Source organism: Mustelus asterias, chromosome 24 (genome assembly GCF_964213995.1).
Source record: "Mustelus asterias chromosome 24, sMusAst1.hap1.1, whole genome shotgun sequence".
NCBI lineage: Eukaryota > Metazoa > Chordata > Chondrichthyes > Carcharhiniformes > Triakidae > Mustelus > Mustelus asterias.
The window spans coordinates 61,874,967-62,019,145 of record NC_135824.1 but is presented as its reverse complement, the minus strand read 5'-3'; the positions used below and the strand labels follow the sequence as shown (position 1 = coordinate 62,019,145).

At 47.9% G+C, this 144,179-nt stretch overlaps 1 protein-coding gene and 1 long non-coding RNA gene across 2 annotated transcripts; one reads left to right on the top strand and one right to left on the bottom strand.

Annotated features, from left to right (window-relative positions):
• The first annotated feature begins 30,828 nt into the window (after positions 1-30,828).
• Positions 30,829-32,217, top strand: LOC144511469 (leucine-rich repeat and fibronectin type III domain-containing protein 1-like protein). The gene has a single exon (XM_078241856.1). The coding sequence runs from the start codon at positions 30,829-30,831 to the stop codon at positions 32,215-32,217; it is 1,389 nt and encodes a 462-aa protein (XP_078097982.1).
• Positions 32,218-58,712: 26,495 nt separating this feature from the next.
• LOC144511477 (uncharacterized) lies at positions 58,713-130,798 on the bottom strand. Its single transcript, XR_013500829.1, has 3 exons — positions 129,745-130,798; positions 65,051-65,159; positions 58,713-59,470 (listed from the first exon to the last, which is right to left on the bottom strand). It is a non-coding gene; the product is annotated as an uncharacterized LOC144511477 (long non-coding RNA).
• Positions 130,799-144,179: the final 13,381 nt, after the last annotated feature.

Genomic DNA, 144,179 nt, shown 5'->3' with positions numbered 1-144,179 from the left:
ACGTCATCCCCTCTTCCTACTCTCTATTCTGTTCCCGTGTGCCTCCCACTCCCACCCATTCCTGAGTCAGTCCGGATTATTCTACCTGGTAGAAAGGTTGCCAATAACTTTAGTGCAATGTGTTTTGTGCTGGCAATTTGATTTTGGAACACGGGGTGTTTATTGTACTGTGCTGTCAGGATGTTGTTGCACTTGGATTGTTCCAGAATGAATTTGATTCCAATGAGAAAGCCAAGACATCGAGTATAAGAGCAGGGAAGTTATGATGGAGCTGTATAAAACACCGGTTAGGTCACAGCTAGAGTACTGTGTGCAGTATACCTGCCAGCCAGCCGCCCATCCATTGACTCTGTCTACACTTCCCGCTGCTTCGGCAAAGCAGCCAGCCTACTTAAGGACCCCACGCACTCTGGACATTCTCTCTTCCATCTTCTTCCGTCGGGAAAAAGATACAAAAGTCTAAGGTCACGCACCAACCGACTCAAGAACAGCTTCTTCCCTGCTGCTGTTAGACTTTTGAATGGACTTACCTTGCATTAAGTTGATCTTTCTCTACATCTTAGCTATGACTGTAACACTACCTTCTGCACTCTCTCGTTTCCTTCTCTATAAACGGTATGCTTTGTCTGTACAGCGTGCAAGAAACAATACTTTTCCCTGTATGTTAATACATGTGACAATAATAAATCAAATCAAATCAAAAAGTTCTGGTCACCACACTACAGGAAGGATGTGATTGCTCCAGAGTGGGTGCAGAGGAGATTCACCAGGATGTTGCCTGGGCTGGAGTGTTTCAGCTATGAAGGGTAGGCTGAGGTTGTTTCCCTTGGAAGGCCAAGGGGCCTGTTGGAGGTGTATAAAATTATGAGGGACAGAGATAGGGTGGATGGGAAGAAACTTTTCCTCTGAGTGAAGGAGTCAATAACGGAGGGCCGGGGGGAGGCGGGGTGGTGGTGGTGGGATGAGGGGACACAGATTTACGGTAAGGAGCAGGAGGTTTAGAGGGACTTGTGCAATATCGTTTTCACCCAGATGGGTGATGGGAATCTGGAACTCGCTGCCTGAAAGCGTGGTAGAGGCGGGAATCCTCACAACATTTAAGAAGCACTTAGATGAGCACTTGAAACTCCCTAGCATATAAGGCTATGGACCAAGTGCTGGAAAATAGGGTTAGAATGGATCGGTGCTTGATGGCTGACACACACTCGATGGGCTGAAGGGTCTCTTTCTGTGCTATAAAACTAAGAATCAGTTTAGCTCAGTTAACTAATCTCTTGCCTCAGAGTCAGAAAGTAATCCAGAGACCCAGGCTAATGCTCTGGGGACCTTGGTTCAAATCCCGTCACAGCAGATGGTGAAATTCCAATTCAAAATCTGGAATTAAGAATCTAGTGATGACCATGAAACCATTGTCGATTGTCGGAAAAACCCACGTGGTTCACTAATGTCCTTTGGGGAAGGAAATCTGCTGTCCTTACCCGGTCCGGCCTACATGTGACTCCAGAGCCACAGCAATGTGGTTGACTCTTAAATGCCCTCTGAAGTGGCTGAGCACTCAGTTCAAGGATAGTTAGGGATGGGCAATAAATGTTTGCCCAGTGATGCCCACATTCCATGAACAAAAAAAGAGTTGTGTATCAACCCCCACTCCAGAGACTCGAATGCATCATCCAGGGCTAACCACTCTGGGAATTCGCTGTGATCTCTGAGGAGTTAAATTATAACCTTTGACACTCAGTGACAGTTCCACACAAAATCCGACCGGGATGAAAATTGGAACGCAGTTTCCAGAAAGTGGTCAAACTTGAAATTTCTAAGGACAAGGGTTAAGATTGAATGAGTGAGTAGAAAATGTTTAAAGTTAAGAGTTTGGGACCAAAGGTTATGAGGTAGAGGGAACCTCACGATTACAGGACAGGACTTGCCTCATCCGCAACAAACTTGCTTAGTCACTGTTTTTCATAGCATCCATACAACAAAGAAGCCATTCGGCCCATCCAGTCTGCACTGACTCTCTGACAGAGCAGCTTACCCAGGCCCTTTTCCCCGCCCTATCCACATAACTCCACACATTTCCCATGACTAATCCACCTAACCTGCACATCTTGGGACACTAAGGGGCAATTTAGCACGGCCAATCCACCTAACCCGCACATCTTTGGACTGTGGGAGGAAACCGGAGCACCCGGAGAAAACCCACGCAGACACGGGGCGAATGTGCAGACTCCACACGGAAAATCATTGAACCATAGAATCCCCACAATGCAGAAGGATGCCATTCGACCCATTGAGTCTGCACCGACCACAATCCCACCCAGGCCCTACTCCCGTAACCCCATACATTTACCCTGCTAATCTCTGACACTAAGGGGCAATTTAGCATGGCCAATCCACCTAACCCGCACATCTTTGGACCCAAGGCTGGAATTGAACTGGTGCTGTGAGGCAGCAGTGCTAACCATCGTGTCACCATACCTTCACTGCAGTCAAACAGCATCACGTATCTTGATATCCTCCCCATTCAAACTTGACCCCTGAAGCCTTCTCCAGTTCTTTCCAAGTCGTTAGGAAACCTGTTGCAAGGTTTACTATCTGTTGCTTGATGTTTAATTTGAGATTTGTTTGAGTGGATAACTTTCATTTGCACCGAGATCCAGGGACTTGGTTGATAGCAGTGATAAAATCTAAGAGCTCCTGGGAAGACATTGATCAACAGGCCAGACTTTTCTGCTGAGTCCTGGTCAGCGCTGCCTTTGTGCTGATTAATCTCTCCATTCATTCCCCACTATTCTCAGCAGAATGTCCAGAGCCAGAACAGGTCCTCAATACCGATGACAGGATGTCAATCCAACTTAACATCTTCATTATCCAGATGCCATAGTCCTGTAGCACCAGCACTCACCCTGAGCTTGAATATTCTTTACCTGACTGCCCATTAATTCAACACTTTGTCTCTTGTGAATTTTAACTGCCCATTATTGCTCATTCAGACTAACAATATCACCCAGCATCAGGGTCGGAAACTACTCTTTAATCATGATCAGACATTAATGTGAATTCAACCCAACATCTAACTGCTCTGTAAGGGCGCCTCCTTTTGCAAGGTGACCTTTTGAGGGGTGGTTACTATCGCTGTCTCCCAATGATTCCAAAACTCAAGTCACCAAAGGTTATTCCTGAGGCTTTAAAGTTAAAAAAATTATTTATTGGTGTCACAAGTAGACTTACATTAACGCTGCAATGAAGTTACTGTGAAAATCCCCTAGTCGTCACACTCCGGCGCCTGTTCGGGTACACTGAGGGAGACGTTAGCACGGCCAATCCACCTAACCAGCACATCTTTGGAATGTGGAAACCAGAGCACCTGGAGGAAACCCACGCAGACACGGGGAGAACGTGCAAACTCCACACAGACAGTGACCCAAGCCGGCAATCGAACCCGGGTCCCTCGGCTGTGAGGCAGCAGCGCTAACCACTGTGCCACCATGCCGCCCGCTTGTTGAATCAAGAGACTCCTTGGTGATCTCAGACTTTTGTATCTTTTTCCCGATGGAAGAAGGTGGAAGAGAGAATGTCTGGGGTGCGTGGGGTCCTTGATTATGCTGGCTTCTTTGCCGAGGCAGCGGGAAGTGTAGACAGAGTCAATGGATGAGAGGCTGGTTTGCGTCATGGATTGGGCTACATTCACAACACTTTGTTGTTCCTTGCGGTCTTGGGCAGAGCAGGAGCCATACCAAGCTGTGACACAACCAGAAAGAATGCTTTCTATGGTGCATCTGTAAAAGTTGGTGACAGTCATAGTGGACATGCCAAATTTCCTTCTGAGAAAGTAGAGGTGTTGATGGGCTTTCTTAACTATAGTGTTGGCATGGAAGGACCAGGACAGGTTGTTGGGGATCCGGACACCTTGAAACTTGAAGCTCTCGACCATTTCCACTTTATCCCCAGGTTCAAGTTTGATCCAGGTTCAAGTGCAGATAAGGTTGGAGGAAAAGTGAGGTAAATTATCCAGTGCCGGTCCCCAATGAGAATCGCATTGACTTGCCTGTCACCACCAGACTTGGACTGCAGAATGGAAGATTCTACGCCTGGATTCCAATTCATTCCCCTCATTGGTTATGGGTTTTTGTGTTGCTGGCTGGGCTAGGATTTATTTCCCATCCCTAATTTCCCCACTGCATGGCTTGCTAAGCTGTTTCAGACGGTAGTTAAGAGCCAATCACAATGATGCAGAACTGGATCTGGAGTCACGTGTAGGCCAGACCGGGTAAGGACAGCAGATTTCCTTCCCTAAAGGACATGAGTGACTCAGATGGGTTTTTCCGACAATGTTTCCGGATTTTTATTGAATTCACATTTCACCATCTACGGCAGGATTTGAACCTGAGCTCCAGATCATTAATCTGGGTCTCTGGATTCCTCATCCAGTGACTAATGCCACTACGCCACTGCCTCCCCGTAAGCTATGAGGAGAGTTGAAATAACTAGTGTTAAGAACTAGCCCAGCCATGTTGTATTCCCTAGGATTTAGGAAGTTAATGGGAGATTTGATCCAAGTTTTCAAGATATAACGGGGAACAGGTAGGGTGGACAGGGCAGCACGGTGGCACAGTGGTTAGCACTGCTGCCTCACAGCTCCAGGGACCTGGGTTTGATTCCCGGCTTGGGTCACTGTCTGTGTGGAGTTTGCACGTTCTCCCCGTGTCTGCGTGGGTTTCCTCCGGGTGCTCCGGTTTCCTCCCATAGTCTGAAAGACGTGCTGGTTAGGGTGCATTGACCTGAACAGGCGCCAGAGTGTGGCGACTAGGGGAATTTCACAGTAACTTCATTGCAATGTTAATGTAAGCCTTACTTGTGACTAATAAATAAACTTTACTTTAAATGATTCCAACTTGAAATATCACAACATTCAAGGATATGGGACAAGTACTGGAAAATGGGACGAGCGTGACTTTAGTGGTCGTTATTGTCACTGCAGATTCGATGGGCCAAAGGGCCTTTTCTGTGCTGTGGACTCTATGACTTGATGGGAGAGTAGTGTGCACAGTCTAAAAATCAGAACAAGACCTTTCAAGAGTGAAGTTAGAAAACATTTCAGCACGCAAAGTGTGGTTGACATTTGGAACATCTGCAAAGGCCAAAGATGCTCGATCAATTTTTAATCTCAAAACTGAGAGTGATAACTTCTTCAACTGAGTGGTGTGTTATGGCACTTCAGACAGTAGTTAAGATTCAACCACATTGATATAAACCTGGAATCACTTGGGGCCCAAATCAGATAAGGACAGTAGATTTCCTTCTCGAAAGGGCATTAGTGAACCATGTGGATTTTTACCTCAATCTGATAGTTTCAAGTTTACTGTTGTTATCCCAGCTGCTGTTTATACCAAAAACGTCAAATCCCAATGTGAACCCTGGCTTGATAGATCCTAACTTTTGTTTTAGGAGCCAGTGGGGTAAGCTACTGCACAAATTCACAGGAGTCTGCCGATGAACTTTTAACACAAGGAATAAAATGTTTATTAAGGCAAGAATATATATTACACCCATCGGACAGAAAGATTGTAAAGATCTCAATGCAAACGCACAAAGATGATTGAAATTCATGCTATTCCTTTAGTTCAGCAATATCTTTACAGACACATAAACCAGTGAAGACTTATCACAGGCATGACACAAGGACTTCTCGCTTGAGGCTGGCACAGTTGTAAATGGTTTTCTTCCTTAGCGTTCAATTGGTGCTTTTCACCCAACCTGTATCTTTCGTTGGAAACCCATAAACCACACTCTAAACTCACTGTTTCTTCAAATGCAGAATAAACCTATCAGTTCCCTAAACTTGGTCTTCCTGTAGCATCTCTGCTAAACTGATCACTTTACTGAGCCCTCAAACCGATTATTCAGCTAACTACTGTCACAAGAGCCTTGCCGTTTTCCTTCTCAGAGCTTAAAATCCCTTTCTTCTCTCTCTTACACGCTCATTGAGTACCCCCTTGCTTATCTCCTGTTTTTACCCCCGTGTCTGTCTCACTGGATCACCATCGCAATGTTTTCCTATTTTGTGTTTTTTTTCCAGAATTACTGAACTTTAAATTCCTTTCAACCAATCTTATCAACTTTGTGGGTAGTAAAGCCTCATAAAAATATAAAAATACAAAAAATATCTGAAACCTTCTAGTCACAAGTCTATCCAGGCTCCCAGGCACAAAGGTTCATCAGCAAAACCCAAATGAAACTGAAACCAATTTTATCTTTCTTAACACACAAATATAAATGAATTCAACTTAAAATTATACCTTGTAAACGACATTGTAATTAGGGGCGGCACAGTGGTTAGCACCGCTACCTCACAGCTCCAGGGACCTGCGTTCGATTCCCAGCTTGGGTCACTGTTTGTGTGGAGTTTGCACGTTCTCCCCGTGTCTGTATGGGTTTCCTCCGGGTGCTCAGGTTTCCTCCCATAGTCCAAATTTGTACAGGTTAGGTGGATTGGCCATGCTAAATTGCCCCTTAGTGTCCCGGGATGTGTACGTTAGAGGGATTAGTGGGGTAAATATGTAGAGATAGGGCCTTGGTAGGATTGTTGTTGGTGCAGACTCGATGGGCCGAATGGCCTCCTTCTGCAGTGTAGGGATTCTATGAACAGTAACCATTACAGATAATATCTTTTTATTCTGGACTTATTTAGTTAACTTAATTTAAACTCTCAAACTATCCCAATGGCATGATTTAAATTCACGTTTTCTAGATTAATAGTCCAGTGATTTGTTTTCTATTCATTTGTGGGACATGGGCGTCGCTGGCTGGCCAGCATTTATTGCCCATCCCTAGTTGCCCCTTGAGAAGGTGGTGGTGAGCTGCCTTCTTGAATCGCTGCAGTCCATGTGCTGTGGGTTGACCCACAATGCCGTGGGAATTCCAGGATTTTGACCCAGTGACTGCGAAGGAACGGCCGATATATTTCCAAGTCAGGATGGTGAGTGGCTTGGAGGGGAACTTGCAGGTGGTGGGATTCCCATGTATCTGCTGCCCTTGTCCTTCGAGATGGAAGTGGCTGTGATAACCATAACACTTCCATACCCTCTGATGGCCGCATAAGAGGGCTGAGATTGGAATCGCTTCATGGATAATTGACTGAAGACAAACCAGTGCAGATAAAAGAAAAATCCATTAAATTGAACGGAATCTCTGCCGACAAATCCTTCGTAAAGGCATCAGGCCCCTGTTGCACTGAACTGAATTGGGAAAGTCACCTCAGTTAACTGATTTCAGTCAAGAAAAGCTAATATAAATTGCCTAAGTGCCCCTGGTCTAAGCAGCCTTGACTTCAATGTCTCATTGCAGTGGGATTACTAAAACGCCCGCACACGAGATCCTAATCGTGGTCATGACTGGCTGGTGAGAGGGGAAACCCGGCTGATCTTTCCCGGCCTTAACTCAAGGACACTGAGGTTACCTGTTTAACTCAGCTTGCTTCTCACTGAGCTAAAACTGGAGCTCCCCAGGTAATGGCGCACTGTGCTCAGAAACACACAAACGCCTGGCCCTGGGATAAAGAAATGGCATTAAACTCAGTGCCGAGTGAGTAGACCCACAGTTATTTTGTACACATGAATAAGCATTGTGCACACGAGTATAAATGTTCCGGAAAGATTCTGAAAGCATCCTTGAAGCTACTTTCATTGTCTGTCAAGATGATAGAATGTATTTTTTTTTGATGGTTATTATGTGTAGGTGGCTTTGGCTGTAAAATATTCCCTTGAATCTGGGACAGGCTACATTTCTTTTCTCTCTCTGAGGCCTCTCTCTTTATCTCTATCAAGCTCCTTTATTGACTAAAAGTTAATTAAAATTCCGAGCTCAGTGTTCCCCAACGAAGTTCTGCCTCTCATCAATCAGACAGCATTAACGAAGCTGCAAAAACATCTATTTTTTTTGTGTGGACTCCAATTTGCCACCTCCCCCTCACCACCAGCCATTTTAACACAAGGACCTGCGTCTTTGAGGAATCACTCACTCTCCGAGTTTCTCTGGCTGAGACGCTGTGGGCCAGGGGTTGCGAAAAGTGTCTCCATGTGTGGGACACACGGGTCAGGATTCAGGGGTCTGCGGGTTTGCAAGTGAAATGCCGATTCTTCGGAGGGCACGAACGATATGTTTGCGTGTTAGTCTTCAGCTGCGAGGTTCGCTGCGGTACATCGGAAACTTTCTCCGATTTATTTAAACCGTCCTTTCCTCTTTAAGTTTATTTATAAGTGTCACAAGTAGGCTTACATTAACACTGCAATGAAGTTACTGTGAAAGTCCCCCAGTCGCCACACTCCGGCGACTGTTTGGGCACACACAGGGAGAATTTAGCACGGCCAATGCGCCTGACCAATATGTCTTTCGGACTGTGGGAGGAAACTGGAGCATCCGGAGGAAACCCACACAGACACGGGGAGAATGTGCAAACTCCGCACAGACAGTGACCCAAGCCGGGAATCGAACCCGGCGCTGGCGCTGTGAGGCAGCAGTGCGAACCACTGTGCTGCCTTGGGCCGAGATGCCCTGGTTTCATCATCCTGTCAGCTTGCCTGCCTCCTTTCACCCATGTTGACGCTGGCCTATCCTCTGGAGAGCCCCCTTTGATCCTCAGCATGGCAACAGCAGACTCCAACATGGCAGACTCCAAGATGTCAGGGAGGCAGCTCCCACTTCCTGGAGGGCTTGATTCCCTCCCCCCCCACCCCAATTTGGAAACTGAGGTCACCTCCTATCCATGAAGGCCATTTACATTAATAAATGAGAGTGACATAGTGATGCACCATTGATTACGCAAAGACTCGTTGTTGCGAAACAACAAGCTTTTATTAACAAAGAACTGGAGCACTCCCAAACCGATAGCTAATCCGAACTGAGGCAAAAGGGGCGGAGAGCAGTCACCTTTATACCCTGAGGAGGGCGGAGCCCCGGATTGAGGCAGCAGGGGCGTGTCCAGGCATATCACATAAACTATCACATAAACAGACAACTACAGTGGTTCACCACATTCACCCCCTGTTTAAAAAAGAGTTCGGCGGGGGCGAGGTGGTGGAACGACAGTCACAAGTTATTGATTCAAGTTACAAGTTCAGTCTCTCCGGGGGCTTGATCTGCCGCTGCGACCGCCACAGTGTCGGCCGTGGTGCCGGTTCAGGAGGCCGCGATGATGAGTCAGATGCCAGTCCATAACCGGTGAAGCTGTCCGTAGCGCCTCCAGACTGCTGGGTGTGTGGAGGCTGCTCCTGGGGCTCACGGGGACTAAATGAGCGTGCTGCGACTCTGGTGCATCATGGACAACGTTGGGAGCTGGGGGTGAGGGGCCGTGGGACGTAGTACCTGCGGGGACCAGATTGCGAATGGAGACCGTGTCCGCCCGCCCGTCGTGATACGCCACATAGGCGTATTGGGGGTTGGCGTGGAGGAGCCGGACCGTTTCGACCAGGGGTTCCGACTTATGGGTCTGCACGTGCTTCCGGAGCAGGACAGGGCCTGGGGACGTCAGCCTCAATGGTAGTGAGGTCCCTGAGGAGGACTTCCTGGGGAAAACAAACATTCGTTCATGAGGGGTGGCGTTGGTAGCCGTGCACAGTAGTGACCTAATTGAGTGTAGCGCATCAGGGAGGACCTCTTGCCAGCGGGAGACTGGAAGACCCTTAGATGGGAGAGCTAATAAAATGGCCTTCCAGACTGTCGCATTCTCCCTCTCCACCTGTCCGTTACCCCTGGGGTTGTAGCTGGTGGTCCTACTCAAGGCTATGCCTTTGGAGAGTAGGTACTGGCGCAGCTCGTCACTTATAAAAGAGGAACCCCGGTCGCTATGAATATAGCTGGGGAAACCAAACAGGGTGAAGAGGCTGTGCAGGGCCCTGATGACCGTGGCCGAGGTCATATCCGGGCAGGGAATAACAAAGGGGAACCGCGAATATGTTGCGGTCAGAGGAGGGGAGGGGACCTTTGAAGTCAACGCTCAGGCGTTCGAAAGGGCGGGTGGCTTTGATGAGGTGCGCTCTGTCTGGTCGGTAGAATTGCAGCTTGCACTCCGCGCAGACCTGGCAGTGCCTGGTTACAGACCTAACTTCCTCAATGGAATATGGCACGTTCCGAGCCTTGATGAAGTGGAAGAACCTGGTCACCCCCGGGTGGCAGAGGTCATCGTGGAGAGTCTGTAACCGGTCTAGGTTCGCACTGGCACAGGTCCCCTGGGACAGGGCGTCTGGGGGCTCATTGAGCTTCCCAGGCTGGTATAAAATGTCGTAATTGTAGATGGAGAGCTCGATCCTCCACCTCAAAATCTTATCGTTCTTGATTTTTCCCCGCTGCGCGTTACTGAACATAAAGGCGACGGACCGTTGGTCCGTGAGCAGGGTGAACCGTTTACCAGCTAAGTAGTGGCGCCAGTGTCGCACCGCCTCCACGATGGCTTGTGCCTCTTTTTCGACAGAGGAGTGTTGAATTTCAGGGCCTTGGAGGGTGCGCGAGAAGAAGGCCACGGGTCTGCCCGCCTGGTTAAGAGTGGCGGCTAGGGCAAAATCAGACGCATCGCTCTCCACCTGGAATGGGGTGGATTCGTCTACAGCGTGCATCGTGGCCTTCGCGATATCTGCTTTGATGCGGTCAAAGGCCAGCCGAGCCCCCGCCGCTAGGGGAAAAGATGTGGATTTGATGAGCGGACGGGCTTTGTCTGCATAATTGGGGACCCACTGGGCGTAGTATGAGAAGAAGCCTAGGCATCTCCTCAGCGCTTTGAGGGTGGGGGGGAAGGGGAAGTTCCAGGAGGGGACGCATGCGGTCAGGATCGGGGCCGATGACCCCGTTCTCCACAACACAACCAAGGATGGCGAGGCGGCACTTCTCCTTATTATAGGTCAGGTTGAGGAATGCCGCAGTGTGGAGGAATTTTTGGAGGTTGGCGTCGTGGTCCTGCTGATCATGGCCGCAGATGGTGACGTTATCCAGGTACGGGAAGGTGGCCCGCAGCCCGTTCTGGTCCACCATTCGGTCCATCTCACGCTGGAAAACCGAGACTCCGTTGGTGACTCCGAAGGGGACCCGAAGGAAGTGGTAGAGACGCCCATCCGCCTCGAAGGCAGTGTATTGGCAGTCTTCTGGGCGGATAGGGAGCTGGTGGTATGCAGACTTCAAATCAATGGTGGAGAACACCCGATATTGTGCAATCTGATTGACCATGTCAGAGATGCGGGGAAGGGGATACGCGTCCAGCTGCGTGTGTCGATTGATGGCCTGACTGTAGTCAATAACCATGCAAAGTTTCTCCCCAGTCTTAACAACCACCACTTGGGCTCTCCAGGGACTGGTACTGGCCTCAATGATCCCCTCCCCCAGGAGGCGTCGCACCTCGGACTTGATAAACGCTCTATCTCCAGCGCTGTACCATCTGCCTTTGGTGGCAATGGGCTTGCATTCGGGGGTGAGGTGTTCAAAGAGCGAGGGAGGGGCGACTTTAAGGGTCGAGAGGCCACAGGTGGTGCGCGGTGGCTGGTCTAATAGCTGTGGATTTTGGACGGAGATTGGGGGAAAAGGCCCATTATACACCATGGTGACGCTCCCGAGGTGACACAGGAAATCTAGCCCCAGTAGTACGGCAGCGCAGAGTTGTGGCAGCACAAGGAGCCTGCACTTCTCGTACACCGTGTCCCGTACAGTCAGAGTTGCGACACAGTAGCCGAGGACATTCACCGACCGGGACGTCGAAGCCATGGAGATTGATTGCTGCATTGGCAGTACTGGCAGTGCGTAGCGACTCACCGTGATAGGGTGGATAAAACTCTCCGTACTCCCACTGTCAAATAAGCAGCTAGTAGTGTGGCCGTTTACCTTGATGTCCATCATCGACCAGGCGTCACCCAAGATGGCAGCTCCCGAGGGTCGCACGTGGCTGATGGCGTCCAAAATGGCGGCACCCGTGGATCGCACATGGCCGATGGCGTCGAAGACGGTGCCTCCCGCGGATCGCACGCGGCGCTGCTGGGCCTGGGGGCCGATTTTGCCCTGCAAATTTTCAGGTAATGACCCTTCTTACCGCAGCCAGAGCAGATCACGTCTTTCGCCGGGCAGCGTCGTCGTGGGTGCTTCTCCAGGCCGCAGAAGTAGCACCTCGGGCCTCCGGGGACTGCCGCAGTGGTCAGTTCGGCGTTGGGACGGGGCGTGGCGTAGGTTTGCGGCCCTCCCGGGTACAGAGATGGCTGGGGTCGGGGTGTCCACGGTGCGCCCTCGTGGTCGGGGGTGTAAGCCTCGAGATTCCGGAAAGCCACCTCCAGCGAGCTGGCAAGCTCCACAGTTTTCTTCAGGTCCAGCCCACCTTGTTCCAGCAGACGCTGCCGGATATCGGTCGACCTGATGCCCGCGACAAAGGCATCTCTGATCAGGTTGTTGGCGTTTTGGGCAGCTGAAACGACCTTGCAGTTGCAGGCTCGGCCGAGTGCACGCAGTTCGCGCAGGAATTGTTCAGTCGATTCCCCGGGCGAGTGGCCAGCAGATGTCTGGCGTAGACTTCATTCGGCTGCCGGTTGTACTGGCTCTTGAGGAGATCAATTGCCTCCTGGTAAGTTTCCGCGTCTCGGATCAGCGCGAAGACGTGAGCGCTGACGCGGGCGTGGAGCACATGCAGTTTGTCGATGTCGGTTACGACGACGGAGGAGAGGAGGCGATGAAGGTCTCGAAGCAGCGCAGCCAGAGATCAAAAGAGTTTGAGGCCCCAACAGCCTGTGGATCCAAGTCCAATTTGTCAGGTTTCAGGAGTTGCTCCATCCCAAACTTTTTGTTAATAAAATTGATGCACCATCGATTCATGCAAAGACTCGTTGTTGCGAAACAACGAGCTTTTATTAACAAAGAACTGGAGCACCCCCCAAACCGATAGCTAATCCGAACTGAGGCAAAAGGGGCGGAGAACAGCCACCTTTATACCCCGAGGAGGGCGGAGCCCCGGATTGAGGCAGCAGGGGCGTGTCCAGGCATATCCCATAAACAGACAACTACAGTGGTTCACCACCCACACAGCTCAGCTGCATGGCTGGGAACTGGGATTTGTTGGGGTTTTGACCCCGCATTGGTAATTTGGTTCAATGCGTTCCAGCCTCCCTTTCACTGCCCCCATCTCCCATTCTGCATCCCAGTGCCCGGACAACGGTCCGAGGATTGCTGCATTACTCAGTCACGTGGGGCTGAGGCAGTGGAAGAATTGGAGTCCAGTGTAACACCAAGGATAGAATCAGCTCAATTGTGTGTGGGATGAGCAAGGCTTTCCATCACTGGATATTTTCCCCCTCTCTCTCTCCCTCCTGCTTCCAGAGAATCCCTATAAGCGCAGAAGGAGGCCATTTGGCCCATCGAATCTGCATCGACTCTCTGTCAAAACACCTCATCAAGGCCCAATCCCTGTACCCCCATATACTTCTCCCACTAATCCTCCTAGCCTCTACATCTTAGGGCACTAAGGGGCAATTTAGCATGGCCAATTTGCCTAGCCTACACATCTTTGGACCCTAAGGGGCAATTTAGCATGGCCAATCCACTTAACCTACACATCTTTGGACACTGAGAGTGAATTTAGCTTGGCCAATCCACCTAACTTACACATCTTTGGACACTCAGAGTGAATTTAGCATGGCACCTAACCAGCACATTGATTGGACTGTGGGAGGAAACTGGAGCACCCGGAGGAAACCCGCGGAGAAACGGGGAGAATGTGCAGACTCCACACAGCCACCCGAGGCTGGAATCGAACCCGGGTCCCTGGCACTGTGAGGCAGCAGTGCTGACCACCGTGCCACCGTGCTGCCCTGCTCTCTCTCTCTCTCTCACACACTCTCTCTCCGAAGGCACATGGGCACTTAACCAGATGAGCCGCAGTTCCAATGAAGGCTGCCTTCCCCAAAGGCAGGTGTCCACCTCCCAGTGTGTGGGAGATGGGACGCACATCGGAAGGGCTTCAGAGGTTCCAAGTGAAGCAGGATAAGAGAGCGAGAAAAATCTTATTAGTGAAACTAATAAAGAATAACATGAACAGGAGGAAGAAGATTAAAAAAACAATATATTTCAACAATTTAATCACAAGCAGAGGTCTTTGCCAGTGAAGCCAGCTGCAGAGAGACATGTTGTGCAGAAATACAGATTTGAAATTTCAAAGTATTCTAGCTGCGGGCTCTGACATGCTTATAATCTCCTGCTTGGCTCTGAGGAGGATGAGAAATCTCAGGGTGAGGATTATCACATCTCCTGTGGCTGCGTGATGCTGAAGAACATCAAAAAAATCACCGGGGAAGGGAAGGGTGTGAGGAGAGGCACAGTGGGTAACGGAGAAACACTTTGGGACCTGATAAGATGCTGAAAGATACTATCGAACTGCAAGTGTCTCTTTCCTCAGTGCAGCCCTGCAACAAAATCAGGAAACAGATCCTGAAGAAGCACTTTGCAAAATACCCTCACACTCGGCGACTCCGAATTAAACAAAATTCTGAAGGAGAGCATCTATCTCCACTTGGAGAAGCAAAGCATGGTCAGGGATAGTCAGCGTGGCTTCGTCAGAGGGAGGACATAGAGTCATAGAGCTTTCCATCATGGAAACAGGCCCTTCGGCCCAACTTGTCCATGCTGCCCTTTTGTTTTTAAACACCTAAGCTAATCCCAATTGCCCGCATTTGGCCCATATCTCTCTATACCCATCTTACCCATGTAACTGTCCAAATGCTTTTTAAAAGACAAAATTGTACCCGCCTCTACTACTGCCTCTGGCAGCTTGTTCCAGACACTCACCACTCTCTGTGTGAAAGAATTGCCCCTCTGGACACTTTTGTATCTCTCCCCTCTCACCTTAAACCTATGCCCTCTAGTTTTAGACTCCCCTACCTTTGGGAAAAGATATTGACTATCTACCTTACATGTCTAACAGCTTTGAAAAGGGTCGTCTGGATTCGAAATGTCTTTTCTCTCCTTCCAGATGCTGCCAGACCTGCTGAGATTTTCCAGCAATTTTTCTTTTGGTTTCATGCCTAACAAATTTGATGAGGAGGTGACCAGGTGTGTCGACGAGGGTAGTGCAGTCGATGTAGTCTATATGGATTTCAGCAAAGTCTTTGACAAGGTCCCACATGGGAGACTCGTAAAGAAGGTAAATTCACATGGGATACAGGGTAATTTGATAAAATGGATTCAAAATTGGCTCAGTTGTCGGAGACAGAGGGTGATGACAGAGGCTGCTTTAGTGACTGGAAGCCAGTGTCCAGTGGCCGTACCACAGGGATCTGTGTTGGGCCTCCTGTTATTTGTCATTTATATAAATTACATTGATGACTATGTGGGGGGTAGGATTAGTAAGTTTGCGGATGACACAAAGATTGGCCGGGTGGGTAACAGTGAGGTGGAGTGTCTTGGGCTACAAGAAGATATAGACGGAATGGTCAAATGGCCAGATAAGTGGCAGATGGAATTTAACCCTGAAAAATGTGAGGTGATACACTTTGGAAGGAGTAATTTGACAAGGAAGTATTCAATGAATGGGAGGACACTGGAAAGTTCTGTGGAACAAAGGGACTTTGGTGTGTTTGTCCACAGATCTCTGGAGGCGGAAGGGTATGTTAGCTGGGCAGTGAAAAAGGCATATGGGACACTTGCCTTTATCAATCGGGGTATAGGTTACAAAAGCAGGGAAGTCATGTTGGAGTTGTATAGAACTTTGGTGAGGCCACAGCTGGAGCACTGTGTGCAGTTCTGGTCACCACATTATAGGAAGGATGTGATTGCACTGGAGGGGGTGCAGAGGAGATTCACCAGGATGCTGCCTGGGATGAAACATTAAAGTTATGAAGAGAGGTTGGATAGGCTTGGGTTGTTTTCTCTGGAGCAGAGAAGACTGAGGGGCGACCTGATTGAGGTGTACAAGATTATGAGGGGCATGGACAGAGTGGCTAGGGAGCAGCTGTTCCCCTTAGTTGAAGGGTCAGTTATGAGGGGACACAGGTTCACGGTGAGGGGCAGGTGTTTTGGGGGGGATGTGACAAAAAACATTTTTACCCAGAGGATGGTGAGGGTCTGGAATGCGCTGCCTGGGAGGGTGGTGGAGGCGGGATGCTTCACACCCTTTAAAAAGTACCTGGATGAGCACCTGGCTTGTCATAACATTCAGGGCTATGGGCCAAGTGCTGGTAAGTGGGATTAGGTGGGAGTTCAGGTGTTACTAATGTATCGGTGCAGACTCGATGGGCTGAAGGGCCTCTTCTGCGCTGTATGATTCTATGAGTCTTTGAAAATGATCCCAGGCTCGCCCCGAGAGTGAGTGTTCACACACTATTGCTGGACTCTGGATTCTGGATTCGGCGTAATAAATATACTCGCTCTGCAATAACACTTCTCCAGATCCAATGTGACTCTTGACATGATACAGAGTAAAGCTCCCTCTACACTGTCCCCATCAAACACTCCCAGGACAGGTACAGCACGGGGTTAGATACAGAGTAAAGCTCCCTCTACACTGTCCCCATCAAACACTCCCAGGACAGGTACAGCACGGGATTAGATACAGAGTAAAGCTCCCTCTACACTGTCCCCATCAAACACTCCCAGGACAGGTACAGCACGGGGTTAGATACAGAGTAAAGCTCCCTTTACATTGTCCCCTATCAAACACTCCCAGGACAGGTACAGCACGGGGTTAGATACAGAGTAAATCTCCCTATACACTGTCCCCCATCAAACACTCCCAGGACAGGTACAGCACAGGATTAGGTACAGAGTAAAGCTCCCTCTACACTGTCCCCATCAAACACTCCCAGGACCAGTACAGCATGGGGTTAGATACAGAGTAAAGCTCCCTCTACACTGTCCCCCATCAAACACTCCCAGGACAGGTACAGCACGGGGTTAGATACAGAGTAAAGCTCCCTCCACACTGTCCCCATCAAACACTCCCAGGACAGGTACAGCACGGGGTTAGATACAGAGTAAAGCTCCCTCTACACTGTCCCCATCAAACACTCCCAGGACAGGTACAGCACGGGGTTAGATACAGAGTAAAGCTCCCTCTACACTGTCTCTATCTGCTTATCTCTCTCTCTCAGCCGCACATGCCAGCTTCCACCCTCTGTTGTGGTCACCTCATGGACGGTCTGTCCATCCACCCCCACCCACATCAGCTCGAACTATCTCACTGCGCTGTGGAAATCTCCTCCAATTCTTCTGTTCGGCTTGTTTCTTCAAACCCCATCCACACGGAGAGTAAGTGAGCAGAGATGAAGGAAAGGGAATTGTCCCGGTTTCCCCTCGCTCTCACTCCCTGCCGTCCCGGGTTCCTTTGCCTCTCGTTACCTCAGGAAAGGGCTAGCTCCTGACAATACCTGACGGTGAGTACATGTGTTTAACATTCTCATCTGGCCCTTGACACTGACCAGGGAGGAAACAAATGAACCCATTAGTCCTTACAAATTACCGGAGGCACAATCCCCAAATTGTGTAGCAGGGCCTGATTTGGAATTACACCAACAGACAACCTCATGCTTTTGATTGAAGCACTCCATCAACTTTATCAGATCTTGGACTCCTGAGTTTGTTGTTATTTAAAAATCGCCTGAAGCACAAACATTGCTGGGTTTTGCTGAGAATTTCACAAGATATTCCAAGCTGCAGCCTCTAACAGTCCTGGCCAACTTGGGCACAGGAAACAGGTGGAATCTAAATTCAGACTTGGCGTATGTGAACCTGAGGATCCTGTCAGTCTGGCTTTGGGGAACAGTCCCTTTGTCCTTGTTGTATATGGGAAAGAGTGGCAGACACCCAGTGCGGCAACTAAAGAACTATCTATTAACAAGAATAACTCTTTACAGAGAATGGCACAGAGGCTACCGATGATAAGACCATGATGCCGGCGTTGGACTGGGGTACGCACGGTAAAAAGTCTCACAACATCAGGTTAAAGTCCAACAGGTTTATTTGGTCACACGCGCTTTTGGAGCGTTGCCCCTTCATCAGGTGAGTGATCAGCTGAAGTCACCTGATGAAGGAGCAGAGCTCTGAAAGCTCGTGCTACCAAATAAACCTGTTGGATTATAAGACCAGAAGACATAGGAGCAGAATTAGGCCACTCGGCCCATCAAATCTGTTGCGCCATTCAATCATGGCTGATATTTTTCTCATCCCCATTCTCCTGCCTTTTCCCCATAACCCCTGATCCCCTTATTAATCAAGAGCCTATCTATCTCTGTCTTAAAGACACTCAATGACCTGGCCTCCACAGCCTTCTGCGGCAAAGAGTTCCACAGGTTCACCACTCTCTGGCTGAAGAAATTCCTCCTCATCTCTTTGTTTACTCCGACTCCAGTCTCCACATTGCCAGGGAGTGCCCGCACTCAACCCCAGGATTCAGTGGGTGTGATCCCGAAATCAGCCAGACAGTGAAAATCAATATTGATTTGTCAATCACAGTGACCCTGGTGGTATCCCAGACACAATCCTTTCCCACATTTTGCTGCTATCTTGTCCCACTTTTCCAATCCAGGATGGAACAGAAGAGAAGGCACCCCACATCCCCGCCCTGTGTCGCCTCCAGCCTGGCAAAATACAACACTGTGTTCCCTCATTTCACCAAACATGTTGCTGGTGAATGCTCCCATCCTGATCTTGGTCTCTGACCTTGTAGTGCCGGGAAAGGAGAGTGCAAGTGTGTGAGTGTGTGAGTGTGCGAGTGTGTGAGTGTGTGTGTGCGAGTGTGCGAGTGTGAGTGTGCGAGTGCGCGAGTGTGTGAGTGTGCGAGTGTGTGAGTGTGCGAGTGTGCGAGTGCAAAAGTGTGCGAGTGTGTGTGTGTGAAAGCACAACTGTGAGAGAGTGCGAGAGTGTGAGTGCGAGTGTGAGAGTGTGCAAGTGTGCAAGTGTGTGAATGTGAAAGTGTGCGAGTGTGTGGAAGCACAACTGTGAGAGAGTGTGAGTGCGAATGTGTGAGTGTGAGAGTGTGCGAGTGTGTGAAAGCACAACTGTGAGAGTGTGAGTGCAAGTGTGTGTGTGTGAGTGTGAATGTGTGTGCGATAGTGCGAGAGTGTGAGTGTGCGAGTGCACAAGTGTGCAAGCTATCCCCTCGATGGGTTTATGTTTGGATAAACCTAAAGGTTAAAGCTTATTTATTAGTGTCACAAGTAAGGCTTACATTAACGCTGCAATGAAGTTACTGTGAAAATCCCCTAGTCGCCACACTCCGTAGCCTGTTCGGGTACACTGAGGGAGAATTTAGCACGGCCAATGCAACCCAACCAGCACCCCCCCACCCCCACCCTGTCCTCCCCCAGTCTCCCACCCCCCATCTCCCCCCTGTCCCCCCTTCCCATCCCACCCCCTGTCCCCCTGTTTCCCCCTGCCCTGTCCCGTTCCCCCCTCAGACGCGCCCCCCCCCCGCGCCCCCCCCATCCCCCCGCAATCTTGCGCAGAGTGCGGGCTCACAGACCCGCACAGATCAATGCTGTTTCTCTCAGAAGGTCGTCACTCAGTGGAATTCTTTCCCACAGCGAGTTTTAGACACAGGGTCATTGAATCATTCTCAGGCTGAATTAGATCGATCCTTCATCAAGGAGGGAGAGAGACAAAGTGTGTATCGGGGATAGACAGGACCCAATGAGCCTGAATTGGCAGCGAGACAGGGAGAGAAAGAGAGTGATAGCGACAGAGAGTGACAGAGAGGTAGAGAGGGTGATAGAGAGAGAGAGTGACAGAGAGAACGGGAGAGAGTGATAGAAAGAGAGAGAGAGTGACAGAGAGAAAGAGAGAGAGGGACAGAGAGAATGAGAGAGAGAGTGATAGAGAGAAAGAGAGAGTGACAGACAGACAGAGAGTGAGAGAGAGAGAGAGAGTGACAGAGTGGGGCGGCACGGTAGCACAGTGGTTAGCACTGCTGCTTCACAGCTCCAGGGACCTGGGTTCGATTCCCGGCTTGGGTCACTGTCTGTGTGGAGTTTGCACATTCTCCTTGTGTCTGCGTGGGTTTCCTCCGGGTGCTCCGGTTTCCTCCCACAGTCCAAAGATGTGCGGGTTAGATTGATTGGCCATGCTAAAATCGCCCCTTAGTGTCCTGAGATGCGTAGGTTAGAGGGATTAGCGGGTAAATATGTAGGGATATGGGGATAGGGCCTGGGTGGGATTGTGGTCGGTGCAGACTCGATGGGCCGAATGGCCTCTTTCTGTGCTGTAGGGTTTCTATGATTCTATGATTCTATGAGTGCCAAAGAGAGAGAGAGGCAGAGAAAAAGAGAGTCACAGAGAGAGAATGACAGAGAGAGAGAGTGACGAGAGAAATAGAGGGAGAGAGAGTGAAGAAGAGAGTCCTTTTTGCACGTTTCCCAGTTAGAGTATCACAGTATGGCGGAATGAGATAACTAATCCACCAGATACCGGACAAAGACATTAATTATCCACCCTGAGCTGAAACGTGAGAATCGGATTACTGATCGCAATTAGATGGAGCAGCTCATTCCTGGTGTTAGGGAAGCCACAAGCAGATATGTTTCTCAATCTGTGCTTGGAGAATTAATGCTCATTAGGTGTCTATTCAATTTGGATTGGGTTTATGTTGTAAACCTATGTAGTAACCCGCCTCCCCCTTGACGATAACCCCCTCCCCCCACCCCCCTCCACCCCCCACCTTCCCTCCAAACCCGCCTTCAGTGCGGCTGCAAGCGTCTGTAGCAATGTGAAGCAGCCGGAAGATTCACAGCTCCCAGGATGTAGGAAGCAGGGTGCCTCAGCGAGGGGCTGGGCAGATTGCTATTAATGGGTTCATTAAGGAACACATTGAAGAAATTCAACACCTCAGCATTCATTCTGAATTCAGAGGGGAGAGTGTGAGGTTGTAACTGTATTCTTGGCACACTGGAGAAATTACTCTGACAGTAAGTCAACAGCACGTAAATCCAAGAAAGTGAAAATGATCATCCTCATGCATTGCTGCATCCTGAATTCAGAGACCGAACTGATTATAAACTGGTTGAGGAAAAACTATCTTATCTTTGGAGGCACAGATGAACTTGAAGTAATCACAACCTGATTGAGAGGAAACCTGACCAGTCCCTTTCCCTTTTCAATCCTGCTATTTTTCACTTTACGCCTCTGGCGCTCACTTGTACTTCCTGGAGTTGTTTCCAAGGGTCCTCCAGCTCCTCCCAGAGGGCGTAGGTTTAAGGTGAGAGGGCAAAGATTAAAAATGGACTTATCTGAGAGGCAACTTTTTCCACCCAGAGGGTGGTGCGTGTGTGGAATGAGCTGCCAGAGGAGGTGGTAGAGGCGGGGACAGTGACAACATTTAAAAGACATTGGGACAGGTACATGGATCGGAGAGGTTTGGAGGGATATGGGCCAAATGCAGGCAAATGGGACTCGTTCAGATTAGGAAATGTGGCCAGCATGGACGGGTTGGGCCGAAGGGCCTGTTTCCATGCTCTCTGAGGTCATGGTTGCTAAATTTGCGGATGATACAAAGATATGTAGAGTGACAGGTAGTGTTGAGGAAGCAGGGGGGGCTGCAGAATGACTTGGACAGGTTAGGAGAGTGGGCAAAGAAGTGGCAGATGGAATGCAATGTGGGAAAGTGTGAGGTTATGCACTTTAGTAGGGACATGGTGGTGGCACGGTGGCATAAAATGGTTAGCACTGCTGTCTCCCAGCGCCAGGGACCGGGGTTCGATTCCTGGCTTGGGTGGAGTCTGCACGTTCTCCCTGTGTCTGCGTGGGTTTCCTCCGGGTGCTCCGGTTTCCTCCTACAGTCCAAAGATGTGCAGGTTAGGTGCATTGGCCGTGCTAAATTCCCCTTCAGTGAACCCGAACAGGCGCTGGAGTGTGGCGACGAGGGGATTTTCACAGTAACTTCATTGTAGTGTTAATGTAAGCTTACTTGTGACACTAATAAATAAATAAAAATAAACAAAGGAGGCATAGACTATTTACTAAATGGGGAAATGTTTAGGAAATCAGAAACACAAAGGGATTGGGAGTCCTTGTTCAAGATTCTCTTAAGGTTAACGTGCGGGTTCAGTCGGCAGTTAGGAAGGCAAATGCAATGTTAGCATTCAGAGAGTCATAGAGTCATAGAGGTTTACAGCATGGAAACAGGCCCTTCGGCCCAACTTGTCCATGCCACCCTTTCTTTTTAAAAGCCCTAAGCCATTCCCAATTGCTCGCATTTGGCCCATATCCCTCTATACCCATCATACCCATGTAACTGTCTAAATGCTTTTTAAAAGATAAAATTGTACCCGCCTCTACTACTGCCTCTGGCAGCTCATTCCAGACACTCACCACCCTCTGTGTGAAAAAATTACCCCTCTGGACACTTTTGTATCTCTCCCCTCTCACCTTAAACCTGTGCCCTCTAGTTTTAGACACCCCGACCTTTGGGAAAAGATATTGACTATCTACCTTGTCTATTCCCCTCATTATTTTATAGACCTCTATAAGGTCACCCCTCAGCCTCCTACGCTCCAGAGATTCATGTCGAGAGGGCTAGAATACAAGAGCAGGGATGTACTTCTGAGGCTGTATAAGGCTCTGGTCAGACCCCATTTTGAGAATTGTGAGCAGTTTTGGGCCCTGTATCTAAGGAAGGATGTGCTGGCCTTGGAAAGGGTCCAGAGGAGGTTCACAAGAATGATCCGTGGAATGAAGAGCTTGTCGTATGAGGAACGGTTGAGGACTCTGGATCTGTACTCGTTGGAGTTTAGAAGGATGAGGGGGATCTTATCGAAACTTACAGGATACTGCGAGGCCTGGAGAAGATGTTTCTGCCAGTAGGAAAAACTAGAACCAGAGGGCACAACCTCAGGCTAAAGGGACGAGCCTTTAAAACAGAGATGAGGAGGAATTTCTTCAACTAGAGAGTGGTGAATCTGTGGAACTCTTTGCCGCTGAAGGCTGTGGAGGCCAGGTCATTGAGTGTCTTTAAGACAGAGATTGATAGGTTCTTGATTAATAAGGGGATCAGGGGTTATGGGGAAAAGACAGGAGAATGGGGATGAGAAAAATATCAGCCATGATTGAATGGCGGAGCAGACTCGATGGGCTGAGTGGCCTAATTCTGCTCCATGTCTTCTGGTCTTCTGGTCTACATCTCTATCTCTCCTCCATTTGCAAGCTCAGTTGACGAGGGCTTTGGACTTGGTAAGTAAGGCGTTCATCCTGGCCTGCTCCTAACCACATGTGTCGATGGCTTGTCCGATGGAGTAGGCAACTGACTGAACTGTGATGCCTCCCTTGGTCAAGTAGCCCACAAGGATCATAATCTCGGCCCACAGGCAGAAGGAGTTGCTGTGATCTGGAAGGCGCTGCCTGAAATGGCGGTGGGAGCAGGAACTTTCAAAAAGGAACGGGCTAAAGGAGTGAAGGAAAGATTTCAGCGGCTATGAGAAAGCAATGGAGACTGGGTCTAATGGGGTAGCTCTTCCAAAAAGCCGCCACACGTATGATGGGCCAAAGTATTCTATTAAGATTTTATGCTTCTTCCAATTTGAGATTAGTGAACTCAGCATTGACTGGAATTTGAACCTGGCCTTCTGGGTGGCACAGTGGCACACAGCGCCAGGGGCACAGGTTCAATTCTGGGCTCAGGTGATTGTGTGTGTGGAGTTTGCACATTCTCCCCGTGTCTGCATGGGTTCCCTCCGATTGGTCTGGTTTCCTTACACACTCCAAAGATGTGTAGGTTAGGTGGATTGGCCATGCTAAATTGCCCCTTAGTGTCCAAAGATGTGTAGGTTAGGTGGAATGGCCATGGTAAATTGCCCCTTAGTGTCCAAAGATGTGTAGCTTGGGAGGATTGGCCATGCTAAATTGCCTCTTGGTGTCCAAAGATGTGCAGGTTAGGTGGATTGGCCAGGCTTTTTGTCCCTTAGTGTCCAAAGGTGTGCAGGGTAGGCGGATTGGCCATGCTAAATTGCCTCTTGGTGTCCAAAGGTGTGCACGTTAGGTGGATTGGCCATGGTAAATTGCCCATTAATGCCCAAAGATGTGCAAGGTAAGGGGTTTTGTGGAGTAAATGCCAGAGAATAGGGCCTGGTTAAAATACTTTGTCGGAGAGTTGGCGCAGACCCAATGGTGAATGGCCTCCTTCTGTAGGGATTCTATGGTTTCCAATGAGTCAGACAATATCAGCTTGTCCCTCCTGAACCGGCTGACCTCGTGTGCACCATGGAATCTTGGGGCTTAAGCTCCTGTCAATTCCCACGTTCTCGATGTTCAATAACGTTTGTAAGTTGATTTTGGATTAATGCGGCAGTGGAACCACTGCAATAAAAACCATGAAGCCCTTCCCAAGCCTCCAGCTTCACAAAAATTCACGCCAGGCAAATTAGTACGAATTTGAAAAGTACATTGAGTTGAGTTGCCTGGAGTGTGGCCCAATTTCCTGGGCTGGAGGAACCCCCCTGTGACCCATTAATCTTAGTTTCAATATCCCAGCACCAGGCTATTGAGACAGGAAACTGGTTGGATGCGAACTTAGAGTTTTTAATGTGATCTTAAACTCCCAACAGTTGAAAGCCCATGAAAAAAATAGCAGAATGTATCAAATAAAAGTTTTAGCTCACGGCTTTTACCATCACACTCCATAAATGTGTAATAAACACTAAAACCACTGGAGCCGAACCTTGCCATAGATCCGGTACGTCTAGTGATTGATAGAAGGATCAGGGAAGCTTTTAGTCCCGCCACTCAAGGTCTCAAAATGCTTGGTCTGGCATTGCTAATTTTACAGGTATCCAGGAGACTAAATGGAACAAAGGCTTGCCTTGGTTCTCAAGGATGTTTTACATCAATGGGAAGTTTGAAGCAAATCCATCTCTTTATAGTTTCCAGTTATTATATCACGATGGAAAAGCAGAGGGGCTGATTGGAGGAGGGCCCAGTTCCTTGTAGGTGATGATCTTGGCTGGAATACATTGCCATCCCTCGCGCCAGAGTCGCTGCCAGACTTTAGCCTGACTTCAAATCAAACAGTAATCATTTCTCCCATATTTGGTGGCACTGTGGCACACTGGTCAGCACTGCTGCCTCACAGCGCCAGGGTCCCGGGTTCGATTCCCGGCTTGGGCCACTGTCTGTGTGGAGTCTGCACATTCTCCCCGTGTCTGCGTGGGTTTCCTCCGGGTGCTCCGGTTTCCTCCCACAGTCCGAAAGACGTGCTGGTTAGAGTGCGTTGGACGTGCTAAATTTTCCCTCAGTGTACCCAGACAGACGCCAGAGTGTGGCGACTCGGGGATTTTCACAGTAACTTCATTGCAGTGTTAATGTAAACCTACTTGTGACGAATAAATCATAGAAATCATGGGGGAATTCCTACAGTGCAGAAGGAGGCCATTCGGCCCATCGAGTCTGCACCAACCGCAGTCCCACCCTGTTCCCATAACTCCACGCATTTACCCCAGCTAGTCTCCCTGACATTAAGGGCAGAATTTTACCGGCAAGTCTGCCCGAGGTTCGTACAATCCCGCCCGAGGCCAACGGAGAATGCTGTTCTCCGCGCCTCGCCCACCCCCGGAATCGGGACGGATGTGCCAGGAACATTCTGGCCTAAGGGTCAATTTAACATGGCCAATCCACCTAACCAGCTCACCTTTGGAGTGTGGGAGAAAAACCGGAGCACCCGGAGGAAACGCACGCAGACAAGGGGAGAATGTGCAAACTCCACACAGACAGTGACCCAAGCCGGGAATTGAACCTGGGTCCCTGGCGCTGTGAGGCAGCAGTGCTAACCACTGTGCCACTGTGCTGCACTAACTTCATTGAGGTGTTAATGTAAGCCTACTTGTGACAATAATGAATAAACTATAACTTTTTATAAACTTTAAACTCGATATTTGAGTGAATCTGTTCTCCCAGCCTTGGTCTTGGGAATGCAAGCAGAAATATAGTCAAAGAATTCTACCCACGTCAAGATCATTTATTTTTTACTGTTTCTCTCTTCAAGATTCATGGCTTGAATGATTTGCAGCTTGGGAAATGTACTCATGTTAATTTTTAATTTGCAAAAAAGGCTTTGGCCTTCCTTTAGAACAGCATCTAATACGAGGAAGGAGAGATTTCTATCGAGGAACTCGTACAAGCTGCTCTGGATGTTCAGGTGTGCATTGCCAATATCCCCCTGGGTTGTGAAACCACAGACTGCCTCACCTGTACCTGTGCGGGAGCTAGCTTGTCTGTCCAGACAGGAGACAGTGTGTGGTATCGAGCTTACATCTGGAAGGCCTCTGCCTCCGTCATGGGACTTCAACAATGCTTCAGTTCTGACCCTTTAACTATTGGAGGATTATCAAACAATATTTGACACCGAGAGTGGGATTTTCCAGCCACTTCCCACTCCCGCCAACGGGAATTTGAATGGCTCTCCACATCCACTGTGGGAAACCGTATTGCAGCGGGGCTGGAAAGTCTCACTCTGAGTCATTCGAGGAGATACTGGAGCTGATGATTTTGATTTGATTTGATTTATTATTGTGACATGTATTAGTATACAGTGATGTGGAGATGCCGGCGTTGGACTGGGGTGGGCACAGTAAGAAGTCTCACAACACCAGGTTAAAGTCCAACAGGTTTATTTGGAATCATGAGCTTTTGGAGCGTTGCCCCTTAATCAGGTGACTCACTCACCACTCACCTGATGAAGGAGCAGCGTTCTAAAAGCTCATGATTCCAAATAAAACTGTTGGACTTTGACCTGGTGTTGTGAGACTGCTTACTTAGTGAAAAGTATTGTTTCTTGCACGCTATACAGACAAAGCATATCATACATAAGGAACAAAAGAAGAGAGTGCAGAATGTAGTGTCATAGCTAGGGTGTAGAGGAAGATCAACTTAATACGAGGTAGGTCCATTCAAAAGTCTGATGGCAGCAGGAAAGAAGCTGTTCTTGAATCAGTTGGTGCATGACCTCAGATTTTTGTATCTTTTTCTCGACGGAAAAAGGTGGAAAAGAGTATATCCAGGGTGCGTGGGGTCCTTAATTATGCCGGCTACTTTTCCAGGGCAGCGGGAAGTGTAGACAGAGTCAATGGATGGGAGGCTGGTTTTGCGTGATGGACTGGGCTTAGTTCACGACCTTTTGTAGTTCCTTGCGGTCTTGGGCAGAGCAGGAGCCAGACCAGAAAGAATGCTTTCTATGGTGCATCTGTAAAGGTTGGTGAGAGTCATAGCGGACATGTCAAATTTCCTTAGCCTTCGGAGAAAGTCGAGGCGTTGGTGGGCTTTTGTAACTGTAGCATCGGTGTGGAGGGACCAGGACAGGTTGTTGATAATCTGGACACCTAAAAACTTGAAGACCAAAAGGTAGATCAGATGGGTAGAATTTAAGGAGCACCTTACAGAAGGAGAGATAAAAAATGGAGAGGTTTAGGGAGGGAGTTTCTGAGGTTAGGTCCCAGGCACGGCGCTAATGGTGGAATGATAAAAAATTCAGTGACAGGTTATCAGAACCCAGGTAAAGTTAGGTTAAATTTTATGGTTTCGCACAGTGCAGGTGAAATTATACCAGGAATTCGCTCATAGATGTGTCACAATGTAGGAATGATAATGCCTGCCACAGTATTCATGTCTAGGGAGATTTTTTATTCACTTGTGGGACATGGGCGTCGCTGGCTGGGCCAGCATTTATTGTCCATCCCTAGTTGCCCCTTGAGAAGGTGGTGGTGAGCTGCCTTCTTGAATTGCTGCAGTCCACGTGCTGTGGGTTGACCCACAATGCCGTTAGGGAGGGAATTCCAGGATTTTGACCCAGCGACTGTGAGGGAACGGCCGATATATTTCCAAGTCAGGATGGTGAGTGGCTTGGAGGGGAACTTGCAGGTGGTGGGGTTCCCATGTATCTGCTGCCCTTGTCCTTCTAGATGGAAGTAGTCGTGGCTTTGGAAGGTGCTGTTGAAGGTTTCTTGGTGAGTAGCTGTCGTGCATTTTGTAGATAGTACACACTGCTGCTACTGAGCGTCGGTGGTGGGCGGAGTGGATGTTTGTGGATGGGGTGCCAATCAAGCGGGGCTGCTTTGTCCTGGATGGTACCAAGTTTCTTGAGTGTTGTTGGAGCTGCATCCATTCAGGCAAGTGGGGAGAATTCCATCACATTTGGACTTGAGCCTTGTAGATGGTGGACAGGCTTTGGGGAGTTGGACGGCACAATTGGTTGGACAGTTAGTTAGTGATGCAGAGCGATGCCAGTTCAGTTCCCAGGCTGGCTGAGGTTATTCTCATCTGAGATGTGGTGATCCTCAGGTTAAATCACCAGCAATCAGCTCTCCCTCTCAAAGGGGAGAGCAGCCTATGGTCATCTGTGCTTTACTTACTGTTCACGTCTATTGTGGCTTCTGTGAATGAAGGAAACTGAGTTAAAATGGTAGTAAAATAAATGATGACCCAGTCTGGTGTCTCTGAAATAAATCTCGTTGCTAATGGGTTAGCTGGGGATGAAGAATCTTAGCTGTGGTCCACACTCCTGATCACCATTGCAGAGAGTGGCATGTGTCAAGGTGAGGACAGAATGGGAGGTGGACCCTTCAAATCACTAAAATAGGCAACACAATGAGTACCCGGCCAGGGTAAGAGGGAACAGCCAGTGTTTAACAGCCTATATCCAGCAAAAGATGTGGATAAATTGGGAGAATTTATGAAAATTTATGATGACATTTATTGTAACAGAACTCATGGGTGATCTTTAAGGAGGAGATGTTTCAGGTACAGACATTCCAGCAACACTGAGACGGGACCAAAATCAGGGTGTTTTGAATGACAGGTGGCGTACGGTTTTAGTCCCCTTACTTAAAGAAGGATGTACTAGTAATGCAGCCAGGGGCTCATTCCCACTCACCTCATTGGCTTCCCAATGCTTGTTTATTGTTTGACTCCCTTGTTGAATAATCAGTTTTCTCTTCACACCCTGTAACATTCCCGGGATTTTTCCATTCACTTTGCCCCATGTAATTAACCAGATCACCTCAACTAAATTCAACCTGAGGTGCTCTGATGCAGTGTCGCAATGGTAACGTGCATTGGCCATGCTAAATTCTCCCTCAGTGTACTGAACAAGCGTCGGGGAGTCGTGACTAGGGGATTTTCACAGCAGCTTCATTGCAGTGTTAATGTAAGCTACTTGCGACTAATAAATAAACTTTAAAACGATTCTCTCCAACTGAACTGCCATCTCGCAAGAACCTTTTTTTAATTCATTCGTGGGACATGGGTGTCGCTGGCTGACCAGCATTTATTGCCCATCCCTAGTTGCCCGAGGGCATTTGAGAGTCAACCACATTGCTGTGGCTCTGGAGTCACACGTAGGCCAGACAGGGTAAGGATGGCAGATTTCCTTCCTGAAAGAACATTAGTGAACCTGATGGGTTTTTCCAACAATCAACTATGGTTTCATGGTCATCAGCAGATTCTTAATTCCAGATATTTTTTATTGTATTTAAATTCCACCATCTGCCATGGCGGGATTCGAACCCGGGTCCCCAGAACATTAGCTGAGTTTCATGGATTAATAGTCTAGCGATAGGTCATCGCCTCCCCCCTAAAACCACCTAACAACATGTCAAGCCACCATTTAATACAATTTCCATTAGTTTGAGAAGTTTACAATGAAAGCCATTAACACATCAAATACAATATCGGAACATGTTTCTCCTTTTGCTTCACTTCATTGCTCCCTTCTTCTTTTCTCTGTCTTACTGGGGACATGTTTTTTTAGCTTCTCCCTGCCTTCTCTCCTATTTTTTCCAATCTCTGTGGTGGGGGTTGGAGGTGGCGTGATTCTGGAACCAGGGAGCACATTCTCAGGATAAGGGGTAGGTTATTTAGGACTGAGATGAGGAGGAATTTCTTCACTCAGAGGGTGGTGAATCTTTGCAATTCTCTCCCCAAGACAGCTGTGTTCAAGACTGCGATCGATAGATTTAGACATATTAAAGATATCCCGGGTTACGGGGACAGTGCGGGAAAGTGATGTTAAGGTAGAAGGTCAGCCCACGATCAAATTGAATGGTGGGGCAGGCTCGGGTTTTGTAGGAACATAGATGAATGGCGTCCTCCTGCTTCTATGTTCCTACAAAACACGGGGCAGTATGGTGGTACAGTGGCTTGCACTGCTGCCTCACAATGCTAGGGATCTGGGTTTGATTCCTGGCTTGGGTCACTGTCTGTGCGGAGTCTGCACATTCTCCCCGTGTCTGCATGGGTTTCCTCCAGGTGCTCCGGTTTCCTCCCACAGTATGAAAGACGTACTGGTTAGGGTGCATTGGCCGTGCTAAATTCTCCCTCCGTGTACCCGAACAGGCGCCGGAGTGTGGCGACTAGGGGAATTTCGCAGTAGCTTCACTGCAGTGTTAATGTAAGCCTTACTTGTGACACTAATAAATAAAACAAATGATGGACAAGTTTGTTTTCCAGATTCCAATATGCTTAAGAAAACAATGATGGTTCATTGGAAAATAATTATGCTTCAACCAGGAAGCTGTGTTTAATCATTCTGCTTTCAGGAGATATTTTGTATAATTAGTGTTTTATCCATTAGTGAGTCGGAATAGAAAGTGGTTTGGTCAATTGGAATGCACTGATGGGAATTGGGAATGGAGTAAATGGGAAGAGATATTTGCACTCGACGTAATAAGAAGATTAAAGACTTCCTTTGAAAGAAGCACATTTATGGAAGGATTTTGTTTTAGGTTGTAAGTAATAATTACCACATTGCAAATACAATGTCAGAAATGTGTTGGCTTTTTTTAAAAACCTCCTTCAGCTGCTGCTAATTATCTGTTATTCTCTTTTTCCAGCCCGCTAGCCTAATCGACGATGGAGAGATTCCTCTTTTCTCTGCTCCTGCTCAGCCTGGCCGTCAAGGCCCAGAATTGCCCCATGCGCTGCATCTGCCAGAACCTGTCCCCCTCCCTCGCCATCCTCTGTGCCAAAACCGGCCTTCTCTTTGTGCCTCCCTTCATCGACAGGAAGACCGTGGAGCTTCGCCTGACCGATAACTTCATCACCACCGTCAAGAGGAAGGACTTTGCGAACATGACCAGCCTGGTCCACCTCACCTTGTCTCGGAACACCATCAGCCAGATCATGCCTCACACCTTTGCGGATTTGAAGGGCCTTCGTGCTTTACACCTGGACAGTAACAGGCTGACTGTAGTCAACCATGAACACTTTAATGGTCTAGTGAACCTCCGACACCTGATCCTCAGCAACAATCAGCTCCATTACATTGCTGCCACGTCCTTTGATGACTTTTTGACATCACTTGAAGACCTGGACCTCTCTTACAACAACCTGGAAAATCTGCCCTGGGAAACGATCGGCAAAATGACAAATGTCAACTCTCTCAGCTTGGACCATAACCTGATCGACTTTGTTCCGGAAGGAACGTTTTCCAACCTTCACAAGCTGGCCCGACTGGACATGACCTCCAATAAACTTCATAAGTTACCTCCTGACCCCTTGTTCCTACGAGTCCAGATGTACGCAAAGACAAAAGGCTCCCCGCTATCGTCCCTGGTCCTCAGCTTTGGTGGGAACCCGTTGCATTGTAACTGTGAGCTGCTCTGGTTGAGAAGGCTCACGAGGGAAGATGATTTGGAGACGTGTGCCTCACCACCCCATCTGATGGGCAAATATTTCTGGTTTATACCCGAGGAGGAGTTTACCTGTGACCCTCCGCTCATCACACGGCACACCTCCAAGACCTTTGTCATGGAAGGTCAAAGGGCGACATTGAAATGTAAAGCAGTTGGGGACCCAGATCCCTTCATTCACTGGAGTTCACCTGAGGGGCGACTGATTTCTAATTCAACCAGGGCCATCACTAATGAAAACGGCACACTGCACATCCTAATCGCCACCCCGAAGGATAGTGGAACCTTCACGTGCTTTGCCTCCAATGCGGCAGGGGAGCAAACAGCGGAAGTGGAGTTGATTGTCAACCCTCTCCCCCATTTTGCCAACGGTACGAATAACATCAAGGAACACGATCCTGGCTCTTCCGACATCACCACCTCTGCCAAATCCGGCTCACCGCCTGTTGCTAATGACACTAAGACTGTGCAGGACAAGAAGGTCATTGCGACCGATCTCACATCATCTTCTGTGCAGATTCGCTGGCCGTCACAGCGAAACATCCCGGGAATCCGCATGTATCAAGTCCAATACAACAGTTCCTCCGACGATGTGCTAGTTTACAGGTAATCTGATCGTTTCTTAGGTAAACGCAAAATACTGCAGATGCTGAAATCTGAAACAAAAACTGCAAAATGCTGGAAAATCTCAGCAGGTCTGGCAGCATCTGTGGAGAGAGGAGAGTCTTTTAGATGATCAAGGGTCATATAGACTTGAAGCCATTTTAGTTCTACTTTCTCTGCACAGATGCTGTATGTAGGGGAGTTTAAAACTAAAGGGCATAGATTTAAGGTGAGAGGGGAGAGATACAAAAGGGTCCAGAGGGGCAATTTTTTCACACAGAGGGTGGTGAGTGTCTGGAACGAGCTGGCAGAGGTAGTAGTAGAGGCGGGTACAATTTTATCTTTTAAAAAGCATTTAGACTGTTACATGGGTAAGGTGGGTATAGAGGGATATGGGCCAAACGCGGGCAACTGGGACCAGCTTAGGGATTTACAAAAAGGACGGCAGGGACAAGTTGGGCCGAAGGGCCTGTTTCCATGCTGTAAGCCTCTATGACTGTATGGCGCTATGCTATGATGTGGAGAGAGAGTGGATAGTGGAACATTCACTTGCTTTGCCTCTAATGCCTCTGGAGAGGCAGCGATCATAGTGGAGTTCACCTGATGAAGGAGCGGCGCTCCGAAAGCTCGTGATCCCAAAGAAACCTGTTGGACTTTAACCTGGTGTTGTGAGACTTCTTACCGTGCCCACAGGTGCTGTCAGATTGGCTGAGATTTTCCAGCATTTTTCTGATTTTGATCGTTTCTTATTTGCCCAGAAAGGAAATAGGTTAGAATTCAAGCAAATAACAAAAGACAATTTAGAATCCAAGATGAACTTACAGAGGGAATGAATAGCTGGAGGCTGCCATCTGTAACGCTGTGCCAAGCACTGGGAGAAAATAAACCGTAACCTATCTGTTGGAAGTTGCAGAGTCTCCATTAAAAGTTTTTTGATTGCAAAGATTTAATGAGAGTATTTTATAATTTAATAAGTCACTTATACTGCTGCTGTCAGCCATTGCATCATACATCTGCTGTTGCTAATGTTAATATTATCCCTTAATGTCAGCTCCCTCTCAGCAATGAAGTTAACAAGCTACTCATCTTCAATCCTTGTGCACTATTCCATTGCTGCTAAGTAGAGCACAATGCGGCACAATGGATAGTTCTGCTGCCTCACAGCGCCAGGGACCCAGGTTTGATTCTGACCTTGGGTCACTGTCTGTGTGGAGTTTGTACGTTCTCCCCGTTGCCGCATGGGTTTCGTCTGGGTGCTCCGGTTGCCTCCCACACTTCAAGGATGTCTAGGTTAGGTGGATTGGCCATGCTAAATTGTCCCTAATATCCAAAGATGTGTAGGTTAGGGGGATTGGCCATGCTAAATTTCCCCTAGTATCCAAAGATGTGTAGGTTAGGGGGATTGGCCATGCTAAATTGCCCCTTAGTGTCCAAAGATGTGCAGGTGAGGTGGATTGGCCACGCTAAATTGCCCCATATATCCAAAGATGTGTAGGTTAGGGGGATTGGCTGAGCTAAATTGCCCCCAATATCCAAAGATGTGCAGGTCAGGTGGATTGGCCATGCCAAATTGCCCCTTAGTGTCCCAAGATGTGTGGGTTAGGTGGATTGGCCATGCTAAATTGCCCCTTAGTGTCCCAAGATGTGCAAGTTTGGTCGATTGGCCATGCCAAATTGCCCCTTAGTGTCCCAAGATGTGCAGGTTAGGTGGATTGGCCATGCCAAATTGCCCCTTAGTGTCCCAAGATGTGCAGGTTAGGTGGATTGACCATGCTAAATTGCCCCTTTGTATCCCATGTTGTGTAGCTTAGGTGGATTGGCAAATGCTAAAAACATAGGTTTATGGAGATAGGGCAGGGGAGAGGGCGTGGGTAAGATACTCTGTCGAGAGTCGGTGCAGACCCAATGGGCCGAATGACCTTTTCTGCACTATATCATTCTATGATTTGATGACCAGAGAATCATAAAATCCCTACAGTGCAGAAGGAGGCCCTATCCCTATCCCTGTGCAACCCCACGTATTTGCCCGGCTAATCCCCCTGACAATAAAGGGCAATTTAGCATGGCCAATCCACCTAACCTGCACATCTTTGGACTGTGGGAGGAAACCGGAGCACCCGGAGGAAACCCACGCAGACACGGGGAGAATGTGTAAACTCCACACAGACAGTCACCCAAGCTGGGAATTGAACCCGGGGTCCCTGGTGCTGTGAGGCAGCAGTTAGAGATGATCTGGAGTGCACAGCCCCTTCACAAGGTAAATTCCCATGGGATTAGAACAAAGAACAAAGAAATTTACAGCACAGGAACAGGCCCTTCGGCCCTCCAAGCCTGCACCGACCGTGATGCCCGACTTAACCCAAGGCTACTCACTGCAATTGGGTCAAATTATCATTGTACTGAGCAGGAGTCAGAAATCAGACAAGGGCTACTAAACTTTTAAATAAAAATGGAAAGCAACCCTTGAACCAGGAAATGATTCATTTCTGTCCATGCAAGGTTATCATGAGGAGAGCAGTTCTCAGTAAGTACTTCATTGGGATCATAATGATATTTCTTTATTCATTTACATGTGGTCGTTGCTGGCTGGGCCAACATTTATTACCCATCTCTAACTGTCCTCCATTTCAGAGGGCAGTTGAGAGTCAACCACATTGCTGTGGCTCTGGAGTCCCATGTAGGCCAGACCGGGTAAGGACGGCAGATTTCCTTCCCTAAAGGGACATTAGTGAACCAGATGGGTTTTTCCAACAATCGACAAAGGTTTCAGGGTCATCAGCAGATTCTTAATTCTAGATTTTTATTGAATTCAAATTCCACCATCTGTCGTGGCGGGATTCGAACCCAGGTCCGCAGGTCTTGCTCTGTGTCTCTGGATTACTAGTCCAGTGACAAGACCAGTACGCCACTGCCTTCCCAGCAAATGAATAACGTATTTCCATTTCCATACTGTGCCACTCATGAGCCCTTTCCAGTTGAACCCAGTTATATTGAAGTGGTTTTCGTTCCTCTTTGTGAGTGTCTTGCCAAGGGTCTATTGAGGAAGGTGGAAAATCCTGAATGGGTTAAAAGAATGACTCTCAGCATCTGTATAAAATATCATTTCATCCCAGGAATAGGATTTTGTGACGTCCCTTGGGCAAGGATCGTAAAATCCCACCCGAGGCCAATGGAGAATTCTGTTTTGCAAGCCGAGATCGGGGCGGGCAAGGCGGTAAAATTCCAGTTGACATTTATCAGTTAGATGCCATTTCTTAAGGTCTTGGACGGCACGGTGGCACAGTGGTTAGCACCGCTGCCTCACAGCGCCAGGGACCCGGGTTCAATTCCGTCCTTGGGTGACTGTCTGTGTGGAGTTTGCACGTTCTCCCCGTGTCTGCTTGGGTTTCCTCCGGGTGCTCCGGTTTCCTCCCACAGTCCGAAAGACATGCTGGTTAGGTGGATTGGCCGTGGGAAATGCACCGGGTTACGGGATGGGGGTGAGCCTGGGTAAGATACTCTGTTCGAGAGTCAGTGGAGATCTGAAGGGCTGAATGGCCTCCTTCTGCATTCTATGATTCTTAAAGTTTCTCTCAATATAATAGACTAAATTTGTTTTTGAGATCCTGCAAGAGATCCTAAAATGTTCTTGGGCCGTGGAATCTTGCTGCAACTGTGAGTGTTGTTGCCAAAGGTTAATGATTGGCACACAAAACACCTGTGTCAGGGATTGAGCAAGTCTCCATCGACAACACAACTCAACGCACCAGAAGGGATATTTCTCTTGGGCAGGTTGAATATCTCCACCAGAGTGTCCTTTAAGTGAGAACATAGAACATAAAACAGTACAGCACAGAACAGGCCCTTCGGCCCACAATGTTGTGCCGAGCTTTATCTGAAACGAAGATCAAGCTATCCCACTCCCTATCATCCTGGTGTGCTCCATGTGTCTATCCAATAACCGCTTAAATGTTCCTAAAGTGTCTGACTCCACTATCACTGCAGGCAGTCCATTCCACACCCCAACCACTCTCTGCGTAAAGAACCTCGGACATCCTTCCTATATCTCCCACCATGAACCCTATAGTTATGCCCCCTTGTAACAGCTCCAGCCATCCGAGGAAATAGTCTTTGAACGTTCACTCTATCTATCCCCTTCATCATTTTATAAGCCTCTATTAAGTCTCCCCTCAGCCTCCTCTGCTCCAGAGAGAACAGCCCTAGCTCCCTCAACCTTTCCTCTTAAGACCTACCCTCCAAACCAGGCAGCATCCTGGTAAATCTCCTTTGCACTCTTTCCAGTGCTTCCACATCCTTCTTATAGTGAGGTGACCAGAACTGCACACAATATTCCAAATGTGGTCTCACCAAGGTCCTGTACAGTTGCAGCATAACCCCACGGCTCTTAAACTCCAACCCCCTGTTAATAAAAGCTAACACACTATAGGCCTTCTTCACAGCTCTGTCCACTTGAGTGGCAACCTTCAGAGATCTGTGGATATGGACCCCAAGATCTCTCTGTTCCTCCACAGTCTTCAGAACCCTACCTTTGACCCTGTTATTCACATTTAAATTAGTCCTACCAAAATGAATCACCTCACATTTATCAGGGTTAAACTCCATTTGCCATTTTTCAGCCCAGCTTTGCATCCTATCAATGTCTCTTTGCAGCCTACAACAGCCCTCCACCTCATCCACTACTCCACCAATCTTGGTGTCATCAGCAAATTTACTGATCCACCCTTCAGCCCCCTCCTCTAAGTCATTAACGAAAATCACAAATAGCAGAGGACCAAGCACTGATCCCTGCGGCACTCCGCTAGCAACCTGCCTCCAGTCTGAAAATTTTCCATCCACTGAGAGCTGAGGTCTTGTTACAATTGTGGACAAAATGGAGAGTTCAGCATCCTGAAATGGGAAGCTCTGGAAGATTAGTTTTCATTTACTGCTTTTGCCGTCTTTGAAGTAACGAGCTGTGACGCACTCGACAGCACCGCATCAACAGAAGGAAGTTATTAATTGCTCAGCTGTTGCCTTGCAAAGTGGCTCCTTCCAGTCTGAAAGAGAGGAATTGCTTGTCAGGGAAGAAAGGAGAATGGATATTTTTTAAAAGGCCGGTGTGGCATGGGGTTGTGTTCGTACTTTACAGAACTGGGAGCGGGCAAGGGAATGTGGTCAGGGCAGAACAGTGCTTTGACAAGCACTCAGGTTGAGCAGGCAATAAAGAAGCGTGTCGGCCTTTAACAACGTTAAAGCAAATGGGGTTGTGGGTAATGTCTTGAGATGGTAAAAAGCTGGTTAGCAGATAGGAAGCAAAGAGTTGGCATAAATGGGTCTTTTTCTGATTGGCAGCCAGTGACTAATGGGGTTCCGCAGGGATCTGTGCTCAGATCCCAACTGTTCTCATTATATATTAATGATTTGGAAGAGGGAACTGAATGTATTATCTCCAAATTTGCAGATGATACAAAGTTGGGTGGGAGGGTGAGCTGTGAGGAGGATGCAGAGATGCTTCAGCGTGATTTGGACAGGCTGAGTGTGTGAGCATCCGCATGGCAGATGCAGCATAATGTGGATAAATGTGAGGTTATCCACTTTGGTAGCAATAATAGGGGGTCAGATTATTATTTGAATGGGTGTAAATTGAGAGAGATGGATACTCAGCGAGACCTTGGTGTCCTCGTGCATCAGTCGCTGCAAGTGAGCGCGCAGGTACAGCAGGCAGTAAAATAGGCAAATGGTATGTTGGCCTTCATAGCGAGAGGATTTGAGTACAGGGATAGGGGTGTTTTGCTGCAATTGTATAGGGCGTTGGTGAGGCCACATCTGGAGTATTGTGTACAGTTTTGGTGTCCTTATTTGAGGAAGGATGTCCTTGCTATAGAGGGAGCACAGCGAAGGTTTACCAGGCTGATTCCTGGGATGGCAGGTCTGTCATATGAGGAGAGACTAATTCGATTAGGATTATATTCACTGGAGTTCAGAAGAATGAGAGGGGATCTCACAGAAACTTATGAAATTCTAACAGGGTTAGACAGGGTAGATTCAGAAAGAATGTTCCCGATGGTGGGGGAGTCCAGAACAAGGGGTCGTAGTTTGAGGATAAGGAGTAAACCTTTCAGGATTGAGGTGAGGAGAAATTTCTTCACCCAGAGGGTGGTGAATGTGTGGAATTCACTCCCACAGAAACTAATTGAGGCCAAAATGTTGTCTGATTTGAAGAAGAAATTAGATTTTGCTCTTGGGGCTGAAGAGATGAAGGGAGATGAAGGGGGGAAGGGAGATCAGGATATTGAATTTGATGATCACCTTATGATGGAAGGGAGGTCATTGATGAAGCAGCTGAAGATGGTTGGGGCTGGGACACTATCCTGAGGAACTCCTGCAGTGATGTCCTGGAACTGAGATGATTGACCTCCAATCATCACAACCATCTTCCTCTGTGCCGGGTATGAACAAAGAGAACAAAGAACAAAGAAAATTACAGCACAGGAACAGGCCCTTCAGCCCTCCAAGCCTGCACCGACCATGCTGCCCGCCTGAACTAAAACCCCCTACCCTTCCAGGGACCATATCCCTCTATTCCCATCCTATTCATGTATTTGTCCAGATGCCCCTTAAAACTCACTATTGTATCTGCTCCCCCGGCAGCAGGTTCCAGGCACCCACCACCCTCTGTGTAAAAAACTTGCCTCGTACATCTCCTTTAAACCTTGCCCCCCGCACCTTAAACCTGTGCCCCCTAGTAATTGACTCTTCCACCCTGGGAAAAAGCTTCTGACTATCCGCTCTGTCCATGCCCCTCATAACCTTGTAGACTTCTATCAGGTCGCCCCTCAACCTCCGTCATTCCAGTGAGAACAAACCAAGTTTCTCTCACCTCTCCTCATAGCTAATGCCCTCCATACCAGGCAACATCCTGGTAAATCTTTTCTGTACCCTCTCCAAAGCCTCCACATCCTTCTGGTAGTGTGGCGACCAGAATTGAACACTATATTCCAAGTGCGGCCTAACTAAGGGTCTATAAAGCTGCAACATGACTTGCCAATCTTTAAACTCAATTCCCCGGCCGATGAAGGCAAGCATGCCATATGCCTTCTTCACTACCTTCTCCACCTGCATTGCCACTTTCAGTGACCTGTGTACCTGTAGACCCAGATCCCTCTGCTTATCAACATTCTTAAAGGTTCTACCATTTACTGTATATTTCCTATCTGTATTAGACCTTCCAAAATGCATTACCGCACATTTGTCCGGATTAAACTCCATCTGCCATCTCCCCGCCCAAGTCTCCAACTGATCTAAATCCTGCTGTATTCTCTGATGGTTCTCATCGCTATCCGCAAATCCACCAACCTTTGTGTCGTCCGCAAACTTACTAATCAATCCAGTTACATTTTCCTCCAAATCATTTATGTACATTACAAACAGCAAAGGTCCCAGCGCTGATCCCTGAGGAACGCCACTTGTCACAGCCCTCCATTCAGAAACTTACCTTTCCACTGCTACCCTCTGTCTTCTATGACCGAACCAGTTCTGTATCCACCTTGCCAGCTCACCTCTGATCCCATGCGACTTCACCTTCTACACCAGCATGGCTCCAACCAGCGGAGAATTTGCCCCCTGATACCCATTGATTCCAGTTTTGCTCGGGCTCCTTGATGTCACACTCGGTCGAATGTGGCCTTGATGTAAAGGGTTGTCATTCTCACTTCAACTCGGAGTTCTGCTCTTATGTCCATGTTTGAACCAAGGCTGTAATGAGGTCAGGAGCTGAGTGACCCTGGCGAAACCCAAACTGAGCGTCTCTGAGCAGGTTATTGCTGAGCAGGTGCTGCTTGATAGCACTGTCGATGACCCCTTCCATCACTTTACTGATGATCGAGAGTAGACTGATTGGGCGATAATTGGCCGGGTTGGATTTGTCCTGCTTTTTGTGTACAGGACATACCTGGGCAATTTTCCCCATTGTTGGGCAGATGCCAGTGTTGTAGCTATACTGGAAGAGCTCGGCTAGGGGAGCGGCAAGTTCTGGAGCACAAGTCTTCAGTATTATTTTTGGAATATTGTCAGAGTCCTTAGCCAATCGCCTTAACTCTTTGCTGCCTGGTACTAACCTCGCTTGGGGAGACAAGTCTTCCCCATCGACCCTGTCCAGGCCCCTCATAATTTTATACACCTCAATGGCATCACCCTTCAGCCTCCTCTGTTCCAAGGAAAACAATCCCATCCTCTCCAATCCCTCCTCATAGCTGCAATTCTCCAGCCCTGGTAATATTCTTGTAAACCTCCTCTTCACTCTCTCCAGAGCAATTATGTCCTTCCTGTAACGTGCTGAGTGGGATGGGGACATGTGTGAAAATATGAATATCATAATTAAGCATTCTGCGGCTAAGAGTGTATTCAGCCATGGTTTGTACGAGAGGAATCGAGTAGTGATGGGCGAGATGTTGCGTAAGGTGCTGACCGAACATCCGAATGTCAAATGTGTTGGCATGGGAAATATGGGCAAAGAATTCTCCACCAATGAATGAGCGGGTACAGCCAGTATCAGTTGGAAGGAATCTGAAGTTGCCTTCAGTGCGAATGGAGAAATGCTCTTGAAGGAACTGTGATTAACTTTGTTTTTACTCCCCACTTGAACACCTTGCATGATGTCGGCAGAAGAACTTTTATCAAGGCTGAGATTTCGGAATGAATTAGGAGGGCACTGTTTAAAGTTGTAAAGTTTTTAAAGTTTGTGATGTTAGTATACCTTCCAGAAAGGATTATTTTAAGCCTGCTCTCTGTAGCTTTACCATGTGGAGGGGGTTTGTCCGCAAAGAGTAATTTTGTTGCTCCTTAACTGGCTTAGATGGAGGTTGTTCATTTTTACTTCGAGGTCATTTATGATTCTGTATTAGAACAAAGAACAAAGAAAATTACAGCAGAGGAACAGGCCCTTCGGCCCTCCAAGCCTGCACCGACCATGCTGCCCGACTGAACTAAAATCCCCTACCCTTCCGGAGACCATATCCCTCTATTCCCAGCCTATTCATGTATTTGTCCAGACGCCCCTTAAAAGTCACTAACGTATCCGCTTCCACTACCTCCCCTGGCAGCAGGTTCCAGGCACCCACTACTCTCTGTGTAAAAAACCTACCTCGTACATCTCCTTTAAACCTTGCCCCTCGCACCTTAAACATATGCCCCCTAGTAATTGACTCTTCCACCCTGGGAAAAAGCTTCTGACTATCCACTCTGTCCTTGTCCCTCATAATCTTGTAGACTTCTATCAGGTCGCCCCTCAACCTCCGTCGTTCCAATGAGAACAAACAAAGTTTCTCCAACCTCTTCATAGCTAATGCCCTCCATATCAGGCAACATCCTGGTAAACCTTTTCTGTACCCTCTCCAAAACCTTCACATCCTTCTGGTAGTGTGGCAACCAGAATTGAACACTATATTCCTAACTAAGGTTCTATAAAGCTGCAACATGACGTGCCGATTTTTAAACTCAATGCCCCGGCCAATGAAGGCAAGCATGCCGTATGCCTTCTTGACTTCCTTCTCCACCTGTGTTATCACTTTCAGTGACCTGCGTATTGTTAAGAGATGTGTTTTAATTAATGCTCACAGCCTTAAGGTGGTGTCATTGTTGAGGGGAGAGAAAAAACTGTGGGCAGCTCAGGTGACAAGAGTTTCAGTCTGGAGAGTTCTGAGATTGCAGTTTAGTTTATTTTAGTTTTAGCAGGGGCATCAAGAAAGAAGCTGACGTCTCTCTCTCTCTCTCTCTCTGTCTCATGGTTCTATTTGGAAATTCTGCTGGTTATTTCAAAGCAATGTTTTGCCTTCCGGAAGGAAAGTGCAGCCTTCGAAAAGACTCGATTCAACTCAAGTGAGATTTTAATCTATGCTGTGTTAAGCCTGTCAGAAGGGTTTTGTCTATGAGGGGTTTTGGTTTGTTGGGACAGCTTTAATATTCAATTAAGGGTTAATTGTGGTTGTTTTCTTTTTGTTTGTAATTGATGAGGTATTGCTAATTTCCTTTCTATGCCTGTTGACTATATTCTTAAATAAATTTTATTTGATAAAAGCTCCCCGGAGGCTCATTTGAATCATACTTGAAGTGAACCCATCTCATGCTTATCCTAGCCAAATTCAAGATGTCAAACTTACCATTCCGGTGGTCTCCCTAAAGCACTTTGGAGTTCCGAACCTGACCCACAACAACTTTATTAATTAGTGTCACAAGTAGGCTTACATTAACACCGCAGTGAAGTTACTGTGAAAATCCCCTAGTCGCCACACTCCGGCGCCTGTTTTTGTGTGAGTTTCCTCTGGGTGCTCTGGTTTTCTCCCACAGTCCAAAGATGTGCAGACTAGGCGGATTGGTCCTTAGTTTCCCAAGAGGGGAGGTGATGGCTTAGTGGGATTATCGCTGGACTATTAATCCAGAAACTCAGCCAATGTTCTGGGGACCTGGGTTCGAATCCTGCCACAGCAGATGGTGGAATTTGAATTCAATAAAAAATATCTGGAATTAAGAATCTACTGATGGCCATGAAACCATTGTCGATTGTCGGAAAAACCCCATCTGGTTCACAAATGTCCTTTAGGGAAGGAAATCTGACATCCTTACCCGGTCTGGCCTACATGTGACTCCAGAGCCACAGCAATGTGGTTGACTCTCAAATGCCCTACTAGGGCAACTAGGGATGGGTAATAAATGCTGGCCCAGCCAGCGACGCCCATGTCCCACAAATGAAAAAAAAGATTCTTGCGCGATGGCAGTTCAGTTGGAGAGAAAAACACTTATTTATTGGTCACAAGTAAGTTTACATTAACTTTGCAATGAAGTTACTATGAAAATCCCCCAGTCGCCACACTCCGGCGCCTGTTCGGGTACACTGAGGGAGAATTTAGCACGGCCAATGCACGTTACCATTGCGACACTGCATCAGAACACCTCAGGTCAAATGTAGTTCTGGTGATCTGGTTTATTATAAGGGACAAAGCAAATGGAAAGATCCCGGGAATGTTACAGGGTGTGAAGGGAAAACTGATTATTCAACAAGGGAGTCAAACAATAAATAAGTATCGGGAAGCTGATGAGGTGAGTGGGAATGAGTCCCCTGGCTGCATTGCTCGAGTAAGAGTTTTAACAACACCAGGTTAAAGTCCAACAGGTTTATTTGGTAGCAAATGCCATGGCATTTGCTACCAAATAAACCTTTTGGACTTTAACCTGGTGTTGTTAAAACTCTTACTGTATTTACCCCAGTCCAACGCCGGCATCTCCACATCATGCATTGCTAGAAGCAGTTGACGTGCCATTCTTCTTATCGGAACAGTTAGGGGAAATGTTACCTGGGTGAGTGATGAAGGGTTATGATGATGTTCTGTTGACAATCGATGCCTTTGGCAGACTGTACGTTCCACAAAGAGTGCGGGTGGAGCAAAATATTGCAAATTGATATCGCAAATCTAAACTGAATGTTGGAGAAAAGGGAAATCTCTGAGCTCCAAGTGGATAATACAAACCATCAGTTATCAGGCTTTGGTCCAATAGGAATACTTGCAGTGAAACATAGTTGGGGCGTTGAGAGGAAAGACAACTCGGGACATGAGGTTTTTGAAAAATGGCTGATTTATTTTTCAACCTCAGTTATTTTATTTTCTCTGAAGGAGAAACGCACTTGTGTTTTTTATTGCTTAAAAAAAGGCAATTCATTCATGTTAAAATTGCATCGCACTGGAGTAGGTGCTGCACTGGAGTAGGAGCTCCACTGGAGTAGGAGCCGCACCTGGAGTCGGAGCCGCACTGGAGTAGGTGCCGCACTGGAGTAGGAGCCGCACTGGAGTAGGTGCCGCACTGGAGTAGGAGCCACACCTGGAGTCGGAGCCGCACTGGAGTAGGAGCCCCACTGGAGTAGGAGCCGCACCTGGAGTCGGAGCCGCACTGGAGTAGGAGCCGCACTGGAGTAGGAGCCGCACCTGGAGTCGGAGCCGCACTGGAGTAGGAGCCCCACTGGAGTAGGAGCCGCACCTGGAGTCGGAGCCGCACTGGAGTAGGAGCCGCACTGGAGTAGGAGCCGCACCTGGAGTCGGAGCCGCACTGGAGTAGGTGCCGCACTGGAGTAGGAGCCACACTGGAGTAGGAGCCGCACCTGGAGTCGGAGCCGCACCTGGAGTCGGAGCCGCACTGGAGTAGGTGCCGCACTGGAGTAGGAGCCGCACTGGAGTAGGAGCCACACTGGAGTAGGAGCCCCACTGGAGTAGGAGCCACACTGGAGTAGGGCCCCACTGGAGTCGGAGCCGCACTGGAGTAGGTGCCGCACTGGAGTAGGAGCCGCACTGGAGTAGGGCCCCACTGGAGTCGGAGCCGCACTGGAGTCGGAGCCGCACTGGAGTAGGAGCCCCACTGGAGTAGGAGCCGCACTGGAGTAGGAGCCACACTGGAGGAGGAGCCACACTGGCGTAGGAGCCCCACTGGAGTAGGAGCCCCACTGGAGTAGGAGCCCCACTGGAGTAGGAGCCGCACTGGAGTCGGAGCCGCACTGGAGTCGGAGCCGCACTGGAGTCGGAGCCGCACTGGAGTAGGAGCCCCACTGGAGTAGGAGCCGCACTGGAGTCGGAGCCGCACTGGAGTAGGAGCCGCACTGGAGTAGGTGCCGCACTGGAGTAGGAGCCACACTGGAGGAGGAGCCACACTGGCGTAGGAGCCACACTGGAGCAGGTGCTGCACTGGAGCAGGAGCCGCACTGAAATAGGAGCCTCACTGGATTAGGTGCCGCGCTGGAGTAGGTCTCACACTGGAGTAGGTGCCACACTGGTGTCGGTGCCACACTGGAGTAGGAGCCGCAATGTAATAGGTGCCACGCTGGAGTAGGCACCGCACTGGAGTAGGTGTCACACTGGAGTAGGTGCCACACTGGAGTGGACGCCGCACTGGTGTAGGTGTCACACTGGAGTAGGTGCCACACTGGAGTAGGTGTCACACTGGAGTAGGTTCCACACTGGAGTGGACGCCGCACTGGTGTAGGTGTCACACTGGAGTAGGTGCCACACTGGAGTAGGCGCCGCTCTGGAGTAGGTGTCACACTGGAGTAGGTGCCACACTGGAGTGGACGCCGCACTGGTGTAGGCGCTGGAGTAGGCGCCGCACTGGCGTAGGCGCCACATTGGAATAGGCGCCGCACTGGGATACATCTGTCTCCGGTTGGGGAAGGATTAGAGAATCATTGCAAGACTGTATGTACCAATTCACTCTGGGTGTCATAAAGTTTAACAACATAGAAAGAGACCCTTCAGCCCACCATATCTGTGCCAGCCCATCAAGCACCTATCTGTTCTGATCTCACACTGGAGTCTGTAGCCTTGTATGCTGTGGCATTTCAAGTGCTCATCTAAATGCTTCTTAAACGTTGTGAAGTTTCCCGCCTCTCTCACCCTTTCAGGCAGCAAGTTCCAGATTCCCATCACCCTCTGGGTGATAGCTTTTCCTCAAATCCTCTTGAAATCTCCTGGCCCTTACCTTACATCTCTGCCCCCTGGTTCTTTACCCCTCTAACAGTTTCTTCTGTCCCGCTGCAGTGAACAGAGATTTATTGAGTGCCAAATTCTCTATTCTCGCTGAAGTGGAAGCGGGGCGTACAAGACTGGTGAATTCTGGTCCCTATCTGTGCCCCTCATAATGTTGTACAGTTGAACCTCAATGGCGCCCCCATCAGTCTTCTCTGCTTCATGGAAAACAACCCCAGCCTAACCAGCCTCTCTTCATAGCCCAGGCAGCATCCTGGTGACTCTCCTCTGCACCTCCTCCAGCGCAATCACATCCTTCCTATGGTGTGGTGATCAGAACTGCACACAGCACCCTAACTGTGACCTAACGAGCATTTTATAAAGCTCCAGCATTGCCTCATTGTTCAAGGTTCTCTTAAGGTTAACGTGCGGGTTCAGTCGGCAGTTAGGAAGGCAAATGCAATGTCAGCATTCATGTCGAGAGGGTAGAATACAAGAGCAGGGATGTACTTCTGAGGCTGTATAAGGATCTGGTCAGACCCCATATCGAGTATTGTGAGCAGTTTTGGGCCCCGTATCTAAGGAAGGATGTGCTGGCCTTGGAAAGGGTCTAGAGGAGGTTCACAAGAATGATCCCTGGAATGAAGAGCTTGTCATATGAGGAACAGTTGAGGACTCTGGGTCTGTATTCGTTGGAGTTTAGATCTTATTGAAACTTACAGGATACTGTGAGGCCTGGATAGAGTGGACGTGGAGAGGATGTTTCCACTAGTAGGAAAAACTAGAACCAGAGGGCACAACCTCAGGCTAAAGGGACGATCCTTTAAAACAGAGATGAGGAGGAATTTCTTCAGCCAGAGAGTGGTGAATCTGTGGAACTCTTTGCCGCAGAAGGCTGTGGAGGCCAGGTCATTGAGTGTCTTTGAGACAGAGATAGATAGGTTCTTGATTAATAAGGGGATCAGGGGTTATGGGGAAAAGGCAGGAGAATGGGAATGAGAAAAATATCAGTCTTAATTGAATGGGCCGAGTGGCCTAATTCTGCTCCTATGTCTTACGGTCTTATGGTCTTATATTCAATGCCTCACTGAAGAAATGCATGTATCCCATTTGTCTTCTTAACCACCTTATCTACCTGTCGTGTTGTCTTCAGGGATCTCTGGACATGCACCCCAAGGTCTCTCTGGCCCTCTGTAGTTCATAGCGTTCTACCGCCTATTGTATATTTTATTTTCTTGTTAGTCCTCCCAAAGTACACCCTCCCACACTTTTCAAGGTTAAATTCCATTTGCCACCATTCTGCCAATCTGAGCAGCCCGTCTATATTATCCTGTAGTCTGGGAGGAACTGGGGTGAGTCTGTGACTCTGTTTTGTGATCCTGGATACAGACTGGTTTAAGGGTAGGCTAGCTTCAGACAGATTCTCCCTCGACGTACAATTATTGGAATTAACAGGGCAGCGAGTGAAGGGTGATCTTTGCTTCCGAAACAATCAAACCGAGAAGAGTTCAATCACAGGAAGAGGTTAATTTATTGAAGATAAGGTGCTACTTGTATTTATTTTGATCCCACTTTTTTGGAAATTAGGACTGGAACCAGACACTATTATAAATCATCCTTCATGAAATATACAAGGGTTGGTTCATGAATCATTCAGTGCTCCAATAAATTTCTTCTTACATCCATTCATATATATTTGATGGAAGCTCGTTCCTCAGGTTATCAGGTTGGACCTCGTCCATTCAGCAGTTAATGTGGACAGGAGCTTTAACGACCAGTTAACAGTCTGGCTGTGGCAGTAACGAGCGGCACATCACCCCAATTTGATTCATTTCCTTTTTTTTTGGAAAGTGCATTAACGAACAGGTTACATCCCTTTTCATAGAATTATAGACAGTGCAGAAGGAGGCCATTCAGCCTATTGAGCCCACACCGACAACAGTCGCACCCAGGGCCTTTCCACGTAACCGCACGTATTTAACCTGCTAATCCCCCTGACACCAAGGGGCAATTTAGCATGGCTAATCCACCTAACTCACACAGCTTTAGACACTAAGGGGCAATTTAGCATGGCCGAACCACCTAAACTACACATCTTTGGACACTAACAGGCAACTTAGCATGGCCAATCCACCTAACCCGCACATCTTTGGACACTAAGGGGCAACGTAGCATGGCCAATCCACCTAATGTACACATCCTTGACACTAAGGGATGATTTAACATGGCCAATCCACCTAATCTGCACATCTTTGGGCACTAAGGGACAATTTACCATGGCTAATCCACCTAACCTGCACATCTTTGGACACTAAGAGACAATTTAGCATGGCCAATCCATCTAACCTACACATCTTTGGACACATGGATCATTTACCATGGCCAATCCACCTGACCCGCATATCTTTGGACACTAAGGGGCAACTTAGCATGGCCGGTCCACCTAACCTAAACATCCTTGACACTAAGGGGTGATTTAAGATGGCCAATCCACCTAACCCGCACATCTTTGGACACGAAGGGACAATTTAGCATGGCCAATCCACCTAACCTCCACATCTTTAGGCACCAAGGGACAATTTAGCATGGCCAATCCATCTAACCTGCACATCTTTGGACACTAAGAGACAATTTAGCATGGCCAATCCACCTAATCTGAGCATCTTTGGACACCAAGGGGTAATTTACCATGGCCAATCCACCTAACCTACACATCCTTGGATGCTAAGGAGCAATTTAGCATGGCCAATCCACCTAACCCGCACATCTTTGGACACGAAGGGACAATTTAGCAAGGCCAATCCACCTAACCTCCACATCTTTAGGCACCAAGGGACAATTTAGCATGGCCAATCCATCTAACCTGCACATCTTTGGACACTAAGAGACAATTTAGCATGGCCAATCCACCTAATCTGAGCATCTTTGGACACCAAGGGGTAATTTACCATGGCCAATCCACCTAACCTACACATCCTTGGATGCTAAGGAGCAATTTAGCATGGCCAATCCACCTAACTTGCACATCTTTGGAGTGTGAGAAGAAACTGCAACACCCAGAGGAAACCCACGCAGACATGGGGAGAACGTGCAGACTCCATACAGACAGTCACCTGAGGCTGGAATTGAACCCGGGTCCCTGGCGCTGTGAGGCAGCAGTGCTAACCACCATGCCACCCACGTGCCATGTTAGACCGGTAACAGGGTGATCAGAAAATCCATAGCAAATTCACCCAACTGCTCTCTTGCCGGGGTAACTGTTTCCGATAGGCGTGTGTGTGGGAACTGGATGAGGAGCAAATGGGCTTTCTTTCAGAAATGTCCACCATCTTGATACTCACTGACAAGGTCCAACACTGAAGAGCGATCCTAGGAGAGAGCAGGTGGACAGTGAGTGCTGGTCAGATCAACCTCGTGAGATCTTGAGAGGTAGGAACTTATCTTTGGTGGAACACAAAATGGCTGCCAAGGAGTCACTGGCCATTTGCAGCCCTCCATGGGTAAGATAATTGACCGGAGAATAGAACCAACTTTCATTTCACTTACCCCTCTAGATCTAGATAAGAAAACTGATGATTGGGGGTAGCAATGGCAGTGCTACAAAGCGACTCTTACCCAACAATAATGTGCTCTGTTTGGGTTCCACCCAACCGGGGTCACTTGGCTTCAGATTTTGTTACAACCTTGATCCAAAACGTAGATGAAAGATGTGAATTCTCGAGGTAGGGTGAGTATGACCACCTTGAATGTAAAGGTGGCAATTGACAGAATTGAATATCAAGGAGTTCTGAGGAAGTATCATATGGACTTGAAACATGGGACATGAATTTCCCCCAAAACAACTTGTCCTAACAACTTGGCGTGGAGCAGACTGCAATCGTCACACACTCAGATATTTTTTGGGAGAGCGGCAAGTTTTTGCGTCAGTTCGGGGATTGGGGGGGGGCACAGACACACCAGTGAGCCTAGCCTCAGAGCATTGGCACACCATTTCCCAAGAGTGCCCCCATCTCACAGTGCACACAGAGACCCCCACCCTCACCCCAACATTCTCTTTTGTTTTCGGGGATTAAGGAGCTCCATTAAAATCAGGTCAACGGGAATCAGCAAGGAAAATCGCCATTCATTGGAATCAAACCCCACACAAAATAATGGAATATTCCCCAGCCACCTTGTCTTCCAACTCGATAAACACTTGAGCACCATCACCCCATCGATGCTGGAGCGGCTCAAACACCTCCAAAGATATGTAGGTTAGGGGGAGGTGATGGCCTCGTGGTATTATCGCTAGACTATTATTCCAGAAACTCAGCTAATGTTCTGGGGACCCGGGTTCGAATCCCGCCGCGGCAGATGGTGGAATTTGAATTCAATAAAAAATATCTGGAATTAAGAATCGACTGACCATGAAACCATTCTCAATTGTTGGAAAATCCCATCTGGTTCACTAATGTCCTTTAGGGAAGGAAATCTGCCATCCTTACCTGGTCTGGCCTACATGTGACTCCAGAGCCACAGCAATGTGGTTGACTCCCAACTACCCTCGGGCAACTAGGGATGGACAATAAATGCTGGTCAGCCAACGATGCCCATCCCACTAAAGAATTTAAAAAAATTAGTGGGGTAAATACATGGGGTTACCGGGTAGACCTGGATGAAAGTCGGTACAGGCTGCATGGGCTGAATAGCCTCCTTCTCTCCTGTACTGTAGGGATTCTATGACATTCTGAATGCAGGCGGTCGAGGACTCTGTGGGCAAGGTTACACATCCTCGATTGTACTAAAACCGCAAAATCCCACCCGAGGTCAATGGACCTTCTCATAGTCCTCCTTCTTCCCTGCTGCCGTCAGACTTATGAATAGACCTACCTTGCATTAAGTTGATCTTTCTCTACACCCTAGCTATAACTGTAACACTACATTCTGCACCCTCTCCTTTCCTTCTCTGTGAATGGTATGCTTTGTCTGTATAGCGCGCAAGAAACAATACTTTTCACTGTATCCCAATACATGTGACAATAATAAATCAAGTCAAAATCAAAGTCCGCCCCTCTCCCGCTCCGATTCCCATGGCAGGCCGGGCGGTGAAATTCCAGCCGGTTACTCTGAGTATCTGGACGGGATTATCTGGCCCTTCCTGCTGGTGGGATCTTCTAATTGCTCCGGAGGCGTGTTCCCCAACCAATGAGCCAAAGAATCATCATACATTTCAGTCGGAAAGAAAGATTAAGCTGTCGTCCAAAGGTCGGGGGGGCTGCCTCTGTAACCGGGAAGCATGTTCCAGAGGGCTGGAAAATCCTGCATTCTCTCTGTCTAATATGGAAACTCTGGATTGTTTTTCCCCTGTAGGTATTTTTAAAATAATTCCCAGAGTCTGAGTTTCTTTGTAATGTAAAACAGAGCAGACTTTGCATCCGGATTGGTTCAATCCTGGTTTATGGGCAGCATGGTGGCACAGTGGTTAGCACTGCTGCCTCAGAGTGCCAGGGACCCGGGTTCAATTCTGGCCTCGGGTCTGTGTGGAATTTGCACATTCTCCCTGTGACTGCGTGGGTTTCCTCCGGGTGCTCCAGTTTCCTCCCACAGTCCAAAGATGTGTGGGTTAGGTGGATTGCCAATGGTGAATGTATGGGTTTACGAGGATAGGGTAGAGGGCAGGTCTGGGTAAGATACACTGCGAGAGTTGGTGCAGACTCAATGGGCTGAATGGCCTCTTCTGCAGTGTAAAGATTCTATACTATACTAAGATTATCTGCGATCTCAAACTGATCCGTAAACCTCACCATCATGAGAAACTCACCCCAATCAGTGACCTGTTTTTGAAGGGTAGTTATGGAGGGTGGCACAGTGGTTCGCACTGCTGCCTCACAGCGCCAGGGACCCAGGTTCGATTCCCAACTTGGGTCACTGTCTGTGGGGAGCTTGCACGTTCTCCCCGTATCTGCGTGGGTTTCCTCCCACAGTCTGAAAGACGTGCTGGTTAGGGTGCATTGGCCATGCTAAATTCTCCCTCAGTGTACCCAAACAGGCTCCAGGGTGTGGCGACCAGGGGAATTTCACAGTAACTTCATTGCAGTGTTAATGTAAGCCTTACTTGTGACTAATAAATAAAACTTTAACTTTCACTGCTGTAATGCAGGGAACATGGAAGCCAGATTGTGCACAGCAAGATCCCACTAATAGCAACAATGTAGATGAAAGCTAAACAGTTTTGGTGATTTTGAAGGAAGGATAAGTGTTTGTCGAGTCACCCCAGATGTACTCTTGAGGCTTTATCAGGCTCCAGTCAGACCACATTTGGAGTATTGTGAGTAGTTTTGGGCCCCGTATCTAAGGAAGGATGTGCTGCCCTTGGAAAGGGTCCAGAGGAGGTTCACAAGAATGATCCCAGGAATGAAAAGCTTGTCGTATGAGGAGCGTTTGAGGACTCTGGGTCTGTACTTGATGGAGTTGAGAAAGATGGGGGGATCTCATTGAAACTTAGAGAATACTGAAAGGCCTGGATAGAGTGGACGTGGGGAAGATGTTTCCATTAGTGGGAGAGACTCGGATCCGAGGGGCACAGCCTCAGAGGAAAGGGGTGACCCTTTAGAACCGAGATGAGGAGGAATTTCTTCAGCATGAGAGTGGTGAATCTGTGGAATTCACTGCCACAGAGGAGGTTGGGTCATTGAGTGTATTTAAGACAGAGATAGATAGGTTCGTGATTGGTAAGGGGATCAAAGGTTCTGGGGAAAAGGTGGGAGAATGGGATTGAGAAACGTATCAGCCATGATGGAATGGCGGAGCAGACTCGATGGGCCGAATGGCCTAATTCTGCTCCTATATCTGATGATCTCGTGAGATCGCCCCCTGCTCCTTAAGTTATGAAGTGGAATGTTCCCCGTCCACCTCACTTGTCAGATGGGATCTTGGTTTCGCGATTCATCTGAAAGTGATCAAAGGTACACATTCCACAATAATGATGTGTTTTGATTTACGGTAAATGGTTGTTGCACCAAATTAATAATTGGCTGACACACACAGCTTATTATCCCCTCCCTCTCAAAGCACAAATGAGATTAACTGATCTCGACTGTGTCTCTGTAAGCACGCTAATTACAGGAAAGCAAGCAATTAAAAACTGGAGATGTTTCTGTCATTTCATTTGACAAGTTTCCTTCTTATTTCAAAGTCAGAGAGTGTGCCTTCCTCATCAGCGTCAGTGGAAGTGTCTGAATGAAGACACATCCATCTTCAGGGTGAAGTTGGGCAGTGAGGGTGAACAGCAAAGAGAGACGCTCAGAGGAGGGAAAATCAGTCAGAGCAGGAAAGAGAGGGGTAAATAACTGGAGCAGTTTCAAAATGAGTTTGACAAGACACGGCAGCCACAGTCAAACTAAGGCCTCAAAGTTCGACACGTCAATCGGATAAACCAAATTTACCATTTTGTTCAGATCTTCCTGATCCAAACGCTAATATCGCTCGGTCCAAAGGTCTTCAGTGGGCCACCCACTGTCACTGTCCCTGCCCCATCCTCAACTTGCCCCCTTCCCAACCCACCCCTCTCCCAACCTGCACCCACCCCCCTCCCAACCCGCCCCTCTCCCAACTTGCCACCCACTCCCCTCTTTCAACCTGCCCCCTCTCCCAATCTGCCACCCTCCCCCCTCTCCCAACCTGCCCCCTCTCCCAACCTGCAAACCTCCCCCATCCTCAACATGCCCCCTCCCACCCTCCCCCTCTCCCAACCCGCCCCTCTCCCAACCTGCCACCTTCCACCCTCTCCCAACCCGCCCCCTCTCCCAACCTGACACCCTCTCCCCTCTCCCAGTCTGCCACCCTCCCCCCTCTCCCAACCTGCTCCCTCTCCCAACCTGCCACCCTCCCCCCTCTCCCAACCCGCCCCCTCTCCCAACCTGCCATCCTCCCCCCTCTCCCAACCCGCCCCCTCTCCCAACCTGCCACCCTCCCCCCTCTCCCAACCCGCCCCCTCTCCCAACCTGCCACCCTCCCCCCTCTCCCAACCCGCCCCCTCTCCCAACCTGCCACCCTCCCCCCTCTTTCAACCTGTCCCCGCTCCCAACCTGCCACCCTCCCCCCCAATCTGCTCCCTCTCCCAACCTGCCACCCTCCCCCCTCTCCCAACCCACCCCCTCTCCCAACCTGCCACCCTCCCCCCTCTTTCAACCTGTCCCCGCTCCCAACCTGCCACCCTCCCCCCCCAACCTGCCCCCTCTCCCCAACCTGCCACCCTCCCCCCCCAACCTGCCCCCTCTCCCAACCTGCCACCCTCCCCCCCCAAACTGCCCTCTCTCCCAATCTGCCACCCACCCTCCCCCTCTCTCAACCTGCCCGCTCTCCGAACCCACCCCCTCTCCCAACCTGCCACCCTCCCCCCTCCAACCTGCCCCCTCCCCCAACCAGCCCCCTCTCCCAACCTGCCACCTTCCCCCCACCCAACCTGCCACCCTCCCTCCCCCAACCTGGCCCCTCTCCCAATCTGCCACCCTCCCCCCTCTCCCGACCCGCCCCCTCTCCCAACCTGCCACCCTCCCCCCTCTTTCAACCTGTCCCCGCTCCCAACCTGCCACCCTCCCCCCCAACCTGCTCCCTCTCCCAACCTGCCACCCTCCCCCCTCTCCCAACCCACCCCCTCTCCCAACCTGCCACCCTCCCCCCTCTTTCAACCTGTCCCCGCTCCCAACCTGCCACCCTCCCCCCCCCAACCTGCCCCCTCTCCCAACCTGCCACCCTCCCCCCCAAACTGCCCCCTCTCCCAACCTGCCACCCTCCCCCCCCAACCTGCCCTCTCTCCCAATCTGCCACCCACCCTCCCCCTCTCTCAACCTGCCCGCTCTCCGAACCCACCCCCTCTCCCAACCTGCCACCCTCCCCCCTCCAACCTGCCCCCTCCCCCAACCAGCCCCCTCTCCCAACCTGCCACCTTCCCCCCACCCAACCTGCCACCCTCCCTCCCCCAACCTGGCCCCTCTCCCAATCTGCCACCCTCCCCCCTCCCCCAACCTGCCCTCTCTCCCAACCCACCCCCTCTCCCAACCTGCCCCCTCTCCACAACTTGTTTATTCATTTGTGGGACATGGGCGTCGCTGGTTGGTCAGCATTTATTGCCCATCCCTAGTTGCCCTTGGTGGGCAGTTGAGAGTCAACCACATTGCCGTGGCTCTGGAGTTACATGCCGGCTAGGCCGGGGGGGGGTGTCTTGAGTCAGGGAGGTGCCTCAGTTGAGCCAGGGAAGGGAAGAGAGTTGTGTTGTAGTTATGTCAGATCATCGCTTGTACATATATAAATATTGTCGGTAATAAACCCCTCTTACCTTGAAGGCACAACAAGTCTCCTTTGAAGTTCTTACACTGGCGACGAGGTAACATTTCAGTGAGTTGTTGGGAGATTGCAGTGTGCAGCGAGAGGGAGAGGAGTGTGAAGCTATGAAGAAGCTAGGTACATTCACCACGTGACAAGGTGTTGAATAGGAAATATTAAGTCATTTCACCCAGACGTGGAAAACTGTGGTCAATTTATCGAAAGGCAGCATTATTTATTGATAGCGAATGAGATCACAGCAAGGAAAAACGAAAGGTTATTCCACTCACACATTTCCAGGCGAGTGAAGAGTTTAATATTGCCTGACGCTCCAGACACTAAGGCCAGATAGTCGAATTGGCCATATAGTCAGAGAGTCATAGAGATTTATAGCATGGAAACAGGCCCTTCGGCCCAACTTGTCCATGCCGCCCTTTTTGTTTAAACCCCTAAGCTAAAACCAATTGCCCGCATTTGGCCCATATCCCTCTATACCCATCTTACCCATGTAACTGTCTAAATGCTTTTTAAAAGACAAAATTGTACCCGCCTCTACTATGACCTCTGGCAGCTCGTTCCAACACTCACCACCCTCTGTGTGAAAAAATTGCCCCTCTGGACCCTTTTGTATCTCTCCCCTCTCACCTTAAACCTCTAGTTTTAGACTCCCCTACCTTTAGGAAAAGATATTGACTATCTAGCTGATCTGTGCCCCTCATTATTTTATAGACCTCTATAAGATCACCCCTCAGCCATCAACGCCCCAAAGAAAAAAGTCCCAGTCTATCCAGCCTCTCCTTATAACTCAAACCATCAAGTCCCAGTAGCATCTTAGTAAATCTTTTCTGCACTCTTTCTAGTTTAATAATATCCTTTCTATAATATGGTGACCAGAACTGTACACAGCGTTCCAAGCGTCACCTTACCAATGTCTTGTACAACTTCAACAAGTCGTCCCAACTCCTGTATTCAATGTTCTAACCAATGAAACCAAGCATGCCAAATGCCTTCTTCACCGCTCTGTCCACCTGTGACTCGACTTTCAAGGAGCTATGAACATGTACCCCTAGATCTCTTTGTTCTGTAACTCTCCCCAAAGCCCTACCATTAACTGAGTGAGTCAAAAATCATTCCAACTCCCGACCTTCAATCATTATGTGGAGGTGTAAATGTCATTCTGCAGTCTGGCAGCCAGGGGAGACTGTCTCCAGTGTTGTGTCCGGATTGACGGGTTTAACAGAGCACTGCGAAATCGGCCCAGCTTTTGGAGGAGATATGAAGAGGCTGTTTGCTCTGTGGAGTTAGCAGCCTTGTAATAACAGGAGGAGTTAATGGCCGACACCAAAATCCCTTTAGGAAAAGCTGGGGAGATGGCCCAGCGACTGAACGCATCGAGTGGGGCGTAAGTGAATCACAGGACGTGCCCAGCGAGGTGGACCATTTGTGGGGGGAAATGGCTGCTGCGAGGAACAGCAGAGCCCGAGAGGACCGGAAGGGTGGGGGGGGGTGGGGGGGGGGGGCACACACAGCAATCCTAAGAAACTTGCTGGTGCGGAAATTTTATATATATATATATGATGTAAAAAGGATCATTTACGAGCATGGCGCAGAGCGAAGCAGTCAGGACAGAACGTGCAAAAAAAACAATGGTTAATTTAACTCCGTTAAAATATCTGGATGAGGAGCCCGACAGGGGACCCAAGTCAAATCCCCTAAACCAGGTCCAACTCAATTAGGTGTCTCCCATAGAGATCTCCTCGATGTTGAATGGCAGATCCCTTAAACTGGAGGCCAACACAGGAGCTGTGCCCACACTCAGAAAGGAGCAAGCATTCTGTTTCCCTCAGAAAAGTCATCAACCACTGAGATTGAGAGAGCCAGGAGCCACATTGTCCACTTATAAGGCCATAAGACAAAGGAGCAGAATTAGGCCTTTTCCCCATAACCCCTGATCCCCTTATTAATCAAGAGCCTATCTATCTCTGTCTTAAAGACACTCACACAGCCTTCTGCGGCAAAGAGTTCCACAGATTCACCACTCTCTGGCTGAAGAAATTCCTCCTCATCTCTGTTTTAAAGGATCGTCCCTTTAGCCTGAGGTTGTGCCCTCTGGTTCTAGTTTTTCCTACTAGTGGAAACATCCTCTCCACATCCACTCTATCCAGGCCTCGCAGTATCCTGTAAGTTTCAATAAGATCCCCCCTCATCTTTCCAAACTCCAACGAGTACAGACCCAGAGTCCTCAACCGTTCCTCATATGACAAGCTCTTCGTTCCAGGGATCATTCTTGTGAACCTCCTCAGGACCCTTTCCAAGGCCAGCACATCCTTCCTTAGATTCAGGGCCCAAAGCTGCTCACAATACGACCTACGTTGCTGCTAAGGTTTTAAGTTGCTCTGACTGATCATATCACCATTCTTGCATCACTGTCCTCTTCACTTTTGAAACCACTGGGTCTCTTAGGGTCTTTTTACCTTTGCGGTCCCTCAACTCTACCCGCAGAGGTTCTTGATTAACAAGGGGATCAGGGGTTATGGGGAAAAGGCAGGAGAATGGGGATGAGAAAAATATCAGCCATGATTGAATGGTGGAGCACACTTGATGGGCCGAGTGGCCTAATTCTGCTCCTATGTCTTATGGTCTTATAGGATGGAGATAACATGTGGAGTCGGCGTGTTATTGTGGAGGGGACCCATGTTATAGGCTGGAATTTTACTGGCACGCCCACCCCGATCCTGGGGGCGGCCGAGGCTCGGGGAACAATATTCTCTGTTGGCCTCGGGCAGGATCGTATGAACCTCGGGTGGACGTGTCGGTAAAATTCCACCACTAGAGTCACCCCAGCGGCGATGGCTTTTAGTACAGGAATTACCCGATGCACATCCAGGACGAAGCAGGATGAAAGCACTGGCCCAGAGTGATGTTTGGTGGCCAGGCATTAATAAATAAATGGAAAGATGGTCAGCCAGTGCCCAAACTGTGAAGCCCAACAGGTATCGCCACCACTGGTGAATATGTATCCTTGAGAGAGGCTGGCTCGGCCATGGTCAAGACTGCGTATAGATTTTGCAGGGTCGCTCAGGGGGCATTAGCTTCTCATCCCGGTTGATGCGCATTCTGAATGGTTGGATGTCCAATTTTTAAAATCCACAACGGCCACAGCCACCATTGACAAGTTGAGGCAGATTTTTTCCATCGATGGCATCCCAGAGGTCTGAGCATCGGAGCACAGCACAGCATTCACAGTGGAGAAATGTCGGGAATTTGTTCAGTCAAATGATATTCAGCATGTTCGCTCAGCACCTCACCACAAAGCTTCCAACGGGATCGCAGAACAAGCTGTGCACACATTCAAATCATCGATGAAGAAGCAAGCATAGTGTCACAGTGGGTTCACACTGCCTCACAGCGCCAGGGACCCAGGTTCGATTCCCGCTTGGGTCACTGTCTGCGCGGAGTTTGCACGTTCTCCTTGTGTCTGCGTGGGTTTCCTCCGGGTGCTCCAGTTTCCTCCCACAGTCCGAAAGACGTGCTGGTTAGGGTGCATTGACCCAAACAGGGGCCGGACTGTGGCAACTAGGGGAATTTCACAGTAACTTCATTGCAATGTTAATGTCAGCCTTACCTGAGACTAATAAATAAACTTTAAACTCATAGGCCGTTTACATTTAGCAAATTTATTTTGTCACGTAATACCACGCTAAAAGCAACCACAGGGGTCACGCTAACCGAATTACTAATTGGACACCATTTGTGGACTGGTATGGATTTACTATTTCCAGGTTTGGGCGGGGAGGGTGGAGGCTAGGCCAGCCTCCCAGAAAGAAAACCATGACTCAAGGTGAAAAGACAAGAGTTTTCCAAGTTGATGATTTAATTCCGGCCAGGAACTTTGCAGCAGGACTGACATGGGCAGCCGGAAAAACTGTGGAAAGAACGGGACCGGTCTCCAACGTTGTGGAAGTACATTAGGGGTAGGGTTAGGTCGTTGTGTGATAAAACATGTGGATGATTTGGTAGAAAGAGTTGGGCCCAATACGCGGGACCAACAGGCACCTCTTGTGTCAGACTCATGTTCAGCCGATGTTGACACAGGGATCCCTGATATCGGCGGAGACTGGAACACTCAGCGGGACCTGAAACCGAGGAGACGGCAGCTACCGAAGAGGATCTCAACTCCGGATTGATGAGTTTACCTTCAGCAATAGTCCGCTCAGATTCTTTATCCACTGGATATCATCGTACTGAATCGAGATGATCCTCCGAGGTCCGGAAGTCTCCTGACAGACTGAGCTTGTGATGAGTTTTTCCTGATGGGGCGGCACGGTGGCACAGTGGTCAGCACTGCTGCCGCACAACACCAGGGACCCGGTTCGATTCCGGCCTCAGGACACTGTGCAAACTCCGCACATTCTCCCCATGTCCTCATAATCAAGGACCCCGCACAGCCCGGACATTCTCTCTTCCACCTTCTTCCTTCGGGAAAAAGATACAAAAGTCTGAGGTCACGTACCAACCGACTCAAGAACAGCTTCTTCCCTGCTGCCATCAGACTTTTGAATGGTCTTACTTTGCATTAAGTTGATCTTTCTCTGCACCTTAGCTATGACTGTAACACTACATTCTGCACCCTCTCCTTTCCTTCTCTATGAATGGTATGCTTTGTCTGTATAGCACGCAAGAAACAATACTTTTCACTGTATCCCAGTACATGTGACAATAATAAATCAAATCAAAGTCTGCGGGAGTTTCCTCCGGGTGCTCCGGTTTCCTCCCACATGCTGGTTAGGTTGGCATTGGCCGTGCTAAATTCTCGCTCAGTGTACCCGAACAGGCGCCGGAGTGTGGCGACTAGGGGATTTTCACAGTAACTTCATTGCGGTGTTAATGTAAGCCTACTTGTGACACTAATAAATAAACTTTAACGTCTGGTTGAGTTGTGCATGCTGAAGTTTAGAGATGCCTTTTTTATTTGATCCATAGGTTGACTCAGGAGTTAGTGGGTGGAGGGAGAGGAGTGTGGCAGCATGTCCCCTTTAAAGGGATGATCACTGAGGGACATGTGATCGGATTGGACCCTATGGGAAGCCCAGCCAATTGGGTGCAAGGGCGGGCGTCCTTGGTAAGGGATGTGTGGGGGTGGGAGTGGCTGCTCCTCAGTTGAAGCCTGGGAGGAGAGTGTAGACGTGTGTTGTATTTATGTCAGACCATCCCTTGTAAGTTTGTTGGCAAAGCGCAGGTGGAGAAGGTAGTCAAGAAGGCATACGGCATGCTTGCCTTCATCGGCCGGGGCATTGAGTTTAAAAATTGGCAAGTCATGTTGCAACTTTATAGAACCTTAGTTAGGCCGCAATTGGAATATAGTGTTCAATTCTGGTCGCCACACTACCAGAAGGGTGTGGAGGCTTTGGAGAGGGTACAGAAAAGATTTACCAGGATGTTGCCTGGTATGGAGGGCATTAGCTATGAGGAGAGGTTGGAGAAACTTGATTTGTTCTCATTGGGGCGACGGAGGTTGAGGGGCGACCTGATAGAAGTCTACAAGATTATGAGGGGCATGGACAGAGTGGATAGTCAGAATCTTTTTCCCAGGGTGGAAGAGTCAATTACTTGGGGGCATAGGTTTAAGGTGCGAGGGGCAAGGTTTAAAGGAGATGTACGAGGCACGTTTTTTACACAGAGGGTGGTGGGTGCCTGGAACTTGCTGCCGGGGGAGGTAGTGGAAGCAGATATAATAGTGAGTTTTAAGGGGCGTCTGGATAAATACATGAATAGGATGGGAATAGAGGGATATGGTCCCCGGAAGGGTAGGGGGCTTTAGTTCAGTCGGGCAGCATGGTCGGTGCAGGCTTGGAGGGCTGAAGGGCCTGTTCCTGTGCTGTAATTTTCTTTGATCTTTGTCCTTATCTTGAAGCCACAACGAGTCTCCTTTGAAGTTATCACAGCATCTTTCTACCTTGTTGTGAAGCTTCCTCACTCTGCTCTGTATTTGCCTATTGCAGGGCACTTAACATCGGCAGTGTGGAGATCACCTCGTGCGATGTAGGCCGCGTCTCAAACCTCCGTGCCTCCTGCCTGATAATGCCTAACCACTCGCTGCAGTGACTGCCTGAGTCACAGGAGCAGTCTGATCAACATTAGCAATTCAGCTCCTGACCTCAATGCAGCAGAAGTTTCTCTGGTGACAGTTGTAGGTGGATGGAGCAGTTTCTTATCATTCACTGGCTCGATCCTGAGGGGAGGGGAGGGCAGGGGGAGGGTGGAACCCCACTGTTGCTGTTAATTAGGAACTTCAGTCATTGCCGCGTTTACAGCACGCTGTGATTGTAACTCAGAAAACAAATCAGACACCCTGCACATTCCTCACATGTCCTCACACGTGGCTTCGAACAAGCACGCAGGAGCAGGCTGTGTGTTACAGAACAAATCTCGGAGAGATTCAGCATTTGAAGAATGGCCGTGTACCTGTCCGCCGTGCACACATCATCGCCAACTCTCGACTTGAAAAACAAATTCTAGATCGACAGCAGAAATGATACCCATTCAGCACACTGGCACAGTGGTTGGCACTGCTGCCTCACAGCGCCAGGGACCCGGGTTCGATTCCCGGCTCGGGTCACTGTCTGTGCGGAGTCTGCACATTCTCCCCGTGTCTGCGTGGGTTTCCTCCGGGTGCTCCGGTTTCCTCCCACAGTCCAACGATGTGCAGGTTAGGTGGATTGGCCGTGCTAAATTGTCCCTTAGTGTCAGGGGGATTAGATAGGGTCAATGGAAGGGGTTATGGGGATAGGGCCCAGGTGGGATTGTGCTCAGTGCAGACTCGATGGGCCGAATGGCCTCCTTCTGCACAGTAAGTCCACATCACTCCTTCTGCACTGCAGGGATTCTGTGATTTACATTCGATAAATTCGCTCCCAGCAGAGGTGTCAGCCAAAGGGATCAAGAGTTCTGGATTTGGGTTAATAGAGTTTTCCCCCATTACCATACCCTTGTTGGGACACAGGACCACTGAATTAAACTAGATGTACCTCTCTGCCCTCCCCCCCCAACCGCACCCCTCCATACGCTCGCGCCAGGATTTGGGTTTTCTTCAACTCCCCCCTCTCCAGCATCAAGCCAGACAACCAGACTATTCCCCCCACCCCAATCAGCCATCCACCCCACCCCTTCCCCACCCCTTCCCCACCCAGCACCCAGCAAGCTGGAAGCAGGGACCCCTATGGGATTTCTGGTCTGCCAGTGTTCTGCCTGTTTGCCACCCTGATTGGGAGATGGTTCAGCCCCGCACAGTCACACAAGGACAGCCGAGAAACCAAAGTCAGGATTTTCCACTCTGAACTCGAGAGGGTGACAGGCGACCCCACAGAATGAGGAGGTGCTGAACACACTTCTCTGGATAACAGCATCCCAGTGGATTTATAAAGTGGGATCTCTGAATAACAGAATCCCAGTGGATTTATAAGGTGGGATCTCTGAATAACAGAATCCCAGTGGATTTCTGTAGGGGATCTCTGGATAAAATCATCCCAGTGGATTTCTGGAGGAGGATTTCTGGATAACAGAATCCCAGTGGATTTTTGACATAAGATCTCTGGGCAGAATCTCAGTGGATCTTTGAAGAAGGATCTCTGGATAACAAGATCCCAGTGGATTTCCAAAGTAGAATCACTGGATGACAGGATCCCAATGGATCTCCAAAGTAGAATCACTGGATGACAGGATCCCAGTGGATTTCCAAAGTAGAATCACTGGATGACAAGATCCCAGTGGATTTCCAAAGTCGGATCACTGGATGACAGGATCCCAGTGGATTTCCAAAGTAGGATCACTGGATGACAGGATCCCAGTGGATTTCCAATGTAGGATCACTGGATGACAGGATCCCAGTGGATTTCCAAAGTAGTATCACTGGATGACAGGATCGCAGTGGATTTCCAAAGGAGGATCACTGGATGACAGGATCCCAGTGGATTTCCAAAGGAGGATCACTGGATGACAGGATCCCAGTGGATTCCCTCTGCCCCTGACCTGGAAAACACTCTAGACTCCTCCAGATCAAATCAACAAACTCAGTGCAGCTCAGGATGACACCAGAGGTTGGATCTCTGCTCATAATGCTGGCTGATCAAATCAGAAAGTAAGAAGTCTCACAACACCAGGTTAAAGTCCAACAGGTTTATTTGGTAGCATGAGCTTACGGAGCGTTGCTCCTTCATCAGGTGAGTGCAGAATTTGGTTCAAAATCAGGGCATAGATAGACACAAACTCAGTTACAAGATAATGGTGGAATGTGAATTATATGCCGTGTTTGTGAACCAAATCCTGCACTCATCTGATGAAGGAGCGGTGCTCCAAAAGCTTGTACTACCAAATAAACATGTTGGACTTTAACCTGGTATTGTGAGACTTCTTACTGTGCTTACCCCAGCCCGACGCCGGCATCTCCACATCAAGTCAGAACGTATCTGGACTCTCAAGACCTGCCTCAGTAGAAAGGTCAAAGGTTACATTTGCGCTCAAGGGGAGTGGGTGCAAGATAGAGTTGGGCCTGCTGGTTACAGGATTGGAGCACTGGTGACCATGGCAACAGCTCAGTGATGAGCTGCGTTGCTGAGAATGCCCACAATCGTTCTCCAGTTGTATTAAAGCCTGACAAGCCACCTACACCTCACCCCTTACCTAGTCTCCATGCCACCCCATGGCCCTTGGATGCTCATTCGCCCAGTTTACACAATGTACAGAACCAATGAGCCAGATAGTAACAATGTGGGATCTGGGCATACAGGTCCACAGTTCCCTGAAAGTGGCAACGCAAGTGGATAAAGTGGTCAAGAAGGCGTATGGCATGCTTTCCCTCATCGGTCAGGGCATAGAGTATAAAAACTGGCAAGTCATGTTGCAGCTGTATATGAACGACATTTGGAATATAGTGTTCAATTCTGGTCGCCACCCTACCAGAAGGGTGTGGAGGCTTTGGAGAGGGTACAGAAAAGATTTACCAGGATGTTGCCTGGTATGGAGGGCATTAGCTATGAGGAGAGGTTGGAGAAACTTGGTTTGTTCTCACTTGAACATCAGAGGCTGAGGGACCTGATGGAAGTTTACAGAATTATGAGAGGCATGGATAGAATGGATAGTCGAGTCATTTCCCAGAGTAGAAATGTCAATTACAGGGGGACATAGTTTAAAGTTAAAAAGTTTAAAGTTTATTTATTAGTCACAAGTAGGCTTACATTAACACTGCAATGAAGTTGCTGTGAAAATCCCCTCGTCGCCACACTACGGCACCTGTTCAGGTCAATGCACCCTAACTAGCATGTCTTTCAGAATGTGGGAGCAAACCGGAGCACCGGAAGGAAACCAACGCAGACACGGGGAGAACGTGCAGACTCCGCACAGACAGTGACCCAAGCTGGGAATCAAACCCGTTGTGAGGCAGCAGTGCTAACCCACTGTGCAACCGTGCCGCCCCATAGGACATAAGTTTAAGGTAAAAGGGGGAAAGTTTAAAGGAGATGTGAGAGGCAAGTTTTTTACACAGAGGGTGGTAAGTGCCTGGAATGAGCTGCCAGAGGAGGTGGTGGAAGCAGATACAATAGCAACGTTTAAGAGGCATCTTGGCAGATACAGGAGTAGGCAGCGAATAGAGGGATACGGACCGCGTAGTTTTGAAAGGCATCATATATCAGCGCAGGCTTAGTGGGCTGAAGGGCCTGTCCTTGTGCTGTTCTCTTCTTTGTTCTTTGAGATGTGTGGAACTGCACAGAAATAAATACCAAATTCACAAATCGTGTTTTGAAGAAAAAAACCAACAACCCCATGAGGGACGGGGAGGGGGAAGACAGCGATGATAATGTCACTGGGCTAGTAACCCAGAGGCCCAGGATAATGCTCTGGATCCTGCGTTCAAATCCCACCATGGCAGCTGGTGGAATTAATAAATCTGGGATTGAAAGCTAGTCTCTGCAACGGTGACCATGAAACTCTCATCGATTGTTGGAAAGACCCATCTGGGTCACTAATGTCCCTTTAGGGAAGGAAATCTGCCGTCCTTACCCGGTGTGGCCTATATGTGACTCCAGACTCACAGCAATGTGTTTGACGCTGCATTGGTCGATTAGGGATGGGCAATAACTGCTGGCTTTTCTTGGGATGTCCACATCCTCTGAAAGAATCGAGGAAAAGAATAAATGTGTCAGTCAGACAGATCGTTAAAATGTCAACAACAAACGCTTCAAACGCTTCACAGCTCGTCTTGTCCAAATAAACAATGACAAAAAGAATCACTGCGAGAATTAAAGCCGCTCCAAGAAAACTCAACAATTCTCTCCGGTTGTCAGAACAGAGCTCCCACCTGGAATACTCACTTGATGAGACTGGACTCTCAGTCAAGCATACATAATGAGGCCATCCAGTTCGACAGGAAGAGTTCTGACACCTGTCCTCAGTATGTATGCTGGGCTGAGATCTTAAACTCATCAAATAATTATCTCAGGGGGAGGGTTCTGTTTTTTTACACCTGGAGAGAACTATTGCTTTCGCTCAATTGACATCTTTAAGTGATTATGAGAAGTTATTGCTGTATTCTATTTTGTCAATGCCTCATATTTATTTGGACAAGATTAAGGGGTTTGACGTGTTTGAAAACCCTGTGATTGACACTCACTGATGGTTTGTCTCAGTGACACCTCGATTGGGTCGCAGGAATGAACAACAAGTTTTATTTTCCAATGTTTTTGTGAATGTTTTTTTTCTGAGCAGTTACACACATGCCATTGGCCCATTGACTTTGTACATGGTGTATGATGGGAATGGGCATGGAAGGGCTATCAGTTGGCATTGGGGGGCGGGGGATGTGGGTGGAGAAAGGGGCCATGGAGGTGGGTGGGGGGACTACCAGAGACACTCACACCTTTTGAACTTACTTTTCAGCAGTCTCTTGGGCCCAGGCTATGGTTCACAAGTCCTCTGAGGGGTTGGGAAACTACAAGTCAAGAAGTTGGCCCGACCCCATGAACATTGTCGGGACTTTTAGTACCCCAGTCGGGTTAGGAGCACAGAGTGCAGACTCACAACTTGCACCCTTATCCCACACTGGCAAATATTGAGGATTCCAGGAATTAGGATGGGAATCCCAGAATTGGGTCCCACCACCATTTTTAAATGTCTCAGGAATTATTCCAACGCTGTGCAGCTCTAGGCTGAAGATTTCATTTTGATTTATTATTGTCACATGTATTGGATACAGTGAAAAGTATTGTTTCTTGTGCGTTATACAGACAAAGCATACTGTTCATAGTAATTCATCAAAAATTTGGGAAAATATTTCAACATATGGATGGGGGGATATATATTTTGAAATATTTTCCCAAATTTTTGACTGTCAGGTTTTTAGTTCCTGCGATTATAATTTTGACATTATTTTCCAAAGGGAATTCCTCTAATTCTGTGCAATGTTCAGATGAAAACAAGATGAAAGAAAGGATCCAAGGCTGCTCCAGAGGCAGATTAGCTGCACCCAACGTTGCCCATGCAAATCATATTCATAAGTAGGGGCACATCTGCCATGGAATGTGAGAGAAGAGTTGCCAATACAAACTTCTTTTCACTATGGTTGATTTCCCAGATTTAGTAATCTCCTTGAATCTTATTTCCAACCAAGTTCCACCACGGGGGCAATTCTTCCAAGCTGGCTCATGGCTGCAGGGACATCAACAATGCAGTTACAGATCACAAGTGTATTATACAGGTCACGAATTACTCACTAGGACACTGTAGTTTAATTACCTTTCCCATAGATAATTAGGCAGCACAAAGAGGATGCTACATTATTTTCAGTTTGCAAGACTCTCCCACGTCCATCCTCTGCCACCCCCCCGCCCCCCACCCACCCCCCCTGCCCCCCCCCCCCCCCCCCCCCCCCGCTCTCTCTGCTGTTTTTTTCTTTCCCGCCCGGGCGCGCTGCTTCAGATTTTTATTTGAACTGCGCATGCGCAGTTCAGAGCTCCGATCGTTCTGGCAGCGCTAAGCCCCGCCCACAGCGCAGATCGGACTGGAGCCGGCAAAAAGCGTATGGGCGCGCTGGAAAGAGGATTCCGGGCTCAGATCTGCATTACAGCCGGATCCAGCCCTTAGACTCCAAGGGCCCGATTTTATCAAAACTTCGGGCGTGAAATCGCGGTAAAATTGGGCATCGGGCCTATACCCGAATCCAGCAGATCGCGGCTTTACCAACACCCGATTCGGGCGCGGGTCCCACCCGCGCCCGAATAGGGCGGCCCGACGATTTAAATGCATTAGCATGCTTTTAACTCGACTTAATAAACCGCGCGCCCAACCCTACCGCCAAATCCCACTTTACCGTCTTCTGGACCGTTCCAAATCCGCGGTTTTAGCGACCTGCAGAATAAAAGTCCGAAGTGGATTTCTATTCTGCAGGGGAACCTCCGAAGCCCTCTCTGCCCTTGTGAAGTCACTATCCTCCTCAACCATCCTTCGCACCCCCCCCCCCCCCCGCTAACCACCCCGGCAGAACCCCCCCCCCCGGATCAGACCCCCCTGGGAGGCAGGCCTCCCCTGCAGACCACCCCCGCCCCCCGCCCCCCCCCCCCGGGATCAGACCCCCCTGGGAGGCAGGCCCCCCCCCCACCCCAGCAGACCCCCCCCCCCACCCCCCCCGGGATCGGACCCCCCCTGGGAGGCAGGCCCCCCTCGGCAGAGCACACCCCCAACCTACCTCGATCGCTGGTCTCCCTCCACCATCCTTCCGTTAGCAAGATAAGCTGTATGTTCCTCAGCTAGATCCACTTTGGTCAACACAAAGATGTTCCTTCTGCCTTGTGGGTCCATCTGGCTCACCTAGTCATTTACAATACTGCGTTCAGCATCTACTGAACCATCTTGGATACAAAGGATAATGAATGGTACTGGTCGATCTTCCTGGTGTTATCAGCACTGTAACATCAGGAATGGCTGCCGACACCAAGGATATAATTTTTAGCATAAGCAAGGCTTACATGCTGAACCCTAATGCCATTATCCTTTGTATCCAAGATGGTTCCGTAGATGCTGAACGCAGTATTGTAACTGACTTGGTGAGCCAGATGGACCCGTCACACCCCCTCTCCTCCTCCCCTCTCCACAGAGGGTGATCTGGGTCCCGCCCCCTCTCCTGCTCCCACCGCCCCCCCCAAGAGGGTGATCTGGGTCCCGCCCCCTCTCCTCCTCCTCCTCCCCCACCCCACCAGATGATCTGGGTCAGCGAGCCACTGTCTCTGCTTTTTTTCTCCCCGCCTGGGCACGCCGCTTCGGATTTTTTTTCAAACTGCGCATGCGCAGTTCAGAGCTCCAATCGTTCCGGCAGCGCTAAGCCCCGCCCACTGCGTGGATTGGACCGGAGCCGGCAAAAAGCGTATGGGCGCGCTGGAAAGAGGATTCCGGGCTCGGATCTGCATTACGCCCGGATCCGGCCCTTAGACTCCAAATGGTAAAATTCCCCCCTATATCTTATGGGGCAATTTCGCACGGCCAATCCACCTAACCCGCACAGCTTTGGACTGTGGGAGGAAACCAGAGCACCTGGAGGAAACCCATGCAGCCACGGGAAGAACTTGCAAACTCCACACAGACAGTGACCCGAGGCCGGAATTGAACCCGGGTCTCTGGCGCTGTGAGGCAGCGGTGCTAACCACTGTGCCACCGTGCCTCCCCGTGTCTGCGTGGGTGAAGGAGGGCCATTTGGCCACTCGAGGTTGCACCGACACACGGGAAACACCTGTCTTGTGGGGTCCACCATGCCGCCCATAGATTGGCTGTGCTAAATTCTCCCTTTGTGTCAGGGGGATTTGGCAGGGTAAATACGTGGGGGTTGTTGTCAGTGCAGACTCGATGGGCCAAAGGGCCTTTTCTGCACTGTAGGATTCAATGATCCTCGACAGCCAGTGAAATTAGTCTCCTTTTGATGTTTCTGATCTCCTTCCTTGGGCTTTTATCCTCCCTGAGTTACTGATGCTGCCTGATGTTGCAAAGTTGGGCCGAGAGGTGGCGGATGGAGTTTAATGCGGAGAAGTGTGAGGTAATTCACTTTGGTAGGAATAACAGATGTGTTGAGTATAGGGCTAACGGGAGGACTTTGAATAGTGTGGAGGAGCAGAGGGATCTAGGTGTATGTGTGCATAGATCCCTGAAAGTTGGGAATCAAGTAGATAAGGTTGTTAAGAAGGCATATGGTGTCTTGGTGTTTATTGGTAGGGGGATTGAATTTAGGAGTCGTAGCGTTATGTTGCAACTGTACACAACTCTGGTGCGGCCGCACTTGGAGTACTGTGTGCAGTTCTGGTCCCCACATTACAGGAAGGATGTGGAGGCTTTGGAGAGGGTGCAGAGGAGGTTTACCAGGATGTTGCCTGGTATGGAGGGGAGATCCTATGAGGAGAGGCTGAGGGATTTGGGATTGTTTTCGCTGGAAAGGCGGCGGCTAAGAGGGGATCTTATTGAAACATATAAGATGATTAGAGGTTTAGATAGGGTGGATAGTGATAGCCTTTTTCCTCTGATGGAGAAATCCAGCACGAGGGGGCATGGCTTTAAATTGAGGGGGGGTAGTTATAGAACCGATGTCAGGGGTAGGTTCTTTACCCAGAGGGTGGTGAGGGATTGGAATGCCCTGCCAGCATCAGTTGTAAATGCGCCTAGTTTGGGGGCGTTTAAGAGATCCGTAGATAGGTTCATGGACGAAAAGAAATTGGTTTAGGTTGGAGGGTCACAGTTTTTTTTTTTAACTGGTCGGTGCAACATCGTGGGCCGAAGGGCCTGTTCTGCGCTGTAATGTTCTATGTTCTATGAACCCAACATTTCCTTTGGCAGTGTGTTTATTGCCAATGACACAGCGTTAGTGTAAAAGCATCGACATGAATTTCTAACCAGTTTATCCTGACAATGTGAGGGTGAAATTGGTCCATGGAAAGGAAACAAACTAATCAAGGGTTGTTCAGTGACTGTGACATCTCAAACCAGTGTATCAATTCAGCATCGCACTATTGAGCTCAGTAATACGCAGTCCAATTCTCCCAACGATATCGCCAATATCCAATGCTTAAGCAAAAATATCTGTCTGCAAACACTGAGAGGCGCAAATTGATTTGTCACTTCTGCTAAAAAAAATGGGTATGATTTTACAGAGCCAGTTTAACCTCCAACTGACCCAGAAAAGCGAAGCAATTGGACTTTGTGACAGGACTGAGGGATTGCCAAGTATTGTCCCTGGGTCTGGAATTTACAGTTAGCCAGAGAGTTCCTGCGGATTGGAGAGTAACAAATGTAACCCCACTATTTAAAAAGGGACAGAGAGAGGAGACAGACCGGTGAGCCTGATCTCAGGAGGAGGGAAAATGTTGGAATCTAATATCAAGGATGTGATAACAATTTTTTTCTATTCATAGAATCATCTAATCCGCAGTGCAAAAGGAGGCCATTCAGCCCATCGAGTCTGCATCAACCACAATCTCAACCAGGCCCTATCCCCATAACCCCATGTATTTACCCTAGCTAATCCCCCTGACACTAAGGGGTAATTTACCATGGCCAATCCATCTAACTTGCACATCTTTGGACAGTAAACGGCAATTTAGCATGGCCAATCCACCTAATCTGCACATCTTTGGGCACTAAGGGGCAATTTAGCATGGTCAATCCACCTAACTGGGCACTTACAAAATAACATATTTTTTTTATCCATAGAATCCCTACAATGCAGAGGGAGGCCACTCAACCCTTCGAGTCTGCACCAACCTCAATCCCACCCAGGCCCTATCCCTGTAATCCCATGCATTTACCCTAGCCAATCCCCCTGACACTAAGGGACAATTTAGCATGGCCAATCCACCTAACCCACACAAACTTTGGGGTGTGGGAGGAAACTGGAGCACCCGGAGGAAACCCACGCAGACACAGGGAGAACGTGCAAACTCCGCACAGACAGTGACCCAAGCCAGGAATTGAACCTGGGTCCCTGGTACTGTGAGGCAGCAGTGCTGACCACTGTGCCACCGTGCCACCACGGTGGCAGAGTGGTTATCCATTCATGGGAAGTGGGCATCGCTGGCTGGGCTAACATATGTTGCCCATCCCTAATTGCCCTTGAGCTGAGTGGCTTGCTCCATTTCCAAGTGGCATTTTAAGAGGGGTTCTGGAGTCACATGTAGGCCAGACCGGGTAAGGATGGCAGATTTCCTTCCCTAAAGGACATTAGTGACCCAGATGGGCTTTTACGACAATGGTTTCATAGTCTTCAGTAGATTCTTAATTCCAGATTCTTATCGAATTCAAATTTCAGAATCTGCCGTGACGGGATTCGAACCCAAGTAACCACAGCATTACCATGGGGTGGCACGGTGGCACAGTGGTTAGCACTGCTGCCTCACAGCGCCAAGGACCAGGGTTCGATTCCCGGCTTGGGTCACTGTCTGTGTGGAGTTTGCACATTCTCCCCGTGTCTGCGTGGGTTTCCTCCAGGTGCTCCGGTTTCCTCCCACAGTCCAAAGATGTGCGGGTTAGGTGGATTGGCCATGTTAAATTGCTCCTTAGTGTCAGGGGCCCTAGCTAGGGTAAATGCATGGGGTTATGGGGATAGGGCCTGGGTGGAAGTTTGGTCTGTGCAGACTCGATGGGCCAAATGGCCTCCTTCTGCACTGTCTGATTCTATGATAATTACCCTGGGTCTCTGGATTACTCGTCCGGCAACAATATCACGATGCCAGTGCCTCCCTGGTAGGGTTGGGCAGAGTCATGGATTTATTGAAGGGAAATCATCTTTGACAAACCTGGTGGAGTTTTTTGAGGAGGTAATTAGCAGAATGGATAAGGGAGAACCAGTGGATGGTGGTGTATTTGGATTTTCAGAAAGCTTTCCGATAAGGTTCCACGCAGACGGCTAGTAAACAAAATGAGAACCTGTGGGATTGGGAATAACGCACTGACATAGACTGAGAATTGGTCAACAGATAGAAAAGTGAGAGTCACAATAAAGAGGTCATTAATAAGAACATAAGAACTAGGAGCAGGAGCAGGCCATCTGGCCCCTCGAGCCTGCTCCGTCATTCAATAAGGTCATGGCTGATCTTTTTGTGGACTCAGCTCCACTTACCCGCCCGCTCACCATAACCCTTAATTCCTTTACTGTTCAAAAATGTATCCACCCTTCCCTTGAAAACATTCAATGAAGTAGCCTCAACTGCTTCACTGGGCAGGGAATTCCACAGATTCACAACCCTTTGTGTGAAGAAGTTCCTCCTCAACTCAGTCCTAAATCAGCTCCCCCTTATTTTGAGGCCATGCCCCATAGTTCTAGTTTCACCCGCCAGTGGAAACAACTTCCCTGCTTCTATCTTATCTATTCCCTTCATAATCTTATACATTTCTATAAGATCTCTCCTCATTCTTTTGAATTCCAATGAGTATAGCCCCAGTCTACTCAGTCTCTCCTCATAAGCCAACCCTCTCAACTCCGGAATCAACCTAGTGAATCTCCTCCGCACCCCCTCCAATGCCAATATATCCTTTCTCAAGTAAGGAGACCAAAACTGTACACAGTACTCCAGGTGTGGCCTCACCAGCACGCTATACAGCTGTTCTTTAGGCTGTTTAGGCTGTCGCTGCAAGGAGCAAGCTTCGCACTGACTATTCGCAATTAATATCAAAGAACCAAATGTAATATCTCCAAGTTTGTTGATGGCACAAAATATAGCAGAGTGTGAGGAGGATGCTAAGAGACATTGAGGGGTTTAGGCAGAGTAGGTGAGTGGGCAAGAGCAGGGAATATAACGTCGAAAAATGTGAAGTTATTTACAGTAGTTGAAAAAACAGAAATGCAGAACATTTCTCAACTGATGAGAGATTGGGAAGTGTTGACATCCAAAGGTTCCTGGGAAGACTTGTTCACAAGTCACGAAAAGCTAACATTCTGGTGCAGCAAGCAGTTAGTAAGGCTAATGGTATGTCAACATTTATTACAAGAGGATTTGAATCCAGAAGCATTGGAGTATAGACCATGGGGAGACCGCACCTGGAATATTGGGCACAGTTTTGGACTCCTTGCCTAAGGAAGGATGTGCTGGCCTCAGAGGAAGTGCAGTGGAGGTTCACCAGGCTGATGATCCCTGTGATGATGGGACTATCTCCTGAGGCAAGATGTGTGGGTTAGGTGGATTAGCCGTGGTAAATGTGCAGGGTTATGAGGATGGGGCGGAAGGGAGGACCTGGTGGGACATTAACTCATGTTCTCTTTCAGACGAGAACGTTTACTTTTGGGCTCATTCAAACGGTCCTAAGTAGCCCTTGGCAAAACTGCTACAGTGCCCAGCCGATTCTGGCCGTATTTTGCCACCTGCATCATCAGTGTAAATTTTACATTGCACTACAACCTAGCCCCAACAATACCATCCTTTTCTCATTCATTCGTGGGACATGGGCGTCGCTGGCTGGGCTAGCATTTATTGCCCATCCCTAGTTGCCCCTTGAGAAGGTGGTGGTGAGCTGCCTTCTTGAATCGCTGCAGTCCACGTGCTGTGGGTTGACCCACAATGCCGTTTGGGAGGGAATTCAAGGACATTGACCCAGAGACTGCGAAGGAACGGCCAATATATTTCCAAAAGGGGGAAGTTTTTCACAGAGAGTGGTGGGTGCCTGGGACGCGCTGCCAGAGGAGGTGGTGGAAGCAGGCACGTTAGAAACATTTAAGAGGCATCACGATGGGTACATGAATAGGGAGGGAATAGAGGGATACGGACCGAGTCAGGGCAGAAGGTTTTTTTTTTAGTTAGAGCATCAAGATCGACACAGGCTTGGAGGGCCGAAGGATCTGTTCTTGTGCTGTACCTTTCTTTGTTCTTTGTAAGTCAGGATGGCGAGTGGCTTGGAGGGGAACCTCGAGGTGGTGCTGTGTATCCCCCAAAACCATGCAGGAACAGACGGGGTCGTGCCCCCCTCTCATGCCCAACAAAGAGAAAACTGCAAAACGTAAAGTTAATTAGCAGTGGGCCCCTGTAAAGACTTTAATCAGGCAATTGAGGGGGGCCTGTTAGAACGTGAACTCCCTGATTAAGGGCCAAATTGATTGGCCAATCAGGGAGCCTCTTGCTTTGTATTTAACCAGGAGTGTCAGTTCCTCTGGGACCTCCAGGTGTAGGCTGCTATCTGAAAGCTCTCCGTATGCTGTTGTCCGAGTTATAAATAAAGGGGTTTTGGTGAAGGGACTTCTGCCTCTGAGGACTTATTACAGACCACCTGTTTCAATGAATCCTCAGAATGAGTTTCTCTAATTATCCCAGCAATAACATTCCCTGTTTCGGTTCAAAATGAAATATTCCCAGCCCCTTGGATGCTGCAGGCCAGTAACTCCTGGAGTAACGGCACCTCCACGATTACACCTTTTCCATCTTGGAATGGTGTCACATTGGCAGTTCATCGAGGAGTTCAATCAATAATAATTTCTCTCCCTGCTCTGTACATAGCATGCGTGCGTTCAGCAAAATGCATGTGCAGCATTCAGCTATATTTAGATTGGCAGCAGAGTTCATTTATGCTAGATCAATAACACTTCAGGAAAGTGTGCGGCTCCCGGAATGAATCAACAGCTGCATCTCAATAAAACCTCTAACAAGATTTTGTGTTTTTTTTAATTTGTAAATGACATTGAGTCATGACACCTGACAGGACCTATAAAAATGGAACTGTTTTATGGAAAAATCTATGACTGCTAATTCTCTCTCAGAGTTGGCTGATTAATTCACAGGCATCGTGGCTGGCTTTCTCTCAGTTTGACTGCACCTTGTGCTGGGGGAATCGCAAACCCGGGATAACTGCGCCTCCACTTTGAGCGTTACCAATCACGGGATGCCTCTGACTGGAGATGGAAGGAGACAAGATGGCGGAGTTTAAGGTCACTAGGCTTGGGGGAGATGGAGGATGAATGCGATTGATTTCGATAGGGCTACATGACTTTATCCCTCATCCTCCAATTTATAGAACAGCACAGCACAGGAACAGGCCCTTCGGCCCACAATGTTGTGCCGAACATGGTGCCAAATTAACCAAGGGCCCTTCTGCCTGCCCTTGCTCCATATCTCTCTATTCCCTGCATATTCATGCGCTTATCTAAAAGCCCCTTAAACGCCCCTATCGTATCTGCCTCCACCATCACCCCTGGCAGCACATTTCCAGGCACCTGCCACTCTCTGTGTAAAAAACTTGCCTCTCACATCTCCTTTGAACTTTCCCCCCCTCTCACCTAGTATTAGACATTTCAACTCTGGGGAAAAGATTTTGACTGTCGACCCTATCTCTGTCTCTCATAATTTTATGGACTTCTTTAAGGAAACTTGCGCTGATTGGCAATAGCTCCATCAAGATCTTGAGTCTTAACCAGTTTTGAGCCAGACAATGCAATTCCCATTGTTCACCGTTATGGACAACGGGAATCCTAATTCCTGGCTGTAGGCATTGCCAAAGCTGCAGAGAGTGGAGCAGGAAGCCACGTTTCTTCAATAACCGAGAACATCGGAAAATCAATGGGATATTTTGGGAGCGCAGCTGCTATTGACCCATTTCCAAAAGTGGCAACTGAACCATACGCAGCAAGGTCCCATGATCGGCACGGTGGCACGGTGGCACAGTGGGTTAGCACAGCTGCCTCACAGCTCCAGGGACCCAGATTCGATTCCCGGATTGGGTCGCTGTCTGTGCGGAGTCTGCACGTTCTCCCCGTGTCTGCGTGGGTTTCCTCCGGGTGCTCCGGTTTCCTCCCACAGTCTGAAAGACATGCAGGTTAGGTGCATGGGCCATGCTAAATCCTCCCTGTGTACCCAAACAGACACCGGAGTGTGGGCGACTAGGGGATTTTCACAGTAACTTAATTGCAGTGTTAATGTAAGTCTACTTGTAACACTAATAAATAAACTTTAAACTGTAAACTGACCAGTGGAGGAGTCCAGAACAAGAGGTCATAGTTTGAGGATAAGGAGTAAACCTTTTAGGACTGAGGTGCGTAGAAATTTCTTCACCCAGAGGGTGGTGAATGTGTGGAATTCACTCCCACAGAAAGTAGTTGAGGCCAAAACATTGTGTGATTTCAAGAAGAAATTAGATATAGCTCTTGGGGCTAAAGGGATCAAGGGATATGGGGGGAAGGGGGAATCAGGATATTGAATTTGATGATCAGCCATGATCATAATGAATGGTGGAGCAGGCTGGAAGGGCCGAACGGCCTCCTCCTGCTTCTAGTTTCTCTTGTTCTATCTGTTTTTGTTGTTTGTGTTGGGCAGTAGGAGTGGAAGGGTGTGAGGCAGAGGGGGGAGAAGGTTACGGTTGTCAGTGTTGAACACAGGGGAGGAGCAGAGGTGGAGAGGAGCGAGAACAGGTCATGAACTAATTTAGGAATGGATTTCATTGGCGACTTTCGCCAGGGCTGCTTCTGCACTGTGAACCAATCAGAAGAGGAGATTTCAAGCAGAGAGGTAGGCGTGAGCTTTGAGGTGAAGTCATCTTTGAGGGTTTTAGAGGGGATAGTGAAGATGCAGCTGCAAAGACCATGCCAAAAATTATCAACACCCAATGCCTTGCTATGGGAAAGATGCTATTAAACTGGAGAGAGCTGAAGAGATTTACAAGGATGTTGCCAGGACTCAAGGGACTGAGTTAGAAGGAGAGATTGGACAGGCTGGGACTTTTTTCTTTGTAGTGTTGGAGACTGAGGAGTGATCTTATAGAGGTGTATAAGATCATGAGAGGCATGGATAGGGTGAATGCACTCAGTCTTTTTCCCAGGGTTGGGGAATCGAGAACGAGAGGGCACAGGTTTCAGTTAAGAGGGGAAAGAATTAATGGGAACCTGAGGAGTAACTTTTACACAGAGGGTGGTGCGTGTGTGGAATGAGCTGCCGGGGGAAGGGGTTGAGGCAGGGACATTGACAACATTTAAAAGGCATTTGGACAGATACATGGATAGGAAAGGTTTAGAGGGATATGGGCCAAATGCAGGCAAATGGGGTTAGCTTAGATGGTCATTTTGGTCAGCATGGACCAGTTTGGGCTGAAGGGCCTGTCTCTGTGCTGTTGATACATTCTAAATATCTATATTTATGTCACAGATTTGATAAGTGTCCAAGTCTTGCTTCATGAAGGGTAGGTGTGATTTTGCAACATTACAGTTGAGGAAACAACTTCTGGCCAACACAAGCTCGCTGGAGTCATGCATGAGAAAGACCATTTGGTTTCATTTGGTTCATTTATCTCAACTGGACTGATTGCTCCTCCTACCCCCGTGGCCAGCTGTCTACTTAATGATCTGCTTGTTTAAAGTGTCGGTGGTAATGCACAAACAGGAAACTGCACGCTCCTGGTTACATGTGGACAGGAGTCACCTGGGATTCTGTCTACTCTTGGACAGAGCGCAGATTAATATCTAACCTCAGGGTACTGCTGATTAATAGAAACAGGCGGCAAATGTGAAACTGTTAGTGTTCCGTGTATGGATGCGTGAGAGGACAGGACGGCCCAACACTGGCCCCCAGGCCAGCTGGCATTGGCAGATGGGCACCAGCAACCATGGGATGTACGGGCATCAAATGTGAGTTCTGCCCCCAACCTGTCTCCAGAATGTGTTTGTCAACTGCCTTGAGCCATGCCCTCATTTCGAATCGACCGCATTTTTAAAATATATAAACACTTGTTCCGTAGACTGTATATTTTGGACGACTGACAAATGAGGCGATAAAATTGCCCCTTGGCTGCATCCTCCACATTTGGCCAAAACCTCACCCTCATGAAAGCTTCCAGAGTCGAAACATCCAGTGAAGCCGTTGTGGAGGTTCAAACGACCGCGAGGAAATGGAGACATGCATTATGGAATGATCTGACCCGGACGCAGGGCAAACAAGGACAATCAAATGCCACAGGTAGAATTATTGGGAAGAGGTTACATCTCCCTCTCTGCCATCCCCTGAATCATTGCCCCATGGATAAGGCAAGAGTGTAGAGAGTTGGTTCTATTCTGTAATTGGCAGATTAGAGTTCTGACTAGGACTGACTTGGCTATGTGATTAATCAGGGTCTAGACTTCTCAGGTTTGGGCTGTGACAAGCTAGTCAGTGTCTAGCCGCATTAGAGCTAGTCTGTGGAGGAATTCATCAGCTAGAACTCAATGAGATGAGATCAATTAGTGGCACTGCACAGAATTTAGCTAAACTAATCGGGTGGCATGGTGGCAAAGTGGTTAGCACTGCTGTCTCACAGCGCCAGGGACCTGGGTTCCATTCCGGCCTCGTGTGACTGTGTGGAGTTTACACGTTCTTCCCCCCCGTGTCTGCCGTGGGTTTCCTCCGGGTGCTCCGGTTTCCTCCCACAGTCCAAAGATGTGCAGGTTAGGTGGGTTGGCCTTGCTATTAGTGTCAGGGGGATTAGCTAGGGTAAATACACGGGGTTATAGAACATAGAACATAGAACATAGAACATTACAGCGCAGAACAGGCCCTTCGGCCCACGATGTTGCACCGACCAGTTAAAAAAAAAACTGTGACCCTCCAACCTAAACCAATTTCTTTTCGTCCATGAACCTATCTACGGATCTCTTAAACGCCCCCAAACTAGGCGCATTTACTACTGATGCTGGCAGGGCATTCCAATCCCTCACCACCCTCTGGGTAAAGAACCTACCCCTGACATCGGTTCTATAACTACCCCCCCTCAATTTAAAGCCATGCCCCCTCGTGCTGGATTTCTCCATCAGAGGAAAAAGGCTATCACTATCCACCCTATCTAAACCTCTAATCATCTTATATGTTTCAATAAGATCCCCTCTTAGCCGCCGCCTTTCCAGCGAAAACAATCCCAAATCCCTCAGCCTCTCCTCATAGGATCTCCCCTCCATACCAGGCAACATCCTGGTAAACCTCCTCTGCACCCTCTCCAAAGCCTCCACATCCTTCCTGTAATGTGGGGACCAGAACTGCACACAGTACTCCAAGTGCGGCCGCACCAGAGTTGTGTACAGTTGCAACATAACGCTACGACTCCTAAATTCAATCCCCCTACCAATAAACGCCAAGACACCATATGCCTTCTTAACAACCTTATCTACTTGATTCCCAACTTTCAGGGATCTATGCACACATACACCTAGATCCCTCTGCTCCTCCACACTATTCAAAGTCCTCCCGTTAGCCCTATACTCAACACATCTGTTATTCCTACCAAAGTGAATTACCTCACACTTCTCCGCATTAAACTCCATCCGCCACCTCTCGGCCCAACTTTGCAACCTGTCTAAGTCTTCCTGCAAACTACGACACCCTTCCTCACTGTCTACCACACCACCGACTTTGGTGTCATCAGCAAATTTGCTAATCCACCCAACTATACCCTCATCCAGATCATTAATAAATATTACAAACAGCAGTGGCCCCAAAACAGATCCCTGAGGTACACCACTTGTAACCGCACTCCATGATGAATATTTACTATCAACCACCACCCTCTGTTTCCTATCCGCTAGCCAATTCCTGATCCAATTTCCTAGATCACCCCCAATCCCATACATCTGCATTTTCTGCAGAAGCCTACCATGGTGAACCTTATCAAACGCCTTACTAAAATCCATATATACCACGTCCACTGCCTTGCCCCCATCCACCTCCTTGGTCACTTTCTCAAAAAACTCAATAAGGTTAGTAAGGTTAATAAGGTTAGTAAGGATAGGTTAATAAGGTTAGTAAGGTCAATAAGGTTAATAAGGATAGGGCATGGAGTGGGATTGTTGTCGGTGCAGACTCGATGGGCCGAATTGCCTCTTTCTGCTCTGTAGGGATTCTATGAGGTCAGGAAGATACAAATTAGACCATTGAGCTTTGCTAAAATAGCTGATCCCAACCCCAGGAGCAGCAACAGGATAAGGAGAAGGGGATAATGCAAAGTTCCTGCTCCTGATTCCTGTCAGGTGATCCCTATTCCAGTAGAAAAGGTTTTCTTATGCAGATATTAGATAAAAATACTGCAATAGAAACATAGAAAACAGGTGCAGGAGAAGGCCATTTGGCCCCTCGAACCTGCACCACCACTCAATACGATCATGGTTGATCATTGAACATAGAACAGTACAGCACAGAACAGGCCCTTCGGCCCACGATGTTGTGCCGAGCTTGCACTTTCAGTATCGCACTCCCACTTTCTCTCCATGCCCCTTGATTCCTTTAGCCTGTACAGCACAGGGACAGGCCATTCAGCCCAGTAAATATATACCTACATTCATACTCCACATGTGACCTGGGTCACCCGCCTTCTTCTAAACCTATCAGCATAACTCTCTACTCCATTCTGCTCATGTGCTTATCGATCTTCCTCTTAAATGCACCGATACAATTCACCTGAGCCAATTCCACATTCTCACCACTCTCCAGGTAAAGGCATTTCATCTGGATTCCCCATTGGATTTTGTTTTGACTATCTTGTATCGATGGCCTCTAGGTTTCCTCTTCCTCAAGGACTCTCCAGTCTTTGCAGACCTTGAAAAGCTTCCTCCTCAACCTTCTCTTTTACAGTAAGAAGTCTCACAACACCAGGTTAAAGTCCAGGTTTATTTGGAATCACGAGCTTTCGGTGCGCTGCTCCTTCATCAGGTGAATGGAGAGTTGGGTTCACAAACAGGGCAGATATAGACACAGACTCAATTACAAGATAATGGTTGGAATGCGAGTCTTTACAGGTGCAGACAATGCGAGTGGAGAGAGGGATAATCACGGGTTAAAGAGGTGTGAATTGACTCAAGGCAGGGCAGTTAGTAGGACTTTGCAAGCCCAGGCCAAATGGTGGGGGTTACATGCAGTGCTCGTGATCCCAAATAAACCTGTTGGACTTTAACCTGGTGTTGTGAGGCTTCTCACTATGCCCACGCCAGTCCAACGCCGGCAACTCCGCACCATTTCTTTTCAGCAAAACAAAAGAGACCCATAACTTCTAGAGAGGTTGACACCTAGATATTAATGTGTCTTTTCTTATCATGGCCTCCATGTCCTTTCTATAATATTGGATATGGACAGTGTTATACGTGGCACGGGTACCCCTCATGATAAGATGCCCTGATGAATTGTGGACGGTTCGGTGAGTTCCGGAAGGTATTGTATGTTGTGAATAGAATCCAAGCCAGTGGTGACATTAAAACCAAGACACCGAATGTTTCTTTACCGAGAGAGTTTATTGAGTCTGTTCAGTCTCGTCGCTCTCCTTCCAACCCCAGTGTCCCAACTGTCCACCATTCTTACTCTTTTGAGCATACTAATTAAAACAAAACTAATTAATACATTAACTGAGTAAGAAGTCTCACAACACCAGGTTAAAGTCCAACAGCTTTTTTTGGTCGCACGAGCTTTCGGAGCGCTGCTCCTTCATCACCTGAAAGCTCGTGATTCCAAATAAACCTGTTGGACTTTAACCTGATGTTGTGAGACTTCTCACTCTGCCCACCCCAGTCCAACACCGGCACCTACCCATCATACATTAACTGATATACAGCCCCCTTAAAGAGACACCACAATAAAAACAGACAAAACCTCAAAGGGAATGTAACAAATCAAGTTAAAATGTCATTCATAGAATCATAGAATACCTACAGTTCAGAAAAAGGCTACTTGGCTCATCGGGTCTGCACTGACCCTCTGACTGAGTATCTTACCCAGTGCCTGTCCCCCACTCTATCCCCACAACCCCACGCAATTTACCATGGCTAATCCACCTAATTTACACATCTTTGGACACTGAGGGGCAATTTAGCATGGCCAATCCACCTAACCTGCACATCTTTGGAGTGTGGGAGGAAACCGGAGCACCCGGAGGAAACCCACGCAGGGCACGAGGAGAACGTGCAAACTCCAGCCAGTCGACCAAGGCGGGAATGGAACTCGGGTCGCTGGCGCTGTGAGTCAGCAGTGCAAACCACTGTGCCACCCGGTTCTGATGATACATCTTAGTCCCCACGCCACCTAGCAGCTGTGGGAGGCCCCAAGCATATCACCCTGGGTCAGAAGGGTGGAATGTCCAGATATGGTGATGAGGGTGAAAAAGTGAAGGGTGTGCAGCAATAGGCCAGATAGAGTTAACATTTCCTGTCTAATTTGACCCTTCATCAATCTTCTGAGATATGTTAGATGCAAAACCCGAACTCTTTCTCTCCACAGATGCTGACACACTCACTGCGGTTTTCCAGCAATTCCTGATTTTATTTCAGATTTCATTTATTTATTTACTTTATTATTTATGTCACAAGTAGGCTTGTGATCCCCGAGTCGCCACACTCTGGTGCCTGTTCGGGTACACTGAGGGAGAATTTAGCACGGCCAATGCACCCTAACCAGCACGTCTTTCGGACTGTGGGAGGAAACCGGAGCACCCGGAGGAAACCCACGCAGACACGGGGAGAACGTGCAGACCCCACACAGACAGTGACCCAAGCCGGGAATCGAACCCGGGTCCCTGGCGCTGTGAGGCAGCAGTGCTAACCCACTGTGCCACCGCGCTGCAGTATTTGTCTTTGGCATTGTGTAGCCAGGCTAACGAGAGTCACATTACCAGTAAGCATGCGAAGCGATTACCCTGTGTCTGCCAGTGCTGAGCTTAATGGGAGTTTGTTGAGTTCTTGAAGATGTGAGTGGGATCAATGCTGAAAATTTCAATTGGAAAAATACAATTGGTAATCAATGTCTCCCATCCTTGTGTGTTTTAGCAAGTTAATGGGCCTGATTTTACCATTTTCATTCTAAGTGCTGAATCTGGGTGTACTTCAGATCCGACTTGGAAACCTGTTCTCAGGTGCTCCCCCGCCGCCGCACCCCCCCCTCCCCCCCCCCCCCCCCCCCCGCCCCCAGATGCACTCAGCCTGAAAATAACATCGCGAGTCTGAATCGCGCTGTGGGCGGGGCTTAGCGCGGCCGAAACGATCGGAGTTCTGAACTGCGCATGCGCAGTTAGAAAAAACATTTGAAAAAGCGCGGCCGTGTCAGATCACACCCAGGCCGCAGAAAGCAGAGAAAGCGGCCCGGGAATGAAAAACGGGAGCGATGGCCCCCCACACACATCACTGTCCCCCTTATCCACCCCCCCCCCCCACTACCCACACACATCACTGTCCCCCTTATCCACCCACCCCACTACCCACACACATCACTGTCCCCCTCATCCACCCCTCCACTACCCACACACATCACTGTCCCCCTTATCCACTCATCCCACTATCCACACACATCACTGTCCCCCTTATCCACCCACCCCACTACCCACACACATCACTGTCCCCCTTATCCACCCCCCCCCACTACCCACACACATCACTGTCCCCCTTATCCACTCATCCCACTATCCACACACATCACTGTCCCCCTTATCCACCCCCCCACTACCCACACACATCACTGTCCCCCTTATCCACCCTCCCCCCACTATCCACACACATCACTGTCCCCCTTATCCACCCCCCCACTACCCACACACATCACTGTCCCCCTTATTCACCCCCCCCACTACCCACACACATCACTGCCCCCTTATCCACCCACCCCACTACCCACACACATCACTGTGCCCCTTATCCACCCCCCCACTACCCACACACATCACTGTCCCCCTTATCCACCCCCCCGCTACCCAGACTGATCGCACCCCCCTGCCCCCTTCCCCCCCACCGATCACCCATAGAGTGGCAGCGGACCCCCCTGCCCCCCCTCCCCACCAGAGATCCATCTGCCCTCCCCACCAGTGAGCAATCGGGCCTACCCCCCCCACCAGAGATACACCTTTCCCGCCTCCCTCCTCCCCCCTTCCCCCCCGCCCCCCCCCCAGAGAATGGTCAGGCCTCACTCACTGCCCCCCCCCGACCTCAGAGAACAGTCTGGCCTCACTTCCCCCCCCAGAGGAACATCTGACCTGCCTCCTCCTCCCCCCCGCAACCAGACAACGATCTGGCCTCACTCCCCTCCTCACCCCACCCCAACCAGAGAATGATCTGACCTGCCACCCCCTCCCCCCCCAACCACTGATCTGAGTCAGGGAGCCGTTGGAAGCTTTGAACTTGCTCTTCAGCAGCTGGAGCGCCCGATTCAGACTTTTATTCAGCAGGTCCATTTCGGCGCGGTTCCGGATCGGCGAACGCGGCGGTAAAGGGGGAAATGCTGATAAAGTTGGGCGGGCAGTTCATTAATTCAATTTAAATACATGCAAATATATTTAAATCACCGTTGCGCCTGTTTCGGGCATGAATCTGATCGTCGCCGTTCCCGGGTTTCAGTAAAGTGGCCATGGGCGCGGGCGCGGATCGCGTTAATGGCCTCACACCCGACTTTACCACGTTTTCACGCCTGAAAACGGGCGCGAGGCAATGGTAAAATAGGGCCTAATGTGTCAATATTAAGTCGACCCACATGTTTTTGCTCTCAGTCTCTGGGAAGATTGGCACAATGCAAACTTGAGCACTCTCCAACACGGACACCGTTCTGATTTATCTTGGCTTCCTGATGGAGACGTCACTCAGAAAGCCAACCATCTTATCCACAGGGTCAAGGAGAATCTCAAGGCTTTTTATGCGTGTATTAGGAGCAAGAGGGTAGCAAGAGAAAGAGTCGGCCCACTCAAGGACAACGGACGGAAGTTATGTGTGGAGCCACAGGAAGTGGGTGAGATCATTAATGAGTACTTTGTATCGGTATTCACCAGGAGAAGGACATGACGGATGTTGAGGTCAGGGATGGGTGTGTGAACGCTCCAGAGAATGTCAATATATCGAAGGAGGAAGTGTTGAATATCCTAAATTACATTAAGATAGACAAGTCCCCAGGGCCAGATGGGATCTATCCCAGGTTACTGTGAGAGGCAAGGGGAGAAATAGCTGGGGCTTTAACAGATATCTTCATGTCCTCTTTGACCACAGGCGAGGTTCCAGAGGACTGGAGAACAGCCAATGTTGTTCCCTTGTTTTCGAAAGGAAGCTGGGATAATCCAGGAAATTATGGGCTGGTGAGTCTGACGTTAGTGGTGGGGAAGGTTTTTATAGAAGATACTGAGGGACAGGATATATGCACATTTGGAGGAAAATGGACTAGTTAGTGACAGGCAGCATGGTTTTGTACGGGGAAGGTCATGTCTCACCAACTTGATTGAGTTTTTTGAAGAGGCAAGGTGATGCATTTTGGAGGATCAAATTTAGGTGTGAATTATACTGTAAATGGCAGAATCCTTGGGAACATTAACATACAGAGGGATCTGGGCTTGCAGGTCCACAGTGTCCCCAAAATTCTGAGAGGCATAGACAGGGTGGAGAGTCAGAGGCTTTTTCCCAGGTTGGAAGTGTCAATTACAAGGGGGGCACAGGTTCAAGGTGAGGGGGGGAAAGTTTAAGGGAGATTTGCAGGGGAGGTTTTTCACGCAGAGGGTGGTGGGTGCCTGGAACGCGCTGCCAGAGGAGGTGGTGGAAGCAGGCACATTAGCAACATTTAAGAGGCATCTGGATGGGTCCATGAATAGGGAGGGAATAGAGGGATACGCACCGAGTAAGGGCAGAAGATGATTTTTAATTGGGGCATCATGATCGGTGCAGGCTTGGAGGGCCGAAGGGCCTGTTCCTGTGCTGTAATTTTCATTATCTTTTATTTCAGAAAGCTCTGGATGACAAACCCTGGAATAATGGGAATTTTTTATTCATTCGTGGGACATGGGTGTCATTGGTTGGGCCAGCATTTATTGCCCATCCCTAGTTGTCCTTGAACTGAGTGGCTTGCTAGTCCATTTCAGAGGGCAGTTAAGATTCAACCACATTGCTGTGTCTCTGGAGTCACGTGTAGACCAGACCGGGTAAGGATGGCAGATATCCTTCCCTAAAGGACATTAGTGAACCAGATGGGTTTTTCCGACAATCGACAATGGTTTCATGGTCATCAGTAGATTCTTAATTCCAGATATTTTTTATTGAATTCAAATTCCACCATCTGCCGTGGCGGGATTCGAACCCGGGTCCCCAGAACATTGGCTGAGTTCATGGATTAATAGTCTGGCGATAATAGCACTTGGCCACCGCTTCCCCCAGGGGTAATGAGAGGGAGAGCTTTAATCACTGCCAAGATAATCATCAGACCATGAGGAACAGGAACAGCAGTAGGCCATTTTCCCCCTCACGCCTGCTCTGCCATTCAGTAAGGTCATGACTGATCTTAACTCCATTTTCCTGCCTGCTCCCCACAACCCCCCACTCCCTTGTCAATCAAAAATCTCTCCAACTCAACATTGAATGAATTCAACGATCCAGCCTCCTCTGCTCTCTGGGGTAGCAAATTCCAAGGATCAATTACCCTCTGAGGAAGGAAATTCCGTGTCATCTCCCTCTTAAATGGGAGACCCTTTGTTTTGAGACTGTTCCCCTGAATTCTGGACTCTATTTTAGACAGTTACATGGGTATGATGGGTATAGAGGGATATGGGCCAAATGCGGGCAATTGGGATTAGTTTATGGGGTTTAAAAAAAAGGGCGGCATGGGCAAGTTGGGCCGAAGGGCCTGTTTCCATGCTGTAAACCTCTATGACCTCTATGATTTCCCCCACAAGGGGAAACATCCTGTTAGAATCCACCCTGCCCAGCTCCCCCTCGATATCTTAAACATTCCAATAAGGTCACCTTTCATTCTTCTGAACTCCAGTGAGGTAAAGGGTTCGACCTTCCCATGTAAGGGTTAGAATTTGGTGTGTCAGGACTGCTGACAGCATCTGTTTTTCGTTAGACTGGCACTCACATGTTCATATTTCTATTACATTGCACAAAGTGCGAGCTGATAATGTTCGCAGTGTGTAGAAATATAAAACATTAAGTCCTGAGTGGGTCTATAACAGGAACTGCGCTGGACAATATTCCAATTAGCATTACTTAACCAATAAATTTGTTTCTGAAATTAAATTTAAGTTTGACATTTTTAAAATCTCTAACAATAATGAATACCTGAGGGAATGAGTCTCCATTCCTTATTGTTTATTTTCAGTGGCAGAAAGGTCAATCAGCAACAATTAACACCAATTCCATCATTCAAAGATGTTTTGCATTGGATTGAGAACACTAGCATTTTGGTGGTCAGTTTAATCTGTATCTACCAGATTAATACAACTTCCTAACGCCTAAACTTAAATTTAAATTCAATAAAAAAATCTGAAATTGAAAAATTGCCTTCAAAGATGTGCAGGTTAAGGGGATTGGCCATGCTAAATTGCCACTTAGTGTCCAAACATGTCTGGGTTAGATGGATTGGCCACGCCTAAATTACCCCTGAGTGTCCCAAGATGTGCTGGTTAGGTGGATTGGCCATGCCAAATTACCCCTTATAGAGACATATAAGATAATGAAGGGGCTGGACAGGGTAGAGGCAGAGAGATTCTTTCCACTTAGAAAGGAAACAAGAACTAGAGGACACAGCTTCAAAATAAAGGGGAATCAGTTTAGGACAGTGTTGAGGAGGAACTTCTTCTCTCAGAGGGTAGTGAATCTCTGGATTTCTCTGCCCATTGAAGCAGTGGAGGCTACCTCGTTAAATATGTTTAAGTCACAGGAAGATAGATTTCTGATCAATAAGGGAATTAAGGGTTATGGGGAGCGGGCGGGTAAGTGGAACTAAACCACTATCAGATCAGCCATGATCTTATTGAATGGCGGGGCAGGCTCGAGGGGCCAGATGGCCTACTCCTGCTCCTATTTCTTATGTTCTTATGTTCTTAGTATCCAAAGATGTGCGGGTTAGGTGGATTGGCAATGCTAAATTGCCCCTTAGTGTCCAAAGTTGTGTAGGTTAGGTGGATTGGCCATGCTAAATTGTCCCTTAGTGTTCCAAGATGTGTGGGTTAGGAGGATTAGCGGGGTAAATATGTGGGGTTACAGGGATAGGGCCTGGGTAAGATGCTCTGTCGGAGAGTCAATGCAGACTCGATGGGCCGAATGGCCTCCTTCTGCCCTGTAGGAATTCTATGAAACTGTCATCGATTGTGGTAAAAGCCCATTGTGTTCACTGAAGCTCCTCGTAGGGAAGGAAATCTGCTGTCCTTACCCGGTCTGGCCTACACGTAACTCCAGAGCCACAGCAATGTGGTTGCCTCTCAACTCTACTTGGAAAAATGGCCTGGTGAGCTAGGGCAATGAGGGATGGACAAGAAATGCCGGACTTGCCAGCAACACCCGCATCCCATCAAAGAATAAAGAGAAAAGAAAAGTCGATATATTTCATTAGTGTGGAAACAGTAAGATGCCATCGTCATAAAGCTAAACTGTGGAACAGTGCATGTTGGGTAACATTTGGACTGGCCCACTCATCTGACCTTTGCCTAATGTCGCTGCATCATTTGTGACTAAAGAACATTGAGTACCATTTGACTCACTGTTATTTTGACAGCAAATTCCAGGTCAGTGCATTGCTTCACGCTTCTCTTTGACAGGGGAAGAACACTCTTCCCATGCCAAGTAATTAGGTTCAGTGCTTTCTCTGATTTACCCGCACTGTGCCAACCTCACCAGCAGCGACTTGCTGACTGCTTCAGAAGGCATTTGAGCCTCTCACATTCCACCCTGTGCCTTCGTTGGGTGAGGTTGGTAATTTTGAGGCCAATTTTGCAGACTTTGAACTGAGTGGCACCTCACGAACTCCCTTCACACGAAATTATTAATCAACAGAGGCGACCTCTGTACAGTCAATCAGTTGGAATCAAGTTTTCAGACATTCATTCCATTGTATCTTGACAAGTCAATTTATCAATATAAAGCCATAATACAGCTGCATGATTAGATACTTGTCTCTCTTTCTCTGTGGTCATAGTAGAGTGCAATACTCTCACACACTGCCATACTGTGATATCAAAATCAGGTTTTGCTCGACCCGAGATGTTTTCGAGTGAAGGTAACAAAGCAATTTGGGGGCAGTGGCAGTGTGAACAAAGAACAAAGAACAGTACAGCACAGGAACAGGCCCTACAACTCACCAAGCCTGCACCGATCATGATGCCTGCCTAAACTAAAACCGTATGCTCTTCCAGAGTCCGGATCCTTCCATTCCCGTCCTATTCATGTATTCATCTAGATGCCCCTTAAATACCGCTATCGTACCTGCTCCCACCACCTCCCCGGGCAGCGCGTTCCAGACATTCACCACCCTCTCTGTAAAAATAACTCGCCTCACACATCTCCTCTAAACTTTTCCCCACGCACCTTAAACCTATGCCCCCGAGTACTTGACTTTTCTACCCGAGGAAAGAACATCTGACTATCCGCTCTGTCCACGCCACTCATAATCTTGTAACCCTCTGTCAGGTCATCCCTCAAGCTCCGTCGTTCCAGTGAGAACAAACCAAGTTTATTCAACCTCTCCTCATAGCTAATACCCTCCAGACCAGGCAACATCCTGGTAAACCTCTTCTGTACCCACTCCAAAGCATCCACATCCTTCTGGCATTGCAACGACCAGAATTGAACACTATATTCCAAATGAGGCCTAATGAAGGTTCTGTACAGCTGCCGCATGACCTGACAATTTTTATACTCAATTTCCTGATCGATGAAAGCAAGCATGCTGTATGCCTTCTTGACTACCTTCTCCACCTGCGTTGCCACTTTCAGTGATCGGTGGACATGTACGCCTGGATCTCTCTGCCTGCCAATACTCCTAAGGGTTGTACTATTTACTGTACAATTCCTACATGTATTGGACCTTCCAAAATGCATTATCTCACATTTGTCCAGATTAAACTCCATCTGCCTTCTCTCCGCCCAAGTCTCCAACCAGTCTACATCTTGCTGTATCCTCTGACAATTCTCTTCTCTATCCGCAACTCCACCAATAGGTAAAGTGTCATCCGGACTGGAAACGTTAACTTTAGTTCTCTCTCCACAGATCCCGCCAGTTCTGCTGGATCTTTCCATGACATTGCATTTTTATCCTCATAGATTATGACTTCAATCATTGACAAGAACTTATTGGCTTCTTCAGTCATCAACACCTTCCATCAATTAGTCTAAGATCTGACTTAAAAATGGATACTTATCAACAAATGTGAGATAATTGCCCAAATTTTACCGCCTTGCACGCCCGAGGCTCGTAAGATCCTACCCGAGGCTAATGGAGGATGCCGTTCTGCCAGCCTCGCCCGCCCCGAGGTGGCATGGTGGTTAGCACTGCTGCCTCACAGCGCCGGGGACCTGGGTTCGATTCCCAGCTCGGGTCACTGTCTGTGCGGAGTCTGCACATTCTCCCCGTGTCTGCGTGGGTTTCCTCCGGGTGCTCCGGTTTCCTCCCACAGTCCAAAGATGTGTGGGTTCGGTGGATTGGCCATGCTAAATTGCCCCCTTAGTGTCAGGGGGACTAGCTGGGGTAAATGCATGGGGTTGAGGGGATAGAATCTGGGTGGGATTGTGGTGGGTGCAGACTCAATGGGCCGAATGGCCTCCTTCTGCATTGTGGAGATTCTATGATTCTGGGGCAGACGAGGCGGTTAAATTCCAGCTAATGTCTTTACATGTCATTCGCGCCACCATTGTGTCCTTGCCTCCAGCTGTTTGGGCCCTAAGCTCTGAAATTCTTTCCCGAAACATGTCCCCTTCTCTCCCTCCATTTCCTCCTTGAAGATACATCTTACAATCTATTTCTTTGGCCACACTTTTGGTCGGTTGTCTTAATATTTTGTCACAGACAAATGCATTTGTCTTCTTAATATCCGTGATGAATGTGTATTGTATACACGAAGGGTATGCGTATTTTCTGACGTTCAGAGTGATTGTCCCGGTTTAATACATTGCAGCATCGAGCTTTTTGTGATTTTTAAAATAGAAATGGTTATTTATTATTCCACACTTTTCCAGCAGTTTAACAACTCAATGTCTCACACGTCTGACTCAGCTGCATCATCAGTCAGACAAAGATTACAGGCAGATGAAGAGAAAACAATAAGGTTACAGAGGCTCACGGCGGGATTTTCCAGCCGCGCTCGCCCCAAGACTGGAAAATCCCGCCCAAGGTCAATGGACTTTTGTATGGTCCATCCCCGCCCGCTATGATTCCCGTGGCGGGCAACACAGGAAAATTCCACCCTCACTTTCTCTCTCTCGGGTGAACCCTCCACCGAACCCGCACATCTTTGGACTGTGGGAGGAAACCGGAGCACCCGGAGGAAACCCCACTCCTGCAGAGGAGATTTACCAGGATGCTGCCTGGTTTGGAGGGTAGGTCTTATGAGGAAAGGTTGAGGGAGCTGGGGCTGTTCTCTCTGGAGTGGAGGAGGCTGAGGGGAGACTTAATAGAGGTTTATAAAATGATGAAGGGGATAGATAGAGTGAACGTTCAAAGACTATTTCCTCGGGTGGATGGAGCTATTACAAGGGGGCATAACTATAGGGTTCGTGGTGGGAGATACAGGAAGGATATCAGAGGTAGGTTCTTTACGCAGAGAGTGGTTGGGGTGTGGAATGGACTGCCTGCAGTGATAGTGGAGTCAGACACTTTAGGAACATTTAAGCGGTTATTGGATAGGCACATGGAGCACACCAGGATGATAGGAAGTGGGATAGCTTGATCTTGGTTTCAGATAAAGCTTGGCACAACATCGTGGGCCGAAGGGCCTGTTCTGTGCTGTACTGTTCTATGTTCTATGTTCTATGTTCTATGTTCTCTCTCTCTTGCTCTATCTCTCTCATAGAGTCATAGAGGTTTACAGCATGGAAACAAACCCTTCAGCCCAACTGGTCCATGCCGCCCAGATTTTACAACTAAGCTAGTCCCAGTTGCCCGCATTTGGCCCATATCCCTCTATACCTTTCTTACCCATGTAACTGTCTAAATGCTTTTTGAAGGCCAAATGTGGGCAATTGGGACTAGCTTAGGAGTTTTTAAAAAAAGGGTGGCATGGACAAGTTGGGCTGAAGGGCTTGTTTCCATGCTGTAAACCTCTATGACTATGACTCTATGACAAAACTGTACCTACCTCTACTACTACCTCTGGCAGCTTGTTCCAGACACTCACCACCCTCTGTGTGAAAAAATTGACCCTCTGGACCCTTTTGTATCTCTCCCCTCGCACCTTAAACCTATGCCCTCCAGTTTTATACTCCCCTGCCTTTGGGAAAAGATATTGACTATCTAGCTGATCTGTGCCCCTCATTATTTTATAGACCTCTATAAGATCATCCCTCAGCCTTCGGCGCTCCAGAGAAAAAAGTCCCAGTCTATCCAGCCTCTCCGTATAACTCAAACCATCAAGTCCCGGTAGCATTCCAGTAATTTTTTTCTGCACTCTTTCTAGTTTAATAATATCTTTGTCAGGCCTGTAGTTTCTTAGATGAATTGATGCTTTTGTTTGAAGTGAAGGTCTTGTAAGCAGTGTGTGCTCACTAAGCTGCAAGGCCGTCTGCAATTGAATGTCCCAGAGGTTGCTTGTCAGGTGAATTTGAATTTGGAACAGGTTGGGGATTGTCCTCTTCTCACTTTCGGGTACTGCTGTCTATTACCTTGCTGTTTAGTTGTCCACAGCTGGTTTGATGGTTTCTCATGGTCTTGCTCCTTGTCACTTTAGAAGCAAACAGCAATATGGCTTGCTCACTCATGTGACCTGTTACCAGTCCAAAGTCCCTTTCCAAATAAGGAGGGTGGTCAAATCAATAAACGTCCTGTGTTCATCATTTCACTCTGACATTGACGCAGTCTGAGTTCCTTTGAGGGGCCACCGTAACGCAGTGAGAGGCTAATGGGGACCCATTCACACCTGGCTCACAACATTGGCCGGGCTTTAGGAGCCATTCACACCCCCCGCCATCACTGCAGCAAAGGATGGAGAATTTGACATTCACCCATATCGCCATCTGCAGCAGCTGGATCAGAAAATCCCGCTGGGGTGAACCGCCAGAAAATTTCACCCATTTTAATTTTAGATATGTGATTTTTCTATGGTGGATGTGAAAGTTGGCTGGAATGCAGTCGTCTTTTCTTGATGTTCTATCCTTAGACAAAGGGATGTGTGAATTCTCAGGATGTCCATATTTAATTAGGTATTTTTTTGAGTCTCTGCCACTTATTAACATAGAGTCATAGAGGTTTACAGCATGGAAACAGGCCCTTCGGTCCAAATTGTCCATGCCACCCTTTCCTTTAATTACTAAGCTAGTCCCAATTGCCCACATTTGGCCCATATCCCTCTGTCCCCATCTTACCCATGTAACTGTCTAAACGCTTTTTAAAAAAACAAAATTGTACCCGCCTCTACTACTGCCTCTGGCAGCTTGTTCCAGACACTCACCACCCTCTGTATGAAAAAGTTGCCTCTCTAGACCCTTTTGTATCTCTCCCCTCTCACCTTAAACCTATGCCCTCTAGTTTTAGACTCCCCTACATTTGGGAAAAGATGTTGACTATCTAGCTGATCTATGCCCCTCATTATTTTATAGACCTCTATAAGGTCACCCCTAAGTCTCCAACACGCCAGAGAAAGAAGTCCCAGTCTATCCATCCTCTCCTTATAACTCAAACCATCAAGTGCCGGTAGCATCCTAATAAATCTTTTCTGCCCTCTTTCTAGTTTAATAATATCCTTTCTATAATAGGGTGACCAGAGCTGTACACAGTATTCCAAGTGTGGCCTTACCAATGTCTTGTACAAATTCAACAAGATGTTCCAACTCCTGTATTCAATGTTCTGACCAATGAAACCAAGCATGCCGAATGCCTTCTTCACCACTCTGTCCACCTGTGACTCAATTTTCAAGGAGCACTGGACCTGTATCCCTAGACCTCTTTGTTCTATAACTCTCCCCAATACCCTACCATTAACTGAGTAAGTTCTGCCCTAGTTTGATCAACCAAAATGCATCACCTCGCATTTATCTAAATTAAACTCCACCTGCCATTCGTCAGCCCACTGGCCCAATTGATCAAAGTTCCGTTGCAATCCTAGATAATCTTCTTCACTCTCCACTATGTCACCAATCTTGGTGTCATCTGCAAACATGCTAACCATGCCTACAAAGAACAAAGAACAATACAGCACAGGAACAGGCTCTTCGGCCCTCCAATCCCCCCGCCGCTCCCTGGTCCAAACTCGACCATTCTTTTTGTATCCCTCCATTCCCACTCCGTTTATATGGCTGTCTAGATAAGTCTTAAACGTTCCCAGTGTGTCCGCCTCCACCACCTTGCCTGGCAGCGCATTCCAGGCCCCCACCACCCTCTGTGTAAAATATGTCCGCCTGATATCTGTGTTAAACCTCCCCCCCTTCACCTTGAACCTATGATCCCTCGTGAACGTCACCACCGACCTGGGGAAAAGCTTCCCACCGTTCACCCTATCCATGCCTTTCATAATTTTATACACCTCTATTAAGTCTCCCCTCATCCTCCGTCTTTCCAGGGAGAACAACCCCAGTTTACCCAATCTCTCCTCATAACTAAGCCCCTCCATACCAGGTAACATCCTGGTAAACCTCCTCTGTACTCTCTCCAAAGCCTCCACGTCCTTCTGGTAGTGTGGCGACCAGAACTGGACGCAGTATTCCAGATGCGGCCGAACCAACGTTCTATACATCTGCAACATCAGACCCCAACTTTTATACTCTATGCCCCATCCTAAAAAGGCAAGCATCCATATGCCTTCTTCACCACCTTCTCCACCTGTGACGTCACTTTCAAGGATCTGTGGACTTGCACACCCAGGTCCCTCTGCGTATTTACACCCTTTATGGTTCTGCCATTTATCATATAGCTCCTCCCTACATTATTTCTACCAAAATGCATCACTTCGCATTTATCAGGATTGAACTCCATCTGCCATTTCTTTGCCCAAATTTCCAGCCTATCTAACATCTCGGAACATAACAGTTTCCTAATGTGACTTGGTATCATCTGATAGTTGCTGCTGTGATGTGCATAAGAATATTTTGTTTTGCTGCAGGAGTTGTAAGACCATAAGACATAGAAGCAGAATTAGGCCACTCGGCCCATCGAGTCTGCTCCGCCATTCAATCATGGCTGATACTATAACGATGCAGGTTGTTGTAATTGTGTAACTCCTGCTCTGGAATGTTGCTTGGCCATGTTTCCTAATGCGAATTCAATTGTCTTACAGGATGATTCCATCTTCCAGTAAAGCGTTCCTCGTGAAAGACTTGGTTGCTGGCCGTGACTATGACCTGTGTGTCCTGGCTGTTTATGACGATGGCATCACCACACTGACTGCGACCCGGGCTGTGGGATGTGTCCAGTTCACCACAGAGAGGGAATACACGCAGTGCCGGTCCATGCAAACCCAGTTCCTTGGTGGGACCATGATCATCATCATTGGAGGGATCATTGTGGCCTCCGTGCTGGTCTTCATCATCATCCTGATGATCAGGTATAAGGTCTACAATAACACTGGAGAACACAAGACTAAGGTCAGTAATGTCTACTCACAGACCAACGGGAGCCAGAATGGGGCCATGCCACCTTCCACCTCAAAACTGATGGAATGCCGAGAGGAGCACATCCAGGAAACGTTGACAGATCCGCCCAAGGGAGCCTTGACCGTGGCTTTAACCACAGACTACGATAAGGTCACTCAAAGTCCATCATTCCCCGCAGATGACATGGCCCCCCATAAACGAAGGAGAGCGCGGACAGAGTTGCAGAAAGAAGCCCCTATCTCTTTGAAGGAGATTCAAGGGGGAGACCAAGGTAGCACACCTCACCGGAAACCTCAAATTCCACATTTCTCTGAATGATTGGCCGTAAAGGAAATGTTCGATCTGTTCCGCGGATTGGTGTAACTTTGAGTTGACCGTCCGCAGGTAGCCAGTGAGCAGAAAACGCTGGAAATACTCAGCAGGTCAGGCAGTGTCTGTAGAGACAGAAATACAGTTTAATGTTTCAGGTTGATGATGAACCATCCGTGATGATGTAGCCTGCGGGGGGGGGGTCTCGATTTGTAACTGCCAATACAGCTGACCTTGGGGAGGGAGGTGAGGCAGGTCATTGATATTAGAAACAGCAGCAAGTAACGCCTGGCGTTTTTCCAATTTTCACCAAGATATATTTTTGATGCTTTGAAAGTTGACATTTGAAAACTGTCTCATGTTCTGGGTACAAAGCCTTTGTCGGAATATGAAGATATAAATAGAAATAATAAGCGTGAGGCAGGGAGAGGGAGATTTTTTTTAGCACTGTCATTTGTGCAGCAAATAAAATAAAGAATAAAATAAAATAAAGAAGTGAAAATGTTGCAAATCTGAAATAGAGCCAGAAAATTCTGGAACATTCAGTCCCATCTCGGCGACTCATCCAGTCTTTATACCTCATCAATGTTTTTAATTTCTTTCATGACGCTTTTATCATCTTATTTTAGTTTAACTTCATCCATTTAACCACCTCCTGTTTTTCAGTTCGCCGTTCTGCCTCCTCCTGTGTAATGTGTGTATATTAACATGTGGGCGAGCATGTGTCCCTGCGTGTGTGCGTGTGTGTGTGTGTGTATTAACCTATGTGTGAGCATGTGTCCGTGTGTTTGTGTTAGCATTTGTGTTTGTGAGTGTGTTGTGTGTGTCCTTGTGTGTGTGTGTGCAGGTATTAACATGTGTCCATGTATTGTGTGTGTGTGTGTGTGCGTTAGCAGTGTGTGTGTCCTTGTATGGGTGTGTGTGTGTGAGCATCTGTGTGTGAGTGTGAGCATGTGTGTGTTTTGTGTGCTTTAGCATATGTCCATGCCTGGGTGTGTGTGTGTGTGTGTGTGTGTGTGTGTGTGTGTGTGTGTGTGTGTGTGTGTGTGTGTGTGTGTGTGTGTGTGTGTGTGTGAGTATGTTGTATGTGTCCTTGTGTGTGTGTGTGTGCGGGTATTAACATGTGTCCATGCATTGTGTGTGTGAGCATGTGTGTGCATGTGTGTGTGTATGTATTAGCATTGTGTGTGTGTCCTTGTATGGGTGTGTGTGAGCATCTGTATGTGAGTGTGAACATGTGTGTGTGTGTATGTGTGTGTGTACTAGCATTGTGTGTGTGTCCTTGTGTGAATGTGTACGATCATCTGTGTGTTAAGGTGAGCGTGTGTGTGTTTTGTGTATTTTAGCATACATCCATGCATGGGTGTGTGTGTGTGTATTGTGTGTGTGTCCTTGTGTGTGTGTATATGAGCATCTGCGTGTGGGTGTGAGAGTGTGTGCATTGTGTGTGTGTATATTAGCATGTGTCCATGCATGTGTGTGTGTGTGTGTGTGTGTGTGTGAATGTTTTGTGTGTGAGCCTGTATATTGTGTTTTTTACCCTTCCCTGTTCTTTACCCAGGTGCAGTGTAACAAGTTTCTTCTCCAATTCCTTCCTGTGCTGACAGGGACTGTTGAGCATTTTGCTGTCTGCGCAGAAGCAGTTCCCCCACTCGCTCTTGCCAGCGGATGGTTAACTGAAGCATTTCACTCTCCATTTCATACCTTAGTTGAGGAAGCAGCAAGTTCCATGAGGGCCGGTGACTCCAGCCCCAGGAAATCTGTGTCCGGGACCAGGTGGAGGGAGCGACCCTTTGTCACCCACTCAAAGGCCACAATGTTTGGACACCAAACATCTGGAACCACGTTCATTCAGTTTAAACTCAAGGAAAACATTCAGAATAAGAAACTGATTGCTGAATCAGGGGGATGAAAAGGGGGGCATGGACTGGCTAATCATGTGCAGAAGGAGGCCATTCAGCCCATCGAGCCTGCACTGACAACAATCCCACCCAGGCCCTATCGCCGCAACCACAGGTATTTACCCTGCTAATCCCCCTAACCTATACATCTTGGGACACCAAGTGGCAATTTAGCATGGCCAATCAACAAAAATGATCTCTGGAATGAAGAGCTTGTCGTATGAGGAACGGTTGAGGACTCTGGGTCTGTATTCGTTGGAGTTTAGAAGGATGAGGGGGGATCTTATTGAAACTTACAGGATACTGCGAGGTCTGGATAGAGTGGATGTGGAGAGGATGTTTCCACTAGTAGGAAAAACCAGAACCAGAGAACACAACCTCAGGCTAAAGGGACGATCCTTTAAAACAGAGATGAGGAGGAATTTCTTCAGCCAGAGAGTGGTGAATCTGTGGAACTCTTTGCCGCAGAAGGCTGTGGAGGCCACGTCATTGAGTGTCTTTAAGACAGAGATAGGTAGGTTCTTGATTAATTAGATGATATGGGGTTATGGAGAAAAGGCAGGAGAATGGGGATGAGAAAAAGATCAGCCATGATTGAATGGTGGAGCAGACTCAATGGGCCGAGTGGCCTAATTCTTCTCCTATGTCTTATGGTCTAATGGTCTAACCTGCACACCTTTGGAGTGTGGGAGGAAACTGGAGCACCCAGGGGAAGCCCACGCAGACACGAGGAGAACGTGCAAACTCCACACAGACAGTGACCCAAGGATGGAATTGAACCCAGGTCCCTGGTGAGGCATCAGTGCTAACCACTGTGCCACCGTGCCGCCCTAATGCAAGAGGACAGACGAAAGCAAAGATTAACAGGATGGGAACCAACACACTTAGGCTGCAAGCTGGCAATCTTTAATCGTTAGGCTAAGTTTTTAAATTGTCAAATCTAACATTGCATAAATTGATAAATTACCTCACATTACTATCTTGATGTTACCAGATCACGGAGGGGCAGTTTTATTACTGTACTGGGTAACTATAGTAATAAAACAAAAGCTTTAAAAACGAAAAAAAGATTTAAGATATAACTCCTGTCAGTTCTGCTTTTCATAATTCTTTTTTTCCAATATTTTTCAGTTTTAAGTTTTATTACTTAAAATCTCACTCATATTTCCTCCCACCCTCCATTTCCCTAAGTGAAATTAAGCCCGTGATTGGCGAAAACCCATTCGAAGAACCATTCTCTCTCCCTCATCAGGGAGGTGGGCCTTAAAGTTTGACCAGGTTATGGTGCTGCCAATCGCTGCATGGTTTGCTCGCTTGTTCCAGTTCTGGGACGGAATTACGTTAATGGCGGCAATTCATGTGGGAGATTTCTACATGTAGGAAACTCGATTTTAGTTACCCACATAAATCACAAGCTTTGGAAAGCTCTTCAGCTTCTCAGTCCTGTGAATGAATCAGGATTGTGTTTCGCGGAGCCCACAGCATTCGGCACGAGTGGAGTGATTTACCTCGCCAATAGCGGCTTAAGTGGTTAACGCTGTCACTGCCAACACACTCGAAGAATTGTCCATTCGCAGGGGTGAAAGATATAGGACAGATGTTAGAGGTAGGTTCTTTACTCAGAGAGTAGTAAGGGCGTGGAATGCCCTGCCTGCAGCAGTAGTGGACTCGTCAACATTGAGAGCATTTAAATGGTTATTGGATAAACATATGGATGATATTGGAATAGTGTAGATTAGATGGGCTTTAGATTCATTTCACAGGTCGGCGCAACATCGAGGGTCGAAGGGCCTGTACTGCGCTGTAACGTTCTATGTTCTATGTACTGGTCGAGTTAGCATTTGATTTGATTTGATTTATTATTGTCGCACGCATTAGTATACAGTGAAAAGTATTGTTTCTTGCATGCTATATAGACAGAGCATACTGTTCATAGAGAAGGAAAGCAGTGTGGAATGTAGTGTTACAGTCATAGCTAGGGTGTAGAGAAAGATCAACTTAATGCGAGGTAGGTCCATTCAAAAGTCTGACAGCAGCAGGGAAGAAAGGATGGTCGAGTTAGCGTTTGATTTCATAGAAACTCTACAGTGCAGAAGGAGGCCATTTGGCCCATCGAGTTTGAACCGACAGCAATCCCACCCAGGCCCTATCCCCATAAACCCACATATTTGCCCCGCTAATCCCTCTAATCTACGCATTCTGGGACACGAAGGGACAATTCAGCATGGTCAATCCACCTAACCCACGCATCTTTGGACTGTGGGAGGAAACCGGAGCACCCGGAGGAAACCCACGCAGACACGGGGAGAATGTGCAGACTCCGCACGGACAGTGACCCAAGCCGGGAATCGAATCCAGGTCCCTGGCGCTGTGAGGCAGCAGTGCTAACCACTGTGCCACCGTGCCACCCCAACATTTCTGAATTAATGTCATTTGCAAAATGTGAAATGATGACCTGGTTAGAATAAGAATAAGAGGCAACTTGATAGAAACATGTTAGATCCTGAAGGGTATTGACAGGGTGGATGTGGAGAGGATGTTTCCTCTTCAGGGAGAATCTAGAACTAGGGGTTCACTGGGGCGGCACGGCGGCACAGTGGGTTCGCACTGCTGCCTCACAGCGCCAGGGACCCGGGTTCGATTCCCGGCTTGGGTCACTGTCCGTGTGGAGTCTGCACATTCTCCCCGTGTCTGCGTGGGTTTCCTCCGGGTGCTCCAGTTTCCTCCCACAGTCCGAAAGATGTGCTGGTTAGGTGCTAAATTCTCCCTCAGTGTACCCGAACAGGCGCCGGAGTGTGGCTACTAGGGGATTTTCACAGTAACTTCATTGCAGTGTTAATATAAGTCTTACTTTTGACACTAATAAATAAACTTTAAACTGTTTAACAATAAGGGACCACCCATTTAAATGGAGATAAGGCAAAAAAAATTCTCTGATGAGTCTCTGGGAGTCTCAGCCTGAAAAGGCGGGGAAAGCTGAGTCGTTGAATCTTTGTAAGGAAGAGATGGAAAAATTCTTGGTGAGCAAAGGGGTGAAAGGTTATCGGGGGGGAGGCGGGTGCGGTATTGAGGTTACGATCTGATCAGCTGTGACCTTAATAAATGGCAGAGCAGCCGCGAAGGGCTGAATGGCCTAATCCTGCTCCTTGTTTATATAAGAACATAAGAACTAGGAGCAGGAGTAGGCCATCTGGCCCCTCGAGCCTGCTCCGCCATTCAGTAAGATCATGGCTGATCTTTTTGTGGACTCAGCTCAACTTACCCGCCCGCTCACCCTAACCCTTAATTCCTTTACTGTTCAAAAATTTATCTATCCTTGCCTTAAAAACATTCAATGAGGTAGCATCAACTGCTTCACTGGGCAGGGAATTCCACAGATTCACAACCCTTTGTGTGAAGAAGTTCCTCCTCAACTCAGTCCTAAATCTGCTCCCCCTTATTTTGAGGCTGTGTCCCCTAGTTCTAGTTTCACCCGCCAGTGGAAACAACTTCCCTGCTTCTACCTTATCTATTCCCTTCATAATCTTATACGTTTCTATAAGATCTCCCCTCATTCTTCTGAATTCCAATGAGTATAGTCCCAGTCTACTCAGTCTCTCCAAATAAGCCAACCAAAGAGACCAGAAATCCTAATATCCTGACCAACACAAACACACATTTTCCCCAATCGAAGAAACAACCGTTGATGATGACTCTCTGGTTTCTGCCATTGAGTGAATCGCGCGTCCTAACTGCTCCCTCCTGTCTCCAGGTTTCGACTTCGCTAACAAGCCTATTCTGCGGCACTTGGTCAGATAGTTTTTGAAAGTTGAGACAGAGCACTTTGCGTGTGAGTAACACAGGTGAGGTGATCACAGAGTTCTTGCAGAGCGGTGGATTCAGTCAGGAGCCCAGCTTCATTGCTCCGGGTGTTGGAGGTTGCGTTGAGCGTGCCAGCTGTGTTTCTGTGCTGAGTTAGTTGACCTGACTTCCAGTGACATAAAACATAGAATGGTACAGCATAGGAACAGACCATTCGGCTCACAGTGTTGTGTTGAACACAATGCCAAATTAAACTAATCCCTGCTGCCTGCCCTTGCTCCATATCCCTCTATTCTTTACATATTTATCTGCTTATCTAAAAGCCCCTTAAACACCTCTATCGTATCTGCCTCCGTCACCACTCTGGCAGCGCGTTCCGGATACTATTTGATTTGATTTTGATTTGATTTATTATTGTCACATGTATTGGGATACAGTGAAAAGTATTGTTTCTTGTACGCTATGCAGACAAAGCATACCGCTCATAGAGAAGGAAAGGAGAGAGTGCAGAATGTACAGTCATAGCTAGGGTGTAGAGAAAGATCAATTTAATGCGAGGGAGGTCCAATCAAAAGTCTGACAGCAGCAGGGAAGAAGCTGTTCTTGAGTCGATTGGTACATGACCTCAGACTTTTGTATCTTTTTCCCAACAGAAGGTGGAAGAGAGAATGTCCGGGGTGAGTGGGGTCCTTGATTATGCTGGCTGCTTTGCCGAGGCAGCGGGAAGTGTAGACAGAGTCAATGAATGAGAGGCTGGTTTGCGTGGTGGACTGGGCTTCGTTCACGACCCTTTGTGGTTTCTTGTGGTCTTGGGCAGAGCAGAAGCCGTACCAAGCTGTGATACAATGAGAAAGAAGTCCTTCCCACTTTCATCCGCTACCACTCTCTGTGTAAAAAACTAGCCCCTGACATCTCCTTTGAAATTTCCTCCTCTTGCCTTAAGTGCGTGCCCCCTTGTATCAGATATTTCAACTCTGGGAAAAAGATTCTGACTGTCAACCCTATTTACGCCTCTCATAATTTTGTAGACTTCTATCAGGTCTCCCCTCAGCCTCCGCCGCTTCAGAGAAAACAATCCTAGTTTGTCTAGCCTCTCCTCATAGCTCAGACCCTCAGGGTAATCCAGGCGGCATCCTGGTAAACCTCTTCCGCACCCTCTCCAAAGCCCCCACATCCTTCCTGTATTGTGACAGTAATTGGCCTTGGTGTGTGGAGTGGGTGGACACTGGAGCAGGTTGGACTCAAACTTGAGCAGTTATGACAGCTCCCCGCTCCTCTGGTTAGGTGTCCACACCCATCAAGCTTTCTCGAGCATGAAGATTGGCCTCTTGAGTGAGGAGAAGTCAGGAGAGCAAGTGAGAGTATCGGAGATGGGGAAGCAAAGAATCCTATTAGTTTTCACAAAACCCTGAGGAACTGACCTAATTCTTCCTTTTGGAAGCAATTCACAGGTGCTGCTAAATATATTCTTTGCTTAAAATGCTTTTTAACTTGCCTTTTGGATCATTTAAATAGAACTGTGAGTCGGAGCGATGATGCCCTGAAGCTTTGCTGTAGAGTCAATCCACACGGCTGATAAAAAGGTGACAACTATTGAGAATTAGATGCATTGAGCGCCGGGAAAATGTCACTTTTGTGTTCTGAGCCAATTCCCTGATTGGTTGGAGAGCTATTACCAACATGGAGCGTTATAGATGGCTTCAGGAATAGGTTCTATCCGCAGTCAGGGGCTAGTTTTTTGAAGGGGCAATGTGAAAATGTTTAAACCAGGAAACTTTCCCCAAATTTCCCTTTCAGTCATATCCAAGGATGCTTGAATTTGTGTCAGGCTCTTGTAGGTTTGGGAAGATACCACACGTGGATGGAATTTACTCCTCAAAACCGATCTCTGTCACGGAATCATAGAATCCCGACAATGTAGAAGAGGCTATTCAGCCCATTGAGTCTGCACTGTTTCTGTGACAGAGCATCTTACCCAAACCCTCTCTCCCGTCCTATTCCTGTAACCCCACACATTTGTTATGGCTAATTCCATCTAACCTACACATCTTGGGACACTAAGGAGCAATTTAGCATGGCCAAGCCACCTATTTTTAAAATTTATTAATGCCACAAGTAGGCTTACATTAACACTGCAATGAAGTTACTGAGAAAATCCCCTAGTCGCCACACTCCAGTGCCTGTTCGGGTACACTGAGGGAGAATTTAGCATGGCCAATGCAACTAACCTGCACGTCTTTGGACACTAAGGGACAACCTAGCATGGCCAATCCACCTTACCCGCACATCATTGGAGTGTGGGAGGAAACCGGAGCACCCGGAGGAAACCCACGTAGACACGGGGAGAACATGCAAACTCCACACAGACAGTGACCCAAGCCGGGAATCAAACCTGAGTCCCTCGCGCTGTGAGGCAGCAGTGCTAACCACTGTGCCAACGTGCCAGTCACCAACATCTCTCAATATCTCACAACAATCCTTCTTTCTATTTTAAAATATAGCCACTGACGTGAGCGGAAATGAAATGGTGAGGTTTTTGAAACAGAGACCATCTGATATAGGAGCAGAATTAGACTATTCAGCCCATCTAGTCTGTGGTGAGGCCACAGCTGGAGTACTGTGTGCAGTTCTGGTCACCACATTATAGGAACTGGAGGGAGTGCAGAGGAGATTCACCAGGATGCTGCCTGGGATGGAACATTGAAGTTATGAAGAGAGGTTGGATAGGCTTGGGTTGTTTTCTCTGGAGCAGAAAAGACTGAGGGGTGACCTGATCGAGGTGTACAAGATTATGAGGGACATGGACAGGGTGGATAAGGAGCAGCTGTTGCCCTGAGTTGAAGGGTCAGTCACAAGGGGACACAGCTCCAGGTGAGGGGCAGGAGGTTTGGGGGAGGATGTGAGGAAAAACATTTTCACCCAGAGGGTGGTGAGGGTCTGGAATGCGCTGCCTGGGAGGGTGGTGGAGGCGGGATGCCTCACATCCTTTAAAAAGTACCTGGATGTGCACTTGGCACATCATAACATTCAGGGCTATGGGCCAAGTGCTGGCAAGTGGGATTAGGTGGGAGTTGAGGTGTTTCTAATGTGTCGGTGCGGGACCCGGTGGGCCGAAGGGCCTCTTCTGCGCTGAATGAGTCTATGATCCACCATTCAATCATTCAGTCAGCATGGAGGCAATCGCACTCTGCAGCCCCACCGGAGTGTTGGAAATCTATTCCAGCATTCCAATCAGGAACTCAGCGAGTGTTTCCACTCACCATCTTAGGAACAGGAAAAGGCCATTAGGCCCCTTGTGCCTGTTCGGCCCTTCAGTTCGATCATGGCTTATTTTACAAACCACTCCCCCCCCCCCCCCCCCCCCCCCCGCCCCCCCCCAACCACCCCCACCCACCCAACCACAACTTGCTTCTTTCATTCCTTTTCCATCCCTATTGTCCCAGGATTGAAAGCGACCATTCCTCATTCTATCCCACACCTGCAGAACTTTCCTTGGGACTGACACATGCCAAGCATGGTGTGGCTGTAACGCTGTTATCTCCTGTAGCACATCCTCTCAGCCTCGCTGCTCTCCTGCTCACCCAACCTCTGCTGTTATTTAGATATTTGAGTAAAATGGTGTCATGATGCAGAGGGAATAACTCTTAAGAGCCAATAATTAAAAGTTAATAAGATTTTCAGTGGATTTATATTGTCAGCAAAGGAAGCAACCCAATACGGGCCATGAGTTAACCACTAGAGGGGGTATAGAGGAGATTCACCCGAATGTTGCCTGGGATGGAACATTTGAGCTGTAAGGAGAGACTGGATAAGCTTAGAGTCATCGAGGTTTACAGCATGGAAACAGGCCCTACAGCCCAACTTGTCCATGCCGTCCAGTTTTTACCACTAAGCTAGTTCCAATTGCCCACATTTGACCCATATCCCTCTATACCCATCTTACCCATGTAACTATCTAAATGCTTTTTAAAAGACAAAATTGTACCCGCCTCTACTACTACCTCTGGCAGCTTGTTCCAGACACTCACCACCCTCTATGTGAAAAAATTGCCCCTCTGGACCCTTTTGTATCTCTCCCCTCTCACCTTAAACCTATGCCCTCTAGTTTTAGACTCCCCTACCTTTGGGAAAAGATATTGACTATCTAGCTGATCTATGCTCCTCATTATTTTATAGACCTCTATAAGATCACCCCTCAGCCTTCTATGGTCCAGAGAAAAAAGTCCCAGTCTATCCAGCCTCTCCTCATAACTCAAACCATCAAGTCCCGGTAGCATCCTAGTAAATCTTTTCTGCACTCTTTCTAGTTTAATAATATCCTAATAGGGTGACTAGAACTGTACACAGTATTCCAAATGTGGCCTTACCAATGTCTTCTACAACTTCAACAAGACACCACTCCTGTATTCAATGTTCTGACCAATGAGTGTGAGGTTATTCATTTTGGAAGCAAAAACAAGGCGGCAGATTACTATCTGAATGGCTGTAAATTGGGAGAGGGGGGAGTGTGCAGCGGGACCTGGGTGTCCTTGTGCACCAGTCACTGAGGGTAAGCATGCAGGTGCAGCAGGCGGTAAAGAAGGCAAATGGTATGTTGGCCTTTATTGTGAGAGGTTTTGAGTACAAGAGCAGGGATGTGTTGTTGCAATTATACAGGGCCTTGGTGAGGCCACACCTAGAGTATTGTGTGCAGTTTTGGTCTCCTTTTCTGAGGAAGGATGTTCTTGCTCTCGAGGGAGTGCAGCAAAGGTTTACCAGGCTGATTCCGGGGATGGCGGGACTGATGTATGAGGAGAGATTGACCAGGTTAGGATTGTTTTCACTGGAGTTCAGATGAACGAGGGGGGGGTTTCATAGAGACTGTTAAAATTCTAGCAGGACTAGACAGGGCAGATGCAGGGAGGATGTTCCCAATGGTGGGGGGTGTCCAGAACCAGGGGACACAGTCTGAGGATTCGGGGTAGACCATTTAGGACGGAGGTGAGGAGACATTTCTTCACCCAAAGAGTGGTGAGCCTATGGAATTCATTACCACAGGAAGTAGTTGATGCCAAAACATTGAATATATTCAAGAGGCGGCTGGATATAGCACTTGAGGCGAATGGGACCAAAGGTTATGGGGAGAAAGCAGGATTAGGCTATTGAGTTGGATGATCAGCCATGATGGTGATGAATGGTGGAGCAGACTTGAAGGGCCGAATGGCCCCCTCCTGCTCCTATCTTCTATGTTTCTATGAAACCGGAGCATGCCGAATGCCTTCTTCACCCCCCTGTCCATCTGTGACTCCACTTTCAAGGAACATCTACCCCTAGATCTCTTTATTCTGTAACTCTCCCCAACACCCGACCATTAACTGAGTAAGTCCTGCCATGGTTCGATCGACCAAAATGCATCACCTCGCATTTATATAAATTAAACTCCATCTGCCATTCATCGGCCCACTGTCCCATAGCAATTCTCGATAAGCTTCTTCACTGTCCACTATACCACCAACCCTGGTATCATCTGCAAGCTTACTAAACATAGAACATAGAACAGTACAGCACAGTACAGGCCCTTCGGCCCACGATGTTGTGCCGAACCATTTCCGAAACCAAGATCAAGCTATCCCACTCCCTATCATTCTGGTGTGCTCCATGTGCCTATCCAATAACCGCTTGAAAGTTCCTAAAGTGTCCGACTCCACTATTACAGCAGGCAGTCCATTCCACACCCCAATCACTCTCTGAGTAAAGAACCTACCTCGTACATCCCTCCTATATCTTCCACCACGAACCTTATAGTTATGCCCCCTGGTAACAGCTACATCCCCCAAGGAAATAGTCTCTATCTATCCCCCTCATCATCTTATAAACCTCTATTAAGTCTCCCCTCAGCCTCCTCCGCTCTAAAGAGAAAAGCCCAAGCTCCCTCAACCTTTCCTCATAAGACCTACCCTCCAAACCAGGCAGCATCCTGGTAAATCTCCTTTGCACTCTTTCCAGCGCTTCCACATCCTTCTCATAGTGAGGTGACCAGAACTGCGCACAATATTCCAAAATGCGGTCTCACCAAGGTCCTATACAGTTGCAGCCTAACCCCACGGCTCTTAAACTCAAACCCCCTGTTAATAAACGCTAGCACACTATTGGCCTTCTTCACGGCTCTGTCCACTTGAGTGGCAACCTTCAGAGATCTGTGAATCTGGACCCCAAGATCTCCCTGTTCCTCCACAGTCTTCAAAACCCTACTTTTGACCCTGTAACCCTGGCGTTGAGGTTGGAATGTGGATGGGATCTGATGGCTGGCGGACAATGTAAACCTGACCCGGTAATGGCTCGAACGCGATATAGACAATGAAATAAAAACGGAAAATGCAGCAAGTGTACAACAACAACTTGAATTTCGATAGCACCTTTACCATAGCAAAGTCATAGAAATCATAGAAATCATAGAAACCCCAACAGTGCAGAAGGAGGCCATTCGGCCCATCAAGTCTGCACCGACCACAATCCCACCCAGGCCCTACCCCCACATATTTTACCCGCTAATCCCTCTAACCTACACATCCCAGGACTCTAAGGGGCAATTTTTAACCTAGCCAATCAACCTAACCCGCACATCTTTGACAACCATTGACTCCAAGGCGGAGAGGGAGACATTGCAGCAGGAGCTGGCTCAAGGAGGGAGGTTTCAAGGAGCATTTTCAAGAACAAATGAGACACGGGTAGATTTTGAGGGAAATTCCGTGGAAGTGAGAAATTGGCAGCGGAGAGCTGATTCTTCGATTCCAACACCATTCCCAGTGTTCCCAATTTTCACCAGTGAGGGGTTAAAGATACAGCCTGGTGTGAGCCTGTATCCAGCATTCCCAACCTGGCCAGCTCCATAGTGTGGACAGGTATCTCCAGATCCCCTTCCCATGCAGTCAGGCCGGCTTTCAAAGTACTCATGGCTCACAATGTCGCAGAGACATCGCTAAACACAGTCTGAGTGAGGAAACCTGTGGAAAAACGTTCAAAACACCTCACCCATACTCCCCGCCACCGTCCACACACTCACACTCACACACACTCACACACACACTCACACACACTCACACACTCACACACACACACACACACACTCACACACACACTCACTCACACACGCACACACTCACACACACACACATTCACACACACTCACACACACAGACACACACACACACACACATACAAAACTCACACACTCACACTCACTCACACACACACACACTCACACACTCACATACATACACTCACACATACAAAACTCACACACACACACACACTCACTCACACAAAACTCACACACTCACACACACACTCACTCACACAAAACTCACACACACACACACACTCACACACACACACACACACTCACACACTCACACACACACACTCACACACACACACACAAACACTCACACACGCTCACACACGCGCGCACATGCACACAGTCACACACACACACACTCACACACACACACACACTCACACACACACACTCAAACACTTAGACTCACAGTCACACACACAGTCTCACACACACAGTCTCACACACACACGCACACACACTCGCTCACACACTCGCGCACACACACACACGCACTCACATGCACTCACACACACACACTCTCACACACACACACACTCACACACACGCTCACACACACTGCCCCCACAAACACACATAGACACACACACACACACACACACTCACACGCACTCACACACACACACACACACTCGGGCACACACACACACTCACTCTCACACACACACACTCACACACTCACACACACTCGGGCACACACACACACTCACTCTCACACACACTCACACACACTCACACACTCACACACAGTCACACACACTCACACTCACACACAGTCACACTCTCACACACACACACACACACACACACACACTCGCACACACTCACACACACACATACACACACACACACACACAGCCACCCATGTGAGCTATGGCCGTTTATCAATCCCCGGCTGAGAGCCCAGACATCCATTAGTCTTTGCAACACCTGCACCCCCGGGAGAACATGACGTTATTAACAGCTCTTGTTCTGTGACTGATTCTGTTAATTGTATAATGTTTAATTACTCAACATAAGGAGGTTCCAAGTCCTTGTATTTTGTTTGACTTATACATTGAAGAGGCTGAATGCTTGATACTTTTTTTGGCTGTGGTGAAAGGAATTTGTTTTAAAGAATGTAGAATGATTGTTTCTTTAAAGATTTTTCACACTTCACACATCCCATTGTCACTATTGGTTCTGGAGAGACTGTATAGTGAGTGAATCATAGTTTGGCATGGAATGTATGATGTCCCTTGGAGTGTGGGTAGAAGACTGTAACTTGGCATGCAGAATTTGGAGCCCATGAGGCTGGATGGAGGGCATCAGGATGGCATGAGTTGGCATGGGTAGGGCATGGAGAATGAGGAGGTAAGGGGGGGGGGTGAGGGCCAGAAGGCTGGTTTTGGTTTTCCTGTCTTTTATTACAACTTGGACCAATCCAAGAGCATTCAGGCAAGTGGACCTTCAAATCAGTCCAGCATCCTCTGAGAAGGAAGTCCAGCATATGGAGTTATGGACGGGTTCAGGAAGGGAATTCCAGAGTCTAGGACCCAGGCAGCTGAAGGCCAGGATGCTAGTGTTGGAATGAAGGAAATCAGGAACTAAGAGGCCAGAGACAGAGGAGCACAGATAACCCAGCGGGATGTCGCACTGGAGGAGCTAACACAGAGCGTGATAGAAACAGAAACTAGAAACAGGAGGAGGCCATTCGGCCCTTCGAGCCTGTTCCGCCATTCATTATGATCATGGCTGATCATCGAATTCAATATCCTGATTCCCCCCCTTCCCCCCATATCCCTCGATCCCTTTAGCCCCAAGAGCAATATCTAATTTCTTCTTCAAATCAGACAACATTTTGGCCTCTACTACATTCTATGGTAGTGAATTCCACACATTCACCACTCTCTGGGTGAAGAAATTTCTCCTCACCTCAAGTTCTAAAAGGTTTACCCCTTATCCTCAAACTATGAGCCCTAGTTCTAGACTCCCCACCATTGGGAACATTCTTTCTGAATCTACCCTGTCTAACCCTGTTAGAATTTTATAAGTTTCTATGAGATCCCCTCTCACTCTTCTAAACTCCAGTGAATATAATCCTAACCGACTTAGTCTCTCCTCATATGACAGACCTGCCATCCCAGGAATCAGCCTGGTAAACCTTCGCTGCACTCCCTCTATAGCAAGGACATCCTTCCTCAGATAAGGACACCAAACCTGCACACAATATTCCAGGTGTGGCCTCACCAACGCCCTATACAATTGCAGCAAAACATCCCTATCCCGATACTCAAATCCTCTCGCTATGAAGGCCAACGTACCATTTGCCGCCTTTACTGCCCGCTGTACCTGCGCGCTTACTCTCAGCGACTGATGCACGAGGACTCCAAGGTCTCGCTGAGTATCCACCTCTCCCAATTTACACCCATTCAAGTAATAATTTGCCTTCCTATTATTGCTACCAAAGTGGATAACCTCACATTTATCCATGTTATGCTGCATCGGGACAGGCAAAGCTATAGAGGGACTTAAAAACAAAGATGAGAATGTTAACTCGAGCTGTTGCAGGATAGGTTAGAGAGCACAGGCAGACAGGTGAACTAAACTTGGCACAAGGTAGGATAAGCTGAAGTGTTGCGAAGTTGGATAGAGTAATTATAGATTGGGAGGTAGGAAGTTAGAAATTGCTGTTTTTTAAATTAGAAAATGCGAGTACACAGAGAACCCAAACTGAAACATTTGTATCGAAAGGCCAAGCAGCAGTGTTACCAAGACAACAGGCTTTCAAATTCAGCCAATCAATTTGGATCAGGCACTTAGATACCAAGAACATATTAAATTTAAATCTGACGGTTTTGACAACCTCGGACAAATCCTATTGTGGGAAAGATTGAAATGTCATCACGGGTGTAAAAGAAGGAGGGAATGGGACAAAGAGAGTAGAGCAACTGCCACCTGCCAGAGCTAACAGCTCTCAACTCCCTCTCTCTCCAGAGAGAATCGGTAGCTCTTGTAGCTTTATTTATGTCTTGGAGAAAGCACCATCTAGATAGCAAAGGTACCAAAGAACAAAGAAGTTCCAGACAGAAGAATCAACACAGAAGGCCCTGAAAATTCCAGAAGAGACAAAACATAGAACATAGAACAGTACAGCACAGAACAGGCCCTTCGGCCCACGATGTTGTGCCGAGCTTTATCTGAAACCAAGATCAAGCTATCCCACTCCCTATCATCCTGGTGTGCTCCATGTGCCTATCCAATAACCGCATAAATGTTCCTAAAGTGTCTGACTCCACTATCACTGCAGGCAGTCCATTCCACACCCCAACCACTCTCTGCGTAAAGAACCTACCTCGGACATCCTTCCCATATCTCCCACCATGAACCCTATAGTTATGCCCCCTTGTAATAGGTCCATCCACCCGAAGAAATAGTCTTTGAACGTTCACTCTATCTATCCCCTTCATCATTTTATAAACCTCTATTAAGTCTCCCCTCAACCTCCTCCGCTCCAGAGAGAACAGCCCTAGCTCCCTCAACCTTTCCTCATAAGACCTACCCTCCAAACCAGGCAGCATCCTGGTAAATCTCCTCGGCACTCTTTCCAGCATTTCCACATCCTTCTTATAGAGAGGTGACCAGAACTGCACACAGTAATCCAAATGTGGTCTCACCAAGGTCCTGTACAGTTGCAGCATAACCCCACGGCTCTTAAACTCCAACCCCCTGTTAATAAAAGCTAACACACTATAGGCCTTCTTCACAGCTCTATCCACTTGAGTGGCAACCTTCAGAGATCTGTGGATATGGACCCCGAGATCTCTCTGTTCCTCCACAGTCTTCAGAACCCTACCTTTGACCCTGTAATCCACATTTAAATTTGTCCTACCAAAATGAATCACCTCACATTTATCAGGGTTAAACTCCATTTGCCATTTTTCAGCCCAGCTTTGCATCCTATCTATGTCTCTTTGCAGCCTACAATAGCCCTCCACCTCATCCACTGCTCCGCCAATCTTGGTGTCATCAGCAAATTTACTGATCCACCCTTCAGCCCCTTCCTCTAAGTCATTAATAAAAATCACAAAGAGCAGAGGACCAAGCACTGATCCCTGCGGCACTCCGCTAGCAACCTGCCTCCAGTCCGAAAATTTTCCATCCACCACCACCCTCTGTCTTCGATCAGACAGCCAGTTACCTATCCAATCGGCCAACTTTCCCTCTATCCCACACCTCCTTACTTTCATCATAAGCCGACCATTGGGGGACCTGGTTGTACTTTATAGAGTGACTAAATTCTATTTTGTTAATGAGTAGGAATTGTATATATTTGAACAGCATACCATTAGATTCTTGTTTCATTTGAGAATAGATAATAATTAGAAGGGATTTATTCGGGTTGTTAATAGTTTAGTTAATTTGCTCACTGTTAGCTCGATAAATAAATTGTTACGTGTTGATTTTAGAGAGAGTGTCAGGGATTTATTTTGTATTGAATCACTAGAAGTTGCTGAAGAGCAGCCCACACCACTTCACACACACTTTTTACAGATTATAGGGTGAGGTACTCCTCTTTGGGGGTTTCGGGTTAGTTCTCGGGGGGGGGGGGATCAAACTCCGCTTTATAACAGAAGCCAATGGAGAAGGAAGATGGCAGACCAACAAACGTTGGAATTGTCAATTCTGGAGGTTGGTGTAGCAAAAGCTGCAGAAAGTTCGAGAAGAACGGGATAGGCTCGAAGGGCCGAATGGACTACTCCTGCTTCTAGTTTCGATTTGATTTGATTTGATTTATTATTGTCATATGTATTAGTATACAGTGAAAAGTATTGTTTCTTGCGCGCTATACAGACAAAGCATACCGTTCATAGAGAAGGAAAGGAGAGAGTGCAGAATGTAGTGTTACAGTCATAGCTCGGGTGTAGAGAAAGATCAACTTAATGCGAGGTAGGTCCATTCAAAAGTCTGACAGCAGCAGGGAAGAAGCTGTTCTTGAGTCGGTTGGTACGTGACCTCAGACTTTTGTATCTTTTTCCCGACGGAAGAAGGTGGAAGAGAGAATGTCCGGGGTGCGTGGGGTCCTTAATTATGCTGGCTGCTTTTCCGAGGCAGCGGGAAGTGTAGACAGAGTCGATGGATGGGAGTCTGATTTGAACATCATTGTCAAAGGGAACATTATACCAACTATCTGAAGGAGACAATAGAGGTCAGCATTGGATAGGAAGTCTTCAGGAGGCCACATCCAAAGGTCAACCTCTCTTTCCAGCATTTCTGGTTAGAATTCCGTGTTTTTGTTCTTATTAGAAAGTTAATTAAATGTGCTGCCAACTCAGTCAGCAGGAGGGCAGAAGTGATTTAAGATTCACCTAATTCTTGTCACCCTAGCCTGACATCTGCTTCGTGATATGAGCTGTTATCTAAATTTGATCAGCAGGGCAAATTATATCCAATTTTTCGATATCGGATTCACACTGGATGAAAATAAACAGTGTCGGGTTTTACACCAGCCTTTGATAAGTCTGCTGTCTGGACAGATCATTCACATGTTGTAATGTGACCTTATTCCTTTCTTCCACTAAATGGATTGTCTTTATCAAATAATAACCTTGTGGCAAATTCACTTCACAGACTGCTGCTTCAGAAATTTCAAACCTATTTCCATTCCTCTTAGTAAGAGGCCCAGAGTGGGAAAGCTGTTGACTCTCTGTCTCCACCTCTCGCTTCCTTCTCTCAGTAAGTGTTCTCCTCTGCCGAAGGTTGAACTTACACAGAGGCTGATCCCAGGATCTGCAGAAACCCAGGAAAATGGCATGTCCATTTCTCTCTGATTCCCGCGGATCTTCTCCCTTCAAGTCTCTGAGAACAATTGGATAATCCTTGGCAGAAATGTAACTCTCTGACCTCTTACCATTTTGCCTTCTTGTGCCCTTCTCCAGTTATAGACATGATGGATTAACAGATCTCAGTCTACCCTACAAACCTCATTGTTCACCCAGCCTTCCCTTCATCGACTCTGTCCTCTCATACTCCCCTTTTCCAGTTTCTCACTTCTCTCTCCCTCTTATTGTTTTTTTCTTTCTGTTTGTCTTACCTCTCTCTCTCTCTCTCTCGCTCTCTCCCTCATAATGACCCCAGTAACCTTACATAATGGTGCAGATGTCACAATTCATAGTGTGAGGAGGTGATGGCCTAGTGGTATTATCACTCGACTATTAATCCAGAAACTCAGCTGATGTTCTGGGGACCCGGTTTCGAATCCCGCCACGGCAGATGGTGGAATTTGAATTCAATAAAAAAATATCTGGAATTAAGAATCTACTGATGACCATGAAACCATTGCCGATTGTCGGAAAAATCTATCTGGTTCACTAATGTCCTTTAGGGAAGGAAATCTGCCATCCTTACCTGGCCTGGCCTACATGTGACTCCAGAGCCACAGCAATGTGGTTGACTCTCAATTGCCCTCCAAGGGCAAATAAATGCTGGCCAGCCAGCGACACCCATGTCCCACAAATGAATAAAAATCACCTTTACTGATTGATTGCAGATACGCAAGGCTCCTATTCTGACCCTTATCCAATGAATCCTCTTCAGGGACCCGGGTTCAATTCCTGGCTTGGATCACTGTCTGTGCAGAGTCTGCACGTTCTCCCCCTGTCTGCGTGGGTTTCCTCCCACAGTCCGAAAGACGTGCTGGTTAGGTGGATTGGCCGTGCTAAATTCTCCCTCAGTGAACCAGGCGCTGGAGTGTGGCGACTAGGGGATTTCACAGTAACTTCATTGCAGTGTTGATGTAAGCCTACTTGTGACACTAATAAATAAACTTCAAACTTTTTGAAAGCGTCTACCTGTGCAATTGGGATGTGGGAAGGATCAAAATTGCTGTGATACTTCCTGCAGTTGAACAGCCTGCTAAGGATGATACGAAGGTTGGCCGGGTGGTTAACAGTGAGGTGGAGTGTCTTGGGCTACAAGAAGATATAGACAGAATGGTCAAATGGGCGGATAAGGTGGCAGATGGAATTCAACCTTGAAAAGTGTGAGGTGATACACTTTGGAAGGAATAATTTGACAAGGAAGTATTCAATGAATGGAACACTAGGAAGTTCTGTGGAACAAAGGGACCTTGGCGTGTTTGTCCACAGATCTCTGAAAGCGGGAGGGCATGTTAGTAGGGCAGTGAAAAAGGCATATGGGACACTCGCCTTTATCAATCGAGGTATAGATTACAAAAGCAGGGAAGTCATGTTGGAGTTGTATAGAACTTTGGTGAGGCCACAGCTGGAGCACTGTGTGCAGTTCTGGTCACCACATTATCGGAAGGATGTGATTGCACTGGAAGGGAGTGCAGAGGAGATTCACCAGGACGCTGCCTGGGACGGAGCATTTAAGTTATGAAGAGAGGTTGGATAGGCTTGGGTTGTTTCTCATTGGAGCAGAGAAGACTGAGAGGTGACCTGATCGAGGTGTTCAAGATTATGAGGGACACGGACAGAGTGGATAAGGAGCAGCTGTTCCCCTTAGTTGAAGGGTCAGTCATGAGGGGACATAGGTTCAAGGTGAGGGGCAGGAGGTTTAGGGGGGAAGTGAGGAAAAACAATTTTACCCAGAGGGTGGTGAGGGTCTGGAATGCGCTGCCTGGGAGGGTGGTGTAGGCGGGATGCCTCACATCCTTTAAAAAGTACCTGGATGAACACTTGGCACGGCAGAACATTCAGGGCTATGGGCCAAGTGCTGGCAGATGGGATTAGTTGGGAGTTCAGGTGTTTCTAATGTGTCAGTGCAGACTCGATGGGCCGAAGGGCCTCTTCTGCGCTGTGTGATTCTATGATTCTAAGGCTCATGAGAAAAGACGATGGATCAGGTAGAACATAGAACATAGAACATAGAACATTACAGCGCAGAACAGGCCCTTCGGCCCACGATGTTGCACCGACCAGTTAAAAAAAAACTGTGACCCTCCAACCTAAACCAATTTCTTTTCGTCCATGAACCTATCTACGGATCTCTTAAACGCCCCCAAACTAGGCGCATTTACTACTGATGCTGGCAGGGCATTCCAATCCCTCACCACCCTCTGGGTAAAGAACCTACCCCTGACATCGGTTCTATAACTACCCCCCCTCAATTTAAAGCCATGCCCCCTCGTGCTGGATTTCTCCATCAGAGGAAAAAGGCTATCACTATCCACCCTATCTAAACCTCTAATCATCTTATATGTTTCAATAAGATCCCCTCTTAGCCGCCGCCTTTCCAGCGAAAACAATCCCAAATCCCTCAGCCTCTCCTCATAGGATCTCCCCTCCATACCAGGCAACATCCTGGTAAACCTCCTCTGCACCCTCTCCAAAGCCTCCACATCCTTCCTGTAATGTGGGGACCAGAACTGCACACAGTACTCCAAGTGCGGCCGCACCAGAGTTGTGTACAGTTGCAACATAACGCTACGACTCCTAAATTCAATCCCCCTACCAATAAACGCCAAGACACCATATGCCTTCTTAACAACCTTATCTACTTGATTCCCAACTTTCAGGGATCTATGCACACATACACCTAGATCCCTCTGCTCCTCCACACTATTCAAAGTCCTCCCGTTAGCCCTATACTCAACACATCTGTTATTCCTACCAAAGTGAATTACCTCACACTTCTCCGCATTAAACTCCATCCGCCACCTCTCGGCCCAACTTTGCAACCTGTCTAAGTCTTCCTGCAAACTACGACACCCTTCCTCACTGTCTACCACACCACCGACTTTGGTGTCATCAGCAAATTTGCTAATCCACCCAACTATACCCTCATCCAGATCATTAATAAATATTACAAACAGCAGTGGCCCCAAAACAGATCCCTGAGGTACACCACTTGTAACCGCACTCCATGATGAATATTTACTATCAACCACCACCCTCTGTTTCCTATCCGCTAGCCAATTCCTGATCCAATTTCCTAGATCACCCCCAATCCCATACATCTGCATTTTCTGCAGAAGCCTACCATGGTGAACCTTATCAAACGCCTTACTAAAATCCATATATACCACGTCCACTGCCTTGCCCCCATCCACCTCCTTGGTCACTTTCTCAAAAAACTCAATAAGGTTAGTAAGGCACGACCTACCTGCCACAAAACCATGCTGACTATCACCTATCAATTCATTACTCTCCAAATAACTATAAATCCTATCCCTTATAATTTTTTCCAACATCTTGCCGACAACAGAAGTGAGACTCACCGGTCTATAATTCCCGGGGAAGTCTCTGTTCCCCTTCTTAAACAATGGGACAACATTCGCTAACCTCCAATCTTCTGGTACTATACCAGAGGCCAACGACGACCTGAAGATCAGAGCCAGAGGCTCTGCAATCACTTCTCTTGCCTCCCAGAGAATCCTTGGATAAATCCCATCCGGACCAGGGGATTTATCTATTTTCAGACCCTCCAGAATATCCTGCACATCCTCCTTATCAACTGTAATACTGTCTATTCTACTCCCTTGCAACCCAGTGTCCTCCTCAGCTATATTCATGTCCCCTTGCGTGAACACCGAAGAGAAATATTGGTTCAATGCTTCACCAATCTCCTCCGGTTCCACACATAACTTCCCTCTGCCATCTATAACTGGCCCTAAACTTGCCCTAACCAACCTTCTGTTCTTGACATACCTATAGAACGCCTTAGGATTCTCTTTAACCCTATCCGCCAAAGGGTCACAGAAACCTGTCCAGTTTGCACCACTGAGAGGGGAGAAACTGGGGTGAAATAATCCCAGCAGAGTCCTTATTCAATTGGCCAAGTGGCTGCCATTGTTCCTCCCGTTGGAATTCAGAGGGAAAACACCAGTTCCTCATTCTCTCACTGAAAATTTTGATTTTTTATTTCCAGAGCGACAGGGAATGCAGACTGGGGAAGATAAGAAAGATCCAATGGAGAGGAGTAACGTTAAGCTTTGATGCCACCCATTTTCACACATGGAGACCAGCACCATCAGAATTTTACTGAGGTAATGTTGCTGAGATTGGATTGGCCAATCTGTTCTGAGGCAAAGCTCTTTCATTTTTGTTCAGATGTCTCTCCTTCTCACCCAATGTCGGCAAAAACAAAGCCGTGATATCTTTCTCATCCTCACAGAATCATAGAATCCTTACAGTGCAGAAGGAGGCCATTTGGCCCATTGAGTCTGCACCAGCTCTCTCTGCCAGAGTATCTTACCAGGGCCTTTCTCCCATCTTATTGCGGTAACCTCACACATTTACCATGGCCAATCCACCTAACCTGCACACCTCTGGACACTAAGGGGCAATTTAGCATGGCCAATCCACCTAACCTACACATCTTTGGACACGAAGGGGCAATTTAGCATGGCCAATCCACCTAACCTACACATCTTTGGACACTAAGGGACAATTTAGCATGGCCAATCCACCTAACCTGCACACCTCTGGACACTAAGGGACAATTTAGCATGGCCAATCCACCTAACCTGCACACCTCTGGACACTAAGGGACAATTTAGCATGGCCAATCCACCTAACCTGCACATCCTTGAACTGTGGGTGGAAACTAGAGCACCCGGAGGAAACCCATGCAGACACAGGGAGAACTTGCAGACTCCAGATAAACAGTCATCCAAGCCGGGAATCGAACCCGGGTCTCTGGTGCTGTGAGGCAGCAGGGCTAACCATTGTGCCACCGTGCCACCAGAAGTTTCAGATTCTCCTGAAGCTCCCTCTCCTTCAGCACTGCGGGCGCACCGACACCACATGGACTGTGTCATGTTATTCTGACGATATATTACCTTGGGCATATTTATTGTGCAAGCCACAAGGCACAAATCACTCACACAGGATTGGGTAAACACATTGTGGGTTCAGTTTTTAAGACTAGGCACACGAGAACAATTATTCATAGATTTTCATTCATTCTTGTGATGTGGGTGCCACCGGCTAGACCCAGCATTTATTGGCCGTCCTTAATTGCCCCTTGGGAAGGTGGTGGTGAACTGCCTTCTTGAAACGCTGTAGTCCATGTGGAGGTACACCCACAGTGCTGTTAGGGACGGGGTTCCAAGAATTTCACCCAATTTCACCATCATGTTGCCTGATCTTGAATATTTCTCAAGAGTTGTTGCAATCTGCACTGGTCAATGGTCAGCAAATCATCGCCATTGGCTTGTGTTCAGTCTTTGCCACAAATCTTTTTCCCAATAGGTAAGATATGAAATGTATGATTCCGTACACTCAAGCCAATGTGTCCTGCTTGATATTGGGGCAGCTGGATTGTATTACAGGCAGATGTTTTGAAGCAAATGCAATTGGTTTGCCTTTGTGAAGGATGCCTGTTCGAAGACCTTCCTGTGATATATCTACCTCCAGGGTAATGACGTCTCTAGATTATAAAATTACAATGTCGTTGATCTTGATAATGACTGTTTCAGAGCTTGGAGATGTATTGGTGGAGACGAATTGTAATTTAGGAAAGGCACATCCTTTCTCAACAATTCCCTTTGGGAAGATTTTTCAACAAGGCTGGGGTTCAGGATATTGAATTCAAGGATCAGCCGTGATCAAAATGAATAATGGAGCAGGCTCAAAGGGCTGAATGGCCTCCTCCTGCTTCTAGTTTCTATGTTTCCATGTTTAGAACCGCAGAAATTTATCTGCTGCATGTTGATGTTGCATTTTACACTGTTCAACACCAACACTTCATTGTGTGCTGCTTGTAACAGTCAGTGCAGATTATGTTCAAGTTCTTGCTTTGTCCGTCCCACAGCAGCAATGCCAACCGCAGTACAGATACATTCTGATACAATGCATATAACGCGGTCCATGTGAGCTTGAAGGAGACCCAGACGAACAGATAGTCTGAAAGGAAGTAATTGAAAGCAGGATCGTCCACCAGTGGTGTGACATATTGTAAGCTCTTGGGACTTCTTGGGGAGGCCATGGCCTGGTGGTATTATCACGAGACTATTAATTCAGAAACTCAGTTAATGTTCTGGGAACACTTGGTTCGAATCCTGCCACGGTAGATGGTGGAATTAGAATTCAATTAAAAATATCTAGAATTAAGAATCTATTGATGACCATGAAACCATTGTCGATTGTCGGAAAAACCCATCTGGGTCACTAATGTCCTTTGGGGAAGGAAATCTGCCGCCCTTACCCGGTCTGGCCTACATGTGACTCCAGAGCCACAGCAATGTGGTTGACTCTCAACAGCCCTCCAAGTGCAACTAGGGATGGGCAATAAATGATGGCCAGCCAGCGACGCCCGTGTCCCAGGAACAAAAAGAAACCTTCTCCACGAGATATTCTGGCCAGTAGCCATGCTTGGCATCAAGCTTTGAGAAGAATTCTGGATTTAACCTTTCTAATGTGGGTATTTTGTCAGGATAATGTTTCAAAGCTGATTGGGCTGCACCAATCTGTGTGCCCTGGTACTCTTCTGGTGGTGCCATCTTTCGACCTTCAATTCATCTTGAATATGAAGGCTGCACTTGTTGTGCGGTGGATCTATTAACCTACTTGCAATCTCCTGCAGGTTTAATGTTGCTGCTCCCTTTCAACTGCCAACTCTGGATATTTTGATGCTCGGTTGTGAACTGAAGGAGTAGTTTCTGAGGTTGACCTGCCATGTGAAATCTGACTGATTCCTTGGATTGTTACTTGTGTGAGGTCACAGTTTGCCCGTAGACCTAATCACTGGACTTTTATTTTCCACCATGTTGAAGACCTGTGACACACAGGAGGACTTATTGTACCTGCGCTCAATGACCATGGAACCAGCACGTGGAATTAATGAACTGTTGTGAGTTGAAAGTTGCACAGTAGTAGGTTTTTCCACAGCCTTTCCTGTGTGGGAATAAATGCCTATTAGAATTCATAGGGATAGTATGTTGACACTTGGCCCTGTGTCAATCTTGGCCAATAACAAATAATTACCAACTTTCTTAGGACAGATAATTTGAATCTTGGCAAACATTCTAGTCGATGTGACAGTATCTATTTCTTCCAGGAGATTGATGGAGTGAAACCACTCCTTGTCTCATTGAACACATCATCCTCATGTTCTGGTTTGTCGATCACCTCATGTTTCTGATGGGACACCGGATGGTCATTCTCACTGTGTGAAGGCTCCCGTTGTGTCCGGTTTGTTTGGATCAGTGCACGGCTCTCTGTAGCAGCTTCAGTCTTTGCTCTGGAGCACTGTCGCTGCCAATGGCCCCTCCAGACACAGAGCTTACAGAATGGACGGAGAGCTGGACGTTCCCTTGGTGCCTGCGGAAGGTCAAGCTTCCACTTGTCTTGCTGGGTTTGGGTGTTGTAGCGAGTGCGTAACAACCGGGGTTGTAGTTAAGACCTGTACGCTCTGTCGACCTGTGAGGATCTCTTTGGACTTAACGTCCATCTTTGGGGAGCTCTTTGATGCTGTATGTTTTAGGCTTGTCCGGCAGATCTTTCTGGAATGTTTCTGTGGAAGCGGATGCGAGCACCAACTCAGCAGTTCTGTCTGCTGCCTCTGTGTTTGAATAGTCACAGTACGTATCCTTTCCTCTGTACCTGCTGACGGGGGTGTCCATGGATTCTGTCGGCTGTTGTCAGAATGTGATGCACTCTCGTCGATGAATGTGGAAGTTGAGGCTGATTCTGAATCGGTTTTCCAAAATAGTCCATATGTTTTGGGATCTTTCAGCTCTTCCTCTGTTAATCCTGACATATTCAACCTGTATAGACCTTCATTCCCAATTGCCAGGTGAATTTTTATAGCTTCCTCACCTGTTTCAGACACACCTGAATCGAGAAACCACAGCTCTGTACGCTGTTTAAAGATTTTGGATCCAGGTCGTACCTCAGCTGCTTCCCAATTCAGACTGGGGAATTTTGTGGACATTCTGATAATATCCCCTTGACCTTCCTTCTCCTGCAGTACTGTCTCTGTAGCCACTCGAATGTGCTTTTCCAAAGGTCAGCCGAGGAAAATTACATTGTGGAGGTAACGCAGCATTGAGTAAAGGAGTCTTTGGGCCCGATTTTACCATTTTAATTCAAAGTGCTGGGCGGACTTGAAACTGAGAGAGTTTCAAATCCGACTTTTGACCCATTCACAGGTGCCCCCATATGCACACTGCCTGAAAAATATCGGCGATTCTGAATTGGACTTAACGTGCCCGAAACGCTGCAGCTCCGATTGGCGCCTCCAACTGCGCATGCGTGGTAAAAAAAATAGAAAAACGCTTCCCTGCCACATGTCTCCCGGGCCGAATAATGCCTCCCCCCCCTGGCCGCCACAGACATTGCTCAACCTCCACAACATTACTGTCCCCCTTATCCTCCCCACCCCCCACTACCCAGACTGATTCTCCCTCAGTGTACCCGAACAAGCGTCGGTGTGGCAACTGGGGGATTTTCACAATAACTTCATTGCAGCGTTAATGCAGTGACACTAATAAAATAAAAAAACTTTTAAAATACTTCTAATGATCCAGCCACCACCACACTTTGGGACAGAGAATTCCAGAGATTCACCACCCTCTGCGAGAAGACATTTCTACACACCTCCGTTTTGAATGACCCCCCTTTATGTTTATCTTGTAGCGATGTCCCCTTGTTCAAGACACTCCCACGAGTGAAAACATCTCACCATCCACCCTGTCAAACCCCCTCAGGATCTTGTATGTTTGAATAAGGTCACCCCCTCACTCTTCGAAACTCAGGAACCCTGCTGCAAAGTTTGGAGCAGTATAAACCTATCAGCAATAAAAACAGACAAAGCTCTTACCCGCCGGGGAGGGACTCCTGTAAAAGACCTGCAGATTCTATCAATAAATCTCAAATGAAGGGGAGTCAGTTTGCTTGTGGTGCCAGGCACTGAGCTAATGCCAGCCAATAGCTTGTAATTAACTTTAATATAAAACTGACACGTCCTTTAAAACAACATGGGGAATAATTTTATGACCATTTAATACACGAGTTTCAGTTGAGTCTAAGCAGTTATTTTTCATGCAACTTGGCTTCAGATTTGGCCTTGACTCATTACCCCGTGCTTTCTCTAACCTGACATAAGTTATGACATCTTGTTTTACAAGGCAAAAATAATTTCCTATCCTTTATCATTAGTTTATGGTGCTCTCGCTGGCTCTGCTCAGAGTTTACAGGTCACTGGCTTCCACACACACTGCACAGAATGAGGATAGAATGTCTCCCAGTAAATTACCTTCCAAATTGGCACCATTGGACTCATCAGTGAGGTACTGAAGCTAACACAATCGGGCGGTGTACTGAGCGGGGCCCCAGGTAGCCTTCTCTGTTCGAGCTGGGTTCATAATCTCAGCGGCACAGTGACAAGAGTGGTGCACCTGGCCACAACTCACCCACAATAATTCACTCCCCCCAATCACTGGCCATCAAATTAAACATGCTGATTCCCCCGCTTCCCTCCCATATCCTTTGATCTCTTTAGCCTGAAGAGCTATATCTAATTTCTTCATTTTGGGCCTCAACTGATGTTGTCTACATGGACTTTAGCAAGGCCTTTGACAAGGTACCGCAAGATAGGTTGTTGCATAAAGTTAAATCTCACGGGATCCAGGGTGAGGTATCTGTACGGATACAAAATTGGCTTCTTGACAGAAGCCAGAGGATGGTTGTAGAGAGTTGTTTTTCAAACTGGAGGCCTGTGAGCAGCGGTGTGCCTCAGGGATCAGTGCTGGGTCCACTGTTATTTGTCATTTATATTAATGATTTGGTTGAGAATATAGGAGGCATGGTTAGTAAGTTTGCAGATGACACCAAAATTGGTGGCATAGTGGACAGTGAAGAAAGTTATCTCCAATTGCAATGGGATCTTGGCGGCACGATAGCACAGTGGTTAGCACTGCTGCTTCACAGCTCCAGGGGCCTGGGTTCGATTCCCGGCTTGGGTCACTGTCTGTGTGGAGTTTGCACATTCTCCTCGTGTCTGCATGGGTTTCCTCCGGGTGCTCCAGTTTCCTCCCACGGTCCAAAGATGTGTGGGTTAGGTTGATTGGCCATGCTAAAAAATTGCCCCTTAGTGTCCTGGGATGCGTAGATTAGAGGGATTAGTGGGTAAAATATGTAGGGATATGGGGGTAGGGCCTAGGTGGGATTGTGGTCGGTGCAGACTCGATGGGCCGAATGGCCTCTTTCTGTACTGTAGGGTTTCTGTGATAATTGGACCAGTGGGCTGACGAATTGCAAATGGAGTTTAATTTAGACAAATGCGAGGTGATGCATTTTGGTCGATTGAACCAGGGCAGGACTTACTCAGTTAATGGTAGGGCATTGGGGAGAGTTATAGAACAAAGAGATCGAGGGGTACAGGTTCATAGCTCCTTGAAAATGGAGTCAGAGGTGGACAGAGTGGTGAAGAAGGCGTTTGGCATGCTTGGTTTCATTGGTCAGAACATTGAATACAGGAGTTGGGACGTCTTGTTGAAGTTGTACAAGACATTGGTAAGGCCACACTTGGAATACTGTGTACAGTTCTGGTCACCCTATTATAGAAAGGATGTTATTAAACTAGAAAGAGTGCAGAAAAGATTTACTAGGATGCTATCGATTTGAGTTATAAGGAGAGACTTGATAGACTGGGACTTTTTTCCCTGGAGCGTAGGAGGCTTAGGGGTGATCTTTTAGAGGTCTATAAAATAATGAGGGGCACAGATCAGCTAGATAGTCAATATCTTTTCCCAAAGGTAGGGGAGTCTAAAACAGAGGGCATAGGTTTAAGGTGAGAGGGGAGAGATACAAAAGTGTCCAGAGAGCCACAGCAATGTGGTTGACTCCCAACTGCCCTCGGGCAACTAGGGATGGGCAATAAATGCTGGCCCAGCCAGCGACGCCCATGTCCCATGAATGAATTTTAAAAAACAGCCCCTCCTCAACGTTCCGGGTCTCACAAACCAGGCAGAGCGTGGCAGCAGGAGCATGAACGTAAATAAGTCTGAGTGGCCTGGAGAGATTTGAGACCTTCAGCCCCAGGGCCAGAGTCCCACAGATTGGGAGACGGGAGACTGAGTGTTGAGAGACCGAGTGTTGGCCACCGGAGAGCTATATGATAAAATCCTTGGTGATAATTACTGAAAATCACATTTACAAACAAGGCTATTTTTGCACAGATTACAGACAGCACACACACACACAAAATTAAAAATGATTATGATGATATGACCAAGCAATTAAACCGTAAAGATCGCCCAGACTGAAAGGGCAGAGAGTAATGACTAATTTCATTTCTCAGAAGCAGTTAGTTTCTTAGCCGATCATAAATGTCATCAGGAAATTTTCATTCAACCAATTAAACTAATCCCGATTAAAGCAAGATGGATGATACGGGTGAAAATTGTTAACATTGACTCAGCATTCGTTCCAACAAAATCCTCTCCTGTCTCGGACTCTGCAGCCAATCTGCACTTAAAACCCAAATACTTTTCAGCCTCCAGAGAATCTTAAAGCAGGGATGTGATTCTTCTCACGGCTTAGTTAATAAATTCAACGTCTGGTTTCTCACAAACATCTGCCTGATCCATCTCCAGCTCTGCTGTGAGGCTGCATCAGTTCATCCTGGTTTATGACCATAAATAGAACCATAGAAACTAGAAGCAGGAGGAGGCCATTCGGCCCTTCCAGCCTACTCCACCATTCATTTTGATCATGGCTGATCATCAAATTCAATATCCTGATTCCCCCCTTCCCCCCCCCCCCACATATCCCTCGATCCCTTTAGCCCCAAGAGCTATATCTAATTTCTTCTTGAAATCACACAACATTTTGGCCTCAACTGCTTTCTGTGGGAGCGAATTCCACACATTCACCACCCTCTGGGTGAAGAAATTTCTCCTCACCTCAGTCCTAAAAGGCTTATCCCTTATCCTCAAACTATGACCCCCCAGTTCTGGACTCCCCCCACCATCGGGAACATTCTTTCTGAATCCACTCTGTCTAATCCGGTGTTAAAGACCTCGCAATCTCTCGGTTAAGGAGGAGCACAAACTCAGTCAGAGTTCCTATCGCTGACCGGTGATTCTTATTGGCGAGTGAGCGTGCATAGACGCTGATTGAGAGCAGGGTTGGATGGAATTAGCAGAAGATCAGAAATAGCAGGAGATCATACAGCTCCATGAGTCTGTTTCACCAATCACAACGGTTCAATATCTGATCCTCCCTCAAGTCCACTTTCCCAACTAATCCCATATCCATTGATTCCCTTGTAGTCAATCATTTCTCAATTGCACCCTTGAATCTAACCAATGACCAAGAGTATCCAGAGCATCCTGGGGTAGAGATTTCCAGAGATTTATAACCCTCTGAGTGAGGACATTTCTCCCCATACCAGTCTGAAATGTTCAAACTCCCCCATGTTCTGAGACCATGATCCTTATTGTGGAACTCTCCAGTCAGGCAACAAACTGACTCGTGTCCTCTCAAAATCATCAATGAGATTAACCATCATTATTTTAAACTCCAGAGAGTATTGGCCCATTCAACTTAATCGCTGTTCTTTTTATTTGTTCATGTGATGTGGACGTCGCTGGCTAGGCCAGCATTTATTACCCATCCCTAATTGCCCTTGTTCAGAGGGCATGTTTTTAAGTGTCAACCACATTGCTGTGGCTCTGGAGTCACGTGTAGGCCAGACCAGGTAAGGACAGCAGATTTCCTTCCCTAAAGAGCATTAGTGAACCAAATGGGTTTTTACAGCAATTGACAATGGTTTCATGGTCATCATTGGGCTTTTAATTCCAGATCTTTATTGAATTCAAATTTCACCATCTGATGTGGTGGGATTCGAATGCGGGTCCCCAGAACATTACCCTGCGGTCTCTGGATTACCAGTCCACTGACAGTACTACTCCACCACTGCCTTCACCTTCCCTCTCCCAGCAAGAATCAGTCTACTGAATCTTAATTAAAGTTTTAAACTTCATTTATTAGTCACAAGTAAGACTTACATTAACACTGCAATGAAGTTACTGTGAAATTCCCCTAGCCGCCACAGTCCGGCGCCTGTTTGGGTCAATGCACCCTAACCAGCACGTCTTTCAGACGTGGGAGGAAACCGGAGCACCCGGAGGAAACCCACACAAACATGGGGAGAACGTGCAAACTCCGCACAGATAGTGACCCAAGCCGGGAATCGAACCCAGGACCCTGGTGCTGTGAAGCAGCAATGCTAACTACTGTGCTACCATGCCACCCCCCCCCCCCCCCCCCCCCCCCCCCGCTCCCCTGTACAATTCTTTGTAGTTACCAAGGCATATTAGAATGCCTAGACTCACAGATGACAAATGGACACTTGACTGAGATACTGGAAGAGACTGATAAGATTATATCCTGGATGATTTTGTCACAAAATGGCTCAGTCTACGTACACAAGACTGTTTCTTATTATAGTCAATATCTGTCCAGAGCTGGGAGCTGGGATTTGCCTGGGAGCAGTCTCCAGGTAACCAACCCTCTGAATTCCCCTCTCCCATTGGAAAACCACTGGCTGCATCAAGAACTCATTTGCAATAGCCCTCCACTTCTCGTACAGGACTCCTCATGGTCTCTGAGGGAAACGTACAAATTATGTGCCATAGACTAACAACCACTAGGAACTAGGCTGATACCATCGCAAACATCTGTGCAACCGATAGAGGAAAAGTCTTCATCCCACCAGACTGAGGTAGATTCAAGCATAGGATGTAGAAAGTGAAAGGTCAGCGTCATCCCTAACTCAGCCAACCTGTTAGCATGACCCAAAGGAGTACTCTACAACCGATATACAACGTAGATCCAATTAAGTTATTTCTGTTGTGTGAATTCAATGTTTATTCTTGCCCCTGATGGGGGAGGGGGAGGGGCAGCACGGTGGTTCAGTAGTTAGCACTGCTGCCTCACAGCTCCAGGGACCTGGGTTCAATTCCGGTCTTGGGTCACTGTCTGTGGAGTCTGCACGTTCTCCCCGTGTCTGCGTGGGTTTCCTCCGGGTGCTCCAATTTCCTCCCACAGTCCGAAAGACATGCTGGTTGGGTACTCATAAAATCATAGAAACCCTACAGTGCAGAAGGAGGCCATTTGACCCATCGAGCCTGCACCGACCACAATCCCACCCAGGCCCTACCCCCATATCCCTACATATTTACCTGCTAAGCCCTCTAACCTATGCATCTCAGGACTCTAAGAGGCAATCTTTAGCATGGCCAATCAACCTGACCCGCACATCTTTGGACTGTGGGAGGAAACCAGAGCGCCCGGAGGAAACCCACGCAGACACGAGGAGAATGTGCAAACTCCACACAGACAGCGACCCAAGCCGGGAATCGAGCCGGGAATGGGTGCATTGGCCATGCTAAATTCTCCCTCGGTGTGCCCGGACAGAGTGTGGTGACTAGGGGATTGTCACAGTAACTTCATTGCAGTGTTAATGTCAGCCTACTGGTGACACTAATAAATGAACTTTAAACTGAAATTATTGCCAGGGCTTTTACACTGTCCCGGCGTGAGGATTCACGCTAACTCTGCCATTTCCTCTCTTCCAGGAACTTTCAAGTCATGTTGTACAACTGGATTGGACAAACTGACTTCTAATCAAGATTATTGAACGACCACATTCCCCAACCTGACCCACCTCCCCTATTCGCTCCCCAAGTATTGAACTTATTTCATTCCATCTCAGTTTAATGTGCACCTCTGAATGGATATGGATCCTTCAACAAAAAGTACCATGGGTAGAACCAGACTTGATTGGATTTTGCGCTTTAACCCATTGCAATGTATGCCTGTATCAGCACAAACAATGTCGAAAGGAGATCCTTAACTATATTTCTTATGATGGAAATTATCATTTACATGAAGACATTAATGGACAGGGCACAAATGGTAAGTGGTTTTTTTCTCAATGATAATACATTGTGCGTTGCTTTCTCTTACAGAGTCACCTTTGCTTTACAATTCTTCTCAATTTTGGACCTTTGGATATTATACCCCATCATTGGACACCAACCAGGGCATGTGATTGGCCCAAACAGCCTCAGTTAATGTCTGTCCAGATCTGGGAGCTGGGGTTTGATTGGGAGTAGTGCCCAGGTCCCTACAGCTCTGAATTCCCCACTCCCCAGTCGGAAAACCGTTGGCAGCATCAAGAACTCATTGGAGGAACTCACGCCACTCCCCATGTGATGAATGGCAAACCAACCGGTGTCGTAGCGGTTTGAAGAGGTTAGAAGATTGTGGATAGTTACATCATTCCAGCTTTGCCGCTATCGGTCTCCAATGATTTGATTGGATGAGTGCGGTGCCAGATGTCTCCATAGCCGTCGACACGCTCCCAGGAGAAAAAGGAAAAAATTAGTCAACAGTAAATGGAGTATGCCACAATTTATCAGCCTCAATAAGGCGCAAAGGGCAAGACTCACCTGGAGAGACCAAGAATGACCAGGTTCCCTTAGCAAAATGGTGGCCTTACATGAGTGAGACAACCTTTCAACGGAATTCAGGAATAAGTTCAAGGAGGGTTTGGATATCATGAGGTACCCTGAGAACACCTTCCCACCCACACACGTCACTGTATACTGACTGGCGTAGCCACAAATGTGGGCAATGGTTCCTTTGGTATCACACAAGCGTCCAATCATCATGTTTGATCATCAGTAGGCTATTCCGTCTCTGGTGGCGAATCTATCTGTGCCCTTCAGAAGGGTTTGGGAGGACGGAGATGAGAGGCAAGGTCACTGGCTGTCTTGTTGTCTCCTCTGCAGCTCCAAAACATTCAGCCAGTTGCCCCCCATTGTCTGATTGAGGTCAGCCAGCACAGAAGGAAATAAATATTTAACTTCCTCCTGCCTATGCCACAGTTTCCACAGCACATTTATTTTGTGCAACGCCCCTGGAGCAATTACACTGTTGGCCAGGGGCTACAGCCCTCACTTATCTCTGCCACGTAACCATTGACGATGACTTTCACATCTGGGTTCCGAACTAACCCACAGTGATGATGTGACAATCTCTCCCATGTGCTGACTCACAGTGTAACGTGACTTGGAGGTCACCATCCAATTCTCAATGGATGTGGGCTCACAGGGCAACATTATTCCTCATTCAGAACAAGCTGACACTGATCTAGCAATCACACAAATAGTCGCCACACAGTGAATGAAACACAACATGGAATAGTGCCACAGAGTGCAAAAGAGGGTATGGAGAGTGCAGAGGGAGTTCTACTCTATCTAACCCCATGCTGTCCCTCTCCTGGGAGTGTTTGATGGGGGACAGTGCAGAGGGAGCTTTACTCTGTATCTAACCCCATGCTGTCCCTCTCCTGGGAGTGTTTGATGGGGACAGTGTAGAGGGAGCTTTACTCTGTATCTAACCCCGTGCTGTCCCTCTCCTGGGAGTGTTTGATGGGGACAGTGTAGAGGGAGCTTTACTCTCTATCTAACCCCGTGCTGTCGCTCTCCTGGGAGTGTTTGATGGGGACAATGTAGAGGGAGCTTTACTCTGTATCTAACCCCGTGCTGTACCTGTCCTGGGAGTGTTTGACGGGGACAGTGGAGAGGGAGCTTTACTCTGTATCTAACCCCGTGCTGTACCTGTCCTGGGAGTGTTTGACGGGGACAGTGTAGAGGGAGCTTTACTCTGTATCTAACCCTGTGCTGTACCTGTCCTGGGAGTGTTTGATGGGGACAGTGTAGAGGGAGCTTTACTCTGTATCTAACCCCGTGCTGTACCTGTCCTGGGAGTGTTTGATGGGGACAGTGTAGAGGGAGCTTTACTCTGTATCTAACCCCGTGCTGTACCTGTCCTGGGAGTGTTTCATGGGGGACAGCGTAGAGGGAGCTTTACTCTGTATCTAACCCCGTGCTGAACCTGTTCTGGGAGTGTTTGATGGGGGACAGTGCAGAGGGAGCTTTACTCTGTATCTAACCCCATGCTGTACCTGTCCTTGGAGGTCTCTATATTGGTTGAGCGTAACTGGTATCCCAAACACTGTACATCAAAAACAAACAGCAACGATAGATTAATAAGTTAACTTGCCTGCAGGTTTCATTTCTGAAGGAAGAAAGAAAATCAGCCATAAATGTCCTGGTCTTTCACTAATCCAAACTTTCTCCTTGTTAAGTCTTTATCAAGCGCAATTGTGGATTTTATAGACACAGTGGGAGATGACGCTGAGTGTAGGAGATGCATCAATCGAAAATGGTTTATGATAGTCATTTTGAGTTTCATTGCCTTAAAATCAGATGAGTGAAAATCGAAGCCGGAGGTTTTCAGCTTTGAGTTATGGCTCCAGATGGAAGTGCAGCATTTTCTGATAGTCCCTCGTAACTCATTTACATCAAATGTTTTTCTGACTTATTGGATGTTCGTAGTCACCAAGGAGCCTTACTAACTCACTGGCAGGCGCCTGTCACCTTCAATGTGAGGGAATGTGAACAACATCGCATCTAATTGGGAATCATTCTTGTTAGCCATAAACCCTCACAGAAAACACCATGAATTCCTCGCGGCAATAACCGGAGAAACACCGGATATTGGTGGAAATGTGCAGCGGTGAAGACAACCGTGATCTTTGGGTGGGAGGGGCTGAATGAATTTTTCTGGAATGTTCTATTCATCAGAATGTCAGGGACTGTACATCACACCAAATCAAATCTTGTAGGGGGGGAGTTGATAAGGTCGATATTTCATCGGCAGTTCCTTCTCGATGATGGTTTAACATCCTTGTAACATGGAGGAGATTAAATTTAATCAGAATCTACCGAGAAAGAGATGTGAGGAATATTATAGCATCCCCACACAGCAGAGAGAGGCCATTCGGCCCATCGAGTGTGCACCGACAACATTCTCGCCTGGGATTTGTCCCCGTAATCCCAAGTATTTACCCCACTAATCCCCCTGACACTGAGGGGTAATTTATCATGGCCAATCCATCTAATCTACACATCTTTGGACTGTGGGAGGAAACCGGAGCACCCGGAGGAAGCCCACGCAGACACGGGGAGAAAACTCCACACAGTCATCCAAAGCCGGAATTGAACCCAGGTCCCTGGCACTGTGAGGCAGCAGTGCTAACCACTGCGCTACCATGCTACTCAATTAATTTTTTTTTTGCCAGAAGTAGCCCAGTGTCAACAGCTATTACGATCTTCTACACTTCCTCAACCAGATGCTCACCTCAAAATCTGACTGTAACATTCCATTCCCCACTTTCCCAGCTCAGGCACACTCTCGGTGTGTATGATGATTTGGTTTGAATTCTGGTGACTCACTCCCCGTGAAAGTAGCTTGGTAACCTCCCAAATTGAGTTTTTTAAATTCTTTTTTTTTGTATTCATTTTTGGGACATGGGCATCACTGGTTGGGCCAGCATTTCTTGCCCATCCCTCATTGCCCTTGAACTGAGTGTCTCACTAGGCCATTTCAGAGGGCAGTTGAGAGTCAACCACATTGCTGTGGTTCTGGAGTCACATGTAGGCCAGACCGGGTAAGGACGGCAGATTTCCTTCCCTGAAGGACATTAGTGAACCAGATGGGTTTTTCTGACAATCGACAATGGTTTCATGGTCATCAGTAGATTCTTAATTCCAGATTATTTTATTGAATTCAAATTCCACCATCTGCCATGGCAGGATTCAAACCTGGGTCCCCAGAACATTAGCTGATTTTCTGGATTAATAGACTAGTCTATTGGGGAGACAATGGCCTAGTGGTATTATCGGTAAGTTTAAGTTTATTTATTAGTGTCACAAGTAGGCTTACATTAACACTGCAATGAAGTTATTACTCCAGTGATGATACCATTGCAGCACTGCCACCAGCAACCCTCCCAACCCCCACCAATACCCCCCCCCCTTCGTATGAGAGGTAATGGAGATAGAGGGGCCCTTCATCCTTCAGAATGGACTAGATTAAAACCCAGCTCCGAAGGCTGACAAGTCTCTATTTCTCAAACCTGCTGGAGGAAAGGGAAATGGTTCTGGTGATAACGCACGTGGGAGGTTCTTCAGGCAAGTATTGGATATCTTTTCTAACTGAATTTGCAGCGAGAACACCACCTTGCAAGAGGAATTGAAATTGTTCTGACAGGTTGGTTTGTGGGTTGTGCTTTTGCAGTCCAGCTTCTCGATGGCTCTGTCAGTTTGGATTTACTCCATGTGCAAAGCTGCTAAGGATCAGGAACTTTCACAGAAAACGCGACAGAGTCTTTTCTTGAAAAATAAAATCCTCCATGCTCTTTCCGGGGACGAGCTTGTGTGTCTCGGAGGCTCATTTGGTGTGAGAGTGTGGAGCATTAGTCAGGGTATTGCCAACTTTGCAATGAGCTATAAAACAAAGAGCTCAGAATCACAGGATCCCTACAGTGCAGAAGGAGGCCATTTGGACCATCGGGTCTGCACCGACCGCAATCCCATCCAGGCCCTATCCCCATAACCCCATGCTAGTCCCCCTGACACTAAAGAGTAATTTACCATGACCAATCCACCTAACCCACACATCTTTGAATTGTGGGAGGAAACCGGAGCACCCGGAGGAAACCCACGCAGATGAGAAACAGGAGCAGGAGTAGACCAAAAAAGAAAATGCGGGAAAACCTCTGCAGGTCTGGCAGCATCTGTAAGGAGAGAAAAGCTTTGACAAAGGGTCATCTGGACTCGAAACGTCAGCTCTTTTCTCTCCTTACAGATGATGCCAGACCTGCTGAGATTTTCCAGCATTTTGCCTTTTGGTTTCAGATGCCAGCATCCGCAGTAATTTGCTTTTATTTATCACTTTAACAGGAGTAGACCATTCGGCCCATCGATTCTGCTCTACCATTCATTACGATCAAAGCTGATCTCCTGCCTCAAGCCTACTTTCCAGCCCAGCCCCCCTCCTTCCTCCACGTCCCTGAACTCTTCAAGGTTCTGAAGAAGAGTTGTTTCCATTTGTCAACTGTACTTTTTTCCCTCTGCTCGTGCTGCCAGTCTTGCAGAGTGTTTCCAATACTTTCAGCCTCTAACTCACAGCTCTTGTTACCCTGAAAGAAAAATGTATCTGTCTATCTCAACCTTGAATGATAGAGTATCCACGGCACTCTGCGGTAGAGAATGGCAAAGAATCACAACCCTACCAGTGAAGCAATTTCCCCTTATCTCAGTCCTAAATGATTAACCACTTATTCTGAGATCATGATTCCTTGTTCAGCAGTGCTGGGAGGGAAGAAATCGATTTATCTTCTGAAATGGAAGCTCACCCATCTTGATGTCATTGTTTATCTGTATTTTTAAAAATCATTTGTGGGACATTGGCGTCACTGGCTGGCCAGCATTTATTGCCCATCCCTAGTTGCCCTTGGAGGGCACTTGAGAGTCAACCACATTGCTGTGGACCTGGAGTCACATGTTGGCCAGACCAGCTAAAGACGGCAGATTTCCTTCCCTAAAGGACATTAGTGAACCAGGTGGGTTTTTCTGACAATCGACAATGGTTTCATGATAGAAGTGAGAGGGCAAGGGATCCAAAGGGCTGCTGCCCTGTGGATCCAGAACTGGCTTGCCCAAAGGAGGCAGAGAGTGGGTATAGATGGGTCTTTTTCTAAATGGAGGTTGGTCACCAGTGGTGTGCCCTAGGGATCTGTTCTGGGACCCTTGCTGTTTGTCATTTTCATAAATGACCTGGATGAGGAAGCGGAGGGATGGGTTGGTAAGTTTGCCGACGACACAAAGGTTGGTGGGGTTGTGGATAGTCTGGAGGGATGTCAGAAGTTACAGAGGGACATAGATAGGATGTAAGACAGGGCGGAGAAGTGGCAGATGGACTTCAACCCAGATAAATGGGTAGTGGTCCATTTTGGCAGGTCAAATGGGATGGAGGAGTACAATATAAAGGGAAAGACTCTTAGTACTGCAGAGGATCAGAAGGACCTTGGGGTCCGGGTCCATAGGACTCTAAAATCGGCCTCGCAGGTGGAGAAGGTGGTTAAGAAGGCGTATGGTGTGCTGGCCTTTATCAATCGAGGGATTGAGTTTAGGAGTCCGGGGATAATGATGCAGCTATATAAGACCCTCGTCAGACCCCACTTGGAGTACTGTGCTCAGTTCTGGTCGCCTCATTACAGGAAGGATGTGGAAAAGATTGAAAGGGTGCAGAGGAGATTTACAAGGATGTTGCCTGGATTGAGTGGCATGCCTTATGAGGATAGGCTGAGGGAGCTCGGTCTTTTCTCCTTGGAGAGATGTAGGATGAGAGGAGACCTAATAGAGGTGTATAAGATGTTGTGAGGCATAGATCGGATGGACTCTCAGAGGCTTTTTCCCAGGGTGGAAATGGCTGCTACGAGAGGACACAGGTTTAAGGTGCTGGGGGGTAGGTACAGGGGAAATGTTTGGGGGAAGTTTTTCACACAGAGGGTGATGGGCGAGTGGAATCGGCTGCCGTCAGTGGTGGTGGAGGCAAACTCAATAGGGTCTTTTAAGAGATTCCTGGATGAGTACATGGGACTTAATAGGATGGAGGGTTATAGGTAGGCCTAAAAGGTAGGGACATGTTCGGCACAACTTGTGGGGCCGAAGAGCCTGTTTTGTGCTGTAGTTTTTCTATGTCATCAGTAGATTCTTAATTCCAGATATTTTTTATTGAATTCAAATTCCACCATCTGCCGTGGTGGGATTCAAACCCAGGTCCCCAGAACACTAGCTGAGTTTCTGGATTAATAGTCTAGCAACAATACCACTAGGCCATTGCCCCTCCTTAGGGATGAAATTCCAGAGTTTAGTGGTCCCAGGCAGCTGGATGCATGGCCACCAAGAGTGACAAGAGAGAATTGGAGTGCAGCGATCCTGGAGGGTTGTAGGGCTGGAGGAGGTTACAGAGATAGGGAGCGTCAAGGCCATGGAGGGATTTGAACACAAGGATGAGAATTTTGAAATCAAACTACTGTTGGACGTTCTGCAAGTGCAGAAGGTTATGGGCAAACAAGATGTGGTGTGATAAATATCTTAATCCTCAGTGCCAGGGTGTAATGGAAGGCTTGGTACGAGAATCATGATGAGCTGTGATAGGTACAATAGGATGTTACAAATGGGCTCAGTCAAAGGTGAATCTCGGTCTTGGTCAAAGGTGTTTTTTTTTTGTTTTAATTCCTTCATGGGATGTGGGTGTCATAGAATCATAGAATCCCTACAGTGCAGAAGGAGGCCATTCGGCCCATCGATCCTGCACCGAACACAATCCCACCCAGGCCCTATCCCCATAACCCCATGCATTTACCCTGCTAATCCCCCTGACACTAAGGGGCAACTTAGCATGGCCAATCAACCTAACCCGCACATCTTTGGAGTGTGGGAGGAAAACGGAGCACCCGGAGGAAACCCACGCAGACACGAGGAGAACATGCAAACTCCACACAGACAGTGACTCGAGGCTGGAATCGAACCCGGGTCCCTGGCGCTGTGAGGCAGCATTGCTAACCACTGTGCCACCGTGCCGTTGACTCAGGCAGCCCATCGCTGGCTGCCCTCAAACTGAGTGTTTCACTCCATCATTGCTGAGGGCAGTTAAGAGTTAACCACATTGCTGTGGCTCTGGAGTCACAAGTAGGCCAGACGGGGTAAGGATGGCAGATTTCCTTCCCTAAAGGACATTAGTGAACCAACAATCGATAAGAGTTTATTGGTCACCATTACTGATACTATTCCAGACTTAAGAAGAGAATTTAAATGGACGTGATGAAAAAGCAATCCACATTCTCATTGGTGTGCGACACAGCCTCAGTAAGGCGATGGCCAAGTGGTATTAGCGCTAGACTATTAATCTAGAAACTCCGCTAATGTTCTGGGGACCTGGGTTCGAATCCCGCCACAGCAGATGATGGAATTTGAATTCAATTTAGAAAAATCTAGAATTAAGAATCTACTGATGACCATGAAACCATTGTTGATTGTCAGAAAAACCCACCTGGTTCACTAATGTCCCTTAGGGAAGGAAATCTGCCGTCCTTACCCGGTCTGCCATGATGTGGAGATCAGTGAGAAGTCTCACAACAACAAGTTAAAGTCCAACAGGTTTATTTGGCACTCGCTTTCGGAGTCTCAGGTGAGGACTTGTGTTCTCAAAAGGGCATATACAGACACAAACTCAATTTACAAGATAATGGTTGGAATGCGAGTCTTTACAGGTAATCAAGTCTTAAAGGTACAGACAATGTGAGTGGAGAGAGGGCCAAGCACAGGTTAAAGGATGTGTATTGTCTCCAGCCAGGACAGTTAGTGAGATTTTGCAAGTCCAGGCAAATCGTGGGGGTTACAGATAGTGTGACATGGACCCAAGATCCCGGTTGAGGCCGTCCTCATGTGTGCGGAACCAGCTTTGGGAGCGCTGCTCCTTCATCGCTCCAAAAGCTCGTGATTCCAAACGAACCTGTTGGACTTTAACCGGGTGTTGTGAGACTCCTTACTGTGCTTACCCTGATCTGGCCTACATGTGACTCCAGAGACACAGCAATGCGGTTGACTCTCAACCGCCCACTGAAATGGCCCAGTTCAGTTCAAGGTCAACAAGGGAGGGGCAATAAATGCTGGCCCACCCAGGTCTCACAAATCAATAAAGAAAGGTGGTGAAAGGGCCAATCAGATTGGCACCAAAAGAATTAAACGGGGGGAGTAGTCCGCTAACATCTGCCTCTCGCTGTCTCACCCATTGCTGCAGCTTGAATATTAAAGAAGAGTAACACAGCAAGACATTGAGATCGTCAATGCAGCTGCAACTCTTGATGTGCCAAATATTCAGGATTGAGATTGCTTATTCTTCTGCTGATGTACCTGTGATGATATTCAGAGGAGTTGGCTGGATGCTACCATTCTTTTTAATCTACTGCCAAGGACCATCTTCAGTTTCACTGCCAGAATCATACATTTTTATTTGATTTCCCATATCTTATGCTGCAGTGTGAGGGGGGGGGGGTAGTGGGGGGTGGAATGTGCTATTTATAAAGAAGCACAGGGCAAGATGTAAAACCGGTAATCTTCAAAGAAAAGTAGGATTGGATTTATACAGCACCAATCACGAACCTCAGAAACGGTTTAGTGTTTCACGCTTTGCTTCAAGAAGGCGGCTCACCATCATCTTCTGAAGGGCAATTAGGGATGGGCAATAAATGCTGGCCTGGCCATCGACGCCCACATCACTTAAAAACGCTGGATTTTAATGATTTCGAAGGGTCCCCGTTAGCTATGCAAACACGGCGGCCGTTCCGCACCCAGCCGAATCCACACGCCATGGGATGGGTGGTAGTGGTTGAGGGGGCAATATTGGCCAGGTCACAGAGCGAGCTTCCCCCCCCCCCCCCCCCCCGCTACAAATAGAAAAGCAGTTGAGTGGCTCCGCTGAGGCTGAATTCTCCGACCTCGCCCGCGGCTGGGATTCTCCAGTCCCGCCGCTGTGAACGGAGATTTGGTTGAGCACCGAATTCTCCACTCTCGCCGGCAGGGCGGGAACGAGATCGGAGCATTCCGGCCAAGATCTCCAACAGCGCAAGACTCTCCCCGAACTGTGTCAGAACTTTGGTTAAAGGAGAGAGAGAGAAAGAGAAAAGCTCCGCCAAGAGGTAAGAATGATAGAAAGCTTTTAGTTCTAAATTGGAACAGTCCAATGTGAGCGCGTGCCAAGGATTTCCACAGTATTTCTCACAAACAAATCTTGCCAAAACCAGCAATCTTTCAGCAAGGAGCCCACTGCTGATGACGCGTGTGTGGTTAGTGAGATCCCACAGCCTCAACCAGGAAGAAATAATGGATTAATTTATCACTTAGCGTAAATAGAACGGAATGTTTCCAGGCATTTGAGTCCCGAACCTTAACACACAGCCTGTCTTTTCATTCTGTAGGTGTTTGAGGAAACAAGTCACTGAGTTGCCATTTGACAATGGACAATATTTCTTCTCCCAAAAGACTCTTTTGTCAACCCATTGTTCAGTTTCTGCCTTGTTCTCAACACGTTGCCACTGTATGGGACGTTGATGCAATATTAGTGAATCGCTGTCAATGGAACAGAAAACTTGCCACCCGCCAGATTCCTTGTTTCCCTCTTTTCTTTTTCTCTTCCTCTTTTTTTTAAGGAACAGAAGATTTTTTGTATTCAAAACAAGGGTGTTTTAAATCTTATAGTTTTGTACAATGTAATTTTTTAAAGTGTGTAATTTTAGTAAAGACACTTGATGCACAGTTTCCTGGTGTTTTATTTCAATCCAATCAGCGGAATGTTTTGGTGATTTATGGAAATGTTCTTCCCACTCCAGGCATCTCACTCCCGACCTGGCAAGCGGAAATCACTGGGTTGAGGGAGGAAGCGCGTTCAGGAATTCTGGGGCTTTGCTGGTTTCAGGGTGATTGGATTCAAAGGTTTGGATGTTTGTGATGTTGGGGTTCACAGGGTTTTGGGTTTCATAGGGTGTCAGGGTTCAGAGTTTTAGGAGTGTTGGGGTTTGGGGCTTTAGGATGCTGCTGTTGGGGTTCACAGAGTGTTGAGGTTCCAGATTTTGGGATTCACAGAGTGTTGGTGTTCAGGTTGTTGGGGTTCCGTATGTTGGGGTTCACAGAGTGCCAGGGTTTGGGTTTTGGGGTTCTGGATGTTGGGGTTCACAGAGTGTTGGGGTTCGGGTTGTTGGGGTTCACAGAATGCTGGGGTTCCAGATGTTGGGGTTCACAGAGTGTTGGGGTTCAGGTTTTGGGGTTCAGTAATGATGGCATTTGCTGTCTCCGTGTTGCTGGGATTTGGGAGATAGTAGAATTCTCTGAAGTCGGGGTTGAGGAATGTCACGATTTGAGAATTGGCATTCAGAGATTAGACAGTGCTGGGGTCAGAGTTCAGTGGGTTTGGGGTTCAGAGTTTGGGGGGGTCAGAATCCAGAGGGTTTGGGGGGATCAGAGTTCAGTGGGTTTTGGGGTCAGATTTCAGTGGGTTTGGGGGGTCAGATTTCAGTGGGTTTGGGGGTCAGAGATCAGTGGGTTTGGGGGGTTAGAGTTCAGTGGGTTTGAGGGTCAGAGTTCAGTGAGTTTGGAGGGTCAGAGTTGAGTGGGTTTGCGGGGGGGGGGTCAGATTTCAGTGTGTTTGGGGGGTCAGAGTTCTGTGGATTTGGGGGGGTCAGAGTTCAGTGGGAAGGGGTCAGAGTTCTGTGGGCTTTTGAGGTCAGGGTTCAGTGGGTTTGGGGGTCAGAGTTCAGTGGGTTTGGGGGGTCGGAGTTCAGTTGAGGCTCAGAGTTCCGTGGGGGGTAAGAATTCAGTGGGTTTAGGGGTTAGAGTTCAGTGGGTTTGGGGGGGTCAGAGTTCAGTGGGTTTGGGGAGATCAGAGTTCAAAGGGGGCTCAGAGTTCAGTGGGTTTGGGGGGTCAGAGTTCCGTGGGTTTTAGGGGGTCAAAGTTCGATGGGGGATCAGAGTTCAGTGGGTTTGGGGAGTCAGAGTTCAGTGGGTTTTAGGGGGTCAGAGTTCAATGGGGGGTCAGAGTTCAGTGGGTTCAGGGGGTCAGAGTTCAGTGGGTCTGAGGTTCAGAGATCAATGGGTTTTTGGGGTCAGAGGTCAGTGGGTTTTTTGGGGTCAGAGTTCAGTGGGTTTGGGGGGTTAGAGTTCAGTGGGTTTGGGAGGGTCAGAGTCGGTGGGTTTTGGGGGTTAGAGTTCAGTAGGGGGTCAGAGTTCAGTGGGGGGTCAGAGTTCAGTGGGTTGGGGGGTCAGAGTTCAGTGGGGGGTCAGACTTCAGTGGTTTTTTGGGGGTCAGAGTTCAGTGGGTCTTGGGGGGGTCAGAGTTCTGTGGGTTTGGGGGGGTCAGAGTTCGGTGGGTTTGGGGGGTCAGGGTTCAGTGGATTTGGGGGGTCAGAGTTCAGTGGGGAGTCAGAGTTCAGTGGGGGGTCAGGGTATGCTGAGATTGGGATACAGTTCTGGGAGAGTGGGGTTTAGTGGGTTCTGGGAGGTGAGGCCATTCAATGATGCTGGGATTTGTAGGCACTTCCCTCAATGGCTGGACTAACTAAAACATTGTGATAATGGAACTCAGTACATTTCCTATTTGTTACATTGCCTTTTTGTTACATTCCCAATGAATAATAAAGGCCATTCAGCCATTGCACCTTTGGGACAGCAGGAGTTGGGGCAATAACCATGCTGCCCAATGAATCAGAGCGCCGGCACTGAGTGACACACTGACTCCCTCTGGAAAGGAGGAGCCAATCGGAAACGGGGCCAATGACTCTGCCATCGACTTGCGATCCTGTGAACGCCTCGGGGGGAGGTCTGGCTCTATGTGAACATGGCGAGTGTAGTTGGTGCAACTTGCAGATTATTTAATGCTTCCGTGGCTAGGATTCCAAGAGATAAACATGTTACTTTGGGCGATGCATTGTCATGATCTCATTGAATGGCAGAGCAGACTCGATGGGCCGAAGGTCTTAATGTTGATCATATGTCTAATGGGCTTATGGTCTTATTGGCTAGGATGCTGTTTTGGCCTGGCACTGAGTTATTTTGAATTTACATCCTCAGGGCGCAGAGCGGGAATTGCCAAATTTCCTGGCTCGGCCCACCCACCCCTGGAGAAAGTGCCAGCGATTGGTGCAGACTGGAATCAGACCCCTGGAAAAAGTCGAGAGATAGCCAATAGCTTATCTTTGCCATGGAGAGCTGTATGTAAGAGCCCACCTCAATGCTGTGAGATTCCATTCCAGTTACAATCAGGGCAATAAGACCTGTGAGCTCTCACCCCACCCCTCCATACACACTCCCCACACCACCTCAGACTCCTATCTATTCTTCATGACCCCCCCCCCCCCCCCATGGCTCCATGCCAAGGTGCTTGCATTCCCATTCACCCACTCTCTACAGAACTAATAAACCTTACTGTAATAATAAAATTTTTAGAAAAGGTTTATAAAAGTCATTAATTCATAACTTTTTACTTGTTTTAAAAAGACTCCTATTGATACAATGCTAATAAAATTGTCAATCATCCAGACCCTTAAAGTTTCAATAGCCGAAACTGCAAGCACTTGAAACGTCTTTATCTTGTGTCAGCATTGTGCAATTGACAGAATAGATCACAGAGCAATATTTTGTTTTTCTGGACTCGACTCCTATTATCACTCACAGCCCCAAGAATGAAAATTTCTCATTTGCGGGTACTTTTTCTCAAGGTAGTGCAATGAGTCACCCGCTACCCACCTCGAAGATGAGAATCCAGTCCCATATGTACCACATCTCTGCGGGTCCACGAAATATGAGTCCTTTAAATGTTGGTCAAACTCCATGAATGTTGGGCGCGTTTATGACGTAGCTGCCCCCACAATGGAGGTCACAGGTGCAGGGTGAGGAATGGTCCATACACTTAAGCTGCACTGGAAAAAATTGGGAAATACTGGGAATGGGCTCGGGAATCTTGGAATCAGAACCCGGCCAAGTTTTCATCTCCACCGAGCCTGCCTAAATCTGTGGAAATCCAGTGCAATGTTTCGGAAGTCTGGCTGTGTGTCGAATGACAATCCTGAATCGGACACTTGCCAGTTAATGCCCCTGCATTATATGAAGCATCAAACAAATCAATTATAACATTCAAGAACTTTGCATTTTATTAACTTCAAAGAATGGTGAGTGTTAAGGACTGATCCATATTTGTGGGATTTGTGAATAAGTCAGTACAACCTCAGCGGGCATCTAGGAAACTACACAACAGAAATATTCACAGCTAACATCTAGAAAGTCTGATATCTGATAATACGTCTCACATCCCTCCAACAGGACTCGGGCCAAAGAAAAGGCTCCAGAATTTGCTGATATAGGACATTCTCACTCACATACCGTGCTTGACATGATCAGGGCGTGTTTGATTGCAAAAACAGGGTGCTAAGCGTGTCCATTATCTCACGTTGAGAAACATAAAAGTAACAGGAATACAATGCAGCCAGGCTGTATCACGGGAGGGTGGGGGTGGGGGAGGAGGGGGGTGGTTGGTTGAGGGAGGGCGGGCACTTACATTTCCCCTTGTGAGGTGACCGGAGTAATGGCCTCACGAACAACCTACCCTTCAAACTTTCAAGGTTCTTGAGCTGTGGAACAAACGAAAGTTGAACGGCCTTGCTCAGCGCTCAGCCCCCAAGTGGCCTTAGTCTATCGCTCGACTTGCTTCTGAAATTCTTTTGACACCAGATTACACTTCGTTGGGAGTCTTTCCAGTTTCTAGTCTATCGCTGTCTGGCAGGTTGCTATGGGAATGACTCAGTGTGCCGGAGTTTCAGTGGAGTCATAAAAAAAGATGAGATTAAAAACACCTGAAGTAAACCTTTGTGTCTGCTCAACAAGGCCGTGGCTAAACTCAGTGCCACCGGGACAAACTAACCCCACATTCCTTAATACCCAAAGTGTCCAGGATTACCTCCGTCTCGAATATACTCAATGACCAAGGATCCACAATCCTCCAGAGGAGTGAATTCCAAACAACTTCAACGCTTTGAAAACATTTGTCCTCATCTCAGTCCTCAAGGGTCAACTCATTATTCTGAAACTGCCACCCCTCATTCCAGACCCCCAATCAAGTGAAGCATTTTCTCACCATCTGCCCTGTCAAACCTCTTAATTATCATCGG

Bases quoted from the DNA above. Each gene is read 5' to 3' on its own strand.
- LOC144511469 (XM_078241856.1), top strand. From the start codon at position 30,829: ATGGAGAGATTCCTCTTTTCTCTGCTCCTGCTCAGCCTGGCCGTCAAG.